This window comes from Struthio camelus, chromosome 9 (genome assembly GCF_040807025.1).
Source record: "Struthio camelus isolate bStrCam1 chromosome 9, bStrCam1.hap1, whole genome shotgun sequence".
NCBI classification, from domain to species: Eukaryota; Metazoa; Chordata; class Aves; order Struthioniformes; family Struthionidae; genus Struthio; species Struthio camelus.
This window is the reverse complement of record NC_090950.1, coordinates 32459405-32603583: the sequence shown is the minus strand read 5'-3', so window position 1 is coordinate 32603583 and position 144179 is coordinate 32459405. Positions and strand designations below refer to the sequence as shown.

Genomic DNA, 144179 nt, shown 5'->3' with positions numbered 1-144179 from the left:
AAATTAATGTAGCTTTGGAAAATTTATTGAGGCAGTAACATTCCAGATCTTGGGAGAGGGAGAGTATCTTGCCACAATATTTTAGAGTTTAATAATTGATTTTGTTTAATTACAAAACTTTAAAAATTGTGACTTAACTCACTTAGTACTTTCCTAAATACATTGAAGTACTTCTTGCCCAGCGGCACATCCCACAAATAAGCTTAATGCACTTTTTGGTGCTATGTTGCACCAGTAACTCTGGGAACACTGTTTCCAAAAATGCTTGAATTCAAGATGGCAACAACAAAGTAGTCTGGAGAACAGGCAGATATCTGACCTACCACCATGCTCCAAAAACCACTCACTCAGTTCTGAATGATATGACAATCAGGAAATGGGTTTGATTATTCTTCCTAACTCTAATGAGTATCTCATACCTTTGTTGTAGATAAAAAAGCGTACACCACGTCTACAGTGTGGATATTAAAAATAACTCATTTTATACATATTTTAGTGGTTAGAAATGTCAGTTCCAAGTTCTGGAATTTAATGTCCAGGTTCTTTTAATCAACATCATTGTAAATTCTTCTTTCCTGTAGGACAAAGAAAATTATATTAGAAAAAGGTAGCAATGCAAACCAAAGGAAACATGGATGGTAGATGATACTGTACAAATCACTTACTTCTATCAAGAGAAGACAATGTAAACCATTAATGCACAACCCACTATCCAGCCAACTGCAAGGAGTATAGGTACAACAAGACGTGAAAGCGGGATTTCTGCTGAAAGAGAGAAGATGGTCTTTTTCAGAAACGTCTCAACACCAGATTGATTCTGAATTCATTAATTTAAACACGTCAACACTGTAATTATCACAGAGCAAAAAGATACCTGTGGGCTTGGGCCTCATAGTCTATCACTGCTATTTTTAACATGGCGTCACCGTATCTTGGCAGGCTTTCTAATAAAAATACATAGCAAAAGCCAAAAGATTTCCACACTATAGTCTCTGCAATCAGATAGGCACAAGGCTTAGCACTTCCAAAAGAAGCAGGGTAAAGGGAGGATACAGAAGCGTGGTTCTGTCCTTGGTCTCCATAGGTCATACAGGAGAACATCTGTACAGGACTTTATTGACAGCAGCTGTCTCAGCAGATTCAATCCACTGACACGCGCAACACCTTCTAGAAGTCTCACTAGGTTGGCAACAGTAAATCAAAAATAGAGTCATTGTTTAACATTATACACATTTAATTTAACATTAACATGCCTGGGGCTGCAATGAGGATGCTATATGAGTTTCTACATCCCAAAAGGATGACTGACTGCCAGGGGCTGTGCCCCAGGCACTCATAGCTCATCTCTATGCTTTCTGTGCAGGGTGCCTGATTTAGTCATCGCCTCTCCAGTCGCTAGAGTGATATGAAGTAGTTATGGTCAATGCAATTATCTGCTGATGGGGTTTTCCCCACCTTCAGGTAAGAAAATACCATAAAAGTTGCCAGTGTGGTGCAAACCAATGACGTGGTAACCACAGTTCTGAGTTTGTCTGGCAGAATGTACCATCTGTCCAGCTGAGTTGGGCCAGTCACAAACACGTGATGTTTTGCCTGTAACGTCTACTGTTACTAGGACAAGCTAATAAATAACACTGAGACAATAAACAATTCTGATGTCCTAGGCAGAGTAATGGTTCTACAAGAAAGCATGTAGGAAATAGAAATAGAGCTTTCTATAAACATGCTGCTGTTCAAATTTCAAAGATCATTCTATCGTTTTTCTGCAAATGGCAGAAGCTTGCTAGAAAGCAATCGTATCAACCTTTGTTACCAATCATATTTGTTACCAATATATTAGAACATTTTAAAGCACATCCTTCTGCAGTTAAAAGAGCAGCAGGTTTCTGAAGGGATTAACAAATAACCTAAAACTAGTCACAACGCCTTGCAGAGTTTGGATCAAGTTGACAGACCTTGCAGGGATACTCAATAATTTCAGATTTTCCACACTACTCTTTTAAAGCTATACACAACAAAAATATGTCTCGCCATGATATTCCAAGTTACGTCTACCAGGAGGGAAAGGGAGGACATACAGATAGAAAATCTGCATGTATAAATCAAATAAAATACAGAACAGATAAGCAACCAAATACCACAAAGATAAAATCCTGCTCTGAAATTTTGGTATCCTTTTGCCACGAGGGAATTCCATACCTGTTTCCTTTAAAGACCGTTACTCCTTTGATACTTTATAAGGTAAAGCTACATCCGTTGGGAATGATTTCTCTTTGCTTGCAATTTTTTCTAAAGGTCCTATTCGAAATAAAGGACTGGATCCTACCAGGGTACATGGAAGAGTTTTGACAGAGCTCTGCTGAGTCTTGCCAACGAGTCTTCTGAATATGGTGTTTTGTTACATGAGATCCAGTTCAAATGCAGTAAGATAAGAGGAGCAAGTAAGCACTGATGGGTCAGCAAGAATGCTGTGCTGAGCGTTTGTCATGAGGCAGCAAGCAGCTGGCTCTGAGGGATAGTGTTTCATGGGAGCCACTGGGAGTACTTGTGTTTCATCGTCTGAGAACAGAAACGACCACGAGATCATTTGCTCTGATCTCCTGTATGTCATAGGACAGACACCCACACCCTAAGACTTTAGTTAGAGTAAAGCAACTGTTTGGAAGACTATATTTTATACCATAAGCAAGAGAGACTGAAGCATGACATATGCACAAGGCTGGGGGATGGACTGATGAGACACTGAAGCAGATAACCCATTTGCAAGGCCTCACAAGAAGGTGATAAACTCCAAGGTCCCAATATTTGATCTAAGGGGAAAACTACCCTGTGTCTAAATCTGACAATCAGCATTACCTTTACCATGGAGCAAGGCCATGCACACCAACAGCCATGAGGATTTTTCTCAACTGCCTTAGAGCATCCACATTGCCCTGTTTTCAAGCTTCAGGTGGAATAAGGTGGGGGGGGGGGGGGCTAAACAGCAGAGGACCAAAATACATCTAAGCAACTATGCTTTGGAAAGAAAGAAACCCCTGCAGGTGGCCAGCTAAAATCCTAAAACATGAGCTTTCGTTATAATGACTTTTAATGAATGCAAATAAAAGCAGAATACTTGAGGGAAATGTGGGTTGTTGAGGAGCAGTCCTAAGTATTGCTTTCAAAGAGACCCAAGGAAGCAAACCTCTGCCTCTGGGGTTTGAGCCAAAGCCCACTGAGATCAAAAGACCAATTCTGGATGGCAACAAGAATACATAAAAGAATCTTACTGTGACACATATATGTAAGTTGGCATTCTAGCTACAAATTACTTTCTTTTCCCCCCATTACAGTCATTTTTCTCTACTTCAAACACAGACTTGTCTCAAAATAAATACAGATAGATTGCTCAGGCTGACAAACAGCACTTGTGCTGCGCTACACCAGAGTTCCGCTGTACATGCGATAAATGAACTGGTCTGAGCTCTGTGGTCCTGCAGCACGGAAGGCCTGAGAACTGTCTATCATGAGCCCCAAGTACCTTATTGAAGCCAAGGATCCCTCACCTACAGGATATAGCAGCACAGATTTCCAAGCTGAATACAGCAGTAAACTTCATCTTATCACTCCTTTCTTTTGTCTGGGCTTTACTGGGTTTTATTCAAAACTATAAATAGGTCGGTTTTGCCACGTTTACTCAGTCAAAACTCCTACCAACTTCCACGAGCAAAATGAAGCCTAGGCCACTCTCCATCATCTTTGAAAGGTCCTGGAGATCAGGAGAGGTGCCTGAGGACTGGAAGAAAGCCAATGTCACGCCAGTCTTCAAAAAGGGCAAGAAGGAGGAGCCAGGAAACTCCAGGCCTGTCAGCCTCACCTCCATCCCTGGAAAGGTGATGGAACAGCTCCTCCTGGAGGTCATCACTAAGCATCTGGAGGACAAGAAGGTGATCAGGAGTAGTCAGCATGGATGCACCAAAGGGAAATCATGCTTGATCAACCTGATAGCCTTCTATGACGGAATGACTGGCTGGGTAGATGAGGGCAGAGCAGTGGATGTTGTCTTTCTGGACTTCAGCAAGGCTTTTGACACTGTCTCCCATCACATCCTCACAGGTAAGCTCAGGAAGTGTGGGCTAGACGAGTGGACGGTGAGGTGGATTGAGAACTGGCTGGATGGCCGAGCTCAGAGGGTTGTGGTGAATGGCGCAGAGTCAAGTTGGAGGCCTGTGGCTAGTGGTGTCCCCCAGGGGTCAGTCCTCGGTCCAGTCTTGTTCAATATATTCATCAATGACCCGGAGGAAGGGACAGAGTGCACCCGCAGCAAGTTTGCTGATGATACTAAACTGGAGGGAGAGGCTAACACACCAGAAGGCTGTGCTGCCATTCAGAGGGAGCTGGACAGGCTGGAGAGACGGGCGGAGAGGAACCTCATGGAGTTCCACAAAGGCAAGTGCAAGGTCCTGCTGCTGAGGAGGAATGGACCATGGACCAGGACAGGCTGGAGGTTGACCTGCTGGAAAGTAGCTCTGCCGAGAAGGGCCTGGGAGTCGAGGTGGACAGCAAGCTGACCATGAGCCAGCAGTGTGGCCTTGTGGCCAAGAAGGCCAACGGCATCCTGGGCTGCATTAGGCAGAGTGTTGCCAGCAGGTGGAGGGAGGTGATCCTGCCCCTCTACTCAGCCCTGGGGAGGCCTCACCTGGAGTACTGTGTCCAGTTCTGGGCTCCCCAGTACAAGAGAGACATGGCACTACTGGAGAGAGTCCAGCGGAGGGCTACCAAGATGATTAGAGGGCTGGAGCACCTCTCCTATGAGGAAAGACTGCAAGAGCTGGGCCTGGTCAGCCCGGAGAAGAGAAGAGAAGATTGAGAGGTGATCTCATCAACGTGTACAAGTATCTGAAGGGGGAGTGTCAAGAGGATGAGGCCAGCCTCTTCTCCGTGGTGCCCAGCAACAGGACAAGAGGCAACGGGCAGAAACTGAACCACAGGAAGTTCCATCTGAACCTGAGGAAAAACTTCTTCACTGTGAGGGTGACAGAGCATTGGAACAGGTTGCCCAGAGAGGTAGTGGAGTCTCCTTCGCTGGAGATATTCAAAACCCGTCTGGATGTGAACCTGGGCAATATGCTCTAGAGGTCCCTGCTTGAGCAGGGAGGTTGGACTAGATGATCTCCAGAGGTCCCATCCAACCTAAACGATTCTGTGATTCTGTCTCACTGAGCTACCTTCACCTCTGAAACGTCTGATCCTGACTGCACCAAAAAGGTCAAGTAAAAGAGTTGCCCCAAGGTACTGGACAGAAAGACTACTACTTACTTGAAACATAATGACTTGGCGGGTGAAGAACTTAGTTTTTCCCTTGCACAAGCTTGTCTAGCTTGCTCTCACAATCTTAAGTTCCCTACTCCAAAACACCTCAGAATTTTGCTGTAGTTTTCCTTGTATTTTACCTCATATCAGCAACATGTGCACACATACACCACCAAACTCCTAACGTGCCCCTTGGATAGCAGTTTGGACATCTCCTCATCAGCAGAAGCCTGGCAGTGGACGTGTGACCGTGCAGAGGTGCCCCCATCTCCCACATCACCCTTCAGGGCTACCTGCTTCCGGCAGCAGCAAGCTCATCCTGCGGGTGGGGGTAAAGGGTGCCCTGGTCTCTTCTGGGGTTTTATGTGCCTGTGGGAGGCACTTTGAAGAGAAATAGTCCATCACAAATTCTTGCAGCAAATCCCCTCTACTTATCTTTGTATGTATCTTCCCCCATAATGTATATAAAATATTCACATGCATACTCAAAATATACTGAATATATGATGCAGTGTAAACTGCATTATTTTCTTGGTTTTTTAGACAATATCATCGTTTAAATTTGTAAAAAAAAAAAAAAATACTGAGAGTGATATCGAAAAGCCACTCCAAGAAGAAAAAAATAGACTGAGGGGTCCTGATGTGAAGAGAAAATTAAAACCTTTAAAATACGTCCATTCAATTAAGTGACAGCGGTGTACCAAATGAAGTGTTTGCTCAAGACAATGATCGCTCTTAAAAAAAACAAAAAAACAAAAAACACAAAATCCATCTGTTGGTTTAGTTAGCTCAGGCCAAAACGACTGCTGGGTTCAGGCATTTAGACGCCATGGTTTAAATAAGATGATACACTTTATAAATCTGTGTTCATGAATATGCCGCACAGGGATTAGAACTATAATACACATCTGCTTTTTAGGAACAAATTCTGTGATAATGATGGTGACAGGAAATTGCCTCCCATATTTCCACGTCAGAAACTCTAGCTGCCCAAGTCCCAGCTATCATCCCCAACTAACAACTTTTTTCTTGTTCCATAAGTACAAAGTGTGGTGTTCTAAAATATAAGAACTAACATGGATGGGCTTTGTGGTGACAGCATTTGCCAGCTTCATATTTAAAATCATTTAATCCTGGCGCTTAGTCCCAGTGCTTAGTTACTTCAGCGCTGCCGAAGCACGTCTGGCGTAACCGCAGAGGCGTTTTGTCCCTCTGTGCAGGGCACGCAGGAGCCTCACCGATCGCACGCGTGTCTGGAGACAACAAAGTCTACCTGCCGGGCATTGTACCCGCTGTCGCCCCAGCACCCCAGCTGGCTCCCACCTTGTCCATCTATACAATTGCGGCCACAGTGATTTTTTGTTGTTGTTTTGTTTTTAAACGCAGAATTAATGATACACATCCTACCAACGCAAAATATTGCTATCCCTATGGAGGGACGTGGTTAAGTACTAATGCACAGTGGAATATCAAGACTAGTATAATTTCCATAGATATCCATGGAAACTAAAATTGAAAGTCAGCGTTCAGGATCCAATTCTATCCAAGTTTAGTAGAATTCCACTGTACTTCTCAGATACCAGTGGTAACTGTTCAAGAAAAGGGAGATATGAATTTTTAGAAGCTTTTAGTGTGCCTATGAAGATGTATAAAGCTTTTACATCAGTTACTTCCATGTGGAAAAGTGCTACCTGAATAACTGTGAACACAGCTAACACCGTATTTAAGCATCATTTTACCATCCAAACCTTCGAGTGGAGGTAAATAGAAAGTGAGAGTGAATATAAAATGCATTTTTATAAAATATATTTTTTCTTTTCAGTGAAAAACGTGCTTATAACAAAAAGTTCAAGTTTTGTTTTGCCCTGCCACTTGAGCTTTGTAGGTTTAAAATGTAAGGGTTCATCTAGCATTATTCTCAGATTTCAGCTACACAGACAGTATATTTAATACTGTCAAGCGTAATTCATTTTACACAGACCAGTTTGTTTGTGTTAGTCAACTTAAAGGCAATCTGACCAACTGCAGTTGTTATTTTTAAGGTATCTGAAGATAACCTCACAAAAAACATTCTCTGTTTTTCAGTGTTTTAATGCAAGTTTATGCTATATGTTTGCCAATAGGTGACACACACTCATTTTCAGGGTTTAATCCATGCAGTCAATCACCTCTCTGTCTCCCAGAAGGAGAAAAACTTCAAAAACTAATCATGAAAAATGATTTTAAAATCACAACTACAAAAAACAAAACCAAAACTTGGTTCCTTCTTCAGAAGTGCAGGTGCAGAACCAAGCTGCTTTAAACTCATTGCTTTTAATAAAATTAGCTTTTAAACTGATCGTACTTTTTTACTGAAAAGTAAAACATATAGGGTATAATGTAGGAACTAGCACCTTACAAATAATTAAGTATTTTCATGTTACATTACTCACATTTATGCATTTTAAGAATACATTGTTACGTTAACATTTAAGCGTTCATCTTACCTGGTTCTGCCATTCTTCTCTCTGCTGGATTTATTGACAGGTTTTAGGGTTTGTCTCTGCAGTTGTTCTTGTGAGCTTTAGGATGCTTTAAATAGAGCAATATTTGGAATGTGCTGCAGCTGCCTTAGTCACTGATGCCAGTTTTTGGCTATATGCATTCAATTGTTTAGAAGGCAGGAGTTCAAGGTATTCAAGGTTACCTCTTCCTATTCCCGTAGCGGCATGTCTATTTTAAAGAAAGCTGAATAAAGAGGGGTCATTTCTTCTAAAAGGGGCAATGAGACAAGGGCAGAAGTTGCTTCATGGTCTCGTAACAGCTATAAAACACTGTAGGGTAAGTTTGTGTGTTTCTTTCTGTAATATTAATGTGCATCCATCTATTTATAGCATGACAGGGATCCAGCTTGTTCTTAATTTCCCAGGTCCTCTCTCTTCCATCTCCTATCAAAAAAACAAGCCAAGTCTTGTTCAGTAATACTAGCATATGCATTTCTGTTAATGTTATTAGTGATTTGCTAAGCATCAGCAGTTGTGTTGCACTCCCCAAAACACAGAGATACAGTATCTTCCCCCGAAAGGCTATTGTGTACAGTCACATGTTTTCCTTACTTCTGTGGGTAGTAGCTAAGAAAATTCATGGAAGGGCAATTTCTCAAAATAATCTGAGACTGATTTTGTCATAAATATGCACAGGAGTTAATAAAAATCACTGCAAAATGCAGTCTCTAACATGGGAGAGAAAAAACATGGAGACTAGTGCCAGCTTTGTGCCAAAAAGACATACTGCACACTAGCTCGTATCACATGAAAGGGGAGCTCCATGTTAGAGATCGCTTGGCATGACACTGGCCACAGTTTTTGACCAGTAAACATGAGAAACCCACTCAAAGTTTATTAGGGAAACAAAATCCTGTACACAACATTCAGAGGAACACACAGCTCGCATCATACATTAGCAAAAAAACGTTAACCAAACGCTTTTCGTCAGCCACGGCAGGACATTTTGCCCAACTTTCAGCAAGCTCGTTTCAGAGCTGTGTCTAGATATTAAGTGAAACGGGGATTCTTCTTGCATGTTTTTGAAATTTAGAAGAACACAAATTGTTGATCAAAGGCCATTACATATAACAGGTGCACAGGATGTTTTGATGTGATCTAATCTGGATGCTTGCATAGTTCAGAAGAATTCATCATGTTCTCCCAGAGGAAGATGAGACAGTGCTCAGAAACACATTGTGCAAATCTAAAAAAAGATTTTTCCTTTGTCATGCACTTATTGATTAATGATGAAAAAGTTTACATAAAACCAATTTAATTTCAATTATCATCTTGCGTCAGAATTGGTTCCTCTTTTACAACGTCTGTGGAGACCACATCTTCCTTAGAGCCTGCAGAAAAAGAAAGTTAGACTCCAGAGTCTAACTCTAAAAGTCTAACTCCAAAAGTTAGACTCTAGAGTGCAAGGCGGAAAAATGCTGCCTCTTCAAACCAACACGATCTAACTTGTTCTAAAGCAAGTTCCTAACCCAAGTGTTGAATTTTAATTTAATGTTAATTTAATTTTTTAAAACCAGACTAGAGCCGGTTAAAACGGAAATGCAATCCCAGTCCCTACCAAGGGAGATTTTGTTGCTCAACGTAAGTGCTGTTTTCCAGGGATCCCTGCCCTCTCCCAGAGCCCGCTGACTGCAGAGGCAGGGCAGAAGGGTGCAGACACAGGTTGAATGTTACATCTACAAAACAGCTGGGAGAGGTGGCCTTCAAAATACCCATATGAAAGGCAATTAAATATCTGGTTATTATTATAGGAAAAATATGCAAGAAGGGAAACTGCGGGCCCCAAGCTACACATATTTTGTATCCATCTGCAAAATACTTTCAGCTGGAATGAAGGGGGGAAGAAAAGGATGGCAGTGGAATATTTTAAATACAATTATTTGTATTGCTGTGACGAGTATCTTAGAAACCGTGCTAACATACACAAAGTGATTGAGCAGCATTCTACTCTGGCAAAACTTTACTGAAGCCAGTTGTTTTACATCAATGATGAATTTAGCTTTGTATAGATTGGTTTCATTGCGTACTATAAACAGTCCCCATTTTTTTTCATCTTTTGAGTTTAGCACGAATCCTATGATGATTACAAGAAAAATAATTGAGGTCAAGTCACATCACCTAATGAAGCTTCCATCAATTTCTGTGTTCAGTATTTTATTTTCTGATTTCTCCTTCTGTCACTCATTTGTTCAACATATATTAAACGGATCCATCACTACTTTACTCAGTTTTAGATTGCTGTAATCCTAATAAATTTACCAGAATTCCATGGACATAAAATAGGTCATATGCAGTATTGCATTAGATTCATAGTGGTTGGTATAGGGAAGCAGGGTTTCCCAGTTATTTACTGACCATTAATAATAATAATAAACCATTTTTGTTTTCCATAAAACTGAAAAATAAATAAAATTGCCTCAGTTTAAAGATGTGATGCCAGCGTTTTCAAGCAAAGTTTACTGAAAATAAGTGAAAACTGCTGCAAAAGCAGGGTTTTTTTTTTAAATAAATAATCAGAAAATTCAAGTGATCATGCTGTTATTTGTCCACTGTTTCGGGCTTTGTTCTTTTTCATTCCTCAAGGGGCTTGCAGATATATTTGGGAAACTGGAGGAGAAAAATAATAATAATAAAAAAGCTCTGCAGATCTGCTACAAATTATGCAGTGTTTTCTCCAGGAAAAACATTGCCAGTCACTTCTCAACTGTTGCATCCTTCCAGGTACAATTTGCTAACATCTTAAAAAAATTCCATGACACAACCAAGGATCTGCCTGCACCTCAGAGGCAGCAACGGGGACTTGGCCCCCAGTTCTGCTCTTTTCCATTGTATGTCTATTATCTAGTTGCACTCCTCCAAACAATAGAGCTGAACAGAGTGAAGTGTCCTTATCTATGATAAGTGTAATTTTGGTCAGACATTCTCCACTGATACAGCTATCATCCATTTCTTTTGCAATTCAAACCTGTTTTAGATCTTTTCTATTAAACCTTATTTTTCTCTTCATAAAGACTGCAAAATTAGCCACAGCAGCACTACCTTCTCCACCATTACTGTCAGAAAGGAGAGAAGGTACTACCTGTACATGATGACAAGACTTCAGTGAATAAATTATTTCCCTTTTGCACATGCCTGAGATAATTTTGAAAGGACTTAACAGAAACATTGAAACCCACCTGTGCCTCAGTCAGTTTGTACTCTCTGTTTCCAGGTTCTTGTGTTTCTGTATGTATGATGAGATACTTCAAAACAAGTGCTTTTTTCAGTTCTGCAGAAACAACAGAAACAGAGCTTTGTCTTCCCACTTACATTAGCTCCACACAAGTCTCTGCTGGCAGCAGGGAGTTTATCTTTGAGTGAGCTGAAGGAAGGATCAGACTCTCACTTCCTACAGCAGGAGCACAGCACTGGAAAGGATTTCACGGGACTGCAAGCTCCTCTCCTGCTGTAACAGGAGGAGCCTGTGTCCTGTGGTAACATCTTTTTTTTTTTTTTTTTATAAGCTTTAGCATCATCTTAAAATCAGTAGAATTTCTGACATCTGCTACTTTCACTGTAAAGCTGTCATAGAACTTTTCACTGGTGGTTTCCTGGAGGCTATGATAGTACTCACTGAATCTACACAACTGCGTGTATTTCACAATACAGGCTCATCTAGTCCCCTCAAAGAATAAAATTCCTCAAACTAGTCAGAAGACTTCCACTGGTTTCTAGAGATCATTTTAATCAAATGATTATGCTAATAACTGAAAGAGCAAGTTCTTTGAGAACTGAAGTTTTCTGGTACTGGATATGCCTACATATATGTCTTTCTCCACTGCTGGCTCTTGCCAATCTTCTGCATTCTTAAGCAAGACAATTCTCCTTAAAAATGCTCATCTTTCCACAAGCACTGCATAAAGAAACCGATTTGGTTATTGCTCATCCAAAATGGATATACAATAGAACTCATGGCTACATAGCATTTTACTGTGCCATGCACGATTCAGTATATTATGTAATTCTGAGACACAAGAATAAAATGCAAGCTTTCCTTTCTTTTTCTAGCTTTGGTATGGAACAATAGACTTTTTGGGATAGGATCCAATCTGTTGTAAGAAGAAATATGATTCTGTTCCCTGCGTAATACATTTATTTAAAAAAAAAAAAAACTCTCCGATGCAATAACTTCATTGGCTGCATAGCTGTTGCCGTAAGAATCCTATCTGTTGTGGTTCTGCTAATTATATATATACATCTGATCTAATGGAAATAATTTCTACCAGGAACCACGTATTCCTAACAAGATAGTTTGACCTTCGCAAATTGGGATCTTTCCAGGCCTAGTTGCTTTAAGCAAGGACAGAGGGTCATTGCTGTTTGCAAGAGTTTTGATAACTACTACCCTCATTTAGCTGCAAGCATAGTACAAAATAAGTATTGTTCCACAAGTCTAGAATGTGAGGTTTAAGGATATAGAAGTTGTAACTGCATAAAAATGTAGTATGACAATTTAATATAGACATTACTTTAAATACCACATCTGTCTGGAATGGAAGAATGAACAGTAGACAAATTCTACAATAGATCGCAGTTCAACAGGCAAAAAAAGCAGGGGGACCGTTTCAAAACATAAAAAACAAGGACAATATAGAATGCTTAAGAAAAATCTCAGAAAGTGATTCATGGCAAATAACTAACTGTCTACTTTTTTGTCTGCTGAAGAAGAATACATAAGAAAAATAATTTCTTCAACCTTAAGTTGTGTTTCAAATTACATTGTAATTTGTGTTTTCTTCTTCTCTATGTTTGTGCTGGGATGATGAAATGCTCAAAATTCAGATTTACACTGCGATGGTTAATTGTGATCAGTCAAATAACAGATGCTGAATGAGTATCTTTTTTGTAAGCCTTCAGTTCACTGAGGTGCTCCACAGTTTTTTCTCCCTTAAAGCAATCCTTTGAACAGCTTTGTTGACTTCAGTACTATTAACTGTTCAAAGTTAGAAATGCACTTTAAATGCTTGAAATTTCGTCAGTGCTTTAAGTGAATTAGTGCCAAAATTAGAAGAAGGAACTGAGCATGGCTGTGAGTCTTTCCGGAAGAGAGAGCAATTTTAAGGGGAAAAACAGTACTGATGTTTTAGGAAACATTAAATTCTCTCTTCTCAGGACCAATATGGAATTTGCCAGAAAAAAACAGAGAGAGAGAAAAGAAAAAAAGAGAGAAAAGAAAAAAAGAGAGAAAAGAAGAGAGAAAAGAAAAAAAGAGAGAAAAGAAAAAAAGAGAGAAAAGAAAAAAAGAGAGAAAAGAAAAAAAGAGAGAAAAGAAAAAAAGAGAGAAAAGAAAAAAAGAGAGAAAAGAAAAAAAGAGAGAAAAGAAAAAAAGAGAGAAAAGAAAAAAAGAGAGAAAAGAAAAAAACAGAGAAAAGAAAAAAACAGAGAAAAGAAAAAAACAGAGAAAAGAAAAAAACAGAGAAAAGAAAAAAACAGAGAAAAGAAAAAAACAGAGAAAAGAAAAAAACAGAGAAAAGAAAAAAACAGAGAAAAGAAAAAAAGAGAGAAAAGAAAAGAGAGAAAAGAAAAGAGAGAAAAGAAAAGAGAGAAAAGAAAAGAGAGAAAAGAAAAGAGAGAAAAGAAAAGAGAGAAAAGAAAAAAGAGAAAAGAAAAAAGAGAAAAGAAAAAAGAGAGAGAAAAGAAAAAAGAGAGAGAAAAGAAAAAAGAGAAAAGAAAAAAAAAAAAGACAGGCTGCTATTGGATTCACTGGGTGGATGGAAGTTATGAATACAATTGTTCATAAATCCATGGTGTTCACCAGCACAGTGACATGTACACTTAGCTGTGGAGAGGGGCAAGAACCTTCTGCAATCTGTTTAATTGTTTTTTGTGCCAAAGCTTCAGTGAAGGCCTTGAAGGAACAATATCCCTAGCTGTGTTCAAAAGTAGGCTACCTCATATTACAAAAACAAAGTGCGTTATTCTACTGATCCCTATCTTTTGGCTATTCCCACAGTCACACAAAGGAATTGTATACGCCTGCCATCGTTAGGAAGACGTGACGGCATCTTTGTCCAAGCCATTTAACTGCTTCTGCACCAGGACTGTCCTGGAAGACATGGGGGGACTGTTGCTGCTGCAGTGTCAGCTGGCACCCGGCCACGCAAAAGCCCCACTTGCAGCGTCCGCTTTCAACACCTCTTGGGCACTGACATTCGAGCAGCCGAGCAGGTGTGGAGACTGAATGTCAAGGCAGCAGTTAGAGCCAGAGTCCAATCAAAAGAGAACAAAAAGAAAAATCAAGCAAACGCTAGTAGAAATGTATCTGTACAGCTCTGTAAAAGTTTGAGTGGATTTATATGGGCTTTCCAGGGGGCTAACTTAACACCAGGGCCACAAGGCCTGCAGATGTATTACAACATGCTGCCGGCAATTTCTTTTCCTTTAACAACAGCGGGCACAAACATAACACATCTCCGAATCCTTCGGTCCACCCACTGTCTTATTTTAGTATACTCATTTTATTACAGTAAGTAGAAACACACTGCTTTTGCTCCATCCCACTATCACAGAGCCATAAACAGCTGAGCTTTGTTAGCTTCACATATCCTCTCCCTGACTTAGGACTGCTTTCTTAGGCAATACGTTAGGGAAAAGATTTAGCTATAAACAATCATGTATCACCTCAGTAAGAGGCAAATTTTTCCCTTTTGTACCAGATACAGAATTTCTTCATAGTACAGTCCCCTTTGAGGAATGCTAGGAATACAACAGGGAGAGCAAATGTAATCAGCTTAGTAACACAAATACAGATATACCTGCCAAGCTACTCTTACTGATTTTGAGGGATTTATAGTATGATGGTCAAGAAGCAACAAATACTCAGAACACCTTTGAAAAATACTGACCATTTTCCTATGGAAATCGGCAATATTTATTGTTTAAATAAAGGTATAAAAATGTTTAGACTACATTCTTATCTATGTAATTTTATCAAGCATGCAGATATCACGTATTAGACCATTAAATTTCTACTTTTGTTGGCTATACTTCTAACATCTGAAAATCTATATGCAGCATTCAGTAGACTAGCAAAGGAATACTTTCAGTTTTCCAAATCCCATATGATTCATATAAATAAATGTAGGCTACATTGCTCTATAATAGACTAGAGGGACATTGTGGAGAATATCAGCTCATCTTCACAAAAGGAACGCTCCAACTCTATAATATAATCTTTATAGTTTTGCAATATTAGTACTTGCTTTAAAAAAAATCTTTTTTCTTTTAAAGCAATTTTCCTTAAAAAAATTACTAATAAATCAAAAGCCGTACTTGTGTGTCTTGGACTGTTTTATTACTTTGCCATACTCTCTTGAGACCTGCAGACTAACATATCTGAGACTGTAATAGATTATTGCATTCACAGAAAATATATATGTATGGATAGCCTTGTATGACTAATAAGAAAGACATCTCCCTATACCAGTCTTAAGCTCCCATAAAAAGTTGCTAGAGATTACTTCCACTCACAGTTACATCCAAAAATAAAGACCGATTGTCAACTTATTTGATAGCTTTTTTGAAAAGCTATCAAAAGCTATTTTCTCAATTTCAAATTTGAAATTGAGAAACTAGGAAATTGTATTACTAACCTATTACAAGTTTAAGTCCACACAGTTTCCTGGGGCTCATGGTATACATGTATTTCTCTTAGCATAGTCAAGAACACCACTGTAGTTGAACACTGAAATATCTGATAATAATATCTAATAATAAAGCCATAAATATAATGGGGAGTATTAGCACTTAGAGAAATGGCATTATCAATGTACAAATTTACATGTGCAATTTCATTTCTGGATTGGCTCCCCATTGGTGTCTGAAAATAATGTCAGATAAAGATTTGGGTTTTGCCTTTGTATGGTTTCATTTTGATGGCTGCTGAGGGATTAGTAAATGCCTTTTTTGACTGCCACAGGGATAAGTGCTGTGAATAAATCTGCCTGATAGATAATTTATGAAAAACCATCTCAGCTGGATTTCTTAGTACTGAGCTTTAGATCACGACAAGGCAAGCTGCCCTATAAAACGATAGCTTTGAAATCTGGTGTTGTCTTGCAGCCATTTTAACTGCTATAGTCTCAACGAGCAGCACAGTCCCAACAGGATTTCCAGTCTGTCCTTACAGTCTGCTGAGACTGCTGACAACTGTCCTGCCCCACACCACATGGGGTGAATTGCAACACGTGAATAAAGAGCCCGACATACTTAAGCGCAGATATTTGCAGACAGAAAGTAGCTCTGGAGTCCTGGCTGTGCACCTTTGCCTGCCCCTGATCTTAGCGGCATGCAGGATACTAAACACCTCCCAGGAATAGCTCAGCAACCAAAGCTACTAAGCTCAGGGTCAATAATAGGACAAACTTCAGTTATTCCATACAAAAACTTTGCTGAATTTCTTGCTCTCCAGTGATTATTATTCAGGAAGGAAAACCAACTCAATTGCATACACTATAAATCACTATGAGATTTATGACTTGGGAAATGTCAGCTTTCTGGAGGATGCATTTTAAGATTTATACATTAGTGCAACCTGCTGGTGTGGCTTTTGCTGTGACAGCTGAAGAAAACTTGGCATTTCCCTCATAATTTAAAGGCATTTAATGTGTCACTTGGTCAGATTTGCACTGAACTGAAACTTCCTATCCAAGCTGCTAAGCCCTAGTTAAAATTCCAGCTTCGTCATGCTGTATTTTCTATGCGATTTCTCTACTATCACAAAAACATGAAGTTAATAGTTATTTCCATTCCACATCCTTGGATAAGAAAAGGTATCTGTAGCGTACCCTGTACACAGCAAACAGCCTAAAGAAGAGGACTCTGATGTGGGGACCGGAATAAGCGCTCAGCAGTGACCAGATGCCAGATTTCTGACCTCTTCCACTAACCCATTCTGCTGGCAAAAGCCACAAGCTAACCCAAACAGACAGACAGACCCCCTGTACTCTTTTGCAATATCTGGCCATGACTCATCTTCAAGCAGCCAGCTGCGTTCAAGACCCTACATCTCTTAGCCTTCCATGGATATTGGTCTGACAAATCTTCCTCTAGGTCCAGATCTGCTAGATGCAGGGTGGCAGGCAAAAAGAAAATATAAGGCACCCTGCCATTTTCACTGTTCTGGAAAATTTTTTTTTTTTTTTCTTCAAATTCTCAAATTGAAGACTAGCAACTACTTTAATGGTAGCAAAGATAGAGCTGAAATAGGGAACTCACGATGTGCAACTGTCCTGGAAAAACCTGAATGCATATTACTCTCCCTACTCAGGGGTGCTCGGAGAGAGTCCCCCAAATGCCTCCTGTCCCTACACTCCTGGGCTAAGGAGGACAAGCACTAGGACTGCAGTGGGGCCTTCCCCCTTCCTCAGGGCAACACAAGAGCAGAGGTAGGGAAACTGGTAACTCCATTACGTCTGTCTTTCCGTAGTTTGTAACGGGATAATTCTTTTAAGTAAAGTTCAAACAACTTCTCTATTTTTCTTTAGTACTCAGGATTAAGTCTTTAGCCCTTCAGCCTTTTGTACCATTCAGACTCAAATGGGCAACAAAAACTTCCTTCAGTGTGGATGAAGTGGAGATGCAGCAGTGGGAGGAGGCCAAGAGCAACGTAGGACACTTCAACAAGGGGTACCTACAGCAGACCAATAACTGGAGATCGTTATTCTCAAGTCTATGATCTTTGCCATGATGCCCCAGCAGTACCTAGACAAAGAGATGGCATCTGCCAAATATTAAATGACATTTTTGTTTGTTCTATTGTTTAAACTCTTCAAAAACAGTAACTGTAAATTGCTCAGCTGTGGTACATATCCCAGTTCTTGGTTCAGCTCCGAATTTCCCAGATGAAAACTGAGTAGATCGAAGATTCTGCATTCATAAACAAATGCTTGCTTGTATGCTTGGCACATGAGCTGAAATCAAAGTCATGCACAAGCTGAAAATGTTTTGATTTGGTCTTGCCATGTCATGCCAGTAAGGAATAAAACGGCAAAACACAAACTGAACAACAACAACAAAAAAAATCATTAGCATAAATCATGAAAGATTTTACAAATGCTCCATTTAACTAAGATTTACATCATTTATTTCTTGATCTGATCATTTTGATTAAGCATAGACATTGGACAAAGATGGAGCAAGATGATTTCACTGCCTCTTTAGATCAAAATGAAGGATTTTTTTCAGTGGGTTTGTTCTACATTTTCCCTTGTATTAAAAAAAAGGCAACACAATTGAGCGTAAGCCAACCCTGATATTTGTGTCCTAAAGTCATGTGCCCTTAACTCCACCTTCCCCAGCAAAAACCCTGTGGATATCTTTACTCTTATCCTGATGGATGAGGATTCCATTTTCCTAAAAATTGGAAAAAGCAAGCCTGCACAAGGTTGACAGTTCATGAACGGGGACAAAATTTTAGGCCAGAAGACAAGTAACTTCTGATAAAGTCAAAATACAGTAAGGTCAGCAGAGAAACGAGCTATACATTTGAGACTCAGCAGAAAGGATAAGGCATTCAAATGAGTGGCAAAGACCCAGACACTGCAAAGTTACCATTTCATAACATGAGCTGAATCTACACAGTCTTTGTGGGAGATCTGACACTGTGCTCCTGAAGGCACTAATTTAACATTCTGTTGCACTTTGCAGACAACTAGTCAAAAGACATTTCTTCCCTCCTTTTCCAGGTGACTCATGCATAAATTTGCCTGGACTCTATACTATCTGTAAAGATAAATATCTCCTTTTGCAGGGCATCTAACTTGGGGGAGAACATGAGAAATGGTTGTAATTATCTTTTTCATAGTTTACTTTTTCATTTGTAAATTAATTTTCTGTTCTGGGAAAATATGCAGTTTTAAAGTTACCAGAACAAATCACTCATTAATTCAAAAAAAACTCCACAAGCCTTGAAAAGCCATTAAAATGTGTCCAAATTTCATCCAACCATAAATAAATTTTTCAAAAACATTCAGCAGTATGCTCTGATATTTGACAGCTTTGACAGTACTTTCATGCACAGACTAAAAAAATCTCATTTGCAACAACAAAAACAGCTTTACTATGCTAGATTTGTGTCTGTAAACACTAAGTCCTTACAGAAAAGGCAAGATGAAGAGCAGCAGCTCCTGGGCCAGTGCTACAGTTCCCTCTTGTGACAGATGGTGGAACTTCAACTTCACAAGGAATCCAGATTTTGTGTTAGTCAGCTGAGGCACTGGAACTGCATGAACAAAAAAAAAAAGTATTTTAAGAAACTAAATATGCTGTACTTGCTAAATTTCTCTCAAAGAAGATGTATTTGCTGTTCCTAGGCTTTAAAAAGCTGATGAGTGTTTCCTCACTCTGGGACGTCTTTACCCATTTAAAAGAACCTTACTACAATTATATGAAACTCAGTATGGCACCAGAGCCTCATTATCCTCAATCCATGCTGCCTCTGAGCACAAGCCAAGAGATACTCAAAAAGGACTGAGCACTGGCACTTTGGCTGCTGTTCAGATCACTGAGTACCTGGGAGCAATACGTACAAATAGAAACACACATTTTGGTGTTCCTTCAACTTTATTCCTTTCTTATTATTGCAGGTTTATTCTTTATTAAAAATGTATTTTACCTCAGACCATGTTCCCCAAATTCACCTCTATGTTCCTTTACCTTCCTTTACCTAAGCAGCATGCACAGACCTCACTACATCTTCCTCCCTCGCTCTGTCCAGCTATGCAAAATTCATGACACCGATTGCACTGTTCAGGTTAGATTGGACTGCTGGGATCATAAGGTATGCAGCTTTGCCAGGACTCAAGAATCAGGTCTCACTATACAAAATTGTCTTTTCTGTTTAAGCAGCCCTCAAAGGGCTGTGTCACTGTGCACACTGCTGCTGTGGCCTGGGGAGGGGGCTACCAGCAGATGGCAACCCCACACCGCAGTCCTGGGTGGCCAGGCCAGCGCTGTGCTGCTGCCCGCACCCAGGGCCTGCCAGCACAGTGCGCCTCAGAAACGTACATAATGCCTGGGAAAAGTAGAACTGAATGATAAAAAATAATGCGAGTTAAATATTTTTATAAAGAAAAAATTATTTAAATAAGAGAAATATTATTCTGTCCTGGATTCTTGGACACAGGCGCCTCTCTTGCAGAGCCAGCCTACAGAAGGAAAATAAAGTGCCAGCTCTCCCTCTCTCTCCCACCTACCTATACACACAGATATACACACTTAGCAAGACTTGTGTTTGTTAAACGCTGAGGAACAGTTCCTTTTCCATTCCCTTGATAATACGTCACAGTCACAGACAACAGAAAATGGTTTAAAATAATCACATCAGAAAAGATCCCAATTTAATCAATATTTAGTAAAGCACTCAAAATGAAAAAGGATACCACAGCTAATATTGTGCCCGAATGATGTAACTAGTGTTAATTTTGGCTACTTTAAAATCCATTTTATATACACTCTTCTGATGGCACATTTATAGTAAGTGTTGCACATGGTAATACATATGAGATATATCCAGCGACAGCATTTTGCATGTTTTCGTTGCAATGCCAACTTTTTAATGAGCAATTTCAGGAGGAGATACTGAGTCTTACTAAAGATAACTAATCATTAGTCACTTCAAACAACAGAGGCTTATCACATTCACTGTTGCGCAGGGACTGCATATATTCTGCTTTCTGACCTGCCCGAACGTAGGACCAGTAAGAGCTTGCGTTTCCTTTCCTTCGCCATTCTGCAGCCTTCCAGCTCCAGGGCCCTTCTCTATTCCTGAGTTCCACATCTTAGCAAGAGGGGCAGCGATACCCTGGAAACAACTACGAATTTTGTGAGGGAAGTGGATTTGAATAAGCTTTTACAAATAACCCCCTGCACCCTGCCAAAAACAAAACAAAACAAAAGAAAGAAAGAGAGAGAGAGAGAGAGAGAGAGAGATAAAAGAAAAAGTATCTATTATTTATATTTCTAGATTATCCTACTTTGTTCTATATTTGTATATGCAATTAAGGAAATATCCATAATGCTAATGAAAGTGGGTTTATAAAATCCACATCCAAAATAAAAAGGTCAATGGCTGTTTTTGTAAAGCCTTACTTGCACATACAAACACACCATTTTAATTACTCTGGTTTAAGTTAATTGCTGCAAAAACGCATGCAGAAATTCTAGTTCAGGAAAAGGCTTTGCTCGGACGCAGTTTATTCTTGTTTCTTTTATACTAGACTGAAATAAGCTATCTTTAAACCTCATAAAGAGCATGTTATATTTCATACTGCCCTAACTGCTTTAAAATCATGCTCCAAGTTAAAAGGGTACGCAGATAAACCCCAAGGCTAAGACAAAAAGGGAAGGAATTTTTGGAATTTTTTTATGAGGATAAAAGCCTTCTAAAAACAGTCTTTTTCAGGAAAAAATATATTGAAGTTTAAATTCAAAATAAAGAAAAATCCATGAAGACAGTGAATTTAAGCTGCAGTATGGGTAAGAAAACAGTCCTTTTGCTATACTAGTATTATTACTGGCAGACAACAAGCGGTTTGTTTTGTTAGTATACATCAGAGTTACTGTCTAACTCTTTTTTTTTTTTTTTTTTTGTTAACTCAGCGCACAAATGCCTTCGCTGGTTCAGCAGACACTCTGAACCAGTCAACAACTTTTCTAATGGAAAGGTTACAGTCACCAAACATATTAAAGTCAAAATATTCCACCGTGTTACATGAATAATTACAAGTGTCACCAACTGCCACCTACAGTTTAGAACATACTAAAACCCCAAATGAAGCACAGATTCACTTATTTTTCCTCTCCAGAGAAACTGATGTTGCTGATAATTGATTCAGGCATGTTCTTTGAATACTAATATTTTCATCTATCCTGCAAATAAATTATTCCTACAAAATGGGAATTGTAAAGTTCCAGTGCTTCTTTTTTAATCAGCATATGCACAGGAATGAAATAGAGGAGGCACTTTAATTTCAAAATACTTTTGAAATTTTCAGATCTTCCCTAAGCAGATTTTTTTTCCCTGTTAGTTATCTTTGAACAAGCAACTGAAAGTTTAAATGCTGTCAAATAGCAAAAGATGTTTTCTTCTAAATGAATGCTAATTGAATTTGTAGTGTAGGTAATTACTTTGACTTTAAATTCTGTGTACACTATGTGAAATTCAGAGACAATTAATATTCAGTGTCACATGTCATATCTTTATCTTTCAGCACTGAAATATTAACATAGCTTTCTGAACTGTGTACAATTATTATATCAAGGATCTATGCTGTACTAGTCACTTCCTTGATCACTTTTACTGCAGCACTTACAGCTCCTTTGCCCCTGAGCTACTGATTGCAAACCTCATTGCCCAGGTCTCAGGGTGCCTAATGGAGACTGGTGGCCACATCCCATAATGTTGTGCTGTACCTCAATCAGTAGGATAGGAAGCCTGTACGTCCTGCACCACAGGATTTGGTAGTATAGCTCTGTGTGTGTTTTAAATAAGCTCAGGTGATTTGGTGCTCATTAAATAGGATCCCAGAGGCTTCCTACCATAATAGTGTCCTTTACACAAAGTTTAAATTAATCTGCTTTGGATGATCACTTCTGCGACTTCTCCCAGGAGCAAAGAATTGTCACAGACCATGCCACCCCACTGTCCTCTCTAACACAACTCCACAGCAGTAGTACCTATTAAAAAACACCTCTGTCTAAAAAGCCCACATGCCGCAGATGTAGTTGTCTCCTTAGGGAAAAAACAAGGAGAGCAAAAACCATAAAATTCAGATTTTAGGCAAATCATGCAATGACCTCAGAAAACGTGGCAATCCATATGGCGACAACAGCATACAGGACTTATATAGAGTAAAAGATACTTAAAAATTTAATTCTTTGGCCTTTGTTCTGTGCCTCACAACTGTCTAGACGCCAGCTATTAAGAGGGCTTCTGTGACACCAACTTATCTTAGATTGGCTGTGGACTAATCATCACATGGAAACAATTTTCAGTCAGTATTTGGCAGGACTGCGTTTGCAGCAGCAACAGGTGAGAAAAGCTCTATACCTTTTACTCACTGTCAGCGCCAACGTGGCACATGAGGCCTTGATTGATTTTATGGGGCTAATAATTGACAAAGGCATCATGCGTTAGGCTTGTACAGAAGACCTGTTTGACTTGATGTGCAGAATATTTTTAGCTGATCCATATTCAACTTCCGTACTGCACTTATTGCTGCAAAGTGCCTGAACCTCATTCATCACTGTGGTACTGCCACTGCCACCTGTTGCACCCCGCTAATTTCAGTGAGATTACTCCAAAATCATAACGTTAAGTATATATGTAAGTCTCTGTGGGATCAGAGATTGGGTCTCTTTACACTATGCCCTGGACTCTAAAAGTGGAGTAATGAAATAAGAAAACCTTCACAACTGAGACCTAAAAATATTATCCCAGTAAATGTCACATAGGCTGCACTGGCACCCTGCTCTGTGGCTGCAGCGCTTGTGATTCCAGGCATCAGGGCGCAGCACACACGTGTTCCCCGCTCCTGTAACAGCGCTGTGCGACACAGCTGTGTTCAGCTGGCCCCACTGTCTTCCAGCAACGTTCAGTTCCTCCTCTGTAAGTGCTGCTGAAACCTCAGTGTAAAATACAATCTGTGTATCTGTACATTTATAAGAGAGTCCAGCCTCATTTGATAGAGTGGGGAAAAAAAACCCAAAAAATCAAAAAACAAAAAATTGCAACCTAGGGAGGCAACAGTGCGAGGTTTACATTGCACAAAAATTGCAGAAAAGCGTGAAATCACATCTGAACTGAATGGTAACTTTCTGAAGGGTGCAAAAGAAACATTAAGCCTTGGTACTGCATGGACAGCTTCTTACTTAGTTCATTTATTGACATTAAGTGTATTAACTGCTGGGGGTTTTGGGCGGGGGGGGGAGGGGCACCAGAGGGAACTTCCTCCTTTTAAAATAAAAACACTTGGAGAGTTGTCACCAGGCTAGTAAATAACAAAAGAAGCTTTTTTTTGATTTCTTGACTAACTTTCATGAATAGTGCAGCCTTTAAAACATGACTATTTCTGTCACTCTGGGAAATCATTTATCTGGTTCCTTTTCTGGCTGGGAAGAAGAGCTCTCTCCCCTGTTCACCCCGATATATCCACCAAGCTCGTCCCAATACTATTCGACCACAATAGCATCCAACCACAGGGTGACAGTGCCTTAGCATCTCTATCAATTACAACTCCCAAATAAATGAAAGCAAATGATCCCATCAAATAAACAGCCCCATTTTTAAATAATGCACCTTGAAATGCAATTACTCAAATTTAGCATGAGATAATATTCTCTCTGGTATTGTACTTATCCCTTATTTAAAAGGCTTAAGATATTATATCCCCTTCTCCTTGTATAAACCTACTCAAGTTATATAACGTAGGTGGATTTGCTTTGACCTGATTCCCAGATGGCAATATATTATTAAGCCAAGGATATACAATTGCAGTGCGGTAGAAAACAGGTCAGGATTCTATGACATGTCAAAACTCCCAAGCTGTTGTGAATATTTCAAAATTTAAAAAATACAAAGCTTGAAACACTGCCATTCCTAGTTGCAGTAGGTAAGGCATTACAGACAGTATTGCTTTATCTCACCCGACAACGCACATTCCTGGGGGGGCCTCTTGTCATTGTCATTCATGTCATCACTGAAGACATCAGGGTTCAGGGACTGATGGGTGGGATAAAACTTCTTCATCCTTCGACACATTATGCAGTTTCCTAAGATGGACATTTGCTACAATGAGCCAAGAAAAAGAAATCCAGCAAACTGCTCTTTTGTCAGTAAAACTTAGAAGAATTTCTTACACTTGGGATTTCTCTTTCTAACTTTGGAATAAAAAAAGTCACTAACATAACACTGCCCACAGCTGGGTAATTGATGTAAATAACGACTTTCCTATCAGCTCAGTCAAGAACAAATCTCAGGCAATCAGGAGTCCTAATTAGGTAACAAGATATCAAACATCATACACCATTGTTTTACACAACCTGACAGCATCATTGCAACTAATTTTCATGTCAAAAGAATTCACAAAGAGTGGATTCTCTTGTTCACATGTTCTTCTCCTTCTCATGTTCACAAAGAATTCAGAGAGCAAATCCAGGGCCCTGGTATCAGGGCAGGTGAGGAGAGTTATGTGGTGTTACGTTTCCTGGAAAAGCAGAGATTGAGCTGGTCTCCATGATATAAACCGCCTGAAAGTACATTTCCATCCAAAACAAAAGCAAAGACAAGGCTGCTCAGAGGCGAGGGGGATATGGCTTTGCAAAGGTGTTTAGTGGGGAGAAAGCAAGACACAGCTCAGCCAGGCACAGAGGGAGACAAGCAGCCAGAGGCGCATGCATGCTTGGCCTGGAGGGAGAGGCTGGTGAGGCCTCTGAGGGAGGAGCACTAGCTTAAGAAGTGATGAGTAGGAACTGTCTGTCACTTATTTTGCATATTTTGGTTACAGGGATAACATTGCACTAAAGACGCATCAAGATACCTGGCTCCACCACTGATTCTTCTCTCTTACAGGAATAGGGTACTAGACCTGCTTCTCCGAGTTTTGGCTAGCAAACCAGCTCAAAAAGGAAATATCATTGTCCTAAGCAGGAATGAGACTTGGCACCAACCTGCACCTGGCTGCCTCTCAGGACAGCTCTCACAGAAAAGAGCTCTTCCACACAATTTGTATCTTCTCAGCTCCCATACTGAGAATGGAGAAAAGGCAGAAAAAAGTACAAATACCTTAAGGTAATAAGAGAAAGATTTTTAGTAGCTCTGTCAACAATATCTCAAACAGTAGAGTTCACTTGGAAAACAGTGAAGTGAAGCAGACAGCTCCCCAAGGAGAAGAGACAGGGATAGTAGCGCCCCATATCTTTATTCAGTTGTAGTTAGCCATACACAACATTTTACAGTAAGGCTACTTTGCTTGGTAAGCCAGTGCAGCATCCTGCCTCATCTTCAACAGTACTGCAAGTAGTTTTGGCTTTATTTATGAAGAAATCCTTTCTCTACAGTTAAAATGCTTGTAGAGTAAGCATGGTTCATGTCTATCAAAGAGGTCCTATCATTTATTAACTTACGTTTTATAGCACTAGCGCTACAATGAACTAGCAATTTATTTATTCCATACACGTTTACATCATCATAGAATTCAATATTCTGTATAATACAGAGAAAATAATACAATTCTCCCATAGCTACTAAAACTTCACATGTAACAATTTTCAAAAATAAATGAATACTGCATGGGCTGAAATCTTACAAAACCATAGCACTGCAGAGGCACTGATGATCATTTCCAAATAATTTCTTCTCCCACTTTGTACAGGAAGGGTTGCGCGCCCCACCCCCCCCACCCCCCCCCCCCCCAAAAAAAAAAAAGTCATCCACATTCATTACTTGTATTGCCTGGTATGTGAAAACTCATTGTACCACAAATTAATAGGGTTTCAGTGAGGCAAATGATATTGTCTCGTCTCCCTCAGTGTGTCTCTGGAGCATCTCTGCATACATCTCTATAGCAATGAATGAATATCTTATCTCCTCCACCCCACCCCTCGCTAGTTAAGGATTGTTGCCATGATGTGCTGTAAACAGTATCTCTACATCCAAATCATATTTGCACCTTCCCTGTTTTTTATGCAACATCAAATCACTTTCTCAAGGTAAAAACACATTTACTATATAAATTTAGTAAAACATGCTTTACTACATAATAACTCATTTCCTGGCCGGCACAGGGGAAAGGCACTGCCGTATCTTCAGTGATGCGGTCTGAAAAATGAGCCAGTTGCTGGACATATGAAGATAAGGACCAAGAGGAGAAATACTCCTAGGGGCTCTCCTTATGGGACAGATTTTCCAGCTATTTCACAGTAACTATGTGCTCCCAATCCTTTCAGCCAGCAAACGTTTCCAAAATCAGGGACCGTATCGATCCCCACCTCATGAGGGACTCACTAGGGGTTGTCTGGTCTGCTTCACAAATACCTGATTGAAAATGAGCTTTCAGTTTGAATAATAAACATTTTTCTCTGCTGCCTTATCCCAAAATTAAACACACTATAACCCCCTGAACCAAATGTTAAGGAAATAAGTTATCCTCTGTGATTAAACAGTACTTAAAATTAAATGTATACTCAGGGAATTAAGGACTGTAACTTAAAGCTGCTGATTATCTAAGGAAGATAAAGCAAGACTGTACATAGTACATCTGGTGAAATTCTGAAGTCATGACACAAGAACGCTTAACAAAGCCAGTGTCTTGTATAGGTTTCACTGCATTTATTCATCTCAAGTTCCTGCCTTCAAGCAGGGCTTGGCACATTGTAATCCTGTCTCTGTAATATAGCATTTAATACTAGGAAGGTAACGTGATCTAGACTTTTCTATCCCTATCCTACAGTTCACTGATTCAATTACAAATAGCATTTGTATTTGAGACATTTTGCACCACTTTTTCCATCTCCCCAGTTACTGTCATCTCCAGGCACAGGTTCTCCTACCTTTGTTTTTAAAAGAAGTGGGTGCTTGCCTGACAAAAGAGCTCCTGTACATCCTGATTTTGTTGGCGCATACCTTTTATATCCAGAGCAGTGGCTGCGGGGAGACTCAGTCTTCGTTTCAAACGCAAATTCATTTATGTTTATTCTACTGTATTTTAACTTCACTGCAATAAAATACTCTGTATATGCTGCTTTTTTTTTTTTTTTGGGGGGGGGGGGAAGGGGGAGGGTCCAGAAAGTTAAAAGATTTGAAAAGGGGCCAAAAAAGACAGAAATAGCTCAGCTAGTTCCAACTGTACCTAGACAGCTTCAGTTTTGCTTTATAAAGCTTCTCGTCTCCATAGTTACAAAGTTGAAAAATAATAATCAACACAAAATTGAACGCTCCAATTCAGAATTAAAAAAAAAAAATCACTTAGAAACTCCCAGTCTCAACAGCCACTGGAGCATGACTGTTTGGGCTGATGTTATTCCTCTGTGAAATAGGTGATATAATGTCACGCCAGTCTTCAAAAAGGGCAAGAAGGAGGAGCCAGGAAACTCCAGGCCTGTCAGCCTCACCTCCATCCCTGGAAAGGTGATGGAACAGCTCCTCCTGGAGGTCATCACTAAGCATCTGGAGGACAAGAAGGTGATCAGGAGTAGTCAGCATGGATGCACCAAAGGGAAATCATGCTTGATCAACCTGATAGCCTTCTATGACGGAATGACTGGCTGGGTAGATGAGGGCAGAGCAGTGGATGTTGTCTTTCTGGACTTCAGCAAGGCTTTTGACACTGTCTCCCATCACATCCTCACAGGTAAGCTCAGGAAGTGTGGGCTAGACGAGTGGACGGTGAGGTGGAGTGAGAACTGGCTGGATGGCTGAGCTCAGAGGGTTGTGGTGAATGGCGCAGAGTCAAGCTGGAGGCCTGTGGCTAGTGGTGTCCCCCAGGGGTCAGTCCTGGGTCCAGTCTTGTTCAATATATTCATCAATGACCCGGAGGAAGGGACAGAGTGCACCCGCAGCAAGTTTGCTGATGATACAAAACTGGGGGGAGAGGCTAACACACCAGAAGGCTGTGCTGCCACTCAGAGGGACCTGGACAGGCTGGAGAGACGGGCGGAGAGGAACCTCATGGAGTTCCACAAAGGCAAGTGCAAGGTCCTGCACCTGGGAAGGAATAATCCCATGCACCAGTACAGGCTGGGGGTTGACCTGCTGGAAAGTAGCTCTGCCGAGAAGGGCCTGGGAGTGCTAGTGGACAACAAGTTAAACATGAGCCAGCAGTGTGCCCTTGTGGCCAAGAAGGCCAATGGTCTCCTGGGCTGCATTAGGCAGAGTGTTGCCAGCAGGTGGAGGGAGGTGATCCTGCCCCTCTACTCAGCCCTGCTGAGGCCTCACCTGGAGTACTGTGTCCAGTTCTGGGCTCCCCAGTACAAGAGAGACACGGCACTCCTGGAGAGAGTCCAGCGGAGGGCTACCAAGATGATTAGAGGGCTGGAGCACCTCTCCTATGAGGAAAGACTGCAAGAGCTGGGCCTGGTCAGCCCGGAGAAGAGAAGATTGAGAGGCGATCTCATCAACGTGTACAAGTATCTGAAGGGGGAGTGTCAAGAGGATGAGGCCAGCCTCTTCTCCGTGGTGCCCAGCAACAGGACAAGAGGCAATGGGCAGAAACTGAACCATAGGAAGTTCCATCCTGAAACTTCTTCACTGTGAGGGTGACAGAGCATTGGAACAGGTTGCCCAGAGAGGTAGTGGAGTCTCCTTCGCTGGAGATATTCAAAAGCCATCTGGATGTGAACCTGGGCAATATGCTCTGGAGGAGCCTGCTTGAACAGGGAGGTTGGACTAGATGATCTCCAGAGGTCCCTTCCAACCTAAACGATTCTGTGATTCTGTGATATTAGACACTTTCCATCATGTTCTTCCTTCCTGAGCAGAACTAGTACTTGACATATCACCGTTGCAATCCAGGATGTAGATTACACTCCCATACACTAATCTTACTAGGCTTTAATAAACATTTTTTGTTTCATTTGGCAGGCTCAAACCACACAACTGACAGCCTCAACTTCACATCTACCCTAACATCATTAACTAGCAACAGGCAACCAGGAACACTGCCCCGACACAGGTGCTGTCTCTGCACTCACTGCTCTCCTTATTCAAATTAACAAGCAATCTGGACACCTGGCAGCTGGCTCTTCTCAGACCCCCCCCCCCCCCCCCCAGGTCCCATCCATACTGGGGAGGGCCAGCACAGTTCCTGTTCTCTGCTTGCATGGAGTAAAAAATCCCAGACAAATCCACAACTCTGAGGGGCAAAAAATGACATAAGTTCAGGGACCAATTTCAAGGCTCCCGTAAGGCCCTCTGTCAAACCCAGAATGGGAAGCTGTGTTTTGTTAATTAGGTTGACCAAACAAAGTCAAATACACACCACTTAAAGCTGAAACTATGCTTCAGCTTGCTCCAATACAGAGGAAGTTCTTTTCATTTATAAAAGAACAAACAAAGAAGTCTCTGACCTAGAGACTGAAAAAACATTTCAGAAATCAGTTGTAGCCACCATCACCTGCGCACTCCTCTGGAGCAGGGTGAAGAAGATTGGATGGGAAGCATCTCCCACCCGCTGGGTGGGCTGGCCATAACTCCTGAAGATGAAAGCACATCTGGTTTGATGTAAGGCTGGTCTGTACTGTCCAAAACTCAGCCCCTCTTTGGCTCTTTCTGTCTGCCTCTAGGAGTGTGAAGGCATGTAAAAGACATGTTTCCCCCAGGGATGGGTACAGAGGAACTGCTACCTGAAGTCTCCTGCTAGGATCTAGTAGGTTCAACTATAGCAAATCAAGCAAGTATATTCAGTCTCTGGCACTTGAAGACAGTAGCTGAATGCTTTGACAGATGATTTTTGATTTCCTACAAATGACACTATCCCTACTAAAGAACAGGTGTATTAAATGTTGACAACGTAATAACATAAGTTACCAGTGCAAAGCAACATATGCCAGTTGCACACAAAAAATCCAAAAATCCATAGGGGGAAGCAAGTATCACCAAAAAGAAAAAGAAAAAAAGCGCAAAGCCCTCAGATGTGGTCTTTTCAGGCAGGAGGTTTGTTAGCTGAAGGGGAAATCTGACTTGAAAATAGCTTTATCTATTATTTTTCTAAAATCAAAGGAAAGTCATTTAATAATGGTATTTTTTTAGTTCAATAGCCTGTTTCATGCAAAAGGATTACAAAACATTTTATAACTCAACAATTTTTCCTCAATAGGAAAAAGAATATATATATATATATATATATATATTATAGTATAGTATAGTTAAAGAGAGAAAGTACGACACAGACAAGGGAGAAGAAATTCTAAGCAAATTTTGAAACTGGAAACAGATGGGACTTCACTAAATCTTTCAAGCCTGACACTCCAAACAGATCTAATAAATAGATTCAGGTTTGAACTGGTCCTATGGGAATTAAAGGATTTCAGTTTATGCTAGCTAAGAGCGTTAGGCAGGCCTGCACTGACAGAAAAGTAAAAATCTCAAACTGCTAAAGGCTCCAGGATGACCATACAGTTGCTGACACAAGTCTGCTCTGCATATATGCGATTGTCACAGCTAATGTCTGCAAGTGAAGACATTGCTGCTTGACAGTTGACATAACTTGAACTTGCTATGCAAAAATTACAAAGCTGGATCTATCTTTAATGTCGGAGCAAGCAACTTATTCAAGTTTAATGAGTGTATGTTTGGCAACTATTTAATTATTTTGCCCACTTCCATAAACATGTTAGCGTTGCTTGGAGAGCCACATTAAAACCCCAGACAGATGCTGTCAGTGTCCCACCACGCTTCTGCTGTCAGGCTAATCCCATTCCACTGCCAGTCCTTTCTATGCAGCCTTTGAATGCCTGCTAAGCTCGTTTGCATCCAGGAAGGGAGCAGCGAGGTTTGACAGCAACAGGAGATGACTTCACTACTATGGAGGAAAGCAGCAGTAAGATCCACTTTTTTATTGAATTGGTTTTAGAATTAGTCAAACCATTTTTTTCTCCTTTAAGATGATGATTGATAACCAGTGTGGATTTCCCAACTCTTTTTCTAGAGAGGTTCACTTTTTTGCAAGAGGAACAGAAACATAACCCACTTACTAGGTCACAGTTTTAACACTGCACCTCCATCAAGCACATCAGAATCTGATGCTTTCCATCTGTTTTTGCTGAGCAGAACAATCAAAGACATTCAAATTCTCTCACCCAGGAAATTTGCTTCAACCTCTTAGAGGAAATGGAATAAATAAGGTATTAGGGTTATATATTTGTTCCTTGTCATTTCTCTAATATTTGTTAATTTTTCCATGCCCCTGCTTCACTAAAAAGGTATTCCAAGCACAGCAGCAGTGACTTCTACAGCAAGTGATCAGATTAGTTTGTCTATTTCTGAAAGAAGAGATATGTTTAAGTTTATGCCTTTTTATACTCTTTTATTTCATGGCTTTTCCCAGCAACTCCTCCTTTCTGCCTCCTTTGCATATCATTTTGTGATGAACCAAGCTACTGCTAGCATGTGATCTATAGAGACTACAACAAACTGTGTTTGCATTGGGCCAAACAACCAGATTTTTTGCAACTACATACAACATAATAAAACGTCTGCTCTCAGCCAGATAATCAGTCATATTAAATCAAGTTCTAAACTATTTATTAACAGATCTTCTCTTCATCTTTCCTTGTCAGTTTCTGTCCCTCTGAAATCTTTCAGTATGTGAGAGACTAGGTGATTTGTATGCACAGGCCGTGCAACCTAACAGATGGATCTGACAGCAATGGCATATTCTTTCACAAAAAGTGACAGGATTATAAGTGGAGATCTTGTTAAACTTGGCTACGGGTAACCTAAGTGCTTGTTTACTAATATTTCATGGCAAGATAGACTTACTGACAATGCTTTACTTGCCAGCAGCTGAATATATTGGCAGCTGCTTTTTCCTAGACTAAAAAAAAAAAAATTGTTAACATTTCAGCTGTCCTAGATCAGCATTTGGAATCAAAATAGAGAAGCAATTTGAAAATTGCTCACATTTGAGCAATTCTCAGAAGAGAAGCAATTCAGAGCAAAATGATGAAACTAGACAATCTTTGAAGGGGTGGAGGGGGCTTAACTTGTTGCTTCTTGGGAAGAAAACAAAACTGTTTTAGTATGCATTTGTTTTCAACAGGAGTCAATACTTCTATTTAAAAAAAAAGAGTAGCAATGCCAACTCCAAAAATTAAAGGATTTCAGAGGGCCTGGAATCTGACAGATGACACAGTTGAAGGTATTCATCCTGACTTGTGCTTTCTCGCTTTTTCAGAAGAATCATGTTCAATGTAGTCTAAAAAGAGCTTTAAAAGGTTTAAGAATATTCTCCCCTGGTGTTTTACTGGAATGGTATAACTAAACACAAATCCTTTTGGATCCTTCTGTGGTGTTCTGGGTCTAGAAGTAACCTTGCTATCCTTTCTTTGCTATTTTGTGTGTAAGAATATCCCAGCCTTTCCCCTCTTCTAGATCTACCATTCAAGTCATCATCTACATACCTGCATCTATTGCGCATGTAATGCAGGCATAAGAATATTCACTTATCTGAATGTAATAGAGTTGTGGCTGCAGAACAGGTAATTTTTTTTTGTCATTCACTGAGATGCTGTGGAATAGTAAAAGAATATTGAAACTATATATGGTCACAAAAGAATGAAGACGAAAAACTTCTTTACTGTGAGGGTGACAGAGCACTGGAATGGGTTGCCTAGAGAGGGTGTGGAGTCTCCATCCTTGGAGATATTCAAAAGCCATCTGGACAGGTGGCTTGGTGGACTGTTTTAGGTGACCCTACTTGAGCAGGGGGGTTGGACTAGATGATCTCTAAAGACCCCTTCCAACCTCAACCGTCCTGTGATTCTTTAGTACTCTAACACAAGTGTACTGCAGCGTGTAACTCCTGCTTTCAGTTTCAGTTCCAGCTTTAAAAGGATAATTCATATTCAGAGAGAGTGATAAAGGCTTTAATGAACTTATACATTAAGTAATCCTGCTTAGTTCAGTGTAACGTGATAAAAACATCAAGTGTGCTTATTGCTATGATTGTTTTTGACATCTATGCACTAGTCTGTTTTACTCTTGCCATGATTAAAACTTGCTGCTCTAAACCATTGTTGACCTTAAAAAGTATAGCCAAGAAGCAAACTTCCATCTGTCAGCATCCTGAGAGTACAGGAAAATACAGATGAGCTCTCCCAAGCCTTTCCATACTACTCTATCTCTGGAAAAGATAAAATCCTAAAACATGGAACCTTTATTTCAGAGGCCTAACAGTCTCTGCAGGTGAAGGCCAACATTAGAAAGCAAAGCTAGAAGGACGTGCCTCTCCCTCCTTGTCTGGCTGCTGCCAGCACTAACAGCAATCGACTTGATGCCAAGCCCTCCAAGCCCCTTAATTCTTCGCGCTGGCAAGCACAGCATGTTTCATTTGGTCACTCTCCTCTCATTTACTGCATTTATATCAATTCTAAGCAAGAGAAGAAGCAGGCTCTCTGCATTTGTGGGCTGTGCTGCATTTTAATACAAAGTACTCTTTGACTCTTTTCCTAAAGCTTGATGAACATGCATCTTGCCTTTGCAGATACTCTGTACAAAGGCATTTCAGTTAAAGGATTTTATTTTTATTTTTTTTTATTTTTATTTTTAAATCTTACAGCTGATTGATGGAGCAGCCAAATTCAGTTCATGCTGGTAAGAGAAGCATCGAAACCTCAGAAAGTATTCACTAGAAACGGTACTACATTCTGTTTTATCCTGAAGATCTGGCTCTGATCATCCATCCTCTACAAAAATATTTACCTGCCATGGAATGTGGATTTATACAGTTTGTTGTCATCAAGGTGCAGCTATACAAGTGACAGATGTGGATTAGCATATCTGCTGGACCGATTTCCACTGGAAAGGTAGACAAACCCGAAAAATTCGGTTGAAGGAAGGTAGCTGCATATAGCCCAGCTCCTGGAAAAAGATGGCCATGTCTTCTAGTAAGCTTGCTCTCCATACTTCTCAAAAAACAAAGACTTACTCTTTCCCCCCCCCCACCCCAAATCCCTTGTTTTTCCTTTGTCCACAAAGGCTGACCTGGCTATCTTGTCTCATTTCTACTTGACTAGTCTGTCTCTACATCCACAATGTTTTGAAGCATGCACTTTTACTATAGCACACAGCAAACGCCTTTTAGCTTCCCAGATCCAAGGTAACTAAAGATCACTCAGCCAGCAGACACATTTTTCAGAGAAGCTGTCTCATCCAAGGACTCCATCTCATCTGTTATACAATTTAGACATTTTTTTTCAGCCAGTAATTCATTCATCCCATTTTTGCTTGGAAACTTGGAGATGAGAATAACTCCGCTATTAAGTGCAAAATATTGTTATTTATTAGGCAGAAAAGCGGCTATTATCTGCAAGTTGCTTAATTACAAACCTCTAGATAGGTAATGAACCTCTAGCACCCTCAAAGTAGTTTTCTTGCCATCTATTACTACTGCGTCCTTCTCCTTTACTTTATAGTAACAATTACCTATGAACTTTCTTCTCTCAGATCCCTCCATCAAGCATTATTTTCCAGCATAGCCTGCTCTGATAAGAACCAGCCCCAAACTCAGTGGAGTTCATCAGCAAGCTTGCACGTCTTTAGACTAAATCCAAAGCCTATCTGAACAGTTGTCATGTTGTCTCCAGTTATTAAATGGGGCCTGAATACCTCCCTGAGGGTGACCTTCTAGGGGTTCTCCCACAGGCAGAATCTTGGCTGTGGAGATGGGAGGACGCCCTCGCCCTTTCCCACCATGTTCCCACTTCTCCTTTAGCAATACCCGGAACTGAAATTCACAGTACTTGGGACTATAGGACATTAGTTTGTACTACCAACATCCTGACCTTAATAAAAAAAAAAGCACTGGCTTCAGTGCCTTGACTCTGGAAGGCAAAGATAGGATTTACCTGGTCTTATTCCTGCTGCACAGGAAATCTGATACATTCTGGAACAGGTATTTTCCAAAATGAAAAAATAATCATTTTACTTATCTGACAAACACAAGTACCTCCTGTTGGCCTACTCTACAGTCATAAGGGAGGAAGACTGTACCTCTCCAACACCTACCCAGGATACCATGAGGAACCTTAGAGGCTGATGGAGCCTGGGACTGCCAGTCTAATATGAAATAGGAAAACATCCCAGCTTCTTTGACAAAGGACTTTCTGTATGTGCAGCTCCTGAACTGTGGATACTCAGAATCACACGGAAAAGTTTGGGTTGACAGAAACTACAAGTCTTTCTAGAATGTATCCATTCAGCAATTGCAGCCTCCAGACAATGCTAAGCCTGGCAAAGGCTTTAACAGATCAGAAACTCAGAACAGGTATTGCCATGATTATGACATTGCTCTCTACAAGTTACACCTGCATTTTTCTCCCAGTTCTTTCACTTCAAATCAAACAAAAATGCATTTGATCCGGCTGGCCAGAGACACTTAAGAATTTTGGTCTCATTTATACTGTTGTAACTCAAATTAAATTCAGAAATTTTTCCATGTTTATAGCTTTGCATTCAGAAGCAGAACTTGGCCAATGCTTGTATTTACTCATCCCGATAAGCATTTAGCATCTCTATTATGCACAAGAGAAGCTGCTGCCAGAACCATCTAAGAGATACAAGCCATTTCTCTCAGCACTAAAATGAATCCCTCTGCATGAGTCCTAGCAAAGAGACCTACAGCAGAGAAGGGCTTGCACCCTGCTGGCCTGATAATATTTGGACTTGAATTACTGGCAAAGGAAACACATACTTTCACTTTTTCAATAAATAATGAAGTACATTTCAGCAAGGAAATAAAAGGGATAATTTACTGGACGTGCGTATCAAGCCCTTTCCCTTCACTCCTGCTGTCAAGTCCAGCAGTATTCCCGCTGTAAAGCTGACTCGGTACTGTGCTTGGCATTGAGAGACTGCAGCATGGAGGCCAAATGCAGAAAGGAAACTGCTGAGGATTTGTCTTTCAAAATAAAAACTACATATACTAGTAAATTTTGCTTTTTTCCTCTTGAAAGCATGTGCTGGGGTTATGGAAAGAGACAAAGAAGAACTCCTCTGCCATTCCTTATTTTATCTCTTTATTTCCTTACTCACATGTCCCTGGAATCTTTTTGCCTTTGTCCCCTTTAGCCCTTTTTTATTCTTCCTTTTCACCTCATTCATATCCTCAAATAGCTATTCTACTGCTATTTCTTTAGGGTACAACAGCATATGCAACTTCTCACTTCTTAAATTAACTCTTCTTGCCCATATATGAAGAAAAGCCTTCAGAGAAGGATAGGGGAATTTTCTCACTGGCTGATAAATGTTTCAAGCTGTAACATTAAACATTTGGGCAGATATAAAAACATCAAATACTGCTTTACCTGGCTGGACAACATCTAACAACTGATTACAACAACAATTATATAACTTCATGGAGATCTAAAAATGTTAATGATTTTCTTGAAAGAAAGAAGATGCCATCATTCAGTGTCAGACTAGACGGAAATTTTGTTAGGCTATGGGCAGATTTTGTTAATCGGCCTTTGTACCTTATAGCTCTGTCATATCAAGCATACACATCATTTGACAGGGGCTCTTGCGCATTGCTTCATGAGTTGGTTACATGTTGCAGCCACTAAGTTCAGAAAACATTTCTCCTACCTCGAATAGGAAAGATAAATACCATTCTCTCAATTCCTTTTGCCACATATGCAACACAAGCCACCGTTTTCATCCACACAAACCTCAGTGTTCTCTCAAACACAGCATTTTCATTTACAGAGCACAATTATTTAAATACTGTGCAAAGTATTGATTGAAATATTCTCTGGAAATTAATCCCCCCCCCCATTTAAATGTAAAGTAAAGTAAATTAAACTTTAATGGGAGTTTAAATCCCATTTCAAAATTTTAGTATTTCATCAGAAAGGCATCTGTTTGCATATAGCATTGCAAAGAGGTTGTTAGCTAATGAAAAATGGTGGCAGGTGCCAAAAAAGGTGTGCAGTACCTTAGTAGGTGATCCATTTCAGCTTTTACATTCTTATCCAGCTTAATATTTGATGTTGCTGCAGCTTTTCTCCCTTTCCAGCACCTTAAGATCTGGCTTAAATTAACATAGATTCTTATGCTCAGGAATCAAGTTCAGAGGGGCTGTTACACTTCAGTGAACAGATTCCAGTTTAAAAGAAACTAGTAAAAATGGTATTTTCAATGTTGTATATATGCATGGTTGCAAGCCAAATGTGTTTCTCCAAGGATACAGCAACACAATCACGTGTTTCATATCAAGAAGTATTTTTCTCTCTTTTTTTTTTTTTTTTTTTTAACTGCCCCGAGTAAATGCATTTTAAAAGTAATGTAAGTAACTAGAAGTTGTAGCTCCATACTGTAAAGCAACATTCACAGTGAGGCAGCAATTTGTTGATTTAGTTTGCTGCAAAAATTGTTTTTGAAACCAATGCTTCCAGATCAAAATAGAAAATAACAAGATTATTTTCTAGGTTTAGCAAATACAAATGATTAATGTAAAACCTTCATTTTACACAAACGCTATAAATAACTAGGTTCTCAAGCTATAGGAGAAAGGGTGCAACACTGCAGGTCAATATAGCTACTATTTATTTAAATGAATTCAAAACAGAACACACATCCCTAACCCCTAAGCAGACTATGCACATATTTTACATATTTAATACCATTGCCTCAAGACAAAAAAAAAACATAAGGTTATTAATTACCATCTTCCTTTCTCAGTATTGCCTCTATCTGAAGATCAGATATTACAGTAAAGTATACGAAGCCTGAAGCATGCTTTAAAACAACCTTCATCTGCGGTGTTAGCTTTAAGTGGACTGACTTTTGGTAAGTAGTCAGGAAACCGACTCCCATGCTAACATGCATTTGGAGAAACTCTACCAAACTTCAGTTGTTACACCCCAGACCCGCACTGACTTGAAAAACCTAGTTTTAGTACTTGATTGTATTCCCTCATCCTGCCCTGCAAGAGGAGCCACAAAAGCAGCTCATGCTTCTTTACAATGAAAAAAAAAAAAATTCATGCTCAACCAGGCCAATGCAGGCATGCCTATTTTCATTTCTTATTTCTGTCTTGATTAATATTGGACTTTAAAAGATAATCTCTGATAGAAATTCAATTTATTTCTGCTTCCAGTTCTTGCATGTCTGAGTAGATCTGTAATCAGTGTAATCACTTTGCTACACTGCCTCATACATGCGGAATTAGGGTCCTGAACATTGCTTTCCTTGTTGCGAATAGTAACTGCATTAAAATCTTATCAAAACAAATACAAATGAGAGTCGGTCCAAGAATAAAACTGATTCAACATGCTTCTGGGGGAATTCTGACTGCCCTAAATGCTTTTTACTCTTTTTTTGAAAGAAATGTTTTGTTCTTTTACAATTTAATCTTATTTAAGATGAGAATGGGAAATTAATGAAGAAAATCCTCTGACAAAAACATGTTAGGCTACAAAACATTTCTTACTAGGAGAATTTATGTTACATAAGCACTAAAGCTTACACAGAAGTTTGGTAAAATATCTGGCTACTGTCCAGGGACAGAAAGGGCGACTCAAACTGTTTTTGGAAAGGGTGATGTAGGCGCCTAAATCCAGGAATCTGATCTGCCATGTCATCACCCTGATCACACATCCTGCAAAGGGCGGGATGTAAGAATACCCCTCCTCACGCTGTTCTCTGCTGGCTGCCTGTTCTCACACTGGCTGTTTGCATACCTAGCTTTCCTCTGTACTGCTCACGCCATGGGGTGCACCCGGGGAAGCAGGTGCCTAGAAATACTGCAGCAAGCACCAGGGTGCTGTGCCACCAGCTCTCAGTAACTATGGTGACCGGGCTGTGCACGGAAAGAGGCATGCAAATAACCAGTCACCCTTCTGCAAGGGAGGGATAACAGAAACAACCATGGAATCATTAGCATCCATATATTCTATCACACCTTTCCCCTTACAGTAAGAAAATTTGCAGCAACTGATTCAAGAACTGCAGTGAAGGGGAAAAATTGAGGGATTTTTTTCAACTATCTTGGAAGAGCTAAAGTTTCTCTGAACCACAGTAATCTCACCTTGAGCACTGGGCAACTTTGCCATCCTCTCAGTGCTGTAGTACAAGTGGATTTTACAAATCATGATCACAGAGTTAAACTGTTATTCCTGAACCATGAATGTGATACACCACTTCATCATATTAACTGCATCAATCATGTCACACAACCTCAACGCTGCTGAAATGCAGCATGACTGGTCAAAGTAAACCAAAACAAACCCTTTTAAAAACAACATTGTTCAATATAATTACCTCTACGTTTCAAACATTCTAATGCTTAAAGTTAATGCCTCCTCCAGCTTGCTGTCCATACATAAATTACTCTTTTGGCTATTGTTTCATTTCCTATTTGATACATCAATAATGAATCTGACTCTACAACAATCAGAAACCCAACTTACTCAGCCCATAAGGAAGAATAGAAGAAACAAACTTTCTACCAAATCTTTTTAACTCTTCGCAGTGCATTTCTATCAGAATACATGTTCCTCTGCAAAAAACATGAAATACCATTAGGTATAAAACACAGTATTTTATACTGTTGTTAAAAAAAAGCAGGGTCAGGGGATATTCCAGCAAATAATCATATAAAGGTAACCAGAAACCTTTTTGGCTTCTGAATCAACAAAAACTGATATATTAAAAGTAGTATTTTTATTTCATTTTTGTTGCTATTATCTGATCTCTGCAGATTTTTTTAATAGATTTATAATTTATGCAGTCTTTCATAAATTAAAAAGAAAGTAACTTAACCTACTAAGCGAGGATGTGAACTGCTAGCCTTTATTGGGCTAAAATAATTGCTTATTCTCTCCTCTGATTTTTTCCTGCTAGGCAATAAATGTATGCACTAAATGAGAAATAGGGAAAATATCCTTCAGCACTCCTAACCCATTTTTGCTTTTAAAAACACATGGCAAGACATACCAGAACAGTAGAGAACCTTAGTGAAGGAAACACACAAACTGTTTCTTTCAGCTCATCTATACCTACTTACAATTAGGATAGAACACAGCTGAAAAGGAAATTTTAGAGGAAAAGAATTCATTTTCAATTGCTATTGAAAGTACAGGAAACAAAATACTATAGAATTTAGGAATCTCTGTTAAAAGCTTTTTTTCTTTTAAGAGAGAAAGAACTTGAACTGAGTAACATCTTTGTTTGGCTTTGTTTCCTGCTAATTGACGTCTCAGCTTCTGTAATAATAAGAGTATATATAACCAATGGAAATAATACCACTCGCCTCATTCTCAGTGCACTAGCTTTTCATTTTCATAAAGGTCACTTTCTCTTCTGCAAAGGAGAGAAACATCACTCCTTTCAGTGAATGTATAGTCTTAATAACACAGTCAAAGTTTCCAACAATACTTAGCCACGCATGCAATGTATCTCTAGCCCCTCCTTCCACTGTGCAGAAGAAATCTTGGCCCTTGCCATTTGATTGACTGTTTAGGAATCAAGAAGGGACATATACTTGTCATTATTTGTAAGAGTTCCCCAGCAGTCAATTATTCTGTTCTGAAGCGTGTGTGTGTAGGGGAGGAAGAGAAGACATAGCCATACTACCAGATGATGAAATTTCATTCATACAGCAACTTGAGAAGATGTTAAAGAAGCGTTAGCAAGGAGAAAAACATTCAAATGAACGGGTGCCTTCATCCAAGAGCTTAAAAAGAACTGGCCGAGACAGATGCCCGGAGACTTAATTTTTGAATTCTCAATAATTTAGAAAGTTGCAGTGGGCTGAAAGAAAACTAATATGTGCCAATATTTAAAAGAGTAAATGCAGTAATACAGATAGCTTTCGCCTAAGAGACTGATATCGAAATTGGGCAAAATAATGCAAACTATATTTACTGAAGTGGGAATCCCCAAGAAAGAAAGAAAGAAAGAAAGAAAGAAAGAAAAAGTTGGGAGGCATGATGGATACTCAAATGAACAGACGCGTCCAGTGTAATATTGCAGGCAAAGAGATCAAATGCCCTCGCACATTATATTTATCAACTCAGTCTGGTGCGAATCACATTATCTCTATGCATTCCACTGAAATAACTGTTCCTGACATACTGCAACTGGTTCTGGTGTTTACAGTTCTTGAAGGATGCTGAAAACGTGATGGCCTTCACAGAAGACCTCCAGGAATGAATAAAAAAAATTTAAAAAGAGACTCCAGGGGTTTGATCCAAGTAGGATGCCAAAGAGAAGGCTATAACCTTCATGTTTATGTGAAAGAAATGTGATAAGAGAGACTCTTCAACTGAGCAGACAGATAAAACACGATCCTATGCTGGAAGCTAAAGCTAGATGAGCATAGACTAGAAATATTTATGTTTTAAGCACTGTGAATAATTAGCATTGGAACAAATTTAAGTTCGGTCCAAATTAACAACAGATTCTCCACCAGTTAAAAAAAAGCTTTCACTAGATGGATTTTCAAAAAGCTGCAGCCTTGCTCATACAGAGTTTTATTCATTTCGGGCAAGGACTTACAAATGAATGGCCTTATGCATGTCTAAATTGCAGACTGCTGTTCTGTACTAGATGCCTATATACCTAAAAATCTTGGTTCTCTATGATATTGCTCACAAATCTAGGTAACAGATGCGCAGAGATGTTTAAAGACAAGAGATATGTTCAGAAAGTGTTTTGATTTCTTGATATAGTCCTTCAAAATTTTATCCAGTACCCATGCCTACTGAAGTAAGCATTCTCAGCTCTCCAAAACTATGCTATTCCTTCTGCTACTCAGCATCACATTTTAGCATTGCTATTTAAAGTGTATTACCTCCAGTTTACATTTAATCCAACATTACAATCATTTCTGCAGCACAAATTTAAAATGAGATAAGCTGTTTTATATAATTCTGAAAGTATCATCACATTAGACCATGACCAGAGATCAGATTTGTCACATCATACTAGTTCTGGACTCAAGTTACTAATTCCCACTGGCAAGACTACATCATCCTCCAGACATAGGAGGATCAGTAGTTGCGATGGCATGTTTCTAGATGCGCCAGGCCATCTTCATGACAGGAACATCACTACTGGATTGGCAGCACACACTTCTGGGCTCACTAAAGCATCCCAAAGAGGTTGCCTGTTTTCCTCCAGAAATTGGCAATTACAGAACTGTACTGATCCCAGACTGCCACGCGGTGGTCAGCAACCTCATCATCTGTTAGCCAGTCTACCCTCCCAAGGTTGCTTTCTCATGCATTATATCACAGTATTAGCGATTTCCAGAGGCCCAACTATGCTACGGATACAGCTGGGCTGCAGTGCAACAGGCTCTCACAGATGCAGCTATTACCTACCTCTTCTCCTTAGCGCTAAGGGAGTACATTATTTTTTACTTTTTGATTTGGCCTTCACACAACAAAGAAAAAGTCAGGAGATGCAAACAAATTACAGTACAAATAGCTACCATAATTATGCTCATATTTTCAAGTTTTCTATGCCAAGAATCAGAATTCCACAGCAGAAAGTGAGTAGTATTTAACCAAAACATACTGCTTTAAGATGGAGAAAAAAACATACTTTAAAAATTACAGTTTTCATTCCTAAAGGAATGTACTCTTGCTTATATCCCTTCCGTTCTGTGGAAGAAAATGAGGTTCATTAAGTTAAACAAATAGATTAAAAGTTGAGACATAATAAATAAAAGGTGTAATAGTAATTCCTAAATAGATATAAAATTCATTACAAATGAGAATATTACCTGGTACAGAATGCAGTACTGCTCCTTTAAAATAATGAGTTTCTCTCAAATGACTTCACCGGATGGTGATGTCTGTCCATCTCTGATTGATCTTAACCTTCTATTTAGCACACAGAAAAAGTACTACCTTGTAATTTATCAGATAAACAATGTCTTTAACTTTCTGTTCCACTTTTGTTCTTGCCCTAGATTCCTACTGTTTGGAAGCTGTAGATTTAGAAGCAACATGGATGATTTTAAGCAACGGATAAACTTTTTTTTTTGTACAATCAGCCTATCATCTGCAAAAGAAACAGATATCTTTGACATCTGCTTACAGAACGGTTCCTAATTCTGCAAAGATCTTAGCCACAAACTCAATAGTAAGTGTGGAAATAGCCCCAGAGGCTTGCGGAATTAGACATAGGTTCTAACCTGGTATTAAAAGAGAAACTGGCTTACAGCACTGTGCTTGGACTGGAACCTATGCCACCTGGCAGAAAAACAGAATGCAGAGCACTCTTGGGGAATATTCTTCACTTGCCTGTTCTGCAAGGGTAATATGGACTCAACTCCTCTGGGTCTCAGGTTCTTCCTTCCAAAGTTCAAATCCTCCTTTAGTGAATTAAAAAAAAAAAAAAAAAAAAAAGAGAGAGATGGTCAAATGGTCATTCAGTAAAGATGCCTGGTGAATCTGTAAAGAGGCCTGGTGCCTACTTTAATACAAACAACTACATTTAATCCAGCTGTATTAAAATTGCAAAAAACTATCATTGACTTCTACAGTATTTTATTACTTGTCTTTTTCATTCTATAATTATGAGCATAAAAGCAAGAGGTAACATCTCTTTGACTTAGATCCCTCTCTAATTCAAAAATTTTAAATAGAATGTTTGCTTCCAATCTTTAAAATACTTTATCATAATCTTCAAGCTTCTCTACACAGAAGCAGCTGGTAACACAGTCATCTTAATGCTCCCACGCTCACAATTTGTGATTTCATGCACGCGTCATGCATTGAAGACACGCATATATTTAAGGACCCAAACCATTTTCTGACTTCAACCTATCAGAATTAAGGTTTTGTAGACTGAAAAGTTCTCTTTTATAGCATCACTTTTGTGCATAGATCTAAATAGTCTTTGTTTTCTCCGTCCAGGCCCACAAACTGCACTGGAGATTATTCCAGAACAGAAGTTAATGGCAGTTGACCTAAGTACTCTTCACTGTCTCACCTGCACTAGATAACAAGATCTTTGAACACTACTCTAAGTATCTAAGTGAAGATCTTAAAGGCTTAGCATATTCTAGCGCCAACAGGTTTTGACATACACCGATACCATACCGCTAAAATGAAAGTGATGCAACCAAAACATCATTTCAATCTCATGGTGAGACTTCAGCGAGACAGAAAAATCACTAAGCCAGATCTCCCTTTGGCCTGGAAACTTTGCCAAAAGATAGTTTCACTACTCGAATGTCATACTTTTACACAAAGAGCGGTCCCCCTCTGAACTGTGCCTTCTCCCTCAATTTTAGATGTTATTAGATTATTTAATAAGACTACTGTAATGATCTATTTTGAACTCCTGTACATGCCATACAATTTCTCCATACTAACTCATATCAAAACTAGAAATAGCCTTTAAGTAAAGACTAGATAACTTTCTCGTGTCCTGTGATGGAGATCCTACCACTTGCTTAATTACAAGGCACTTTTAATGGCAGTTGTTTCTGAAGAATTTCTAGGTTCTACTAACACAAATAAACGTACCTGGATACAGTGTGAACATCTGTGACATGCAACATTCAGCAGAGCAGATCACAGCCTCCACACATTCACTCTCGCACTTGGAAACCCTCTCTAGCTACTGCAATCTGCTAGTGCAAGCTACAGACTGTGAGTCAAAAGTTGAAACTGTCCGTTTCTCAGGAGGCACTAGCCTAAATTCTGCCACTGCAGATGCATGGAGCTTCCAAACTTTCCTAAAGATAGAAAAGGTTTGGATCACTCTTTCCAAATGTATCACAAGTATTAAGCCAGAAATTCAGACCCAAAGTTTAAATGGGTGAAGGTAGCGTCTGGTTCTATTCCTCCATGAAAAAGTGCTTTTTAGTTAGAAAATAAACTGTTCTCTCCCAAATGATCAGAACAGCAGACAGCTGCATCTGTGAGACCCTTAGTGAAACAAGGCTCCTCTTTTTGCTACAAAATACAGACAGTTCTGATAATTTCTTAGGAAGAAGCTGTCAATAAAGAATGGCATTGACCTATTGTTCCATCTCACAAGCACACGTTTTTAATGCCAAATAGTGCCATGCAAAAAGACTACTGACTTAGATACCTCCCAGCTGGAACACATCCCCCCTCTCCTGCTGTACAGTTGATATGGTTAAGCAAGATCGAAGCACTTCCCAAGCCAATATGCATGCAAAATGGATACAACGCCGAGGCATCGCCCTTTGCCTCCAGCTAGTACGTCTGCCTGGAGCTGCAGGGATCATACAGACATCCCAGATCACGTAGGACAACAAGGAACTCTATAGGGCAATGTGGCCATACACCGCAAAAGTATATCCTTTCTATTGACTTCACAGAACTGGATCATTAAGAGTATTCATTGTAGCCTGCTTCCCAGTGGCCTGGAAGCTGAGTCAGGATTAGCCCATAAGCACTGCTACAAATGCTAACAAGGATCCAGCAAAAACAGCAGCAGTACACTGAGCAGAGAGGTTCCCAGGGCTAGCACTTAACAGCAACATGGAATAGCAGTTACAGAAGATGTTACTGGATATCATCTATTCCTATATATTACCTATTCTTGTAATATAGGCATTGATTTTTTTCCTCTAAGTTGGAGATAACTGAACAAAATTTTTCTGTATAATCTTTTTCTGAAATTGACCATAAATGACATAAAACTAACAAAAAAATGCATTTCTATCACCTAGACTTAAGACTGAAGATAGCAAAGGCTCTAGAAAGTACGCTGGTGCAGGAAAATTCTTTCCTGAAGGGAAGGAAGAAAAGTAGTAAATATACTTATGTCATTTCTAACTGGGAATGCATGGACAGTTACAGATGTATTCACTAAACATGACTTCTTATCCAGCAAATAAAAAGACCTCGGCTGCAAATTGCTAGTTAACAACAACAATCATCACTTGGAATGAGAGAATTTTTCCCTTGCAGAAGGTTTATTGCAAGCTCATGACAAGACAGGTGTCTGCAATCACTAAGTACTGTTAGGTCAACTGCAATTGCATTTGCTATAGCTTCAGTAAACATGTAGCCAGGTGCTTAAAAATCTATTTTAATGATATCTCCAAGAATAATAATACTCTGCATTACAAAAGAAAGAGGTAAAAGATACATGTCTTTTACATATAAGAAGAAACTTACTCACAGTGAAGGCAAAGCATACCTTAAAACCAAAATAAAGCTATGTTGCTCCCTAAAGGGAAGGCTCAGGTATTTTTGAGATTGCTCACTCATTTCACTTCTAATATTCATAGAAAAAAGATGTGGAGATGGACAGCCAAAGAAGTTACGTTACCACGTCAGCTTTAAATATTCCACCGACTGTCGACAATTTAGCAGTAAAGTTACAAATATACAAAAAACCACTCTGCTACTGTATTGAAGCTACAAACACAACCAATAGCAAAAATACAAAATAAAATCTGCAGAAATTAAGTATTTTCCATTCATAAATGTAGAATTACTTTCACATTTCTTTTCATTCCAGTCTGTCCCAAAATGAGCATTCAACATGTTGACAAAAAAGACATCATTATACTCCATAAAGTAGGTGGAAGACAAGCCTACACTTTACTTACAAATTTAGACTAACCTTAATTTTACACATTGTTTGCTGTAGAATCATAGTTCATACATGGAAACATGTTAAAATTAACAGTTTAGTACAAGTCAGACTGAAAACAGTTAGAATGAAGACCCTTCATTAGTATGAGAACACTGCCTCTTAGGCAGAAGAGTCCTAGCTCAGTAGTCTAACTCCAAAGAAATTACCAAGAACAGAAAGCACTAATGCTTAGTAGATTTGGCAAGACAAAGGTCAAAAGTGATCACGAAAAACTGTTCTCCAAACAGTAGGACTTTAAGAAAACAGAAAAATACTATTGCATTCATTGCAATGTTCTGCTCTTGAGCACAGATGTGCTTGACTGTTAAAACGACACGCATTACAAATACAAAATGCTATGAATGCTTACTGCATGCAGGTAATTCCCCAAACTAGTTCACTTTACAACTTCCAAGTTAAAGTGATACAAACATAAGAATGGAGCACAGCTGCTATTTACATGAGCTTTGACAGGAAAGGGCGTACTAAATCATGACCAAATCACTAGCATAAAATTGTATTACTAAATAATTTAAACTCTCAAAACAGTATTTCTTGCTAAAAATCCTTCATTTCAGTGAAATAATTTGTAAACATTGAAGATGTACATTTATACAATCTACAGTCTCAGCAGAAAATATATTTCTGGCTTATCATCACTACTGGGTTCCAGCTGCAGAACAGAATCATGTGTATACAACTGGTCACCGCACCTATAGTGCAGAGCGGCACACGCTCCCTCTGGTATTCCTCGGCCTTCTACGTCTCCCCCAGTGAAGCCGTTCAGGTACCTGGCTATGTAAGAGCCCGTTGAATGCCTGTTGATAATGTGAGGAGATGCTGAAGGCTTGTTCCGAAGAACGACCCCTGCTATGCTATTTGCACTAGAAAATTTTTGCTTGCTGGCTTCCTGTCTCTCCTTGGCACGACTGGCTATATTCCGTACTCTGCTCTGGCTCCTGGACGACAGTTTTCTCACCAGCGCCTTTGGGCAGTCGTCATCAATCTGCCTGGAATATAGTGTTTGACAGCTGTCATCCTGGTCCAGGGATACCAATTTTCTCAGCTGTTCTGTCAGAGCATCTGTAGAATGTGGTCTCATATTCTTCATAGCAGCAAGTTTCTTGTCTCTCATGCCAGATGTAATAAAGCTTCTACTTATGTATTGATACTTACTTTCAAAATTGCAGGAAATATCCTCTGATGTCAAGTCACCAAGACTCTTGGATTTGCAAGGGCTAGTCTGTTTGATGGCTGTAGAAGGTGGGAAAGGCAAAGCATTCTTTAGTCCAGGCAAGCACCCATTAAGTTGGGATCCCTGGGAGGTACGCATCACATCTTTTTGTACATCTGAAGTCTGATGATGATGATGTAAAAAGCCAACATTTCCATATGTCAGGATGGGGAACTGACACCTTGCAGTCCTGACGTTATCTGAGCAATCCAGGGCAGCAACACAGAGCTCCTCAACAGCTCTTTTACTCCCAGAGCTCCCCTCACCACTGTGTCCCGGGTCCTGCTTTTGCCTTAGCTTCAAAGGGGAAGCCATCTGGCTCATGTCTTCTCTTTTGTACTCGCATGCAGTTACCAGCAGATCTTGAGAATCCCCATCTACTTCTACAAGACTGCTGCTTTCTGAATTTTCAGAAGTGGGAGGGTCAACCAATGTATCCTCAAAGATGAGGCTACCAGAAGCCAAAGAACTGGCAGATTCAAGGGCTTCCCAACTTGTTTCACACTTTCTTTTGGGATTTGTATTTAGCAAAGAGAGAGGTGAAGTACAAGCAGAGCAAGGTAAATTATTTTCTATGGTGTCCAACTTTTTCTTGCAAACTAATTCACTGTGGGTACTACACTTAGAAGTTGGTGTAAGAGACGCCTCATGGACAATTGTGTACACAGAATACTCGGTAGTCTCAGGGCTGGAGAACACAGTAGTATCTGGAGTTGAGAATAAAGGGGATTTGATGGTAGTCAAGTTGCTCTTACATGGAGTGTTAACATCTGCAGTAAGCATATGTGAGTGTGCAGATATCACACTGAAGGTCTGGCTGCTGGCTCCATGGAGACTCGAGACCACAGTGAGATTAGTTTGGTCATCTGTGACATCAAATTGTCCAATCAGTGCTGAGACAGAGCTATTCATCTCATTCTCATTCATTAAAGAAACTTCATCTATAAGACGAGAAATGTCACTGTCTTGAATGGTTGAAGTGGAGTGTAAACCAGGAACATCAGAGCAGATGGTAGAAGAAATATCTGTTGAAGAAAAAGCTGCCACAGTGCTTTTCTTGATGATGTCATATTTACGATTTTCAATATCCTCGACTTTTTGAGAGAGGGAAGTTCCCATCAGTGTTACTTTCTCCTCCTTAGATACTTTTGTGTCATCTTCCCTTTTATGGTCCACACAATTTTTGTCTTGTGTTTTTTCTGTGACAAGTTCAAAATCAGAGTCCTGTATTAGAAGGACCGTTTCATCAGAAAGATGATTTTCGTGATGCCTTGTGAGGCGACTTGTTTCAACTACCCCACTTGCAAAAACTACATGTTTTTCCTCCAGGGGTGGTACTAGAGAAGAGTCAACTTTAGCCTCCGTCTGGGGATTCTCCTTTTTAAAGACAGATGCCAAATTTGAAGTAGTTGCAGTTTTCTCAGAATGTGTAAAACCAGATTCTTTCAAGTTTGTTTCCTTCTCAGTTGTATCATCACTGTTGACTAAATTAAATAAGAAACATATTAGCTGTACTCAATATTTTCTGTTGTGTTTATTAACAAGTATTTTGTCCTTAGACAGACACATGGAGAATGTAAAATTAGGTACAGTTGTGACAGGACTTAATTATGGGGTTGTGCAGGCTTAATACAAAATTATCTGCGTGGTATGAATAAATGGGAAAATACAGCTGCAGGCACTTCATTGAAGCTTCCTTTGAATGTCTATTACATCAAGCATATGATGTAATATTTGTTGCAAATAATGTTAATGAGGTACCATATCATAGTTTGCATGTGATATTACCTTCAGTTGTGTTCCTATTCAGATATGTACTATAAAGAAGCATGGCAATAAAGACAGAACAAAACAGCTCTGTTAAAAAGCATAATACTTTGAAACAAGATGCATGCTTAAAAGACCTCTGCGTAAAATGCATCAAGCAGATGGACCCCAGACATATTGTTCTTTGCATATAGTTATTGCAAATTGTTACTGTTTCGAGATTTAATTTTTGATCTTCTATCAACATACTGCATTCCTATGAGAACAAGATTTTGATTTACATGAAAAAAATATACATTAGATATGTTTTCTCCTCCAAATCATATTACTTCTCTTTATAGGTCAAATCTTTATAGCTCCATGACTCACTCCTTGCTTTGGTAGGTATTTAACACCTTTTCAATTAAGCAAGGACCAAAAGGTTAAATTTGACATAACATACCGTTTCTAACACTCACAAGGAATCAGGTACTCTAGAAAGGAACAAGAGAAGCCCTGATCATTCACAGACAGTGCATGAGAATCCTCTGGTACAGTATGAGCTATTTCTAATGAACATGGTATGCAGGGCTGATCTCCAAATTATTAAAAAAAAAAAAGTTCTTCAAGCTTTCCAGTGCAACTACAGTGGATTTACACAGCTCCTATGTAAGAATGGAACAGATACAGATTTCTTTGATTTGTAGAATTCTTTCTATAGAGAACAGAGGAGGAAATAGAAGGCACGTTCCCCACTTGGTATAATCCCAATTAATACACTAGAGATAAATTTCACCATAGTATTAGCAACAAAGGTCTTTGCTGGACAGCCAGTCCTCTCTGTTCTTCACTGTATCACTGCCATAAAGGACGCATCCTCTGACTAGTTCCTCCCTAGAGGCAGTCTCCTCCCAGTCTGAAATATTTGGGCTTAATTTACTTCCTGAAAATATCCAAGCCTATTCCTACATGGCACGAGGCTGTACCACATCTTTTCTCATCCTGATTCAAGGTAAGTACTTCCACGCAAAAGGGCCTAGGTTGCTTTCCTCTGTGTCTACCATTAAGCCATACCCCTGAGGCACAGAGAAAGGAGAAGGACTCTCGGGGAAGGAGGCGGTCTCTGTCTGGAATTTCATCTTCTTCACTTCTCATTTCTTTGTACCTAAAGTGGCCAGTCTTTCTCTGTATGGGTTATGGAGCAAGCTCTACCTACGCTCGCTTGAACAGACTGGTTCTAGTCTTCTCACATTTAGAAGGTGCAGGATTTATTTCCTGCAGCAACTTTTTTTTAACAGGGCCTGAGTTTTTGTGCAAAACTTTTTCTGCTACCACTGAATACTTGTGACCTCCAAAAAAGGGTGAAAATTTCTTCTATATAAATTTTCTGTATTTGTCTATAGCATCTTTAGGAAGAAATCTGTCAGAAATCAACACATCTGTTCCTAAGAATGGCTGAGCTGCATTAGCTTCACAGGCTTACTGGGAGAAAATCTCTGAATTTCAAATACAGTATTTTTGGAGTTAACTTCTATTACTAGGAATATCCTTTTTCGTGTCTATAGTTTCTTTTCAGGGTGGTAGAAATATTTTTGTTTAATTTTGCTTGCGGTTTCTCCTAAGCAACTTTTAAATGGTGATGTCCAGATTATCTGCTCTGTCAAAGCCACAAATATGGGGAAGTAGAGCAAAGATGGCTCACCAGCACGTTCTGTTCTGTGCCAGGACAGCATTGTAACCATTTTATTTTCAGGTGGCTGCTATGGCTAGCAAAAGCTACTGCTCCAACAGCTGAGAATATCTAGAGCAGAGCAATGCTTCAGTCCCCCCTGCACCCCTGTCCAAGACAAGTTCTCTACGTGTTCTCTTTACTGCATCCAGGAGAGATGGGCAGCTCTTCTGGCTACCCTGCACTACCTGAGGAAGAGCCCTGTGGGGACAAACTCTGGAAACCTTGTGCTGCCAGAATCAAACCGAACTAAAGGATCTGGCCAAGCCCTCAAGTCTCACAGGGACAGCTTGTGTGAGCACATACACTCTTCCCTTGCAAAAAAGCAAAATCAAAAACAAACAAAGCCAGATCAAACCAACCAGCCAGTCAGCCAGCCAAACAAACTAAAACCCACCTCCTCCAGCCTGGGTGCTCTAGCCTCAGGGTAGAGACAAAAGGTCTAATGAATTACAGCCATCATATTCAAAGCTTCCTAGACTTATTTAAATATTCCAGTAAATCAGATATTAGGCAGGTCATTGTAACGCAATGCAACTTTGCTGTAGTCATGGGAATAACTGCAAAGTATTGGATTTCCAAACCCAGACTAGTGCTGCTAAAGACATTTAGAAAAAAAGTTATTTCAAGAATTAAATTGCATTTTGTATCAACAATACAAGACCAAGATTTTATCCTAACACGTTTTCCATATAATCAAGGTTATTTAACCTGATTACTTTAAAAGGACAAAGTCAAGACTGCTAGATACAAAGTTTGACCTACTTTTGCCACTTTCACCTCTGTTTGCAAAGCCCATGTTAGCTCTTACAAATTCTGGTTCCAAACCATATGCTGCATACTTTTCTTCCCCCTCAAAAAAGAGGGGAAAAAAAAACCCCACAATGCCAGCAGCAATGTTTTCATGAGTCAATGGACAGTAACAAACCAGAGATTGGTGAAGGGTAGTTGAAAGTTGTTCTTAAATCATGAAAAGAAGCTTGCCAAATGTCCTTTTAAGAGCACTTCCAGAAATTATTATTTCCCAACTTTTTGGGGGTTCACTTCTCAAACAGTTTGAGGAGATTTAGAAATGCATGCAAGCTGTTAAAATACTAAAGTCTGAAACACAGGACATTTTACCCAGCAACTACTTGCACATAGAGGCTGCAGAACCAAGTCTTTTAATGTATTCTTTCAATTTGCTACCCAAAAAGTAATTTTGGAAGTATTTTACCAGATGCATTTTCTTTTCCTCTGGCACCTTGAACAGTTTCACCTTCTGTGCATGGCAATCCTACAAGAAGATATTTGTCCACTGGCATAGAAGCAGGACGTGCTTGCAAACTCCGGGTTGTACGTCTTATAATTCCTTCTTTCTCTTTCAGGTCTGTTGGTTCAGATGCGCTGTCTTTAATTTCAATAGCTTCCAGAACACCCATTTTACTTTTCTTTCTGCCTTTTGCTGGTGCACTGGCCGTGCGCCGGAGAATTCGATCACCAATAGATCGCTTCCGTACATAGTGCCCATTGTGTTCAGCAGAAGTGTGCTTAGGGTTCTTGTTAAACAACCCTCTGAGTCCTATCAGCTGCTTATTCTGAAAGGACAAGAACAACTAGTTTCAAGCGAGTTCAGACTATTATATGAAGAATGCAATGAAAAGGGCTGCGCTCTAAGCATTTATGAATGATGAAGACAAAATTAAAATGCAGCAAAGCAAAAATTCACACCAAGCAATTCACATCTACTCTGACCAAGGAACTATCAGCATAGGTCTCCATGAATTCATGCATGTCTATATTTCTCCTCATTAGGATGGCAGCCTGCCACTATTACAAGGGAGGTTTTCTAGAAGTCTCCTAATCAGAGATGACAAGACTAAGAATTGTACTGCAGTGACAGGCTACACATTAACTTGGAACTTTATGCATGGGCTTCATCAAAGCAATATCTGAATGTTTCAGAATCTGAATGAAAAATGATGTAGCTTGGTAGTTACAGGTCATGCGATCAGGAACCATTTGAAAATCTGTGCCCAGCGAGTGCAAAGCGCATGCTAATGAAGTCTACCTTTGTGGCTCCTAGAAAGTGCAATATTGTATAACTGGGATTGAGGATTAAAGGGCTCCACTGAAAGGGAAAAAATGCAAATATGTTTGGCTCGTATTTTCAAGACTGTGATACAAGCAATAAGGTAACAGAATATCAGCTGTAAGCATAACTCTGCAGAGCAAATCACTTAAAAGTATTTATTAGTCTTATGTTAGCCTCGCTCAAAGAAACTTGACCTGAAATCCTCATCTACAAGGACGCAAATCAGCCTTTGTTTACACCTTGGAAACACAGTAATACAGCCCATCACTAAACCCAGCATTAGATGAACGGAATAAATTATATAGAAGAGATCAAATCTCCCTGAATCTTTTTTCATCTTCTGCCATTATCATCGTTCATCTTTAATATGAAGCTACTCAGCTTTCCTGACTATGTTTCTTCTTTGAAGAGCATGTGAGGTAAGAGCAACAGCCAAACAGGCTCCCCTACAGACTATCACCAAAATGGTATGTGATTTCACACATGTCCCCAGATGTGTACAGATCTAGGTATATATATTGCAAATGTATTCCAAGTTGTTTACTACTACTACTCTTTCAACATGGATGCAGTAAAGATGAAATATACTTTGAATACTGAACACCTCTCTCTACGCACAGAACACTTATGAGTCAGGCACTCGCTTATGGTCAGCGCCACTCTCTCCAACTCCTAACCACTGTCCTTCCTCCCTGGCCAGAGGCAAGAGCAGATGAACACATTGAAACACTGGTCCCTGCGATGAGACAAGAATGCCAACGTGAGACCGACGTCTCAATGGTTTACGCTGCCACCGCTAGATCACTCAGAATCTAACGAGATCAGTGAGGATAACGGTAGTAGAGTTGAGTGAGAATCATTTTCTCTCTCTGTCCCACTGAACTTCTCTTAGGTACTCATAGTGCTGCAATTCTGCATATAGAAACAACTAGAGTTCTCCAGAGCAGACAAAAAGCTGGTGGCCAGAGCTAGTTTTGACAAGACATTCTCTGCATTTACTCTCCGAAGGGAGAAAGACTGAGACTAAACCGTTCCTTTCACCTACACTCTTATTAAAGTTTTTTTTTTTTTTTAAATCACTACAAGGGTCCGTTTTATTTTAGCGGACTATTGAACTGGACTTAACTTCTCTGTGCTGGTTATCTCTTCTGACCTCTTATAAACTCTCATGAAGGCAGTGAAAGCAGAAATACAGGGGAAAATGCACTGTGCTTTTGTTTTAAAGCTTTATAAAAGTTTTAAAATTAATAATCTTGCAAAAAAGCAGTAGTGTTAACATATGTTATAACCTGAAAGATTTAAAACAAATCAGCGGTTACAAATATCTTGTCAAATACCAGGTCCTGGTGCAGTTCCAGCTCTCAACAGTTAGTTACTTCTGAAGTAAAATTAGTTAAAAGTTAAGCCTACAGCTATGTGCTTTATCTACATGTGAAATGATTAGTAGGTGGTAACAGGAAGAATATTCGTAAGTATGCATGCTTAGACTAGTGCAATAGAGTGTTACGCTTTAAAGCTGATTAGCTGTCAGGAAAAAAAACAAAACAAAACAAAACAAAAAAACCCCAAAACTTTACAGGCTATATCTTTCTGCTTACAGAGCACACTAAGATGTGCCTGCACTGTGATTACAGTGTTTTAGAGAGAGACAGACGTTCTGCTGGACATGGGCGCATTGTGGACGCATGCCCTGGCCCAGTGCTCCTCAGAGAAAACACTATGAATACGGAACAGTAGTTTGCTTCCCTGAGCATGGTACCTACGCACCTATCAGCGTAGGTACATACCTATTATATAGGTAATAGTAAAAACAGAGACATCAAGTTCAGGGCAATAGAGAATAAGATATTATGCTTTTCCATTGCTGTATATTTTGAATAATCTGTTTACACTTTAGTACTGATCAGTGCCAGAGAAAGTTAGGCACTGATGACCCCATCTACAAAATGCCACGTACCTAAACTGAAAGAATCATTTAGAAACCACACTAGTTCTGTGAGGTTCTGTGGTGCATTTTAATCCATGTTTACCAAAAGTATTAAAACAAAAAACTCATAAAAGATGTACCTTCCTAGGGTATACCTACCTTTCCATAGATTTCATTAATGGTTATATGAACAAATATGGATGCTTCTGTCAGCCCTTCTAAATACACATGGCGATAACCTGGCAAAATAAAGAAATAGCATTGCACTTAATCAACAGCACTCATTTTATGGACAACTGGCAAGGACTGCCTATAAAAAAGCATGATATACACAGCAGCACTTGCTGTTCTCAGTAGAAGTTACTATCTTCTGTCCTCGTAAGTTTTCCAAGCCCCCAAGCCCAGTATAAGCTGCATCCAAGTTACAAATAAGAGAAGAGCTGAAGTTTCCAAATGCACAGCCACCCAAAACTCCTTGAAATAACAGTGAGTACACCACCCTAAGATACTAGGCGAATTATCCAAACTCACACATGAAGTTTCACAGAGGCATACATTCTATTCCGATTCCTAGTCTTGCACTCCAAATTCAAAGGCGTTTGACCTTCAATCAGATCTCAAAGTCAAGGAAAACAAGTGGGACTAACCAGGCACAAGACTGCTAAAGGCCAAAGTTCTTTGTCCAACGAAGTCTCGCCCAATAGGGTCATGGTCCCAAACAAGAAATCGAACCAAAGCTATTTCAGGCATGTGGATGGTAAAAGTGAGTGTTTCCTCCCAAACAGGATTAAACCCTGAGCAACAAACAACAGAAATTCTTGGAAACAGCCATAGCAGTGTTAGCCTCAGTTTTCAAGATTCATGGCAAGAGGCAAGAGAAACACAAATAGATCAAATGCACAAAGGAACACTTGCTGTTTACTGCTCATCTAGACCTAGGATCTCTCATAACGTCCATTCTTTACATAATTAAAAATGAGAGTTTATTTCCTGGACAGCCCTTTTAAACAAAATGATTCTCGCTGGTAGCTGGCAGGGATAGCAAGGCAGGTTGCTGTTTCGCAGAACTACGGTAGGCTAAAGATAGACCAAAATGAACAGGAACAATTCTCATTTTTCCCCACGGTATTACAGCTACCTACGAGAACTGATAGCCACCTCTCCTGCTAGAACAGGCTATTCATCTCAGTTCTTTTTCATCTCCTTCCCATGAAGGCTGATAAGACAGTCCAGTTGCCTAAGACATGGTTTGTTTTCATTTCACTTGATATTATACATGTATTTTATATACAGAAATACTAGGAACTTCTATATAAAGGAAGTCTAAGAAGAATCTAGGAGAAAGATACTGTGGTGAGCAGTTCTCTTATTCCACCTCTCATTTCTGTCTGCCTACACCAGAAATTTTGCCCAGAAAGCAGAATTAATTTCTCAAAAGCAATTATTTGGTTTCATGGGCTAATAAGCGTTACAGTTTAGAAAGTAATAACATACGCTGAATACATTATAATGACTTAATATTTTACTCTAAGAAGAGGAAGTCAGCTAGGTTATCTTACCATTGTCATCAACCACCCTCGTCTGATCTTTACAGCAGTCAACAGGTAACCCAATAATTTCCACCTCGACAAAGGGATCTATTATCTATAAACAAAACAAAAAACAAAAAAAAACCCAGGTCTTTAAAAGCTAGTCAATGATACAAGTGAAGGTCAATTTTTAATGAAATTCCCATGCAGAGAACTCATTTAGATTCATACGAGAATTCCAAAACCTTAGTTTAGCAAGAAATTTTAAGCAGCACAATCATAGGAAGCAGCTTCATGGACTCTAGGTTGATGCATTTTGTAATGTCAAGAGCTCCGGCCAGCTACAAGTAATTTCCAAAAAAAATGGAAAGTCACCCCCCCCAAAATAGGAAAGAATAAATTAATTCCTAAACATCATGTGTAGGATAAAGGCTCCATGGGAAAATGTAGTATTTAATAACTAAATCTTTGACAATATCTGAAAATTATTGGTATATTTAAACAAGGAGAAAGTTTGAGTCACGTGCTGACATGTCACTCCAGAACCTCTCATGGAAGCACTTGTTGGTATCAGACTTTTACCTCTCCTCTGTCTCCTAACATTGAGTCAGGAGGCTTAGGTAACTGCTGTCCACTGATGATTTTCAGAATAAGCTGCTTTTTAGGACTGGCAGGAAGTGGATCGGCAGAGTAGGGGTTGAAGGTACCTAAAAATTAGCAAAGAATGAGGAAAAAATGGAAGAAAAAATACACAGATTAGATCTCCAAAAGAAAGATATATGCACGTACCCAAAATTCAGACATTAAGGAGTAAATTAGACTACAGAGGATGTATTAATGAATTGTAAGACTCCATTCTACTTTCTTGCAACCATTTCTGAGCTGAGCAGCCCTTGCTCATATGATTACAGGAGAGAAAGCATCCATACAATAGGGAAGTTCTACAAGATTAAGACTCCTTTGAAAAACTTTTTCTATAAAGTAACAGCTTCAAAAAACATCAGTTATAACCCAGATTAGCACTCTAATTTTGTTTCTTCCACAGCTGTACAAGCCATAATGAGAACAATCAGCTGGGGTAGAGTCAGCTGCTTCCTTCAGCAGCAGTGCCTCCTTTAAACTGCCTCTATCATTTCTCAAGTAACTTTCAATCAACACTGCTGTTTGTTGGGATCATATTACAAAAATTACTTACAGACGTAGGGACACAATCAAATCCAAAATCCTCAAATGGAGAGATGCTCATTCCAAAACACTGAACATTCAGGCTCCCTGGTCTAACGTGTTCTGAGGACTGAAACAACTCCTTTCAAAGACAACAGAAGAATTGCATTGACTTGCTTTAGAGTTGGACCAAGTCCTCAAAACTAGGTCCTGGGCCACTGAGTATTTTGTCCTTCTTGCTTGCAGCTGGCTATCCTAGTAGCCAGCAAGGTTACTACGGTATTTATGGAAATACAGAAAAGATTCTATATAGGTTCTTATTTTCTTTCTTCTGTCTTGGCAACCTCACCATAAAGACATTTTCACCTTGACACTTACAGTAATAAATGTATTGTGGGACATTACCTTTGCACATCTGCTGAGGTTTAAGGACATAACCACAGTTGCCGTTTACCCTAAATTTTGCTTCATTTATTTGCATCATGCGTCCTTCAGACTGGTAGTTCAGTGCCACTGTTGAGAGAGAAGATTCAGGTGTCATTGATACAGATAACATCAACTTAGCAGAAAAAAGGGGAAATATGATACTCATGCAGCACCTACCTAACTGGCAACCAACATTCCAATATGGTATAGGATTGAAATTGCTGGAGTCAATCCGATATGCAGATGGATATACCCTTGTAAGCTGTTTCTGGTTGTAAAGCATAAACTGTTCAGCTTTCTGCTGCACTGCTTGGTGGGCTCTTGTTTCACTGAATGATAGCACGTTCCCTGTTGATCCTGTGTGTATTGTTAAATCAACAAAGTTACAAAGCAATCCCAGGGGATGGAGGCCTGAACTCAGACCTCAGCTATACGGGTATCAATCAAGGAGAACAGGAATTTATTTGAAAAGAGTTGGTCCAAATTTACACTGACAGATTATCTTGTCACATGCAAATCCTACATGTTGCATAACCGAAGGGCACCAGCTTCCCCTTCCAGGAGAGTTCTCTGCTCTGTCTTTTAAGTTTCCAGACTTACTAGGAAAACCAAGCAAGATCTCATGCTAACTGCTACAGCCTTTTCTCCTACAAAATCCCAGACAGGCTACTAAGAAGCTGTAGAGAAACATGCTAATGGCTTCATGGTCAAAATATATTACTGAAGAGCTTACGGCTGGGGGAAAGAAGGGTCCAACACAGCACTGACAGTGTTCCTGTCCTTGCAACACGTTAATAGCAGCACTCATTCTCTCTCGCGCGCGTTTCTTCAAACTCATCCTTCCTCTAAATGAGCCAAGCAACCTTTTCACATTCCGAAGTCTTCCCTCTGAGCACTTTATCCCCTTTTGCAGACTCTCTTTTATCATCTCTGCCCTCTGGGAGAGGGAATGACCAGAGTGTTTTCCTTAGTAAGAGTGCCCCACTTACAGGGAATAGTAAAACCAACTCAGCTTGTACCAGTTTTCCATTCCCATCTCAAACTAGGATCAGGAAAGCACCAGATCTGGAAGAAAGACGATGGTAGTACTGTGCTCTGATAAGCAGGCCCCCCTTTCGGATAGGCAGCAAGCCATTATATGGGTTCAGCAGTACCACATAACTGCACCTGAAACTGCAGAAAAAGCTGAGCCATCTCCACTCTGAACAGTTAGACTGAAACTCTGCAAACCTATGGTCTTATAGGATTTCTTGGAGACAGTTTCTCTGCAGTACTTTCACCCTCCTTTATTTCTCCCTTTAGTTCCTGGTAGATGGCAGATTTTAGTTCTGCTGCAAACTTTAGTTCTTCTACAGAATTTCTTAGAACTTGTTCATGTATATTTGGTGACCTTTCCATCAAATTCCTCTGCAACTCTCTGTTTCCATTTTGCCTCTCTAACATGTTCAGTGAAGCAACTACAAATACTCTGGGCTGGGATCACATCTATCACAATTTAAATGATTTAAAACTGATAATCTAATGGGTTTGCTTATGTTAAAAGATTATTACAAATCCCTTAAAAATGTGAAACCAGGAAAAAATTCTCCTGAAAAAGCTTCATTTTTAAAACTGTTGCTGGAACATGAATATCGTGAGAAACCAATGGAAAGGATATTTCTTGGGAAATAAAAGGGTGGTGCTTTATTTTTTTTTCCATAGTTAAGTAAAGAGGACAGGTAACTAGCTACCCTACTTCTAAAACAACTTTGAAAAAAAAAAAAAAAAAACACAAAGGAAACTTCAGGTCACAGCCATGTTTCCCCTTCAGAATACATAACCAAACAGAAAAGAGAAAAATGCATACGTAACTCTTGACCAGCAGTCTTACCGTCATCTACTATATCCTGGGCTGCCACAGAGTTCGTGTATACCACGAGGTCAGACAGAGCTCGACACAGCTTCACAGTTTTTCTTCGACGAGCCAGTCTGCTGTGTAATATTTAAGGTATAAAATAAAGAAGGAATGTTTCAATACTCGAAGCATAACTCAGTCCCCTTTCCATTCTTTTCACCATTAAGGAAATAAACAGCTGTACAACTCAGACTGAGAAGTAAGGTGTAATAAACAGGGAACCCCATCGAGTAAAAGTCCTTGCACAGAGTTCTGAGCAATCCGAGATGACTGTTCCCCTTGCACCCCTATCCACACACACACAGACATAAAATTTTTCATTTAAAACATAATGAAATAGCTGCGTCATGGCTCTCCTAGACAAAATCAAAGCAGATAGCTTTGAGCTGCATCTGAAAAAGGAACATCTCAGTGACGAGAAATGCATTCTCGATGGTGCTGTTGTTGCATTCTCAGATGTAATAAAGCTGGTTGGGCTGTGATGCACTCTTGTTCAGCCTAAACAGTTTTCTCTGAGCACTATTTACAGCATAGAAAATGTAGCCTGGCATTTTTCCCTTCAGAGAGTATTACTAGTACATTTATTCTCAGCTGAGGAGTAATTTGTTATTTGCAATCCATGAGAACCTACATAACTGAAATATTGGGGTACTGCAATAACAACAAAATATACCTCAACAGTGGTGTGTCAAAAACAATCTGCTCTTAAGAACAGACTTCCCTGAGGCATCGACAAGCCAGCAACACACATCAATAGTAGTAACACGTCATTAGTTTTAATGGAGCTGTAAAGCTACCATGATCCATAGTTCACCTGTGGAGCTGTCCCGTTTCCTTTCCAGAAGGATTTTGCTGACTTTCTTCATCATCAGACGTACTATGGGATTTGGATCTTGCCTTCACAGCTTTCTGTTAGGGAAGAATCAAGTGTAGCTGTGTCAATTTATGGGGCAGTCTTATAAATTCACATTACTGTGAGGCGTCAGGTAGGTGGGTGTGCTGCAGCAGGTATACAGTACAGGACTGGGGTCCTGCAGGCACCGGAACGACACCCCAGCGCTCTTCAACAGAAAACCCAGGCAGAAGGTCATATTTCTGCAAACGTCAAGAAGGAAAAGCAGCACAGAGTATTTGTGCCCTTATCTCACTTCCGCTGAATCTAAGAATCCAGGCCTGCAGCCTAGGAGCAGGTTTATCCACTGGCTAGCAGCCAGGCCCAAGCCCAAAGAGATTGTTTCTGCAGACCAGCCAGGCCTTTGCAGGCCACTGCTCATTCTGCAGTTTCCCTCACTCTGCTTCCTCCCGACATGAACAGGCTGTATATGCAGGTGAATAAAGGCAAGAGGACAGCTTTAAAGAAATTTGCATTGTTCTACTGTCTCCAGTACAACATAGCAGTAATCCTGCTGAAGTTCTAATGGACCATATCCTACTTAACAAACAAGAAATCTTTAACACAGAGCCAGATCTAAATGCACAATTCATTGCTTCCACCTATGCTTTCCGCACAAATACAACAAATGCCTTCACAAAGCTCAAAAGAGTCTCTGGGCAAAATTTTCCAACATCTCTAATTTTTGCCATTGTGTTCTGAGCCACACACATGAGCAATCAAATTATTCTAATTTATTACAGCATATAGTAAAGCTGCTAACTACAATAAAAAGATTAACATGTTAAAAGCACCTCTTTTTTCCAGAAGCAGCTATTCTTTGATACCATCTCGGATTTTAATATTACATATTTTGCAACACTGTAACTGTAGTTCAAAGAGTTTCTTTAATTCCCTTCTCATCAAGAGGTAATATAATTGAGAACTCCTTGTTCTTCTGCTCATGTGGCTAGATACTAATTGAGCACAGATTTCATTTCTCCTGCTGTGATACATCAATGATGCACATAATCTAGCTTATAGCCTAATTTGCTGTGTTCAGTGCTGAAATAAAGTTGACTATTCTGGAAATCACTTGTGTTGTTCAGTGTTGGAATCTGAAGGTCTGTATTGTGGATGACTCATTCAGTGAACCTGCAGGAATTGCTAGCCTTAGCTTCTCTGCCCCTCCTCTGGCAGTTTTTTTAAAAATTTATATATGGATTCAGTCTAGCTCTTGTGCTGACTGCAAACATCCACAAGTCAATATCCCTGGTTAGATAATTCCGTACCTGTGAAAACATCAATAATAAACATCCTTCCCAGTCATCTCTTTAGCTGGAAAAGATATAAGGGGGAAGTCGCTGGAAGTCCCTCTTGCCTCAGCCTACAATAATCATAATGAAGGGAAAAAAAAAAAAAGAAAAAAGAAAAAAGTGCTTTGCCTTATTTTTCTTCCAGCAGAGACATCAAATGAATGGGCTTTCCAACAGGCTATATCCAATTAGAAAAATTAGTTGAAGTAATAAAATTATTGACATGCTTTCAAGCCCTCAGTGTAACCAGGAGCTTTTAGTAGCTGACTTCTATACGTGAAATCTCACTCCACAGCATTTATTTTCCCCAGTGAGCACAGGTTACAATGTGCAATGCCCACTATCATGCACAAGGGCTACCTGCAGAAATCACTACACACTGTAACAGAAGTTCTTGTGTTCACCTTTTTGTTTCCTGAAAAATCAAGGGTTGTGAACATGTGCACGTGGCTAAAGCCCCTGAAAGAAATATAATCAAATCATAAACTTGCATCGATTTAAAGTGTAGAAATGGGTCCCGGTATTGTTCGCCTAGAGAAATTTTGATGGCTCCTAGCTGGCTTCAGAGCAGGTAAGCTGGAGGGCAGATTAAATTCTATCAAGTGTTTTATAATTGCCGTTTTTCCTGAAATTGCTATTCAGACTATCAGTGTGCTTCCTCCTTGGCTGCAACTTCCATCTGAAGAGGAATATAGGTGTTACCAGACTAGGGGCAGAGAAAAGTTGCACATGGCACATTCCTCCTCTTCTCATCAGGGAAGGACTAGCCTGCAGACCTGTCTCTTGTACCTCTTTCATGACTAGCCTGTCTGCTGATTTATTTTACTTGCTATCTGCTAATTTACTCCGGGGCGAAGGAAGTTTTCAGTTGCATCAGCTCACGTGGAGCTACGTTATCCGTCTCCCTTATTCCCTCATGATCACAGGAACCCATTTGTCAGGATATGGGAATGAGAAGAAACACAGATGTGCTGTCCCTGTTGGTGGCTGTTATCTATACAGCTGGCACAGCTGTAATGTGAAACCTCATACTCATTTAAGTTATATTAGCTCTTGCTTGGTTCAGTAGAGTCAATGCAGTGAAGATCCAGTGAAGTGGACAATCTGCCTGGCAGCTGTACAAGGATATAAATACTATAAGCATAAATATAAGTATAAATTCTATAAGCAAAACCACAAAGATCAGAAGAGAACGTGCTTTTACAAAGCGTAAGTGTTGAACCCAGTTCCATTACTCAATTACAGCAGTTCATCACAACAGAAAGACAGTAAGAGCATATGGCACTGCTTTAAGAGTATGAAATGGGGTAAAACTGGGCCCCAAATGAAACAGACACTGACAGCTGTATGGATAGAAGTCTTTGGAAAATTAGAACACGCCAAGCCATTTGTCTATGTTTGCTCAACTGCAAGTTTAATCAGGAAGTTAGCAATTCCACATCATTAGTAAACACGACCTTTCTGGTCAGGCAAGATTTTGCGAGTTTGGATAATTGTCTTTAAAGGATTCTCCACACTGTCAACAGAGTGGTATATCCTTCTGCTAGCCAGCAATAAATATACCAAAGTGTAATCAAGCAACAAATCCAAGTAGTCTTTCCTCACTGCCCACCATGCCACTCTCAAGCAATAAAACATACCCTGTATTTAGACTGCCATGAGACATAAAATAGCAGTTTGAGCCTCCAACTTTACTTACTTTGTGTTTACCAAAGTTGCCCATTAATGATCGACCATGAGACTTTTTCCCACCTTCTTTTACGTCCAGGTTCTGTGCAGAGAAAGAGTGCAATAAATAGTATAACTACAAGGTGTCTGCCTTAGGAAGTTTCTTTAAAGAAAAGTCTGCTGCAGTCTTTAAGGCATATTTTCAACCTAACATACATTCTGATACGACACCCTGACTCCCTATTATGCGACTATATTAATTACATAGGAAAATAAAAGTGAATTGAAGTCTAAACATAACATACTGATCTTTGGACACAAATTTAAATCCAAAAATCTCATTACAGGACTTTCTAATTTTTTTCTCCACTCTCGATAACTTAGCAGTCCTCCAACGATAAGGAAAAATGTTAAAAATATTAATATTCAACACAATAACCATCCATGTAGAAAAACCTACCAAACAATAAAAACAACAACAACATATGAAAGTGTACATAAAGATAACAATGAAAAGAAAGAGGAAAGATTAAAAAAAAAAAAAACCACACACAACCCACACTGCAGACATATGCAGCTTTCAGTCAAGCAGCCTTAAGTCCAAGTTTCACATTTATAGCCATGCCCTTGGACATTAGTTTCACGATCCCTGGCACCATGTAGTCTTTCCTGTCAGAAAAGCACATCCCTTCACCTTCCAGAGAGCAGAATGAGGACCCTAAGGTGCTGAAGAATATTCCCTCAGCATCTCACAACGCAAGTCCAGTGAACTCCAGTTATTCACTGTACAGTGCTGGCTGGAAGTTCACTTCTGAAGGGCACCGGATGGTTTACTCAGGGCCAGGAAAGTCAATAATCTCTGTACCACCCATTCAAACATTTCTTCCTAGCTCAAGCTGAAAGTCTCTGTGGTATGTAGAAGGAAACCTTAGCAGATAAAGTACTTGCCTCCCTAACAGTGAACAGCTGATAGTGTCAACAGCATATCCAAACTAATACTAGACCTAGTGCCAGATGATTTTCTGTGATGTTTTTGTGAGCTCTTCAATATTTTCTTATTTCCAATCATAGCTTCCACTTCCCAGAAGTTCAGAAAACATCATAGCCAGGGAAGTGAGGTGTCTGTGGAAAGGCAGACAGGATATGACAGTTTTATTCTTTGCTTAAGCTGACACTTTTCTGGTAAAAGACAAGCCTGAGCTGTTTAGAGACAGGTGTGCAGCAGGGAGGCTGCTTCTCACTGCAGTGGGGCCAGCCCACTCCAGTCCCGCATGGCAGTTGCTGAGCAGAAGACATCTATGCTGAGACACAGCATCTTGCAGCAGAACCTCTCAGAGTCTTCTGACAGAGCAGTTCTCCTCTGGTGGCTGAAAGCTGCACTTCCCTAGCACTGCCTGCCTGTGCAGCAAGTGCAAACCACCCCAAGTGGGTGAAAAGGTGTATGCTGCAGTGCACTGTCTCACAGTTATGATGTGCAGGACACCAACCACTTGCAATGGTTCAGATGAACTATGGTAACAGCTCCACACTAATCAGATTATGAATCTGCATCCTTCTTTTTATACTGTGTAATATAGGAGAAAAAGAGTTCTATATTAACTGCTGAGGCTATAATAGACCAGGCTGAGGTTGCATTTTGGCAAATAAGCTCAATGCTCAATTGATCATGTATGTGGAAACAGGTGATGACATTTTTGGTTACTTAATAATTACTTGAGATCAGAACATAAGCTTGCCTTGTGAATGGTGGGTTGTCTTTGTTTGTTTGTTTGTTTGTTTTGAGTAGCAGTAAGTCACTGGTGAAATGAATGGCACATCAGTGCCTACATAATGGAAAATGAGATCTGAGCAGCAAAAAAAATAGGAAAAAAAATACTCCCAGTAGATCTCTTTCTAGTACAACAATTGCACAAGAACTATTAGAACAGAGCTTTATAACAACACAAAATAAAGCTAGCTAAGGAGTTCAGAATTACCATATCATCATAACATCTAACCATTTACAGCTTTCTTTATCTAGGGCAACAGATGATATCAATTAATCTCCCAGTTATTTTAACTTTAATTCAGCTCTGTATTGCTTAAAGTCCCTTGAAAGCCACAGTGAAATATAATCATTCTTCACACAGGACTGTTGCAGCAAGGGAGGAGATAAATAGAGATTTCTAGATGCCACTTTATTTAATAAAAGTCAATTAGAAAATTCTATCATTTTATATTATTGCCTGACAGACATTTGGATAATGCGCCTGCATTACTAGTTTTCAATGCTTTTTGTTCGTGTCAATTAAACATAATTGGTAAACTCAGGTGTCATATCCAAGACGAGTGCCTTATAGAAATTTGCATTCTTTCAACACAACTCCCTTGGCAGATGCTAGCTAGGGTCTGATCATTTTTCCAAATGTAATTATTCTAGCTCAAAATAATATTGAAATGATTCATAACTGATTTACTAATACTGGAAATTTATGCCCTGAAATCCTACTTTTCTAGGCACATCATAAAGGCCAGCTGGAACCAATAAACTGAATCTGTTCTCACACTGCCAAATCACAATCTGGAAATAACCCTCCTTTATCAGGTCAAATGGCTCTGTCCTTTGGATTCCACCATCCTCCTTCCACCACAATGTAGCTTTAACCAGAAGTCTCAAAAGTATCATTCAGACAAGCTGAATATATCTTCTGTAGCAAAGCCTGGCTTCAGGCAACAATCTCACAGGTCCAGCCTCAGAGCAGGAGACAGTAAAGAGCTACGTATAATCTAAGAAGGAGGAAGATGTGCAGAAAACAAAATTACACGTACTCGACCTTAAAGGAGACTATACCAGTTACAGAATAAGCATGCCCCTTGCAGGGCAATTCATTCTCTGTTTAACATAATTGGTCTTTGCCTTCGGTCAAATATGACAACCATGGATTCAAGGTACAAACTATTTATGTACTCAAAATCCCAATACATTTTACTGTTTTGCAATAATAGCTTGATGTCAAAAGGGAAAAGAAACATATCATTCCGGATATAAAACAGTCTGGGCACGAAAAAAACAGAACCTTGCTTAGAGCAGTAAAAGCACAATACAGTTTTAGTAACTACTACTGTACAGAACACAGTGAGCAGCATTACAATTACAGACAAAAGATAGGTAGCTGCATGCTTTCAGTTATCATAGTCAGTCTTGATAGGAGTAAGGCAGTTAAAAAAGAGAGACCTTTACCCAATAGCCTAGACACAAATCAAATTGCTTGACAGTAACTTGCAGTATCTGTATTTACTGAATTAAAGACATCTAAGGTTTACAAGGAAATAAAGTGGATTAGAACAGATTGAAACATATACTGTTTACATTTGACTGTTCAAATCCTCTCAACAAATATTTCTAAAATAATTCCAAGCTTTCATTTCAGAGAAAAAAAGAACTCTCAAAGTTGTTCATAAATCATCAGCTTTCTTATTTAAGAAAATCTGCAATGAACATTGCGCTGTCTAATATTCAACAGAGCAGATGAAGGGAAAGAAACTCACATACCTGTTTCAGGTTAACATTTAAGCCTTCATGTGTTGCCTTTAATAGCGCTCTCACAGTGAAACTGTCAGGATCTTCTTTGTCCCTGATTTGGGATTCTTTTATCAGAGATTCAAGTTTTGTTTTTATAAAAGATTCCACCTGGTGCTCGGTTGCACCATTACTCTGAAAGGCATTAAGAAATTCAGTTGAAATAGATTGTCATGTCCATCACTTTTTGGATAGCCTGAGGAAGTATTATACACGCTTCAGGCCAAATGGTACTCTCAACATTTCCTTCTATCTGTATGAAAAAGAGCTTCTTGCATAATCCTGCCTGATTCTACGTTTTTCTATTGGTGGCTTTTACTGCCATTTTAATTTTCCTTTCTTTCTTTCTTTAGTCCTCCTGCCAAGTAGTTTACACTGCCCTGCCAAAGCACAGTCCAACATTTAGATCACTGCAGAATCTGTCCCTAGTATTAGCTCGCTCCTCCTCTTTTAGGGCATGGCATGAGTTCTCAGCTAGTGCACTTGCATAGCTCCTCAAAAACATCAAACTAAATATTATTAGATTCCTTCTCCAACAGGTAAGGAAGAGGAGGCATGTAATTATTGTTGCTAACAGTAGTATGGACTATGCAAACAACAGTCCTTTAAGGCACTTTAAAATGGGCCCTATATAAAAAAATGCGTGCACCTTTCATTCTTCCAAGGGAAGTGAGACCTCTCCTGCCTTAGGAGAAGCAAGCAACCGTTCAGTCTTACTGTGTTCCTTTTCTAGCCCCAAAAGACATACTGTGTTTTGCATCAGATGCTGCCTTGGGTCCTTTTGCTTAAGGAAGTATCTCCTCATCAGAAGTGCTCAAGGACCGTTATAAAGCATGAGGGTTGCACAGAACGCTCCTATTTAATAGCATGAGACAGAAATGGTTGAGCAATAACTTATCTTACTCTACACATAATGTCTGAGTTTCACATTTCAGAGATTTTGTTCATCTGTATGTCTCCTCTCATAATTTTTGTCTAGAAATTGTATAGCTAACAACCAACTTGTCATTGCTTCCAGTACTGCACATTTGCATCTGAAAGAGCCTAGCATGCTTATAGTGCTGGCACCAACGTTTTCAGCCTAGTATTTCTCAAGTACTTAAATCTGTTATTCATGTTTTTAATGACAAATTAAAGATTCAGGATTTCCAAACAATTTAATTCCACATCTAAATGTTGAATGATATAATTTCCATGTCTTAAGGACCTGACTTAAGAAATCCACATTAAAAAGTTAAGTCTACTGATAACTGTAAGTGGGATTATGAAATATGCATGTAAGAAATGCAGAGTTGTAACAGTTCTGAGAACTGTGTATATGCCCATACATAGCAGAGCTTTAATTTGCAGTCATCTTCAATTTCATCAGCGCTATCCTCATCTGAAACTTCACCTTCCTCAGCATCTTCTCCAAGACTGTATGGCAACTTTTTACCCTAAAAACGAGGAAAGAATATTCACAATACACACACACACACACACACACGGTCAGTGTTATTTGGGGCAAAGGCCAAAATAGCACATTCCCCAAACGTGCTGTAACTACGTGTAACTGTGGGTTACCTGTGACCTTCAGAATTGAAATATCACACTTCAGAAAAAAGGTTATAAAATAACAAATACCACCTGCCATTATGTTCCTTCTCTTTATTTCAAAGAATAGGACATGCTGCCGTTTGCAATACGCATAACTCAGAATTTATTTTAAAAATTTGTCAAGAAGCCCTATACGCAACTGACAATTTGACTTCTGTCTGCCCTTTACAGAGGCACAATTAATACGGCTACCATTCTTTTAAATGAACACCTCAAACCACTTTACGTGTCTGTGAGTGCAATGTGCTGACCCAAATTACACTTGTTAAATGACTCTAAAAATATTTATGGAGCACATGTTGTCCTACATAGTTTCAGCTTTTTGTTCAGTTACCACATAATAATAAAAGAGTAAGCCTGAAGGAACAGTCTGCATTACTTTTCTATTCTCTAAACTGTCTGACCAAAGGTAAGAATCCAGAGCTTCTACACTGAACTCTTAAAACACTGCATTTCGCAGTGTGGCAGCTATCGGAATATATTAGGTGACATGAATGTGTAAGTAGACAGCTGTCTGAGGGAACAATCCTAAGGATTCTGCTTTTCTGTGTTTTTAGAAGATGGGAAGGCCTGGGAAGTTAAGTACAGTTCTTCAGGGCCAATTTCTACACCAAAGGCTAACTGCTTTAACAGCAGCACTAACAAAACCCTAAGGGAGTTTATTACTGTTACTGAAAAGAACTTTGTAAGCTAGTTCAGAAAAAGAAAAAAGACACAAGCTCCCATCTCTGGAGCAAGCCATTGTGCCTGAACGATTTTTCTAAGTTAAATCCTAAGTTTTCAGGTTCATCTGCAGCAGATTGTTGTGTACTTAAAACAAAATTTAAAAAAAGAGAAATAAAAAAACCCCAATCAACCAGAAGATGATTTTGTTATGGGCTTTCCATCAGAAGGGAAAATGCAGACACAAATAACTCATGGCGTGTAGCCATCAACATGAAGCAAACAAAGCCTACTTTGATACTGCATGCTCATGTAAGAGGGTAGTCAACAATACAAAATTAGTTGCTAATCCAGTATTACGATGATCTTTATTTAGCTACATTAGAAAGGAACTACTTTAATTCCATGACTAGTTCCCAACAACAGAACAAATAGCGTCAAATGGAGGTTATTGGCAACTTCTGGAAAAATAATACAGGACAAGACAGATCAGCAGTTATTCTTATTAAAACATTCATTTTGAATTTTCCTGTATGATCACTCATAGCAAAGCACAATCACAGAACCTCAGAAATGCTGACTAGGGGAATCTCTGGAAGTCTCTAGTCCAGCCTCCCACTCAAAGTAGGACTGCCTCCAGTTCTAGATGAACTCAGCTGCGGCTTTGTCCAGCTGAGTCTTGCAAACCTGCAGGGACAGAGACTCTGTCGGCACTTTGGGTAGCCCCTTCCATGCTGCACTACCTTCTCTGCTGAAAAAGCTTTTCCTAAGGTCCGGTTTGAACCTCCCAAGCTGTAACTTGTGGCCATTGCCTCTTGCTTTACCATATGCCACCCAAAATCAAATTCAGGTGTTATTACAGGCTCCTGCCTTCATCACTGATAGCAAGATTATTTGCAGGCTACCTGTTTTGTCACTGACAGTGACTGACTGTCACTCCTTTTTCAAAAGGAGAATGTATAAAACTGCAAAAATAATAGAAAAAAAGATGGGAAACTGGCTTACTTCTGAACAAGTTGCTGATTCTTAAATATGATTTTCTTCTCCAAGGTAGCTGTTTGAATTGAACAAAAGATAGGACATAGGGCTTTGAGATAATAACCTGTGAAGCTGGAAATAGTATTGTCATTCTAAAAACGTTCGCTCAGCTCCAAGCCACTCTGTAACTATTTACAGGATTTCAGCACTTCTAGCCAAAGAATCAGACTCAAGTTAAACTCAAATGCTCAAAGACGATCAGCTCAAAAGTTCACATAGGAGCCGTGCAGTACACCAAATCTCTCTGGCCTTTTATGCACTGATATCATATTTCAGGGTGGGTTTGCTCTGTTTTGTCACATGACTGAAATTACATGTTATTTTGTTCGGCTCCCTAAAACACCAAGCCGATAATGTATGCTCACAGTTCATTAACTAGCAGTTACACGAGAAAACCCATTCAGTGAAATTCAAAACCACAGCTGAACACTTGAATGAGTTTTTCTAATTCAGATTCAACTCTCTACCATATATTGAAACATGTTCAGAGTAACATCAAACCTAAACTGCAAATCCTTACAGTCAGTTTGATAGGGAGTGTAGAGGGAGTAATGGTATCTCAAGGGCTCACAGTAAAGTAATTGCCCTCACGCATCAAAGTAAATTAGAAAGAGAATATAATAAGCTATAACTGCATTAATCATCCTCTCAAAGCTCTATCTAGCATTTCCTGCTTATTATATCTGTCTTGGTTTTTGAAATTGCTTTCAGAGATGATCTGTTTACATTGTGGGGCTCAAATTATTCATCTTGCATACAACATACAGTGCTATAGGGGCCTTCTCCCTTGCTGCTCCTTAGCTGCCCTCTGAAGGGCTCTTCTTTTTCACAAGCAGAGCTGATGAGCCATGAAAATAACATTTCATTTCATGAAATGCTGCTCATAGCAGAGTGAGGGTGAAACGCAAAAAAATGCGAGAAATTTTTAGATATATTTTTATATTATTCCAAAATACTTAGCACAAGGAGAGACTGTAGTACAATGCTTAGATACTACAGAGATACAAACCATAGGGGAAAATATCTACTAATAACATAAATTAGACAATTAAAAAAAGAGTAAGTATCAAGGCTTTGACAATAATGGTTCAGGTAAATAACTGTCACGTTTCCCCCTATTCATAAAGATATATTTCATATCATATCTCCTCCCTTATGACTAAATGCTAACATTTAAAAAAATTAGCATCTTTCTAACTGACTTTGAGACTCTTGAATAAGACGCTTAATAAGAGGAAAGAATTTCCTTGTGTTGCTGTGGATATTACCTGTCTGTCAAAACATTTACAGAAGTATCCTGGAACACTTGTCAAGTTCAAAGCAAATTCTTTTTCAATGTGTCTGTGAAAAGCTCACGATTTTAACTCACGCTCTGTATCTGTACTGATCCTCATGCTACTGCTAAAAAGGTTCTCCCAAGCCAAAGGGAGAACTATGATAAATATCACATGCTGACTTTTATCGCATTTTGAACGTGATGCCAGCAGCAAGTTACCTTCACTAGGATTTTGCCTTTCAAATTTTGAGGGCTAGGAAGCTGCCTGGAGTCTCCAGTGATTACAGATGACAAGTCCAGTTTGTCACCAAATATCTCCTTTAAGTACTGAGCGATCTTCTTTTGTTGTTGAATACTGCAGTGATTTTCAATAGACAGTATCACTGGAAACCTAGAAACAAAACCCCCAGACAATATCATTACAGTGCTTTAAGAGAGAAGACCTGTACAACTTACCACATAAACTGTTTTAAATGGCTCGCTTTTGCATTTTCAGGAGACTGAAAACAGACTCACTTCGGAAGGAGAGATTTTGTACACAGAACTCCAAAATCCCAGTTCTGTGATGAAGCACTAGATAGTCCTTGCTGGCAATTCTGCCCTCTTCCTCTAACCCTATCCCACTAGGGCACAGGGATCCAGAGTTTGAAACAGGCAGCCACTTAGTGTGAGGCACATCAAACTGAGAAACTCATAAGCAATGTTTCAGATAACTGAACAGAACTAACATTTCTTTGCAAGCCGCATACAAAGTCTTCATAAGCTATAAACACCCAGCAAACTGCTCCTAGAGAAAAGCATTTTGAAATCAACAGATTAATCAAAGGAACTTCTAACTCTTCTGTTCCTCTTCCAAAGATTTTATGATGGCTGCACAAATGATTTGCCCTTGTCTTAATAAGTAACACAAGATAAATTTGAGGACATAAGAAGGGCTACAGTGAGTCAGGTCAAATCTCTGAAGATGACCAACCTTCGCAGAAGATCAGGAGAAATATTTGGCAATGCCTTCCAGAACACTCTCCCAGGCTCCAGGAATTTGCAGCTGAAGTTTTCTGAGCCAGAGGCATTGTATCTGCATGGAACAACTTACCTCCTCCACAGATTTGCCCAGTCCTTTTTTAAACTCTTGGCAGCCCCAGCATTCTATGGTAAGGAACAGACTGACTACACCATGAAGAACCATCCCCTGTTTCTAATTGAGGACATCAAATTTTCCAGCTTGGGTTCCTCCCCACAACTGTTGGGCCTTTGTTTTTATCCGATTCTTTTAAGTAAATATCTGTTCTCCCTTCACCCTTTCCAAACTACTCAAAAGTTTATATACCCGCTCGTGATTTTTGAGACTGCTTAAACATCTCATGATTTTCATAACAGTATTTGTTATACAGCAGCAAGACAGAGGAGGTAGAAAGAATCTAAATGTTACCCTTGATCTTCTGTATTTCCTTATACTACATATGAGACAGCTTTTCTATTTTCCTGCTGAAATAAAGAATTTTCTCTAGAGAATGCAGGAAATTGTTCAATATATACAGATTATGGACTGAGATTATATTAAACAGAAATATTACTGAGTTTAAATGCATGAAAAGTCTTTCTAACTTAGGTCGAACTTTCTAACTTGATTGACGGGAAAGGGAAGGAGCTTACGCAGCTGTACAATAAATACTATATGGGCAATAAACAGAAAAAAACAATCAACTTTATACTTTTTAAGTGCATTTAAAGGAAAGTACATACTTTCTAATGTTGTATTTCCACATGAAATTAACTGCACAAGACAGAGACAGGCCTAGCTTCAAAACTGACTCTTCACTTACTCATTTTTAATGAAGGCATATTTATTGATAGTTTCTGCCACATCACGGAAGAATATTTTAGAAGTAAGGGTATAGCCATGGTGCACTACTGGCTCTCCATCTGGACCGTCCCAGCAATCCACTGTTAAGACAAAAAACCCTACACATTAAGAGATGCCCATGATCTTAAACATTTCTGCTCATCTCACTTGCCAGAACTTACATACACTATTCCACCACTCAGGTGCCAACAAGTTTCTTTCAGTTCATTATGGCATTGCATTTAAGTTAAGGCTAATAACATAAATAACTTTCTTTTTCGTATTAAATGAACAATCTGCAACCTAAAACTGATTTTTTTTTCTCCTTATATTAAACAATAATGTAGAATCACAAAGGTGTAATGGAACAAGGTTTACAGCTAACTACTGGGAAAGCAGCTTTCGCTTCTGAAGACAAGTCATTTCACAATATGTTAAAAGTTTTCTTTTCCACTTCCAATTCAACTTGTATTTTTATAACTGACTTTAGTGAGAGTAGCATCAAACTCATCACATGCAGAATGGACTAAGACAATAATACTTCTCCTAATAAATTACTGCGCTCCAGATTTATACCAAGCTTATCACTACTGTTGCCTCTACAGGAAGTTAAAAAGATTATAAAAAGGAAGCTACAGACCTATTACCTACACTGTACAGACTTTATGATAGTTTTGAGGCCAAGTGAAATAACATATTACTGTGCACTTTAGTGAACAGAAGAAAATACAGACAGATCGCTACACTTGCTGCAACTACTTGCCAGAGTCCTCAGAGCCAGCTCTGTCTGCAAGTCCTCTGGCATTTACGCGGTTGCTTCAGTGAACCGGACATATATTGCTGTGTATTCGCCCATATTCTTGAACATTAACGCTTTTCTTAACCAGCACTTGTGCAGAAAACCCAGCTGATGTCACCAATTTTCTTGAGTTCACTCTCTCCAATCTAATTCATTTATAAATTTAGACTAACAAATTGTTCTTCCAAGGATGTGAGTTTTGTAACCTAATTATGCAAAGCTAATGTTGAGTTTAAATTTGTCAAAATCCTTTACTCCACCTGGAATCTCAAAAAAAGAAAAAATATATTAATGTTTTGCTGTTACTGAAATCATCCAGAACTTAAACAAGGATCCAACACGATCTCCAAACCGTCAGACAAAAAACAAGCAACATCACCTTTTCTTCCACCAGCAGCCAATAAAACTGCATCATACCTCTCTGCCACAGCTAACAGAAACCACGTTTCTCAGCTCTCCTAAAGTGTTCACAGAAATACATTCTGAAAACAGCTGGGCTGATAGAAGGCATTATTTGCCTGTCTGTCCCTCCCCAGGCATTTGTCATTTTCCCTTTGCAACTGCTGGAAGAGCTGATTATATAATCACTTGCTTTCCCGTTTCAGCTTACGCAAGGAAGAGGTCTTTGCTGACTCTGCTCATTTTGGACAGTGTGGATTGGGAAACGCTCCTATGAAGTGGTAACCTCCACCACAAGGGTAACTGCAGAGCAGAAAAATCTGGGCTGCTCTGCTCGAACAGCAGGGCTCCAAAACAATACCTGTCTGCAGCCTTGCTTGGACTTGAGCAACAAAAAAGTCCCAGATAAACGTGGGACAAAGGAAAAGTAGTGCTGACTGAAGAAAACAAGATAACATAGTGGGAGGTAGGAGAAACCAGCGGTCTCTTCACTGTTTCTCCAAGAAGGTCATTCCCAATATAAGATTTCCTGGTTAGCTTATTGGAAAGCAGAATTTGCCGCTGAAGTTAATAAGATAACAAAAGTACAACAGCAGTAATACACAAATTCAGTGGCAAGCCTAAAGCTTCAAAGAAGCGTCTATCGTTCACCTCACAACCAGCAAGTTGTACTAAAAAAAAAAAAAATACCTTCAATGCATCGACAACCATCTTGCAGTACTCGTGCGTACATCTCCACTCTGGACTGGGACAGAAGCTGGTCTCCTGTCAGGTATGTATTGTGAGATGAAGCAATAAAGTAGTTACAAAGGGGTTGGTCCATGTCCTGATGAACTTCACAATGCAGTGGATTAAATACGTCACAAGCAGGACTACGCATAAAGTTGGTGAAACCTTTCAACAAAGAGGAACAGTTTTTTTTAATAGATGTAGTATATCTTATTAACTGAATAATTTGCACTCTAACACTTTTTTTTCCTGCTTATGCTTGTCAGTGTTAACTCACACCCTAAAAACTGTTGAACCACAATCACATTAACCTTGAATCACATTCATCTTCCTATATCCTATATTTTCGCGTATTAACTGCTATCTGGGGCTTGCCTGTTTCATTAGCAAGCTGCTCTGAAGAGCATGCATAGACACAATTCATAGTTGGCATGAACAGAAGTAACCCTTACTCCCTTGCCTATAGGAGTTTGACAGCTTCAAGAAGAATATGTTCCCAAGATCCAACCCTTGCCTCTGGACAATTTTTAAAGAGTTTTAAATTAGAAAAGAGAATACAATCTGGAAAAGCACATTCACGCTTGCCAAAAAAATCAACAAGCATTTGCAAAGCATGGCACTGAGCTAAGAGATTTATAAGAAATTAATTAATAAAGAATAGCAAAGATAGAAACTAGGATTCAAATATAAACACAAAATCTAAATAATAAACAGTAGTTATATGAGAAGGCTAAAAAAACCCCATAGTTCTATACGCCAACTACCAAGTCTGTTTTCAGATTTGATGTTTCCTTTCAACCCTCAAGGAGTAGATGATAAAAATGCATGTGTTAAAATTCTCTGAACCCAGGAGAATCCCTCTATGCCAAATTCAATGCACAGACTAAGATAAGTGTGCTAAAGCTGTCTACCATAGCTCAGATAAAACCATTCCACCAACAAAGAGAATAGAAAAGGGTGTTATTGGCTCTGTCAGAATTTGGCGGTTGAAAAGATCCTCTCTTGTAATTATTCAATGAGATAAAAAAAATGATTTCTCTTCACCTAGATGCTAGTGCAAATAGAGAGTGTGCACCTAAAAGATGAGTTATTCCCGTTAGAGAAAACTTTTGCCTTTTCCTTCTTTTTCCTCCCTCACAAACTGATATATCCCACCCCCTTTGGACTCCTGTAAAACATCAGTGGAAGGGAAGAAATCAGGTCAATCGCTTAGGCAGCATCAGCCTTCGTTTCCTTGGATGCTGAAATGTGCCTTGGAAGATGAGTGACCCACTTAGGGGAATACAGCTGGGCGGGAGGGAGGGAGCGAACATCAGCCTCACTTTGAGCAAAGTATTTGAAGCGTGCACCCTGTTTCTCTCACTAACAGGTAAGAGCTATCTCCATTCTGTTACATCACAAATCTGACTTCAGTAAGAGGAGTCAGAAGAAAGTCCTCAAATACTGGAAAACAAAAAACAGGAAAATCCTCAAATATTGGAAAGCAGAAGAGACATAGCAATGTGATGCCTGCTAGGAATAGGTTTGGTATTCTGCAGATATGCCAGAATTTTCTGTTGCTACTGATCCCCCAATGGGTCCCTAGTTAAGAAGTAATCTTCAGAAGGTAGTAACAGTGTCAACAACAACAAAACAAAAGGGCACACACCTATTGAAATTAATGAGATTTGAAAATTTATGTGGATCATGGGACAGAACCAAGAGTCAAACTGACATCCTCTCTTGAAAGCAGAGGGCTTTGTTCTAAATTTACTTCTGACGCTCATTTAACACTCTACCCCAAAGCTACTCTTCTGTTATAAATGAGCATTAACCCCACTGAGGATGCTGCACGGACAGGGTAGCAGTCACCTAAGAGACTGCACTGCAGCACAGATACCACACTAGCTCCTTACCACTACCACACTGGGGACCCACACTAGCTCCTTAGCTCCGTCACCAGCTCAGCTCCAGTTTACAGTTTTCTCTATGCTGCAAGCTATCCGAGAAGATTGTACTGATTTATACCACTGTAAATCAAATCAGAATCAAACAGAGTTTTTAAACTATTCACTTTGAGAATGTGAAATGTAGAACATTTCAAAATACAGCGCAAACCATACAAACTCTGAAAGGAACTCAAACGTAAGAGGAGAAGCAGCAAGATTAAGAGGAACAGAAGTGTTTTCAAAAGTACTTTTTAAATGTTACAGCTTGTTCACTTTGCTTTATTTCAGTTTAAGCAAATTGCACAGAGTCACATAGGAAGCTTATTGCAGAACTGGAAGGCTATACTAGGCTATACCGTGTGGAGAAATGTTTTTCCCCCTACAGAAATCACCCAGCAAATTATTCTGCTTTGTGAAAGCCATCTTCTGAGTAAATTAACAGTTCAGATTATAATTTGATGCTAAACTGGATTCTGAATATACCATCTTCAATCACTTGTAGGAAACAAGGAAAACAAGTTACTAAAACCCAAAGAAAATGCAACTGTCTTTATTTTGTTCTTTATTTCATTTAAACATAAGTCAATGGATTGTATAGAGTGGTTCTAGACCTAGAGATAGAGAGTAAAATGCAAACTTTGTTTTTTACTTCAGTTAGAACAGGTTACAGCATAAACTGTATACTATAAAATGTTTTATGTTTGTGTTTTACAAGCATACAGCAATAAATTCATGCAAGTCTGAGGCACTGAAATTACTGTATTATGGATATGATGTATCAGTGTGTAACAGTGGTAGATAACACACTGCTATCGGGATAATTCACCCACCTACTCTCTCATCTTTCCCATCTCTCACAAAAATGCACCTACCACTACTTACTATTGATCTTTTATGTCATCTACTACCACAGTCAGCAAATACAAGCTACACCAAAAATGATGCTATAACTTTTCTCTTCCACTATAGTAGGTCAAAGCATGAAAACAATTTAGAAATCAGGACCTTTACCTTCAATACCCAAAACGTTTTGCTCCTTGTTTTCTTCTGAGACTTCAAACTTCTGTATGATGTCAAGACAATATTCTTGTGTCACATTATTCATCTGCACAGAAATGACAAAGTTGGTGTACTTATTTTTTTTCTACTGTGTGACCAGCATTTCAAAATCTACGTCAGGCCTCTAAGTCCAGCTGAAAAATCTTGTGATCAAATACAATTAAGACCATCAGTAGCACTACTCTTAAAGGACCTTTCCAGATTTTATTTTGATTTGATTTTGTCAGTGCTACATAAGCCTCATATCTATTTTACCTTTGAGGAGAAAAATAGGACTGAGAGGCAGTGATCACTATTAAAAATTATGTCCGGTGAGCATAAGTGATAAAAATTAGCTGTTAAGCACAATTAACAGTAGTTCTTATTTCAACACTATTGCTCCAGGCAACTATGAAGTGATATTCTTTAATACAATTTACTTTTTTTTAAGAGGCAAAAAGATTTGGTGGAGGTTGATTTTATTTTCACACATTTTCCACTTCTCTGATTTCATTGCTTCCAAGAGAGTTACCTATAATATACAGGCCATGAGATAAATAGATTCTGAAACGAAAAACAGTAGTCCTTCTGCAAAGAAAGAATTGTATCATCAGCTTCAATTAGCCCACAACTGAAGTCCTAACCAACTTTAATGGGGCCAGAACGTCATAGATATTTCCTCTAACATTAGAGAAAAGCAGCAACTTTTCACTCATCTTTTTTCCTTTTTTTCCTCCTCTTTCCCCCCATTATCCCCCCCCCATTAAGTTGTAGAGAATCAAAATGAAAACATAAGATTGATCTCCCCCATCCCCCACTAATATCACAGAAGGCGATGATGACACTTAACAACTTTGGCAGCTTCTTTGTATCGTTATTCTCCTTACTGTTTGTACTCAGCGTTCTTTGCCAAAGTCAGCTCACAGGCCTTTCTTTGAACTGACATGTGAAGCAGTCTGGAAGTAAAGGAACATGCAGTTCCCTTTCTTAAACAGTGTCAGCCCTGTTAACATGCCTGCTTCAGGCAAATGCAGCAGTGAGGTTAGTCATGCTGCAGATTATGCAATATCTAGTGTTTGAGGGGAGAAAAAAAAGTCTGCAGTCTTTGATCAATTTGCCCTTTCCATCATTTCCTGTAGCTTAGCATTTCCAGCATCAGCATTCAACTATATAGAAATCTTTTTTAGAAGTAGACTGACTCTCTTAATCTGTCTTAAGGGCCAGATTCGGTCAAGTGCTGAGCTCCTCCTAAGAGATCCTGGATGCCATGACCCAGTGCATCTCATAACACCTGAGAGACTATAGACTAAATATGAAAAATAACAGAGGAGAAAAAACCTAGATGCATAACTGTTAGAAGTGTAGTAACAGTTGGCAAGTGAGCAGTTCAACTTGTATGGTGACTCCAGTTGGTGGGGGACGCATTAACCTGAGGAGAGGGATATTTTCCAGTCTAATAGGAAGAGACAGTTACATCAGCAATGGCACTGGCTAAGCAGCAAATAAGAAAGGTTAACCTAATTTTAACTTAGGTAAGGATCTGAATTAAAGTCAAAATTATTTTAAAGAGTTTAATACTCCATCCAGAGGAGGCAGGATAGGGGTCACTGCTTACTTCGTGAACGATCTAAGCTGCTTCTACGCACAGTCGGCCCTGATTCTGGAGAATACATCCATATATTTAACTCGAGAACAGGGAATTCCAGTCAAAGGAATTAATCACAGTGCATCAAATTCACCTGGATAAATCACAGCAAGACTAAGGTCTTAAGTGGGAATATTTATCAGCATTGAGTGACTATTAATCACAATGCATCTGCTATTAATTGTGTCAAATTTGCACAGGGAAAATTCCCACATCCTGTTAAGTTGGTCCAACAATTCAAGTCCAGACAGAATCAGACTGTTGGCATTTGCTTACCATTCGTCATTACCAATGTTCATTCTCTTCTAACTATAGTCACAGCATGCACTTGAAACTATGGATGCTGGAATTTTGATATCACTTCCAGAGCAGCACTTTTGATTCCTGTATTTGCTTGAGTTTTTATTTATCTGGAGCTTTGTCTTCTGGAATGCTGGCTTACAAAGGCAGGTAGACAGTGAGACATCATTACTTATAAGTCTTTCTTTCAGAGTGTGAAATATTCATTTGTATTACAAGCCTGTGCTCCATCACAAAGAGCTGTCTTCTCAATTTAAGGTAGATTTTCCATTGCACCTAAGTACAAAGACTTCTTATCGGAATTTAATTATTAGTTTATACCAGAAGCTACTTCATTTAAGACTGCTGGAGGGGGGAAGTGAGACAAAATGAGATCTCCATAATAAAAAAGCCAATAAAACTGAAGATGTTTGACATAATTTCAAAGACATAACCCCACCTTCTCATGCCAGCATGGAGATGCAGGAAGAGTCCAGTTGTCTTATCTAGTTACTTAAAATCTCCCAAAAGCTTCTATACTCACAAATAAACTGACTTTCTCAAAGTCTTTTGGCAGACAGATGAAAAATCTCTGCTTTTGGAGCATTCAGTTTTCACAGCTGTTCCATCATAACTAAAAGCTACTCTGAGCTTCAGAAAACTGTTATGCCTCATCATTGATTAGAAATTCCTGGACAAGAGAAGGTTACCTGTCATAAGCTTAGTCACTTTACGAGGTCTTTGTCTGATGATGCTGCCACCACTTTTTTTTTTTTTTTCCTCCAATCTCTTCTGATACTGCTTCTGACCTCAAGACAGTAGGAACTGAATCAGTCTATCACTTCCATGCCTGAATCAATGAAACATTACATGGTATTTTCCCCCGCTGCTTTGGCTTCAATACCTTTTTCCCAAGGCTAGAGTAAGGTAGCTGTTACCTGTTCATTTGTTATTTCACAGAGCCAAGTGCAAGCTGGTAAATTTACATCAAAAGCAATAACGAAACATTAACATCATTCATGTATACTAGACGTTCTGGCAGTAACGGAATAAATTCCTTAGGGCCACTAAATATTTGCAGACAGGCCAACAAGGGCAGAAAGGTCATTCAACATGCTACAGTTCCTTACTTGCCACTTCTATTACTGTCAATTCAAAAAAATAAATAAATAAATAAAAGATCCAGTGGCTTTGGTTCTTCCCTAAACAAGACTGCTAGTGTAAAAGATGAGTTAAAGAGAAAAGATGCCTGCCTCAGCAGCTTCACAAAGGAAAACCAAAGTGCTGGCCACTGCTCTATGCCTGGAAGAACAGACTGCAATGAACCCAGGAATTTCACTTCACAGGATGACTGAGAATGAGGAACGGATAGTGTTTTAGGTGACCGACAAGAGAAACACTGCAACCCACAAGCTAGGAACTGTTTCCTTCAGCTAATGGAGAGAAATAGGAACTTGAAAGATGCAACACAAACCCTTATAGACTAAGATTTCTAATAAGCAACCAAATACCGGACAAAAGTGACATCCTAAAGTAATTCCACAGCATAACCTTGAAAGAGTTTGTCTTTTCATTCACTTCTTCCCTTCTGCCTTCCCTCTGCATTTCCTCTTGCACAGGGAAAGGATGTCTCAGCTTGTTTTCTTCTCTTAACATTTTATTTATATCTGTTAGCTAAGCTGACATGATGAGATGCCTACTGGAATTACACAGGATAACAGGAATGAGAATAATTCAGTAGAGAAAATAAATGATCATCCCAGCTCAAGTATATGTTGCTGTTTGATTACAAATACTATTTGTTAATAGCCTCTTCTTCAGCACAAGCGGACTAAAATTTACTTTTTCATTATTCCACATGGCTCCTTTATGTCTGAGTGGCAGGGTACTTGTGTGCTTTAGGAATGAAATTGTCTAATTTTGTCCAAAGCTGCATCGCTTAAGGAAAAGTAAACTGATCTGTGCTTTTTAACTCTCGCTTGAGAGAGATGACGACTTAGGCTCCTAATTTAAAATTTAATGAAAACAAATGTAAAGTCTTCTGTTAGAAGTAATATCAAAAAGTAAGGATGTTCACTAATTACCGAATGTTTAGATGCATGGATTATTGAAGATGGCCAATACTGATGCTTCTAAAATCTCTTGGATATAGAATTACTATTCTTTTAAAATATTCCTGAATAAAAGGTTTGAAAGAACATATTTGCATCAAAATTAAAGAGAATCAGCCTTTGAATGTCCAATGAGACCTTGGGCTTTTAAGCAAATGAATTCACATTTTCCAAAAATAACATCCTTTAAAACTCTGCAAAAAGTAACATTATCCTGGCTCTTCAGTGTAAAAGTAGGAGAAAGGGAAGAGAAAAATTACATTTGATTTCACAAATCTCCTTGGAAGCAGGGCAGACAATCCTATTTCCAAAAACCCAGCGTCATCTAAAACTGTAGACCATTGCAGTTTCACATAATGGGAGAATTCTCTTCTGTGGCAACCCACGAGCTAAGAATGGGAAGGGAAACGAGAGGAATGTAAAGTAGAAAAGAAGCTAGGAAATAAAAGGGAGGAGGAAAAAAAGCAATTCTAAGAGCAAGTGTTCCTAGACAAGATGGCAACCCACTAATATGTTTCAACAGGAACATGTTCCAACAGAGGAAGTTCTGTCTGAACATGAGGAAAAACTACTTTGCTGTGAGGGTGAGAGCACACTGGCACAGGTTGCCCAGAGAAGTAGTGGAGTCTCCATCCTTGGAGATATTAAAAAACTAGCTGGACACTATCCCAGGCAACATACTCTACGTGACCCTGCTTGATCGGGGGATTAGACTACAAGATCTCCAGAGGTCCCGTCCAACCTCAACCGTTCTGTGATTCTGTGAACAGAGCACTGATGGTTTAGGCTTTAATTGCTCACAGTTAATTATCCTATAACAAAATCAACACAGAAATAGTCAAACCAAGTAAAGATATTCTTCCAATTTCTATGTAAGCTGTCGATGCAAAATGTCTTAAGATAACGAGTCATCACATAGACCAGTTATACTGATCACCCTTGTTCGTAAGTGCAAGCCAGCTTGCTTTCCAATTGAGAGTCTATGTTGCTGCAACAGGAGTTCTTCCAGAAAGCAGCAAGGATTGACCAGGCATCATCATCTGGGTTTATCTTCCTTGCACGAGATCATGCTCCACAATCTTTCCTTCTTTTCAAGGTCCACATACCAACGTCAATATTCTCATAATTTCTTACTCCTGTCAGGATATTGGTTCCTGCTATCTTTCAGTATATGCTCCATTTCAAATCACATCCTCCAGTGTCACTGTAAGACCTCATCTAATATTAACTTGAAGACAAGATACAAAAAGATGCCATTTACTTCCCTAACATGTACTGATTTATTACATTTCTTTAAAACCAAATCCTATAGAGCAGGTATAGTGGTTTCCAAACATTCATTTTCTAGATACGTATTTAATACTCATTTCTTACTGCTTTTTGTCACATTTTCATTATTTACTGCAACAGTGATGCCATATAATTAGCGGAGGACAAAGAATAAGGATAAGTTTATTCTCTCAGACTTATAACTCAAAATCCACTAACCCATATTGAATAACTAATATAAAGCTTCACAAGATTACATGTACATGTTCCCAGGGTGCAATTGTTGTAAAATTATTCCCACTTCAGTCCAATTATAAATGACTAGGGGACCAGTTCCACTGGCTGATATTTAGTAAGCTATTTCAAGTAGTGTGTTCATGTCTTGCTGATAAGAGAAGCTGCTAGGACACAGTCCTGCCATATGAGCCCTTTCTACTGCTGTGTGGCTATGCAACTCCATTTCATTATTAGCCATAAAGAACAAAAGAAACAAGTCAATACAGTGAAGGATCAGTTCTCAAAAAAAAAAAAAAACCCACATTAAGCGTACATTGGAACACTCAGTTTTGAAGATTCAGATGCAACATACTCAGTGTGGCACTAGTGTACCTACCATCACCCTGAGACTCAGGTTGCATACAGCAGTGGCTCTCAACCACAGAATACATCAGTTTGGTAGCACTAAAATGGCATGATGTTAACATTTCCACACAGTGCCCGTCACTCAGGAGTACTATGGGGCACATAGAGAACACGGAGCACTTTCCTGAAGCACGCAGCATATGCAGACTGCAGCTGGAGGCAAGATCTTAGGTTGTCCTTTTTCTCAGGACAGATGAGAACTCTATGGCAAAGCAAGTGATCCACGGTAAAGCAGCAGGTGGCAAGCAGGCACACAGAAAACCTCTCTTCATAACTTCTTTCTCAGAAAAACCAAAACTAAACATTTCAGGTTTGTAACATCAACACAAAGCCTCACAACTACACAACATTGTTGTCACGAGTGTCAGAGGTCTCTGCTATGACTGTGAAATAGGAGCACTTGCGTGATATGAATGCAGTAGAGACATGAAAGGAAGATACTGCAGCAGCAAGCAACAACTACTGGCTGGCCGGCCAACCCCCTAAACAGAAAAGCTTTGAGGCTCCAGATATTGATGCAGAATGAGGCCATTCACTCTACAATACAGGTCCAGAGTGGCCAACGACTGCAGAGCTACTCTAACACAAACTACAATGTTTATAGAGACAGACACGGAGCTTTCCCATGACCCCCAAGGACAAGTATGAGACAAGCTGTCAGTCGAAAGAAGCTGGAGATCCCACTGTGGAAGCGATCTGTCATTATACAGGAGACAAATTTCTGGGCAGGACTAATTCACACGCTGATATTAGTTCATAAGGAAGCAGCACTGCTGAAAGGACAATTCTCAGGCATGCAGACCTGACCAGACATCCAGGGATGTTCCTCCTGCACAACTGTGTGTGGCTAGGAGGACTGAAGCACCAGCAGTCATTCCAGGAAACTAACCTATTTTCTGCTCCCTTATTCTGAAGCCATGTAATTGCAATTTCAGTAGAGATGAAGCAAGTTTAACGGCTCCTATGTGGAAATAATGTTATGCAAAATCTTGGGTAAAGGCAACTGGAAAGCCTACTAACAAGAAGCAAGCTTGGCAAGTTTAAAAAACAAAAACAAAAAACCACACACATAAGCACACCCCCTCCCCCACAATGCCTCCCCCCTGCACATACACAGAAAGTCACCTTATTCTTCTGCCCTCAGGCGGCAGAACATTTAAAGGCCTTGCCAAAAAGAGTAGCAGATGGAGTTGGACTGACTGTCCACAGATTTCCAAGCAGTCAGACAAGAGCAAAAACTAAATTATGTCTGGATAAAGGCATTTTAGAGCTGCATTATGATTTGAACCATTATCAGCTTTTGAAAGCAGTCTTACATTGCCTGAGGACATTGTTATCACATCTGTGCTCTGAAAACGCGAAAGAGTAAATCCACTGTAACACTGTTAATACTGGAAAATGAGATGAGAAGACAAGAGGGACAAGGCAAAGAAAGCGCAAGGTGCTTCTTAGCACATTGCCAAGAGGTCCTTCTACAGAAGGTCACTTTTTTTTTTTTTTTTTTTTTTGGAACAAAGTTGAGCAGACTGCTGAGAGTACTGTCTGCATTCAGGATATGGAATGGTGTATAGATAGAAGGGGTGCAGTAAGCCAGGCTGGCCAGCTTATTTTTTCTCCTGCAACAGTAGTTTCATAGTGTCCTTGTATACCCAAAGACACCTGCCTCTCTTCAACATGTTCTTCTTTCTGCTCCAGGTCCCCAAGTGCCCTCTCATATCACAGCTCTTCAGCCGTGTCTGGACACCTCAGCACCTCCATGAACACATCCTCCCTAGAGCATTTCTTTCACTTCCTCATCAGTGTCAACCTTGCTGCTGCTGTCAAGAGTGCTCCACTGAAGGGCACCCAAATAGAAGGCACTGATTAAAAGGGAAATAAAAAGTAGTGAGCTCAGAAGACTTAGGGCAATAGTAGAAAGGGAAAGATACAAATGTTTTGTGCCTTAAAAGTTGCAGCTAGCAGAGCTGCCAGGATTGCCTGTAGGAAAACTTGTGTGTTGAGACTATCACAGTGATATTAGTGACAATTAGTTCCATGTTTCAAGGAAGGACGAGGGAAGAACTGGGGAGTCAGACTCATCAGGGAATTGCCACAATGGCCAGAAGGGGAAAAATTTAGTAACAAAACACGGCTTGTTGATATCTCTTGCTAGAGATAACTCAGAGAAAGCAGTCATTGCAGCATTCCAGTACAGCACAAGACTATCCTTTGGCTGTGGACAAAACAAGCATCTGTACTCAGGAAGCTCAAATAGGTCAGAGAACCAATTTATTTTCTACAGGTTGTTTTGTAACAATACTCTCTGCAAGGATGCATGGGCTGGGCAAACAACGCAGGACCAATTGCCAGAAAGCACGAGTCCTAGACATCAGGAGTTCCTGTCTAGCGTACAAATTCTCCCCAGGGATTCCCAAGAGGTGTCCACGTGTGCAGTTTTGGTAGCGGGTTAGCCTCTTTCAAGATGGGCATGAAATTCTCCACTGAAGCAGCATACTTTGGAATGGCTTGATATTTCTGCTCAGCTCGTTTGTTCATAGGTACACCAAGGGAAATCTCTGACCTTGACCCAATTTTGTTTTTACAACTGCTTACGCTTCTTTAAAATTCCTCATCAATGTCTCTGCTCACGTCATTCCCTGAACCTGGTCTCTCTACCTTGCTTCTGAGGTTGCACACTAAAGTGCAATCTTCAGGTGTGAAGTTTTCTTTGCATAAGCTGCACAGACTTTCCTAAATAAAGTGGGGAAAGAGGGTACAAGGAGAAAAAAAAGGGGGGCGGGGGGGAACGACAATTCTGGATACCTTGCCCATGGCCAGATGGGCGCAACACCTCTGCAACAGCTCTTAGGCGTGAAGTCAGACAAGCCATGTATGAGCAGAGAACTTCACAGCTTACAGAAGAGGTGTTACTGAACCGATACAAATGTGATCTTTTGGGATTTCACAAGTGCTTTCTGTATGGATCCATGAGAACTTCTGTTCATGTAACTTGGTTTTCTACCTACCAGCTATAGACCACAGTTGCTGGAGGCCAGCTGCTTACAAAAGATTTTTTTTTCCCCCCTAATAAAAAAGGCTTAATGCAGGAACCTAACACCACACAGCCAGTAAGTAAAAGCAGCATGATCTTTTTAAGTGTCTTTAATTCCAAGTGCAGTTGCCATAAGCAAGAAAACAAAATGAAAGAAATTCTGAATTCCAAAATAATTCATTTTCTAATGGATTCATTTTCCATCTATGTTACACCACAAAAGTGTAATCTTCTCTTAAATATCTAATCCGGATTTAGGTCACATTTAAATGAGGTTCTTTTGGTTTGCAACAAAACCTGGCAATTTCAATGAACACTGCTTAACCTTATTTCCTTATACTCAAATCAAGATCAACACAGGAAATTATAACAACTTCTAATATTACATAAATAGTTCGTTATCTCCATGATAGGAATCAGCAGAACTTATTAAGAATATAACAGACAAGAATATAATGGCAAATAGCATTACTTGAAGCTCTCTCTATATTTTTAGACGGACAAATATACAAAAAGTTACGGTGATATTTAAGTTGTTGCTTTTATAAGGACTACTGCTTTTATTGCTGTTATTACTGCTGATACTTGGGAACTCATGAGATACATAACAGCATCACAGAATTCAATTCTGCTTCCATGAACAGGTATGCAGTCACAAAAATTCATCTTAACACACATTACTGAACTAAGCCAGACAGGCAAACCCCTTGCAGATAGTCACAAACAAATTGGTTTAATTTGCTCTTGTATTTTGACATGTGTTTCCTGCTTTAAAAACTTATCATGTATTACCCTAATTCAGTTAAGAGTATACCTGACAAGACTTTTAACCATGAAAGGTCTCTCCTGGAAACATAAGCCCCCTCCCACCCCCATCTCCCCAAAAAACAACGTGAAAGAGAACTGTGCTAACACACAAAATAGCTGAGCATAATTGAGAAGCATGAATGTTACCTGAATGCCATTATAAACTACCAAACATTTAAACATACTGCCCTATATTGCCTATACTACTACTAAGAGACCAAAAAGTTCACAAACACTTTCTAGAAGTATTTAATAAAGAACTGAAATTTCTTCTTTTGATTCCAGCATCTATTCTCTTGTCTTCCCCTGGAGCAAAACTTTTTCCACAAAATTCTTTTCCTATGCTTGCATTTATTTATATGCATGTACATATATCTGACTGTGTCATATTCTCATACCTTCTGTTCTACCTTCAGAAACTGGGCAAGTTCTTCAACAGTGAGGTGATCCTTCTTGTCACTGTAGCTCAAGAGCAATAAGTAGAGATCTCGTCGTAAGGACATCATCTTGTAAAATACTGAAAACTCTTCAAAATTTAGGGTTCCCTGATTCTCATCTGTGTCAGCTTCCTAAGAAGTAGAGACACTGAAGTAAGCATGCTAGATATATGTGAAATCAAGGAATGAAGCAGAACAGACTTAGGTACAAGAAAAGAAAATTAAAAATTTCTAGTCTGCAAGATTCCGTTCGGTTTCAAAAATCTTAATAGGCACTGCTTAAAACAACTGCAAAATCATGATGACATTTATTGGATTTTTTGGTGAAAGTAGTTATTGCGCTAAAGATACAGGTTCCCCATGAAGATCTCAACTCCATTTTTATCTTTGAATTTATTTCCCACATAAAGAGGCTCACCCTGGGCTTTATTCTGATCTCCACCACTCTCGTATATCTTGCAGTTATCCTGGATTACAACATAGCAAGGAACATAACTCTACTTTTTACATTTCTCCAACATCCAGAAGCTGGATTTATAAAAAAAAAAAAAATCCAGAACAACATCAGTCTTAAATTTAGGTTAACTCAAACTGCAACACTCTCCCAACTGCGAGCAGTACTCTGCAGGGGGGACAAGTCTGTAGCAGCAACCAGGTTCAACATCGAAATATGTATTTCCAATAACCCCAGTCCTGACTGCAGTTTTTGTTTATCCTCAGAGGTAAGAAGGGAAGAAAACTGTACTTAATATACGTTAATATGGGCTTTTTACTATGAACATCTGCTTAAGAGGATTGCTTTGGATTTACAAAACAAAGAATATATCTGGAAAACTGCTGTCAAACTACATAAGTCTCAACATCAAGCTTCAGGAAAACTACAACTCTTGCTAATCCAGAGATTGTAAGCAGGTGATGGAAAAAAGTGAAATAGAGGTTTAACCTTAGAGATGTGCTACTTGTTTCCATGAATAACCTCTTTCATTCACAGCTGTATATAATTGTCTTCTCTGTAGTTAAAAAAAAAAAAAAAAAAAAAAAAAAAAACCACCCTGCCATTCCCAAGTCATATCCATTAAAAACGATGCATCCTTCTACTGATATCAAAACACCTTCTGTGTAGAGTTCTTTTAGCAGTGATTTGGCTTTGAACCTATTCGCTTGCCTCTTCACTGGTTCACCAAAAAAAATTCCTCTCTAGAAGCACTCGGTCTTCATCTGGCTTTCACTTCTTCCTTCTGGTTTGTGCCCAACTTCTCTTTTTCTAGAGTAGAGGAACTTGTCAAATTGAAGCAGGACTGATCCATTCCTTGTGTTCTCTTTGCAAGGAACCAGTTTTACTTTCCCTTCACATAAACTATTCCCTTTAACTTTGAAGCATGTCTTAGGACAGGAACTGCTCTTTACATTAATGTACGTACAAACAACTAAAATAACAGCCCCATAGTCCATTTCCAGAAGCAAAACACGGACTCGGGCTGTTTCATAAACCTGGCCACTCGATGGAACATTATATGCTCCCTCTAAGCTTGAGGGCATTTGTGCACATCAAACTGTGACAGTAAGTCACTTGAGCAGTACCACATGAGCAGACAGAGTATAAACCAAAAATAAAGTACCCAACTTATTTTTGCCAACCCAAAATAAAAGCTGCCTCTGGTCATACAAAGGCTGATGCCTACTAGTGAGTTCCCTCCTTCACGCCTAGATATTTCTTTAAAGCCAGAGCAAACTAAGTGCTTTTTTTTTTTTTTTTTTTTTTAAATCTGTCAGGACATGACATGACTATTCTCTGCCTCTCCTGCAGCAATCAACAATAATCAGCAACATCTGAGGATCTCTGGGAGCTGCATTTCATTACACCTTGTTAGTGCTACTGTCATCTGAGCTTATAGCTCAGATCACAGCAAGTAAGCTAAGACAATAGTAATCCCCAGTTATCTGGTATCAAATAGGATTTTAACTCAGCATTTTAGATCTACCACATATTCTAAATGAAAATTTTAATTTGGGGGAATGAGTACAACCTGAAATCACCTCTGCATCACAATCCCACAAGCTTCCACATTTCTCAGATCCTTGGGGAGTAACCTATACTCCATAAGGTGTACTGCTGATGCTGATTTTGTAGCCAGACAGGCAAACAACTCGTGACTATATAAGATTCTCCAGTTCTGCCCCTCCTCCTCCTTTTTTTTTTTTTTTTTTTTTAAAAACAATCAACAAGATTTTGGCTAGCACTGGTTTTGAAGAGTTAAAAGAATGTAATTTCGTTTCTGATTATGTCTTTGGTTTACCTTTCCCTTCCTATACCATAAATATTAAGGCAGGTAGAAAATGGTTAACTATTTTCAGACAACAGAAATAAAATGAAATTTAACTAAAATGGGAAGTTAAAAAAAGCTAATTCCTTTCATAAAGTCAGTGTCTACTAAATACTTTTCCATAAAGTAAATGGAAAAAAATATTTTGATAAACAGACTACCTTCATTGTACATTAATATACCAGCACAGGATAAAACAGTTCACAAAAATGAAAATAATGCATCTGAAAAAACAATATTAATATTGACTGGGAGAAAACTTGTGCAGTGTTGGAAAGGACAGAGTTTGAAGTCCCAATTCACAGATCCTATTTCTGGCTCTGCCCAGAAATAGACCATTTCTGGCACTATCTTACCACAACTTCATGTGTTAGAGGCCACAGACCTGAAACATCTGCCGGACCTTCCGACGGGGTAAGTTAACATTGAGTTTATGCATTAGCTGGTGGATCTCTTCAATATTTAGCAGGCCATCTCCATTCTTGTCAGCCTCCTCAAAGGTCTGTTTCACCCAGCTGCAAACAGGTTAAGGAAAGGTACAACAGAGTTACTGCCTCACAGAGCAGGGAGAGAGAGCCGTTCAGCAGGTAAAGTAGACTGGAACTCAGGAGGAGACCCAGGGCCCAGCTCTGCTGGGCAGAGACAATTTACTCCTTAGCAGAGCACCTTAACATCTGCCCTGGAGAAGCATTATTCAAGACAACTTCACAAACGTGCCTTTTTCAAGACAGAGCCTCTGGGCAAAACATTCGAACAATGAAGACTTCTCACAGCCTGCATTGGAACTATTGGGATGTACACTGAAATAAATTCACTGCTCACAAAGATCTGGTGATATCTATATGGTTTCTCCATGCTGAGGCTGAACTAAATCATTTTTACTAGGGTACCTCTTCTATAGCGGCATCTGGTGTAACTAAGTCCATTGACTTCAGTGGAGTTACGTCCGAGTGCTGCTGCACTTGCGACTCTCGGGACTTAAGCTCAACATGCATCTGTACAAGGGAGGACATCAAACTAGTGCGAGAGGATAGAATGAAGGAGACTTACTGAAATCAGCCCAAGTACATTATTAGCCTGCAGTTTCCACAAGAACCTCATTAAAAATTAACCACTCTGTCTTTCCATGATTTCTCCTCTAAGACCATCCCACAGTTGTTCTTTCATTTGTATTTTTAAGCCTTCTATTTCTTGACAACTTCTACTCTGACCACGACTTTCTCTCCGATATCCCTGCCCTCACCTTTTACGCTACACCTCCCACAGGGCACCAACAAGTTCATGAAAATCAAAAATTGCACAGAGAAAACAGATAGGGATCAAATATTCGCTGCTTCTCCCTGTACAAGAATGAAAGGACATCAAATAAAGTTAATAGCTGTTAAGTTCAAAAAAAACAGGAGGTGATTCTTCACATAGCACACCATTCATGTCTACAACAACCTATCATCACGGGATATTCTGCAATTTTATACAGGGTTCAAGGTGACAATGAACAAATGCCAGGGAAAAAGAACTGTTAAAGACAGAAGTTTCATTTAAATGTTTAAAACTGGTGCCAATTTTTGATAATTATTTACACCTGGGGTCACAGTACTATCTCCTTGGTTCTCCCATTTCTGATTTTAGCTTCTCCTCTGAGAACATACTCTTAAGTTTTCAAATATTGCTGGGCGTGCTCTGATACTGTTTCCTGCATCTCTCCCTTCATCCTGCTTTAACTTCTCCACATTCTAACCTGTAACTTCTACCCTCTTTTTGCATATATATTCCATTGCGACTTTTGCTAAGTTCTCACTCCAGCTGGAGCTGTTAGAAGGTCATTTTGTCTGCAGTCTCCTAGCTGCCACATTTGGTAACACAAACAGGACTTGAAGTGACATTTCACCAGTAGAGAACATACAGCAGATATGTGCAACTCTGAAAAGTCATGGATAATAAGTTGCATGTGTTTTCACAGAGCATGCAATATACCCCTCAAATGGATCTGTGCCTGTCTTGTGTCAGAACTAAATACTGAAAATAGAAATTAAAAATACCCACAGTATATTCATTCTCCAGGAGAAGTATTTGTGAGTGACCACTGTAGCTTTCCTTGTGGCAGGAGACAGATCACAATTATAATCAAGATAATATTTTCTTGTTTAGCAGGGAGAGGGTTCTTTGTGTTTAACATACTAGTCAGCACTGTCATGAAAGCAAGCATATCAAGAAAACATTCAGTAGCCATGATCTTCACAAGAAGTTCATTTTGGTTACTAGGCTACAATACTCTTTAAAAGAGTTTTAAAGATTTGTGCTCCTTACAATCAGCGGAGGCAAGAGAAATGGAGATGGCCAAGAATCACTGGTCACTTTACTGAAAAGCATCCACAAAATTTAGGGTTTCACCTGCACAGAGACTAACAAATTGCATTTTCCAATCAGTAACATCTCAAACAGTGTCTTCTAATGGACTTCACAACTCACAGCAACAATTGGACAAGCAGATGACAGAAATCCTTCTATATTAAATAAGTTAGGACACTGAAGTCTTTCACAGGTTGTTAATAGCATGATAACCAGCCAGGCTGCATATGCTCACATACAAAAAGCTTTCCTTTTAAGAAAAGCACAGAAAGGAAAAGCTACATAGGAATGACACTATTACTGCACTGTGCTGTAGGCCTGGTCAAACTACCACCTGAAGTTAGCATGGGGCTAGCATTTATTTAGATAACTAGAAATAAATGATTTGACCCTTTGGCAGAAATTTCACTAACAAAATAGAAGATTCTGCCCATGGACTTCAGTGCAGTTTAATCCAGTCCCTAAGTCACAGCTCATGTTTTATTGTACAGATAAACATCCGCATCAAACCTGTAACTCAAATTTCCATTGCAATCAATGGCAAAATTTTCAGTCACTGAATAGGAGGTGAAAGGACACCCCATACCAAAGTCACTAAAAATAATCTAGAAAGACTGAAGTGAAAGCTGGAGCTCAGGCTTGTAAAAGGATACTGATCGTGAGTTCTCTGTCGTTTAGCAAGGGAGTCCTCATCACTTATTCCAGCCATCAAGTACTTCAGTCCTGTGATCCAGGTGCGAGCCTCCTCTGGGTTAGATGTAATCAGATCCAGCGGCTCCATGTGGTTACCATGATAAATAGTAAAGCAACAGCTTGGGTCAAAGTTCCCTTCTGCATGGCGGTGGAAGATTTCAGACTGGCGGCCTTCAGTGACTTTGTAAATGGAATCGATAACAACTGCGGGGAAAAGGGAAATCAAAAGTTGACATGCTTGGACATGCATCCGATTTCTTTCTGCTTTCAAGCAATTCCAGATTACTTATGGTAAAAGGTAAATATTTTTTAATATTACATCTTCATATAAGAAGGGACTTTGGGGTTTGAAAGTTTATCCTTGCTTTGGTCATGCTGTGTGCACAGAAAACCTGCTCTCAAAGGCAGTCCTGCTGCAGGGACAAGAAGGTTACAGCAAAGCTCCGAGTGCTCCCTGCTAAGCCAGCAGACTGTAAGTTACTAAAAGGGGAACATGAGGAGCTAGATGCCAACTGCCTTCCATCTATCAGTAACACTGCAGAGCTCCAAAGGGACTACACCCACAGCAGCTGTGCTTTCCACAGCAGAAAGAGGGATGTCGTTGCTGTGTTAGGGTAACATGACTCCAAACAGCTACGCTCTTAACACAGCAGCCCTTAGCTACCACTCACTTGACCAAAAGCATCTAACGTCACTATCTGTAACCCGACAATACTATGAATTTCTAGCCTTTGCTTTATTGAATAAAGCATCAATTTGCATGAGCAAAACTATGATATTATTTCCAGTTAGAAACAGAAATAATGCCATGCAGTAACTTAAATATGCAATAATATTCACAGAAATTTATCACATTTACTAAATTTAAGAAGTTAGTCAAAACTTTTCCAGGTTCTATATTTATTTAAAAGTCCTGGTGTGTGCATTTAAGAGATCAGCATAGTTTGTAATCAAGTCACCCTTGAATTTGTTCATAATTCACATAAACCTATGGCAAAACATTTATACCAAACTGAACTGCATTGATTCCTTTCAGAATGCCTAACTTTTACTATGCGATTAAACACTACTTGCACATATGAAGAACTTTAAGCGAGTATCACATCATGTTTTATGTAAGCATTGAAAAGATTTAATCGATCCAAAAATACTGTTCAACTTTCCTTCTAATTCACATTCTAATACTGAACTGTCCAAGGAATTAAAAGAAATATTAAAAATTTACTTTTTGCCTTTTCACTTTTTCTGGATGGTCTCCATCGGATGCAGGTCCTGTGCTCATCCAGGTAGAAGAGACGAACTAGCCCTTTGGTTCCACTCTTCAGTTTAACCATCTGAGTCCCAGACTGCATAACACTCATGCATCTTTCAACTACAAAGCAGAAAAGAATAAATTCAACTAATTCTGCTAATAAAAAATGATTTACTGGCTTTTAAACATCAACCTACCACATAAAAATTTTGACTTGTGCCTTAAATGACAGGAACCGATCATTACTGTGCAAGAGATATTTTGCAAATAAAGTTATTTTAGAACATTTGGTAAAACTCAATAAATAAGCCAAAAGAATTGAACTTACCATTTCAGAAGAAAAATATGTATCTTTACGGTATTTGGATAACACTTGGCTCCACAAGACATTCCTAGTCATTGCAAACGTTCTGCTAAGACCTGGCTTTGATCTAACCTCATTTTATACCTTCACTGGAATAACTAGCAATCACATCATTCTAGCGAACAAGAATTAGGTCCCAGAATCCTTCTATGTTCTCATCATCCTTTCCATGTTTTTCTCTTGAAAACATCCACCACTCTGATACCACTGCTTCACCGTAGCATACCAATTATAGCAGCCCAAAATTACAGTTCCTCAGGCACTGCAGAAACTATGTTTGCTTGTGAAATTTACTGAGCTGTATATGTTCATTCATCAAACCAGTATATATGCCATGTTACAAACGCCGAAAACCATGACAGCTACACTAGACCAATCTGTTCTTCACAAAACCAAATTATACAGGAAGTCACAACTGGCATTGACATTTAAAATGTTGCTCCTGTAAAATATCATCTGAAAGCATCTTGAACAAATCACTAATATTGTTCTTGTTTTATTGCAAGATAGTGAATGCCTGACACACCCTTATCTCTGCACCCACACATAAACGGGAAGCAATTATTTTCTGAAATGCTCCTCCATTGCAGGAGAAACTCCTTTGAAGATGCAAGATTCAAACCAGTCACCTAAGTTCCCTTTCCATGTCTGTACGGTGGGAGCTGCCAGTCAATTACTTTACAGAAATAAATTACACAGAATGGCCCACTGCTGTGATGCATCTATATCAGGTGTAACAGTACAGCAGCCTCTGATGCAATAGATATTTACTGGTTTTCATCAGAAACTGCTACTTAGGCAAAAGGCAGTCTAACTTTATGTAACATATCTGACCCAGCAGGTCATAAAACCTTCATGAGGAAACAGATTCATGCAGGTCCTGTGGCTATGAAACGTAGCACGTAGCCACAAAGTCTTGATTTTCAGTAGCTAGTCTTCCTAACCTGGAGTAGTAGCCTACATCCTTGAAATTCACATTATGGCACCTACAGGGTTTCCTGCTAGTGCTCATATATTACAGTAATAAGGGTAATAGCGTTGAGGTGGACACAGCACAGTCCAATTCATCTAATTCATTTTTAATAGCTTCACAGAAAATAGTACATAGATTACGCTAAGAGGAGAATTCATTCAGGGTTCCCACTCAGTGGCATGTAAATCAATAATCATCTCATCAATTGTTTTTTCAGAAGGTAAGTAAAACATATACTTGGCTGAACTTTGTAATTTTCGCTTTAGGCAAAAAAAAGGATCCACTGAAACTAGGACAGAGCCCATTCTGTTAGATATAAGTTCTTCCCTTAAAATTGATCAACTTATCAGCTACGCAACGCAAAGCTTTCTAGTGCTTTTCATGAAAGAAAGAATCTCAATTAACAGAGTTTCTAATGAGTTATAATGAGTGCCTGGACCTATCATCAGTAAGAATCATCTGAAATAAGTGACAATGGTGAGAGAAGAGAAAGAAAAGAAAGAAGAGCCATTTAGAGGTGGGATTTCTTTACTACTAGCTTCTCTGCACAGGAGAAAAGAATTCATCTGTCAGAACATCTTCACAACCCAGAAGGCAAAAAGCTTTACCAGATCAAAAAAAATAGCGAAGGTAAGTATTTTAATTTACAGGTGTTCCACATTTGCTTCCTTAAATAGGTTTTATATTTGATTATACATGCCATTGTAATTTTTAAAACCCAGCACTTTGCAAATTGCATGGCAAGACTATCATTTGAATTCTGTTCCTGTGGGCTCAGTAACTCTTTAGTTTGTCTTGCATTTTTGACACTGCTAGAACTGTTAATGAAGTTATAAACACAAAGTCTTCCTCCCTAAACATATATTTACATTTTCTCTATCCTCCTACCAAATGTTTAGCACATATTGTGATAACTAATTTTATCTATCCATCTAATCTGGGACAAGATGACTGTTTTTCTTTGTTTTGACCAAAATGCACCCATCTTTTCCATTTCATCTCACATCTTCCCTGATACATTCCTCCCCTCCCCCCGCCCAGTCCCAAACACTAGGATTAAGAGGAAAAGTTATCTTGGTCTGACTAAGAATCTACATCCTTAAACTACTTCCCCTTGCTATCATCCATTCCCAGCTTCTTCTCACTTGATATCACTCCATAATCTCCTCTCAGATGATTTGTCTATGTTCTGAGTGGCTCCCAAACACTATCTGGGTCTTTCCTTATTTCTCCCACCTTTCTTCCTTCCACCACTTCTCTCTTCAGTACTCCTCCCAATGTAACAATGAAGAGTAAGGCACCTTTCCACTCCTCCCTCCCTAAGAGCTAGAACTTCTTTCCTCTAGCACCTTGCACATCCCTTGCTGCAACAGAAACTGCAAGAGCAGCAGCAGATCCAGTGCCAACTGCAACGTCATGAGGTACTCCAAGTGCTCCTGCATGACAGCGTGCATTGGGGTGGCACTGCTTAGTGTATCGCCATGGCAGAAACATGGCCAGTGCACATCTTCCAGCAGAGACCAACACAACCACAAGTCCCACAATAAAGAAAAAAACGTCTGCTGCTCCTTCTGAAGGGGTGATCACTTGGATTCAGCCTAAGCAGTGTCCTGAGCAATGTCCTGAGCTTTCCTCAAACACGAGATGAACAGCCATCATCATTCGACAACTTCCCCACAGCTCCCTCGTACACAGCCCCTTTTGTGTGCAAGCCAAACACCACGTCAAAAAGCTGCACAGACAGCTGTTTTTGCCAAATTGCTTTCTTATTCGGAGTGAGCAGAGGACTCAGATTGAGCTGAACAAAAATAGTATTTCTCTGAAAGCATCGCAGCTATACACAAGCCCAGTAACGTCATCTTTAAAACTATATGGCCTTCCCCTGACTTGTCACTTGTTCTGAATGAATGGGTGGATCTGGAAGTGCTTTACCATGAGCCAGAAGTGTGACAGAAAAAGATGCTATTATAACTTACAGCTGCTACAGTTAACAAGTGGATACTCTTAAATTATATCCTAGTTGAAGCTGCACAAAACTACTGGGAAGACAAGCCGCTACAGGGCAAAGGATGGAAAAGTCAGAACCTTAGAGAAAGATAAAGTGAGGCCAAAAAAAAAAAAAAAAAAAAACCACCCACCACCAACCCCACACACTCCACACCACAACGCTCCTACAACTTAGGTTATATAAAAGGTCTGAGGCTTTCACTTGGGAACCGAATTTAGCTCAAGTATGCCTTGGGTTCACACCTAATGAACTAACAACTGTCCTTCAGCACAACTCTAAGACTCTCTGTAGAAAAAGGTGCTACCAGTGTAACTGGATACATAAATTTGAACTGCTAAGTTAACCTGGTGTACAAACTGTACTAAAGTTTTTATTTCACTATTAAAGTGATTTATTGCAGTATGGCTTTAGCTCAGAAAGAGATTTAGGAACAAGCTACTCAGTGTAGAAATAAAAATCTACATTTTTCTGAGCCTAACCATATCAGTTATTACTAAGTCTTACAAAAATAAATAACCCTCACAAGACCTTCAGTTTCATAAGGCCAGCTATGAGAGAAAACTAAGGTATCACTAAGATGCTGCTGAGGACCACTAGCAAAACGCAACGAGAAGAGGACAATGTTTCTTTAATGTAAGAAAAGCAGAAAATAGGCTGCACTCAGATATTAAGGGTACCAAAAACATTGGGGGGGGAGCATAAAAGACACTTTTTTGGGTTTTGATTTATAGTTCCTCTTCAAGGTTTCCACTGCCTAAGCATTTCTACATTACATTTGTAATTAATATAGACACATTAGACACATGTAACATTCACATTTCAGACAGACTTCAGAAACATAGTTATGTTTAAGATTAAAACACTTTAACACAAATAAAACAAAGCAAAAGAAATTCAATTCCTGCCATGTATCTCAGTTTTCTCCATTTATCAAATGCCACCTGCAATAAGCCTAAATAAGCACCATCTTTTCTGCCTGCGTTTTCCAGTTCTAAGAAAATACTGTTAGAATGCAACTATTTAAATAAGAATAGTAAATGTGTAAGAAAGTTCACTGCATCACCCCTATTGTACTGTTAAGAGCAGAGAAAGAATCCACTTCAAAGTAATGGGAATGCCACACCATTCAAAGGCCCATCAGGTTTCAGTTCTAGGAACCATTTACAAAATACCTGATCCTTTCCTTTAAACTATTTATAAAAATATAAGGACATACCAAAGAAATGATCTTTTTCAAGTCTATTTCTAATATGCTAATTTCAATCTCTAGCCAGATGTTTACAAAAAGACAGGCACCAGACATCAGCATCTGAATATGGTGAAGCTATTGAACAGAGGCAATTCAGAATAAAGCTCCAGAAAAGCATGAAATTCAAGAATGCTTTCTCTTCGCAAAGGAATTAACCTGGAATAGGAAAACTGGTTCTAGAAAAACATTTAACGCTCTAGCTAGACCAGCAATATCGGGAAAATGAAGCATCTCTTCAGCATAGAGGTATATTAGCATTTAAAAAAAGCAAGACACGGTTTCTATTATTGGATAATTTTCTAATGCAAGGACTAATCGTACATTTCTTTCCAGTGTCTGAAAATACATTCCAGTTTATAACTTAACATAGCTTACGACATGTTGAGAGAGAGCAAGACCAGAGCAACACTCTGCTCTTAGGCAAGAGCAGAGCAAGAGAGTTATTTAATCTGGAAATTAAAATAAAAACTTTTGTTTATGCTTGTAAATTTAAAGCTTTGATTTCAAATTAAAAAATGGAAATTACAAAATCATTTCTGTTTTCAGAGTTATGCAAACTTATTTTTGACAGTCTATTACCTAGACAGTATGAAAACATCCTAATAGACATACTATAGTTCACTGTGTCTTAATGTTACCAAAATACAAGTCTGTTCTTTTTTCCCCCTCCCACAATAATCATTAAAAGCAAAACAGAAATTCAAAAATTCAAAAAACAAAAATTCAAACAGCATTTTTTCATGTTTAGTTCAAGGTATGATAATCATTCTTAGTAGTATACACATCTCCTTTTCAGAAGGAACTGCTTGTTTATCAAACGTTAACCCAAATACAAACCCATTTGGGCCAGCTGGACTTTTTCTGAAGTGGCCACGCTCCCCACCGCATGATATATCTCTGATGCCAACAGGTAAGCCATCCGAGCCCAAGGTAAGTCCAGATGTTACTTGAAATCTTGCATATTTGGCAGATGCTGTTTATTCTACTTGACAAGCACTGCTTCTCACTGCTGAATAAATCAAGCTGTGGCTTGGGAACACTAAGCTGGAACTCTGACCACTAACCATACGTGCGGCCTTACGTTCAAAAAGCACTCTAATCTGCCACAAATCAGCCAATACCACCTTCCACCCAGCTCTGCTCTAATCTATCCCATGTGCAATCAGGTCTTTAACAAGCAGGGAATAGCTTCTGTGCTAGCGATAGCTATTACTGTGCCCTGTAAGTCTCTTGCAAAGAGTTACTGCTCTGTTTACAGGTTCAACAGCCGTTTCCTGTATGAGTCCTGTTTTTCAACAGTCTGCAACTCATTTGCCTTACTTCTCTACAGTGACAGTCAAGACATGCACATCTGGCTGCTGTTGTGCTTAGTATAAAAGCCTTTAAGACGTGCAGAATCTTTTAGTTGATACTGGAGGAAAAACATTCAGGGAATTCGAACTCCTCCCTGGTAATCTGTATTTTAAGTGAAATGGCAATGCCCTTCGATGTACAGGGCACGTTATAGCAATGAAAGAAACCTCCACTTCCACAGAACATGTTTATCTAAAAATGATACACGCTGGTCACTTCACAACCAGAACCAAGAAGCACCTTCCCTCAACAGCGCCAGCACCAGACTGATGCCAGCTGCATTAGTCAGCACAAGCACCAGCAGCGTTTCATAGGTAGGTAGACCAATCATCTGTATGCCACAGCTAACAACCCACCTAAGCTTTCAGGGTTACCCCCAACACCTCAGTACTCAGTCTTGCTATGCCTTCAATTTCCAAGTGCAACCCCACTCTGAATAGTTTCCCCAACCTTCCATTTCAGTCACTGTAAGCCTAAAAATAAGCAATGGCAGTAGCAGCTTTGGGATTTTTCACTGCTGCATTTTCTTTTTTTAATTATTCAAGATAATAGCTATTACTTAACCATTAGTGGTGAAACTCTCTATTGCCAAGAACCTGCAGTGAAATCTTGATGAAATACATGTCTTAGATGAAAAGGATTTTATTTCCCTTTTTTAACCAGTTTCAGTGGAATTCCACTTCAAAAATATTTTTTTTCCACTGCCTTCAGAGAATCATTACTTGCATGGAGTTACCTCCATGCAAATAGAAATGTGTTTACCTATTGGTACACTTACCCTATACAGCTATACCTATGCATATATAGGTATACATGTGCCTATGTATATCAATATACACCTATATATATACACCTATGCAGAACATATATATGCATACATGCTACCTAGACGTATACCTGTACCTATCACTATATCTAATAGTGTTACCTACTTCAAATGAAAAAAGGGTCAAGGTTCCTTAGGTTTTACACTGTGGGTCCTGTGCAATTAGTTGTACATACATGTAAAATTTCAACTTACATGCTCATCCACAGATTACTCATGACAGCCTCTTGCCACACCAGTACTGCAACTAACACTGAAGAGAATTTGCTTTCACCTAAGTTGTCCTCTACAGTCCCATGAGATAGCTCAAGAAATCTGTTAGATAGAGTAAATAGGCCCTTTAATACCAAATTTTTAATGCAATTTCAGGACTGGCTGTAAAATCAAGTTGTTTGCAAAGGTCCGTTTGTGCAACTGCTATATACAAACAGATCAAATGTCAACAACAAATCCATAATAAATTAAATACAGTAGGATGTAAATTTAATAGCTTTAGGAACACAGCTCTCCTACAAATGAATATTAAGATTACACCACTGAAGTTGCAAAACAGATTATCACTGTTCTAAATCAAAGATCAGATTTTTTTTTTAAACTATTACCTAAAAGAGCTGTTTTTGTGTTTTCCCCATGATACTACTATATTTTAAACTAATTAATATCTAAAGCTGCAACTAAAAAATAATCTATTCCCATATCTTGCTTTTATGGACTTAATGTTACAACCATCTGACAGAACAAAAGATAAGGTATAAAGAGCATTACCAAACAATGAGAAGCACAATTATGAAAGAGGATGTAAGCTGTATTTCTAAATTACATGCAGCAAGCTGCATTAAGTCAACACTAAGCTTTAGGAGATAACAGAAACCCATAACACACAGAAGTTAACATTTTCAATTGCAGCACCAGCTCTTCTCCCCTGCATGGTATTTTTATATTACCTGACTGCATGGGTGAATTGAATATTTTGGTTTGGCTGTATATTTTTCCAGGTATATTGTTTATTTCTCTCTTTACAGGAAGGATAACAAAAGAGAGAGAGAGAGAGAAATCAGTTGTATTTAGTAATAATTAACACAATTCAAAAAGGTATTTGTTTCTGGGATTGCCCTCTCTGTGAATTGGGATTCACCATTAGATCTAAGCACTAAGATTATCCATAAATGAGAGTTGCCTCCTCCTGCACACACACATGCTTCGCACCCACGTGAATTGCTGGGACTTTTATAGACATCTCCTATGATTCTTTGTGCTGCAGTATCCCAAGAAGCAGAACAGCATCCTACGTATCACCTTGGGTTAACTGCTCTTAAACTATTGAAAGTGTGTTCATTTTACTTTTTTTTTTTTTTTTCAAACCACTAAGTGTCAGAGTAGCCACACTCTAAATTTCGGATTTAAAAGCCCCAACCTTCCAAAAAAAATCAAACTCTAAATCAGCCTGTTACGCAAAATATACCTGATTTCTATGATGGGAGCATATTATCTGGATCTCAACCTGGAGTCTGTTTTCACTGATACAGATATGCATTCCAGGAAAAAGGCACTGAAGAAATGTTCAAAGAAACAAGAAAAAAAGGCTACTCCCCCTCCCCCAAACTAGAGAACGGTATGCAATTAAACCATCATATTCTAAATAGCAAAGATACTTTGGATGCAACCACAAAACTTTCTCTAGATTTTCTGAATTCTGATCATCCTATTTTGCAGTCATTGCTTCATCATGAGTATGCTGTAACTTTGACTTTACACTAATGCCATTAAAAGCCATTTACTTCCCTCCCCTCGCAACCAGTGAGCATGTTTTACCCAAATCCCTTAGAATGGTATTAATAGCTAGAACACTATGCAGCTTACCACTAATATCACCAAATCGTTGGTTGGTGTTTTGTTACATAACAACCAAATAAACCCAGGATAACAGAGACCTCAGAGGGAGTTCTGAGGGACTCCACTGTCCTGAGTCAGGGCTGTTTTTAATAACTACATTTCATAGTTTATGCCAGATTTGTATTTGCTTTGCAGAAATTCTTCCAATCTTTCACATAATTTTACTTTAAGCTTCTTGCAGTGGATTTAATCATAATCTCTGTAGAAGTCTGAATACGAGAGGGACAATCTCTCACACTTTCAAATCTCAGTAAATCTTCAAGAAAGTTGGACACACACATAGGGATTCCAAATGTTGGTGTTGCAAGTCCTTGGAAGCCCCCCCCCCCCCGAAAGCAGTGCAGATATTTCATTTCAGCCCTCAAGAAAGTAGAAGTCATAAAACAAGCAGAGTGACCAGCAAAACACAGACTGACTATTCAAAACAATTGTGAACAGTATACAGTCAATGAAAATTATCAAATTAAATCTGAAAAACAACTTATATTTGAGAATTCACTAAATACTATGCAAACAAAAAAAAGGGGGAGGGGGCAAAGCTTGAGAACAAAACACATATCTCCAGACCAGGAAAAATTATATACCAATCAGCCTAATTTTAATTCTCATCAAGTCTAAGAACTGTCTGGTATGGTCCTCTTAAAAAGAAGTTACTTGGGAGCAGTAACTTCTTGTCTCCTGAAGTTATGTTTATGAGTAATACATATTTCATAGTAACTGTTGTTTCAACCTACCATATTGAGATTACTGACTTTATGCTACTAGGACACTGATCAATTTAAATCATCTTTTTTCATACACAAGTGGAAAGTTTTTGCTATATACTTTCTCTAATGTTGACTTTGACAGTACTTAGTAGTTACTGTTATCATTCTTGCTGTGGTAGCACCCAGAGTTCTTCCTCAGCCTGAGGCTCCCCTATTTTGTCACCTTGTAAAGACACCAGAAGAATCAAAACAAGACAAGTCTGACACCATAACAAAATCCCAAAAGAGTGTTAATGATCCTTATTCATAAATCTTGTTCCTACAGTGGGATTACCTCCTCGAGAGCATTACACAATATAGAGAACATCTTGCTAGGACAGTGCCTCACTTACAGGGCCTATGATCCCTTTGGAGACCAGGACTTCAGTATAGCAACTGAAACGTGAGAGGACAGTCCCCATATTCAATGAATAATGCATGTTTTCCATCTCTGCTCAAGGATACCTAGCTCAGCAGAATTTACTTTTATCTTCAAGAAATTAGCCCAGGTTTTCGTTTGAGCAGCTCTTTGGAGAACAACTGATAAACAATTCTTTCAGCAGGCTCAGCCTCTCTGCAGTCCTGCTGGAAGCTTACACTGCAGAAGTATCCTGAGATCCTGAATGATCACAGAACTCTGAGATCCCAGCTTTAAGTCTCTTCCAGAAAGACGCACCTTCAACCAGTCACTGTCTGCCAACACAGAACTAAGAGACTGACTGTGTAACAGCTTACTGGGGAAGGTTACTGCTATTGTTTCCTGAAACACAGCAAGTCTCTCTCCTTCCTTCAGGAGGATAGCATCACAACTGCTTACTTTGAGAGCTCTGGTGCCATTGCAGCCCAGGATATGACTGAGGACTAGCAGACTGATTTCCCATCCAGACTGGAGTTAGTCCTTTATCCACAGTGAAAGGCACAATCATTTAGCCAACTGTCAAAACACATTGTCACACCATTACAGCGAGCAAGAAAACGTAGATTTGTTAAGTGAACACTATTAAACTTTCCACATCTTAATCCTAATATTACTGCCCAAGGATCCCTTTGCAGGGAGGGCAGAACAATTGATTACAGTACCACAGAGCAAGTGGAAGAAACAGTAAATGACAGGACGAAATGGAGAATAGTTTCCACTGCAGCTACCAACAAGAAGGATGAAAGAACAGTTCTGTAAATGCTGCTGTGTCAGCCCCAGTGGTTTCAGGACAAGCGAAGGGCAGAGAGGCATTTGGTTTCTCTGGGCAGCATCCTCATACTGCCTTAAGAATAGGCAAGGAGTGCAAGACATCACTCTGTGGATCTTTGGCCATGTCTCCAGGGGAAACCCCAGGTTTTCTCCTTTGCTGGGCTCACTTTTGCTCAAGTAACAAAAAGACTCACAATAACTCACTTGAAGGAGATCTATTTAGTCAACTGTGCACATTCCTCAGTAGCGCTAAGGCAGGAGCTCCTCCTTTGAAACCTCACAAACTAAAAGGCATCCTGGGACCTCTGTCTCTAGATAGAGATGTCACAATGGGGGCAAGAGGGAGAAGCCACAAGCTGTCTTCCTCCACCAGAGCCCCATGTCTGTCCTCTAAAAATAAATGAATGAAGGAGGATCTTAACTCTGAGAACCGAGCATGTCTTGTTTTAAGCCTGCCTCTGTACAGTAAAGCATTAAATGTCACCTTAGCTCCTTGATGCTTCATGCACTACCCTGTATTTCAGGGAAATACAACTCCGCCAGCAGCATATTGTGCTGAGTCTTGGCTGACTTTACAAATATTCCACTCCTTTAAACCTTACTCAACTTCTCAAGGATATCAAAAACAGAAAAACCCCATCAGAATACACTTCACAGCTTGCTCCTGTCCCTATAGAGGACAGATGCACATGAAGAAAGTGATCAAGCTCCAACACAAACAGTGGAATTCTGTTGTCTGCAAATTCATCAGAAAACAGCAAAGTATCATGGCAATCTTGGCACCTATACAGCAGCATAGACTGGAGAGAGGAATAAGCCACAGGGCACAAGAGCAGCTGTAGCTGCTAGATAAACTGGGGGGAACAGCGGAGGAAGAGGGATCCACTTCACAGGACCTAGAAAGCACTCGTCATACTGGGCTGTGCCACACTGTCGAGGTGGAGGAAGCACTGCTTCCCCTCTAGGCTGCCAAATAAATCCACATCTGGGGCTCCACTAGAGAGTTGGAGGGGGAAAAACAGCTGAACTGAAGGCAGAGTTAATTAACCTTTAAAAGTAATTAATTAATTCTATTGTTCAACTAATTACTTACATGAACCAATGTATTTACACTCCTCAGGAACAGTCATTTTGCTGAAGAAATGTTTATCTATTCTGTTCACAAATTGCCCCAGTACAAGTCACTGACAGTGAGTCATCTGTGGACAAACAATGAACTGACAATCTCAAACATCAAAGTAATTGTATTAATGAAAATAAAATAATCATTTTTTGTGTATTTGAGTTTTGACACTAACCAATATTTCTACTGGTGATATGTGCAAAAGTCCGCAAATGGGAAGTACCAGTTTATTTCCTGAATGTTAAGTTACTGTTGAGTCTATGGCTGGGTTTTCTGTCACTTAGATTAAAAAAAAAAAAACACATATCCATAATTTTAAATTCTGCCAGGCAAGCAGACTAACCAGTACAAACAGATGCCTGCATACTAACAGGCTGTCCTCTAAGACACAAGCTTCCTACACAACTGCTTCAAAAGGTAAGATGAAGAGGAGAAACAAACACACATTTCCCCCTTGCAGGTAAGATCAGTGCTGGAAAAAAGCTGTGAACTTTTCTTGCAGCAAGCTCACTTTACTAAGCTCTACTCTCTACCTAGGTACTATAGACCAGGGCATAGTCCACCTGGCAGGATATTCTACCCACTGAGAAAATACAGTAGCAGAGATTAGTAAGAAAACACTACACAATAATTTTTGCCACATCATTTCAAAAAGGTATTTCTTCACAATGAACTCCAAGTGTCTTTTCTATTTCACATGACTGTGTTCTGCAAATCTACTGAATCAAGGGTATATTTAATTCATAACTACTTAGTATTCATTTTTATACCTAACAAGCATATAAGTTAATTCCTAGTTGATCTACCAAGTCCTTTACTCTGCAAAAGCAGGTTAGATATCTCACTTGGAAATGAGCAGTGTTTAACGTTCAGCTCTAATATCCCCTGAAATCTCACTGGAATCATAGAAAGGACTTGTCGCTCTGTAATGCTACGCTGCAGCTACAAGGCACCACTCCCTCATTTTAGGCCGACAGGTTGAGGGTTCACTTTTCCTCAGAGTAAGATTCTCTGAACACACCAAACAACTCCAGAGTCTTTAAAATTTCAAAGTTGCTGTGTGCATATACTAATTTATTGCAAGCATGTATAATGGTGTAACAGATTTAAACAAGGATTGCAACCAAACCTCTGGAAGCCTGAATTCTTTGTAGGAGGAGGTAGACGCTTTCAATACCCACTCACAATAGCATGTTCCTCACTTTCTAAAATTAATTCCAGTATATATCACTTACTATGCTAGTGTCTATATTTAATACTTATTTTATAGGTGTTTGGATAGATTTAAAGATTCCAGAGTCCCCCAAAAGCACTAATTACAGCCTTAAAAGAGGCTCCTGAGTTGCTCCCTGTAAATGAAACAGAATGCAATTAACTGCTTTTTTTTTTTTTCTACTTAAGCATACTGACTGTAACCTTAGAGTTCTGCTAAGAAAATAACTAGTGAGACGAACCATCTGTCAGCCAAAGACCTAGACCCATTTACAAGGCCACTAACTTTTTACTGCCATTGTATCTTTTAATACAAACATGCTTCCCATTCACAATGGTCAGCAGTCACATAGGAACTCACAGTCAAACTGCTGGGAGGCAGAGCGCTTCTTCCTGCCAACACTCATCGCTAAGCACCAGTCACAGGCAGCAAGCTAATGATGTATGCACAGCAGCTGCTTGTAAAGCTACCACTTGATCCAAGTGCTAGCATACAAGCACTCTTATGTGCATCAACTGTACTAGGGCTGTGACCCTGCCATTATCGGTATTAATGCTGGCAGGCTGAAGTAGTCACCAGAATGACTAAGGAGGAAACCAGGCTCCCTGCATTCTTCCACCATTCAAGCTTGTGAACATATTCATCTATAAAACCTCCAATACCTACAAAACATGACATTCAAAGTATCCAAGAGGGAAAATAATAATAAATCAGAGTCACTTATTTGCACTGCACAGCTGTGATCCCTGTTCCTCATTGCCTCCCTTTGTGCCACCATAAAGGTTTCAGGAAGTATGGGAGAAGCCCCTTTTCTTAACTGCAAATGTTTTCAGCCCTTATGGTGACAAAGATGGGGAAAAGCCCAATGCTCCCTCCTACTGCTGTTCCTCAGACAAACCTGAAACCTCTCTCTCTCAAATCAGAACTAATATTGGATAAAGACTATAAGGTGGTAAGACAATAGAGACAAGTTGTTTTCTTTTCAAATGCACCCACTATGTATATTTAAAAACCTAACTGACTTTCTCCCCCAGGGTCTCTAGCAAGGACTGGTTACACAGTAACCAAGTGACAAGCGTGGTGCCACTATACTTGTGCGCACATGAGCACACCCCTGACATCCAGCTGTGTTCTCACACACACTGCTGCCATGTCAGTGGAGCAAGGGAATCTGTGAAGCTGCAGCCCAGTGGAGGCAACGCGCTATAAAGCGGCGCCTTGCAGCACACCTGATACAAGGGACACTGCATTGTATTCATTTCTTCTATATCCTTTAACTGCCTTCACCCAGACAGAGAAATGGTAGTGTTAATAATATAAAAACTATTAAAACAAATGCACAATGGCCAGTTGCTATTATACCTGGCTAAGGAAAAGTGACTAAAAAAGTGATCTCAAGCGGAAATTCACCATTAACTGAATACTTCAGTATGAAACGCGTTCATCTATACATATAGATACATTTACAAGAGCTATAGAAAAGCAAACCAGTAAAACTTGATGCTTTTCTTCTAGGTCTGTTGAAAAAAATCCCTTCTAAAAAGCTAGCTCTTGTAAATTATTAAGTGGGGACATATCTATTACCTTCCCTTTCTCAGAAAACAGATGGAGTAACAACTGCTCTCCTTTACCTAAGGAGTACACGTGCATCAAAACTTAATGTGGAGTTGTGAGCAACAGAAACCTCCAAAACACAAATACAGTGTTTGGAACTGTAGCATACTAACTCCTTGACCTGTGAGGCCCTTCCCTGAGAGGATATACAAATAACTTTTTTTTTTTTTTTTCCTTTCTTAATTGGGGAATGACACTGAAAGTAGAGATAGCTGTTGTATATGAAACAGACAGTTAAATATATTTATCAAATAAAATCATCCATGCTAAATACAAAGAAAAAGAGTCAGTATATCAACAACCCCCAATTACACCCTTAAAATTTTTATAAGGATGCTTAGAAGAGGCAAAGAGATACTTCAAAGTATGATCCATGTGACTTTTGGTGGCTTTATTTTAGATTAGGTTAATTCACTTTCTGAAAATTATAGTAAGAATAATATTGTTAGAAAATGCCTTCTGAACTAACCAATTTAGATAGCTAGCAAAAAGCTGGCTTTTCTGACTTTTCTAAGTTTTTCTTTAAAAGCACATAACCTAGCATCATTACTGATGACAAGTAAAAGATAGAAATAATTTAATATTTCATTATTTTTCCCCTCTTTTTCTATAGCATTTACTCTATGCCCACTTACAGGGTTAAACTAATTACTACTTTCCATCCATCACTGACTAATTGAACAAAATCAAATATTATAAATCAGAAATTACTGAAGAAAGTTATTCAAGATGTCTTCCTTTTTTGTTTCCTTCTACAACATTTGATAAGACTATCTTTCTCATCCAGGGCTCTTTGATCAGAACTTTACACATCATTTGCATACATGCTACATTATTTAAGTGCTACTGAAAAAACAGAAACTCTTTTCCATGGAAAACTATGCATGGTAAAAATGACCTGCAGATGAATAGATCAGGACTATTTTTAAAAGCAAATATATTTGTAATAAATTTTAAGATAATACACAAGTACAGTTTGCCCATATCATAGTAGCAATATCTCACATATAAATCGACATGTTTTCATGGAGAAATGTACTTTTACGTCAATACAAAAATACCAAGTTTTCCTGTTAAGTGTTCAGTAGTAAACACAATTTTTCATATTAATAATGCTCAAATATGATATGCAACTTACCAATCACTAAACATAAGGTATACCTGATTTTTCTATAAGCACTTCCAAAAACATATGAGCTTTTCCTACAGTAATTCCAAACTCAAACATCCTTACCTTTTTCTGGACTTAAGTTTTTATACACTTCAAGGTCTGCCATTAAATTTGTGACTATTATGCATTATTGGCAAGAACAATGGAAATTCTCAGTGCAGGAAAGCCTCAATTTAATCTTCACGTCTCCAGAGATAAAACATTTGGAAAGCAATCCTTAAAAGTACGGGAGAACATTGCCAATGGTGTTCTTTGCGAGGAATGACGAGATCTTTGTTATCCATAAAATGCAAAGACAAGAAAATACAAATCCAGAGATAACACTAGGCAACTTTCTTCAAAACTGAAAAGCACAGCCTGATAGAAAAACTGGAAGCATCTGCTCTGTGCTGCTGCTGTTGTGGGAATGCAGGAGCAGCGACTACTTTGGGTATGAGACATGCATGCATAGTGAAGCGATTAAAACGCTCCAGGCACTAAGTGTGCGTAATGCCTGTGAAAAACAGCTCTTTAGGCAAGCACAAGAAAATCCTTCTCACACCTAGGGCGTCAGTCAGAAACTGATTACCATACTTCAGTTAAAGAAAGGGTGAATGACGCAGGCTGAATGCAGAAGAGACAAAGAAAACACCCTCACTCCAGAGTAACTCCCAGCATCTGCAGCTACAGGATTCTGTGAAGTGGAAGGAGAGCGCCTCTGGACTGCACTCATTTTTTCCCAGGTTTTGTTTAATTGATTATTTTTAAAGATGAATTCACTTCTCTCACATTCAAAGTGATGCATCACTGAAAGGCTGTAGTGTTTCTGTGACTCAGAACTCATCCGTCCCATCATCTTCTGCTGCCTCTTTCACTAACTTGAACGGGAACAGCAAGCTTTCATATTGCGCTCTAACTGGCCCGATTTTGCGCAAAGCATGCAAAGGGTTTAGTCTGTGTATCACCAAACATTTGATTTTGTAAGAACAAGCTGTCTCCTATGAGATACTGAGCACTGACTCTTCTGGTAGCTATAAAAAAATTATCATGCTACTGGCTAAATTCTGTGCTTATTTAAGCCAAGTCAACGCTACTAAAGTCAGTGTGACACAACGGGCAGAAATACTCAGACTTGCATAAATTGCAGTACTTACGATGGAGCCCAAGGGGACACAGTGCTGCCAAGCACTATAAGAATGAAGTAGGCTCCATCCATAATGCTTCACGTGTTTGACTTACTGCATTTTCCAACTGTTTCACTACTCAATTGGCTTTTTACACAATGACCTGTACCTCAGTGCACCAGAGGAATCCCCAGCTGTATTCTTATCTCTGTAACATTGTCACCGCATCGTAACAAAGGGCAGAATTTATCCAGTAAGTAAAGCCACATGATAGTGTGGCTAGGAAGAAAAATTAAAAACAAAAACACACAACCAGTTTTACATGCTTGTAGAAGTTAGAATCAGATGGGAGACAAAATACAAGTGGAGTTGACATACGTTTTAGTTCTTCTGAGAAATCATTATTTCTTAGCTATTGCTAACATGAATAGAAAGGCTTTCTGCGGTCAACACATCATGCTAGACTGCAGCACACTAGAAGATACACACTGACAACCTCCAGCAACCACAAAACCAAACTATAAGTGAAAAAATCCCTTGTAGGATCATTCTTAGTTGAACTCAAATTTTGTGCTTCTAACAGCACTTTCAGCTGAGGACGCCAGCGTTCCTGAGAAGTCACACTCTGCAGAGAGAGGTGTCATTTATTCTCTGTTATAATGAGGGAAATTGAATAGCTACATGATTATCTCACCACCAGTATCAATTTGGAGCTCTTGGCTCCCTGTCCACTGTAGCAACCATGAGACAATTCTCCCTTTGCACAATAAATATGCACCCACACTACAAGTCCTCCATGAACAATACTTTCCTGAGATTAAAATAGCAGTCTCACAGAAGTTAGGAAGAAGACATATAAAATCCATTACTTTTGTGTTGCTCAACAGCTTCTAGAAGCTTCCAGGGGAACTACTGAAGGTTTTTCACTGGATATTCAGAAGAATATGCCTCAACCTCTCTCGCCAGAGGAAAAACAAGAACAACAAAAACAAAGGCAAAAAACAAAGCCAAATGAAATACCTATTTATTTCCCCCTGCAAAAATAACAGTAAAAGCCTCACAAACATTCAGCTTTCCAGGAAAGTTTCAGGGCAGTTTTATGGTGCATGCTACACCCTCCCCCCCCTCCCCCCCAAAAAAAATCACTACACCTCAGTTCACGAGGTTACTTCTACTGAATGGAGACATAACTCTGAAGCTGTCGGATATAACTTGAACAACATATATTTACATTCAAATGTGTGTGTTTTGACTTGCAAGTCAAAGAAAAATGAAATAAGCTGGGGGGATTATACTTGCAAGTCAAAGAAAAATGAAATAAGCTGTCAGCATTCTATAGTATGATTCTTGATATATCAGACTACACTGGGTAACGTGTTCCTAAGTACTAATTACTCTATGTTCCTCACCTATCATTCCATTATTCATGATAGGAGCTACGCACAAGCATCTTCTAACATGGAAGCTGCTCTGTAAGAAAGCCTGTGCAATCATGAATTGATGCATTACTCAATACCTTTTTTTAAAGATAAAGATTCATTTTTAAAATAGAAATACTTAAAAGCCATACTTGCTTTAGAAATTCGAGCATGCTATACAGGTTAGCAAGAACATTACAGCAAACAAATGAAGACTTTACATAATTCAGGGGACATATGTCAAAAGGTATGAGAAATACTTGTAGGTTTATTCAACTTCAAAAAAAGTCACCATGACAGTTCTTCCCTGACAAGCCAGGTTTTACATCCAATCCCTAGCCTTGTCAGTCAGAATAAAATCTGAAACTGCTGTGTCCTTGAAGACATACTAAATTAAAGCTTGATTAGAGCTGTCTGGAAAAGGAAAAGTCAAAAGCAACTAGATCACTTTATACCATCTGACACTATAGCTATATCTTATTTAAGCACAGGCTTTCCATTTTGCTTTGCTTCCACATACATATTCCACTGTTCTAACAGAACCAAACGCTATTGCTAGGAATACTCCATCGAGCCAGAGCATGCAAAGATTACCAAAAGTGCATAAATTTGATGGTGAGAAGCACATTTTCAGAATATATTTGATAAACATCAATGATCATTGTAAGACAACAGTCCATATTCTCAACAGCCAATACCGTTTTGTAGGTACCACACAGTCATGTAAGATAAGATTTGGCAGGAAAGCCAACATCTTACTAGACTTATTGGTATGCCTGTTTTTCCTTACTATGTTTCTGCCATGTTCTGCTTTTCTGACCTTTTTCAGTGGCTTGCATAGCTAAAGGTTTGTTTCTTCAACTTTTTTAGCCGATCTCATAAAAGATTCTAACCCTCCTCCAAGTCTCATCTCACTGATAGCTTTTGACAACCCTAGCTACAAAAGCATCAGTTATTAAAAATATCTTCATTCACTTAAAATCCATCTCCCTAGACTAATGTCATTCTGAAATTTTCCTCCTTTGCTGTTGAAACTTCTGTGATTAAATCACTGATACATTTCAGGAGAGAAGGCAGTAAGTAAATCAAGGTATACAAAGTAGACAGTGCCAAAGCACTGTCCCTGACATTTCATTAAAGAAAGGTATTTAAAGCTTTCTTGTAATACCTGCAAACTGGTTCTTCTCTTCCATAAACATAGTCACAGATACGTTTTGTTTTAAAATGCACTGCAGTTCAGTTCACAATCTTTGGCTGAGGTACTGGAAATACTGCAACTCCTACGGACTGTATTGTGCAGAAAGCCACGCCAGAGGGCCAGAATGGTCCTGGCTTGCCTCAGTATAAAGCTACTAAAGCTCACCTTGTTCTTCAGGACACTTGATAGCCGAGATGAAGGTACTTAACACTGGAAGCAGTGTTCTACGTAAATCTTTGCAAAAGATAGACCAAACCTGCCACTGAGACACTCCCAGCTCATCCTTACAAGGGAGGAGGACCTGGGACAAGCCCATAGAAAGACAGCCAGCAGTTATTACTGCAGCTAAACATATGACTAACAAAACAGATTTAGACAGCTACAGGAATCACTACGCTTCAGGCCTCTCCAGTGCTCTAGACAAGTCTGTTGGACTGCAAAGACAGCTGAAAACTCCCTTGAAAAGAAAAGTAGGTGCCTGTATGCCATCATACACACAGTAGCAAGGTCTGCCTTTGTAAATTCAAACAGCAACTCCAAGGTAAAAATCTAGCCTCTTACTTGCTGTCCTACATTGGATGGGATGCAGATAGACCATGCGGGGCTATACCTGCAACGTGATTCTATCTCCACGTGCTCATGAAGAGACATATTACCAGAGCCACCAGCTGATCAGCCACACACTCTGGAGGGTAGAGTAGCCACAGTCCCTGCGGGAAAACCAGCGACGGTGCAGCCCCACCCACGCTCCAAGGCTGCCAGGAGATTCCCTTCCCTCCTTACAGCCTCGCGGCACCTGAACCTGCCCACACTACGGAGCAGCTGCCACATTCACATTCATGATTAAAAATACTTATTTTTATTGCCAAAAGTGTTAGCCTTTGCCAAGTCACCAGAAATGGAAGTCCAATTTTTAAACGCTAAATATTGTACCTTAGAATACCCTAGTTAAAAATAATGCAAGTTCCGTACCAAAATATTAATTTCCAAATAAATATACCTTAATTGTTGTTTTGAAATTACAACATTAGAAGAATTTTAGTTTTCTGGCTGATCAGTTTTTCTCTGTCAAAGTAGCTGAAAACTGGAACAAAGACTAATGCTCCTAAGGAGCAAGAAAAGCTGATTAGAGATCTTTTACCTCTGACAGTAAACAGATAATGAAATAAGAACAGATAACAAAATAAGATAGCAACAATTTAAAATTCATAATCTAAATAAAAATCTTAGACCTAAACTGTAATATAATCTCCTTATTAAAAGTCAGCTAGCAGTGAATAAAACTTTACATTATCTGCATCAGAAACTTGTCATTTTCATCAGATCAAAGCTTTTATCAACTCTACTCATTTATGATTAATGAAGACATCTTTGGAAAGATGACAAATACTCAAAGATGGAAGGGGAAAAATACTCAGAACTAAACAGTCTGATACAGTTACTTGAGACATACCCCACACACGAAGTTTCCTTCTTTCACCTGAAGATGCAGCTAGTGAGACAGACTTCTAAAAGGAGTTTTATTAAATGAATTCATATTAAATGAAGCATGGAGAAATAGTTTAATACTTTATAGGCACGTTGTTTATCTATGTGAATTTTAAAATAATTTCCTTCATGTCCTTTTTCTCTATACTTTTCTGTTATGTCTGGTGTCTTAGAGAAAGACTGAATTAATTTATTCTGGATATCTCTCTACATAATCAGAACATAAAACAAAATACAAATTACTGCTTTATTAACTTTTCCCGCTCTGCCAAACATCTCTGTGTCTTAAGTTGAAGTTGAGCATTAACATGCAAGTGCAAATTCTGCAGTCTATATCCAGCATCTTTGGCACTGCAGCCTCAAGCATAGGGCTTGCACGAGGGTTGCAATTCTGCAAGGATTTAATATTGTTCCCCCTCAAAGTCTTGTACTCTAATAACCAAACTAGGCCATTTTACTGGACAAAGACTAAATCATAATGAGCATTTCTATAAATACAGCCTGTAATGCATTTTATATTCCCATTCATTGGGCACAGAAGTTCAAAACCACTGAAGCAAAAAAAAATCCTACAAGAACTTGCACAAAACCTCAGCTTCTCAAATTGGAAGGAATGGAAAAACTCTAATAATACCTGCCATAAGCAAACTCTCACGAAGCTATCCAAAACTGGCTGTGTAACAGCAGTAGGTATACAACTAATAAAGGTGGAACAGAATTTCATCCATTACATTTGGGAAATCTTTGAGATGATTTCTCAAAATAAGCAATTACTTCAGACTAAATCTCTCTCTTTCCCCCCCTCAACTCCTGATGCGTTTAGACAATTTGGAAGAACTTTTTGAAGTATGAGCTGGATATTCCTGAAACAACAGACAAAGAGCACAGGCAAGAACCACATATCATCCAGGTGAGCATTCAGTAACTTCCCCTGCAGGTTTGCCAGTGGCTGGGACAAATAACTCACTGCAGTGTCAGGTGGCAAAACAATTACTGAAAATTATTCTTTGTTTACTGTCAGCATGAGCTGGGTGTTTGAGTGGCCTATCTCAAGGAGCATTCAATTTGAAGGCCTAAGATCTAATGGAAGCACCTATATTCAGGGCAGCACTGAAGCAAAGCTGAACATCAGTAGCTCAGGACCTATAGACAGAAGTACAGAATGAAGTTCCTATTCTTGCCGCTTTCATTTTCCCAGGGATGGAAGAAAGCATTATCACCACAATATTCTCCACCCATTACTTCAGTAAGATGTTAAAAGGGAGACATTTAAAGCCTCTGATATGCCTAACATTCCTTAATACCTATCTAGTTACAAATTTGGCTCTTGGTTCAATATACCCAGTCATACTCTTTCAAAGGTGAAATTATCAAGCAATCAAATCTTTTCCATTTATTGTAGTTTGACTGTGACAAGTTCCGGTGAAATGACTTTCCCTTCTATGGCTCTCATCCTAGATGTCAATAAACTGTAATTACCCATTTCCAAAGGTACGAGGTTTTTTTAATCTGAGATTACATCACGAATTAGTAGTTTATCAATAGCAAATAAAAGATGAGTTGCAGGTACAGCTTTGCTCCCATTCCGGCACAAAAGCAAGTGGTTCTGCCCTAAATTCCTTTCCTGCTATCTCCTGCCCTGCAGCATTGCTAGAGGTGGCAAATAGGAGATAGTCCACATCATCCATCCTTCCTACCTCCCCTGCAACCAAGTTCAGAAAAATCCTTCATTTCCCCCAGATACTGCAAGTTTTCTATCCGTATTTTCAATTTTTTTAAACCTGCTGCCCTCCTTCAAACATCCCTTCCCCAAATACCTATTTTATATATATAATATACACACACACACAGCGCTAATATTTTTCACACATATCAAATAGCTTGCAACATGAAGTTAAGCCCTGTTTTCCCTTCCTAAGGAAATTCAAAAGTCCAAATTTATCAAATAAAGAACTAAGGATGTGCCTGATAAGACAGTACTTTCAAATAACAATGAAAGCAAGCAGTTAAGAAAGAGCAGAATGGGAAAAAAAATAGTATAATACTGCAAAAGCATGAAGAGAAGGTGTAAAAGCTAACAACTAAATAGGAACAAGCAAGTAAGGAAAAGGAAAGTGTCCTAAGCCTCCTTGTTATCTTCCTAATATAAAAATTAGGGACACCCAATGATACTATCAGGCAGAAGGCTTACTGCAATGAAAAGCTGTGAAGCTGATTCCCGCATTAGGTCAAAAGTACAAGTAAATTCCAAAAAACTTTGTCAGATGGAAAATTAATAAATACAGTGATCTAGAAGCAGCTTCTGGCTCGGGAAGCACTAAAATCGCTGACATGCAGATGCTGGGAGGGTATGCCACAGAAAGGATTACTATTAGGTGCAGACTTTCCCACTTCTATATAGTTTTAGCCCCGAACATCTGCTAACAAAGTAGATAAATGTTTGGTCTGACAACACAGCCATTCCTACATTGTTACTGCCAACAAACAAATAAAATAGGATCCACTTTTATAGTATGGGAAACCAGGCCGGGGGCGGGGAGGGGGGGCTACAACACTTCTTTCAAGCCTATAGGCATTATGTACTATGTATTTTGCCACTGTTTGCAGTAGGAAGAAAAAGTAAGTAGGTTCATCAAGTCCTGAGGGCTATTCTGAACATTATGATGGCTTATCTACTCTAGAGAAACTGCTAAATAGCTTAAACCCAGATCTCCAGATCTGTCTTCAATTTGTTATTCTCTGTGTGCACACAGTGCTGTATCTTGCTGTTACTGAAGAAAACTGACATTTTTGCTTCTAGGCAGATAAGACTCCCTAGACAGAGCAGCAACCTCCACTTCTGTAACCAGAAATTTCAGACATAAGTGGATAAGAATTCTAATATCTTGCAAATGCAACTATTAGTAGCTTTTCCTAATAAAACTGGAAAAGGATGAGAAATCCTTAGGGAATTTTGATGTGTATAGCACTTGAGCATAACATGCATGAATGTTCAGTCATTACTTAAACACAACCCTGCGGAAAGGCACAGGGTTGTGCATCAATACTTATTCTTGCTTGACATACATGTCTCAAAGCATCATTAAAATATGGTAAAAAGCAGTCTGATCTGAATGAGTTCAGCGGCCTTTTCCAGAAGAGAACAGAAACATTCTGCTTTTTGTATTTGCTGTTTGCTGTATGAGAATTGAGTTAGGACTGCTTAGGTTCTCTTCCAGTCTTATGTTCACATTTCTCAGTGTATTACTTGCTGCTAATTACATCGGCAACTTTAGAGCACAGGTAGGATGCCTCAATAATGTCTCAAAACTTACTGGCCTCCACCTCAAAACAAATTAGCTTTTTTGTGCCTATTTATATACTTATGGGCAGATTATATCAATTTACTCTTGCGTCAACTTTCCCTATCAGTTGCAATAAGCCTTTTTCCTCCTTTCACAAGGGTGCTTATAGGCAGCATCCTATAAACACATCCCCCTTAAGACTCATCTGGTCTCTTCTTACACAATACTCTAGTTTCCTGGTCACTTCTGGTCCTTTTCTCTGCGTGTTTCTGAGTTCCCCTTCCTTGAATAGAGCTGACCAGAACTGCATCAGGTTGGGTCCTACATAACAGTACGGACACTTTCCTCATACTATACAAGACTCAGAGATGGCATTTGCCTACAACTACTGCATCACCGGAGCAAGGCACTGCCCTCCCATTACCACATCTTGGGTGCTTTGTCCTCCACTTCCCCCTTGCTTCCAGCTGGTGGCTTCCCACACTGGAGCAGAAGTCTTTACTGCGAGCCTTCCAAGTGAAGTTTTTTGACAGTCATATACGTACAGGCACCACGCACTCTGACAGTTCACATATGCGGCGCTGGCATCTCATTTGGATGTCTCTAAGTTTCTAACAAAATGAGATGTTTAAATTACTCCCAATCAACACAGAGTTTCAGCATCCTCATTTATAAAGTCTGCACAAGTTTCCTGTGTTTAAACACCTAAGCTGGAAGTGAGTAAACACCACATATTCAAGTTATTTAAACAACGCAAGTTTCAGAAAGGTATGAAGGGTTTTTTTTTTTTTTTTTGCATTGCTTAAAGAAGAACATAGGCAAGTAGCAAATTCTATACTGAAAGTCTCTGCAGTCCTGAATTTCAGTCCTGAAGTCTCTAGGTAGAGAGATGATCCTATGCTTTTGAAATAGTGGGATGCAGTGGGATATTTTCACCTGGCCAGTTTGCATCTAGGTACAACAGTTCCTCCAGATCACAGGTTCAATTACAGATAATAATGAGAAAATTCCAGACGTGCCCTACACAACTGATTTAGTCCATTGCTCTGAACGAAAGAGTGCAATTTGGAGAATATGAGCAAGACTGAATTAACATGACATCCTACCAATAGCGGTCAAGTCCCTATTGACACTGAAGTCTAAAAGAAAAAAGGGACAGAGGCCAAAAGACAAAATTGGAAACTAAAAGAGAAAATTAATTACAGTTATGGAAATGCAGTTTAGACAAAAGGTTTACATTTCTGAGAGAAGTCCAAAGGGGAACATAATTGGCATAAGTAATCAACTCTAATATGATAAGTATGAAAACTGACTTTCAGAACTGCCGAGACAAAATCAGCTATCTGTTAAACATGTTGTGTCTTCTTTCTTTTTAGGTGATAACAGAGTATTAGCATTCATAAATATAGAAAAATAAGCTAATTGGCAGCTCTGTGAGCTTGCTCCCTGCACAGCAAAGCTCTCAATGTCAGAACAGGAAACTATAATAGCAATAATTAAAAACCACCAAAGCACTGCTAAAATTAGAATTAATAGACAGCAGAGTTGGGCACATACAATCCAAATGCTGAAGTGTCGGCAAATCACATGGGGTTAGATCACAGTACCCTCCCTTGCTGAGAGAAAATATCTTTCCCAAGTAGAGTTCACTTCAGATTTTCTTTCCTAGTTTCTCAGTGGCACAGTCAGGATTACTCCACTAGAAGCCAAGTCAAGAGGCCTATTAAAGAACACATGAGAAGCATTTTTTTGGATTTTAAACAAGTAGAGTTTCCTTTCACTTGCTGGGGCAAACAGGGCCTCAGAGACAGGTAAGTTCCTATTCAGTTGTTCAGTATTCACTTAGCCACGTAAAGCCCAAAGTTCACTGTTCGGTCCAATTCGGCCTCTGGACAGAGGTGAGGTGAACAGGTCAATTTAATTGCAGGCTACCACTAGAAAAGGGGGCAAACGCCCAGCCCTCTCATTCCCACTTATCCCACCTGTGTGTCCACCACTGCCAGTTATCCTGGACTTACAGGATCAAAAGGCTCCAAAAGGTACATCAACAAAAAGCTAACCCTTAAAAAGCTCTACCATCCCTTTTTATCTGTATCAGCTCAGTCCCATGGTAAAACGAATTCTCTCAGAAGTTTCAGGAGCAACATGCTAACTCCTGGGAACATGCACACATCTTCTCATGTCCTGGCATTGGAAACTGTCACCCAACTTTTTCACTGTCTGCAGAGAGGAATTAACTGCAGCATCTTGCTTAGGCTGAGGAGACAGACAGCCCCAAAGGACTGGGAGTGGGGCGGAGGCAAAGGTATTCATCCTCTCTGGTCATGAATGAAAGACAAATTAGGTCACAATCTTTCAGGTTTAGGATTCCTGCTAATTATGTTTTGTACTTTAACCGATTATCACTTTGCAGACTGATCCTTTAAACAGTTGTTCATGGATTACTGGACTCTGTGCTGATGGACATTATCCAGTGCTCTCTCTACCAGCAACAAAAAGATATTTTCCAGCTGTACTACAAAATACCACCTCAAGGCACAGGGGATGGAGCAGACTTTTCCTCACACTTAATCTGGAATAGCAAGACTGAAAATGAACATCCAAAACATAACTGTTCTGGTTACACACTCATGTTATCCAGGCAATGATTTGCTCCCTAAAACTGTGATAGACAGACATTTATTCAAAACACTGCAAGTGTTCAGACTCAGTCAAGGGGGGCCTGGATGAAGATACTTGGGAGACAACTCTCTCCTCACACAAAAATCAGAGATGGCTCAGAAAGCAAGGGATCTCACTGAAATTAGTGAGACCTCATGAGTGACCTGATAAATCCCAGTAGCAGTGAATGCCTTCTTCTTCCTTGGTTTGCCTCTGCTCATAGGCAGAGTTCCTCCCGACTCTGCCTCCTGGCAGCAAACTGCTATTTGCTGGTTTTCTATCTATGTTGCTGTTGAAATGCTCACCAGACTGCATCCACTGTGTTTCAGTTCAACCACTGCTGATGGACTGCCTTATATCACTCGGTTCTCCCTCTCCTGCAGCCCTTGGAGAGTCCATGGAAGATCAGCAAGCTGCCTAACCTCCATGCTGCAATGCCTGGTCAGGCTGGAGCAGAAGGAACTGCAACTTTCACCCATACAGCAGCCCAGCTGCATTGAATCAATTGCTGGGGAGAAAGAACCAGATGCTATTTCACTCAAGAAGCAGAACAGTTGTCTGGAGATGACAGATTTGTGAAAACCATCCCCCAATTCCAGTCACTTTTTCATTGAAGCCCTGTAATTCCTATGTTGTTCAGTCAGAGCTAAGTTTTACCTTTTATATTCCAGTTGTATTTGCTATTTAAATTGCGAGCTTTCATGCAGTAGGGATTACATTCTTCACTAAGCTTTTGCAGCAGTAAACATGCCCTTACTATTCAATAGTATCTGGTACTACTGCCTAGAGTGTACTCTTCAGAACAATCACATACACCCTAACTGAAATCAACTGAGGGATATTTTAATACAATGTAAAGAAGTCTAAGATGATGAGCAGCAGCATGATACACATAGTTGCTCTGTTGTTTAAATTTTTAAGTGAAGAATCTAGTCAGTTACATCTGATGCCTCCACAATTATTTATTTTATTATTACGGCTCTCCACAACTGCACCGTAGTGCTGATTCATTAATCAAGGTAAAGCCAGACTCACACATTAAAGTTACACCTTCCTAGCTCTGTTGTGATCATTCCTGGAAATGTCTTCATAAAAACCGAGCAAGCCTTCCAAGTAATGGGGGGAGAGGGGAAGAGAGTGGGGGGGGAGGGGGGAGGGGGAGGTTCTCTCTAAATAGGGTTTTGTTAGTTAGAGGCACAAGCTGACAAATGATTTATCCTCTCAGTAAACAGTTATCTTCATCAGTGGTGACGACCAGTGATCAAAACATGGATACGCTTTGGCTTATAATGGTTCTGTGAGCTGCAAGTTTCTCCAGCTTCCTAAAAAACACTGCTTTTGAAACAGATGAGTATTTCAGTCTTTAATTTATAGGCATTCTATCCTGCTATTATTAATAGCACCACAACTCTGCCCTAAGGTGACAGTTTCTAATCATCAACTTCAAAGGGAATAAGGAATACAAGATCTAGGCCTTAAAGAAACAGCTTTAGAAAAATCACTCTGGCAGTAAGACTGCTAGCTCTGCGCGTTACCACCTGCAGGGTCTCTGCCAGGCAGAGGGTGAGACTCTCCTGTTAACAGATACAGCAAGTTTAAGAACATCAAGAGAGGTCCTGGAAAGAAAGCATTTTCCACCAAAACGCCTGTGGTGTATTTTCCCGGGTTTGCTGTGGGAAGAACCCTTCGACCCTGAACGACCGAGCCGCCGCTGCGTCATGTGTGACGGTGGGAGCTGCGACCGGGTGCGGCGGGCAAGGCACTAACCGGGCTCCGCCGCGACGTGCCTGCTTGTCCCAACGGGGGGGCGGGCGAACGTCCAACGGCCGCCCGCGCGCCCCTCCCCGCTTCCCGCCCAACGGCCGCCCGCGCGCCCCTCCCCGCTTCCCGCCCAACGGCCGCCCGCGCGCCCCTCCCCGCTTCCCGCCCAACGGCCGCCCGCGCGCCCCTCCCCGCTTCCCGCCCAACGGCCGCCCGCGGTGCCACAGCGCCCCCTGGCGCCCCGGGCGCGGCGGAGAAACGCGTGTTCGCGGTCGCGTTTCCTTAGGAGCCGGCTGACCCGAGAGCGGCCGGCAGCAGCCAGGCGCGTGCGGCTCCCGCGTGCCGGTTGCGTCCGACGCGGCGGGAAACGCGAGAAGCCACAAAGCCAGAAGGTGACGCGCAGCTTACCGTGAAACACGCCGTTGTCCACTAAGAAGTGCCTGCAATACTGCAGGCAGCTTTTCTTATCCAGACTCCAGTAACTCATTGTAGGAAGGCTTTGTGCTCAGCATCAAACTACCCTGCAAAATGGAACAGAGCGTGGATAGTTAAAAGATTACTTAATTTACAAGAAATGCACAGCTGCTGCAGGCACTGTTGCAAAAGAGTATTCGAGCCCTTTATGCAAAAATAGGGCATTAGCTCCATACAAGATACTACACCAAATGTGGCCTTCCCCTCCCCAAATGTGACCATCTCCAAGGTCACACAGGCAGCTAAAGGTGCAGGTAGACCATTCTCAAGGCGCTCCAGAGACTGTCACAGCATTGCTTTAAACTAGCAAGTTTAAAGGTGCGCAGGCAAGCTTCCCGTACGCTACCGTTCCTGCACCAGACAGGAAAACCTGTTCTCGTAATCAACATCCACGGCCCCACAGGCTACTGATATCTCTCCCTGGCCTCACAGCTTAACTTGTTTTTATACTGTCCCATGTTTAATAAATAAACTACAAACACATCATGCAACACCACAAAACAATATAAAAATAGGAATTCTCCCCAGTTAAGAACACAAACAATACAAACACACACACACACACGCAACCACATACGCTCCGGGTGAATCAAGGGCAATAACCTCCTGCTTTCAAGACCACAGGATAGTGCTATGTGTGCGCAATGCCGCGAGCATTACCCTCCTGCCCCACCAGCTCGTGCCTGCCCCTAGCAGACACGACGCACTGCGGTCAGAGATGAACTCTCACTGGCACAGGCAGTTTATGAGCAGCACCTTTCAGGAGACAAGTTACAACAGCCACACGAAATTCATGTCCACCAGGCCCCAGGGATCCCAATTCCACACAAGGAAGAAGCCTTCCCATCTCAGAGCTCCCCTCGCCAATTCTACACCGTGCTGAAGTACAGGATAAGTTGTCAAACTGCTTTACCATCTTTTCTTCCCCCCATTACATCCCGCAAATGTTTATTGGGCATGTTTTTTAATCCAAGTTTTGAAGCTCTATCCAAGTGTTGCACTGTTTCTTTGCACTCATTTGCAAGTATGAAGTTTGTCATCTCCTGGTTACTCATTACATCCACCACCTCCAGCAGCCAGCCAGATGAAAGAGGCCCTCCTTCCCCAGAAATTAACCCAAGAAACAAAGCTGCAAGGATAAAAGCATCTCTAGTAGCACTAAAAAGAACTTAATGGCACAGGCATAGAGTGGACAAACACTTCAGCTGCTGCCAGAAGACAGATAAGAGCCATCATCTAGGTCACTAAGGAAAAAATAAACATGTCAAAAAATGAGATAGCCTATAAGACCTCTCTGCCCAGGGACACCAGGAGGTCTACGTCTGTACAAAAAAGCGCAAAGGGACAGCACAGCTAGTCTCCAATAGGGCCAAACAGAAAGAATGTGAACAATGCCCTTATTAGTAAATTCAATTAGCTGAGGGTGCCCCAATACAGTGCCACAAGAGCAAGGGGGAGCCTGAACGCTCCGCCTCAATGGCCTTCTGAACCAAGCGTGTTTCTCAGGCATCCTCAGAAGTCCCCATTGCTGCTCGCAGGCACAATCCTTGAGTTGTGCAAGGCTCCACGGGAGATCAACGCCCTGGACAGGACTGAGGCTCCAAGTACCATCGCAGTATGAGCTTCGCCTCCAATGCTAGCAACATCAGGAACAAGCCCATCAAAATATTCATGGGTAATTTGCCACAGATGTCACCTCCAGTAAGCGCTCAGAGCAGAAAGCAGTCTTTTTGGACGCAGGCCCCAGAGCTCCATTAGGCCAAGCCTTCTGACCGCCAATTTTTCTTGGATCACGCCAGTAATATTTATAACCCAGTCAAAATGAAAACGCACATCAAGCCAACGTAAAACAAAGACCAGCCAAACAAGGGGAATGCGAGTAGCTGAAGCCAGTCGTGAACAATGAGGTGCAAAACAATCACCCCTTCAGTGCTCAGGAGCATTTCCATCATGAGTTACCCACTGTTCCACTGCCACAACCCAGGACAATGGAAACAATCAGAACAATTATTTTCAGAGACCTAAACGGTGTAAGTTAACTCATTAATAAGCTGGTGGTTATATCTCAAGACAAGGCTGTATTTGTTTGTGCCGTCTCATTGAATTCCCATTCAAAGAGTTTCAGCCTTTTGTTTTGCAAGTTGGACCTTGCAGAAATGCATCCCACCCCAGCAGGGCTTATTATGTACAGTCATGGTTAAGGCTAAGCAAACCAGCATTTCACACGTCTTCAGTATTAGCTACTGGAAATACAAAACAAAAACCATGAACTCCTTGATCTAATGTTCTGATACAAATCCTTTCTCTGTCTCCTCCTTCTCCCTTTGCTGTTTTATGAAGTTCAAGCTTTTTATTTTAACGTTCAAGATACTCCTTCCTGTTGCAAGTCTGCTTGGGTTTCCCATTGTATGTCCCTCCCACCTTCACTGATCATAACCCAGCTGCTTCCTTGCCCACACTTCCCACAAACAGCTCCCTCTTTCTTTCCTGCCGTCTTCATCGAAGGAAACCACAGGCTGGCTGTAAGGACATTGCCCAGTTCCTGTTCACATCTCTTAAACCTGCTGCCAGGGTGCCACGTGGCAGAAGCCCCCAAACAGAACACCACAGCATACTTTAAATGCCAAGACTACAGGTCTGCTGAAGAAGGCAGATACTTGGCTCAAGTGATTTCAAAATAAAAAAAAAGAGTCACCTCTATAAGACAGTGATGTTATAGGCACACCCTGCATATTACACCATGCGTCTCTTCCCGAAGGATTATAGCACTCTCTAAGCAGGCATTACAACACAATACAAGGTCAAACACTTTCCACCCTGCTGAAAGATAGCTTTTTGGTGAGGACTCCAGAAATTAGAAGTGGGCTTCTTCCCTTATTTAAAAGGGGGTCTTGACCACCTGGGAAGTTTGTTCTTTTCATCTAGCACGTGCCTCTGAAGCCATCCCATTGACAAGGCTGTGTAAAGCCACAGCAGAATACAGTCAAAACATTAGGGTTTTCCCCTGCTCCCCAGAAAGAGGTATACATCTATAACTGTGAATAACTATCCTGTGAATAACAGAAAAGTCAATGGGTGAAATCAAATGGCCTGTGAGAGCCTTGGTGGGAAACAGAGAATCCCTCCCTCTATGCTTGAACCCTTGAGGGGTTCTCAGCTATTTGGGAATACCCCTCAGCAGCCCCAGGGAATAACAGGATGTGAACAGCCAGAGCAAGCAGAGAACTTCTCCACAGCTACAAACTCAGCAAGTGTCTAAGGCTTTGGATCCGTGTTTGTTTCTATGTGGAAAACGCTAAGCATTTTGGCAAGGTTTTATTCCCAGAGACAAGATGGAAAGGTGGGCACATATTACTGGAACTAGTCTTGAAGAACTTCCCAGGGATAAAAGAAAGGAAGAAAACTACACAGGATTTCAGAAAGGGGGGGGGGGGGAGGGAGCAGTAGAGAGAACAGCTGCTTGTGCACGAAGGAACGTTCTTCTCCATTTCTTTGCTGAGCAGTTGTCCTAGGCTGTGCATTTTTTTTTTTTGCACCTATTTAATCCCTTCACCCTCTGAAGTCTCTCCCAGGTGTGAAACTTCAATTTGTTTCTTCCTGCCAGAAGAGTTTTATAGTCTAGAGCCAACCCCAGTAGAGTTCTTACGCTGATTTCAAGGCTGCCTCCATCACAGGGACTTGCGGTCACATGCAGGGAGGATACTGTCTCTTAACATGCGATGGAAACAGTAGCCCAGAACTTTCTTTGTATCACACACCTGAAGCCAGATTCCCTCAGGATGCAGTGCACTGGTCTAAGTACACCATTTATCTCCTTTAAGAAGGGACTCCTCAGTGGGAGACCTGCTGTGCTAGGCCCACGCATCTTCACCTTTTTCCTTCAAGGCTATAGCACCCCCCCCCCAAGCCTTCTTTCAAACTTTACCAGGTAGAGGTTAACCTTTAGTTATGGCTTAGGTTCCTTTCAGCTACCTCAAGTCTTTCACCTGAAAAGAAAGGCCCTCAGCCATCCTTAAATCATGGCCCAACAGGCTTCTATTATCCTTAATCTGTGACCAATTAAACTGCAGTCTTTTCCTTGCACCCAACCACCATACTCAGCTATAAGGAAAGAGAAGAATCTGGAGGACTTTTCCTCCCACCAGGAAAATGCTTTTTTGGCCATTAGAGCTATCAGTATGAGCTCATTCCCCATTCAGTGGGATGAATGCAGTCTCCTTCAGCGTTGAAGAGGAGATGGCTGATCTCGAGGGGCCCAGAATTATAAGCTGTTTGTGGCCCCCTTGGGAACCACCCCAGCCCCACCTCTGCCTAGGAGGGCAGTTCCACACAATGGCCCAACAGACCTTCTCCCCCACCCACCAGCCTGCCACCTCTGTCAGTCACCATGCACCTCTCAACTGATTCAACTCACTAATCCAGGACATAGCAGGCCATTTCTGGAGGACTGACAAGCTGAATTAGCTCAGATAGAAGGGAGCAGACATCTAGATTTCTCCCTTTCCTCCCCAGCAAGCTCAGCTACTCAGGAACATCCCAGCCAGGTGGCATTTCAGGCAGCATGTGACAGTGTTTTCTCCTGAAGGAGAAGCAACCAGGATGTGGCTGAAGCCAACAGACAGGTGAAAAAGGGCAAAGTGATGTTTCTAGATTATCAGTGCAACTATTAGAGGACTGATAAGCAAGTGTTATCTTATTTCTAAGATGTTTCTGTTACAGATTTTGTGAGGAGCCTGTTCTATTGCAAATGTGGGATTTCTCTCCTTTGTTGCTTCTACAGGGAAGAGAGATGGTCTGAATGATCTATTATAGGCATGAGCTGATAAAGTTTCTTTGTTTTGCTCCATCTTAAAGCCTTCACAGTCTCCACTACAGCAAGTGCTTTGGGTATGGTGCATGCATTGCTTATAATAAAGGCTTTTTTTCCCCTAACATTTGGAACACCAAGCAGTAATACCCATTACCTCTGCCAGATTTCATCTTCTACATTTCTTGGGCTTTTGCCCTTGCCAGCCAGGAGCTTTTATTATTGCTTGCCAGAACAAAGACCACTCTTCTAGCACTAATTAGTAAGGCACAAGCTGTTGGGTATTTTCAACGTTTAGGAATAATTCTACCACCTTGGTCCAGCCTACTGCTAGTCTTACCACATTAGGCTAGAAAAAAAAATACAAGCAGCGCCATGTTTTAATTAAGGAAGTTTTATCAAATATTCATCACTAAATTTACATGGAAGAAAAGGTTTCTTATCTCCCGCCCAGCTCCCACACAGAATTCATGTCATGGAGGGGATCTATGGGGAAAACATTGCTATTGATATATAAGTGGTTCCTCTGAAAGAAACCCTTCAACCCCCACCCCCCCTTTCACGGCCCATGTGATACAATACTCTTTTGTTCTTAGCACAAAGGGTTCTCCCACACTAGTGGTTGCTCTTAGAACAAAGGTTCTCCCTGGCACTACCAGAGATGAAAGCAGAATCCTAAAGCAGCTACATCAGCTGACACAAACATTCTGTAAGAAAGCCTCCACAAGAAACACCTGCAGTTATTTGGATGATCCTTATTTACTTTTGAGTTCTGAGATCGCCCAGTCAGGATCAGGCCCTACTATACTGCACAAAGAAACTCTGGGACCAAAGCGGTTTCAAAAGAACACACACTTAAGAGCTTGGTACAAACATGTGCCATTTCAACACTGATGATATAGCAGAAGTACAACCTCTCTCCTGTGGATGCTATAGGTCAGGATGGGTGGCAATACTTACATAGCTTTTTATACGAATAGAATAAGCTATGAGTATAAAAAGTCAATAAACATAATTATGTTCATATAGGAAGGACTGTATCACCATTTTGGCAAAAAACTACACTTACATCTGTTAGGATTTAGGTAAGTTCAAAACTGTTTGTGTGGTTACTTGATGATGCGACCTTCAGAAGCAGAGTCGAAAGCAGTACTAAGTTGTCTGCTGTGCAGGGTGTTCAGCTGAGGGGGTGTCACCCTCCCACGATGAGCAGAACTCCCACAGATTAGGGTTTGAGCCCAGCATAAAGCTATTCAGTCCAAGAGGTAGAGCGATTGTCACCTCACCACGTCACAGCAGAGATGCTACTCCAGCGCAGCAAGACTCCATCTATATTAGATTTACATACAACATATTAGCACCTAAGTTAAGTAACAGAGTTTATTATGCGGTCTGTAGAAACACGGGAGCTCAAAAGAGCTGCTTCTATTTTAGCTGATTAATTTCCATTAAATATGTCAGCTGGGTTATGCTAGCATTTCTGAATGCTGTGCTCCATAAGAGAAGTCCTTCTGAAGAAGACAGCATTAGCTATGGTTAGTGCTAAACTGTACTTTACAAAAGTGTTATTGGAAGTAAATTGATTTTGCTCAGAGAAGTTCAATGAGACCTTGTCTCATCTATACAAGAAGTTAAACTTATTCTGTTATGCACAGGCATACACACACGCACATGTAGATACATGTGAATGAGATACACAAGTGATTTTGTTGTTTTTACCAACATGATGGGTAAATTCTTCACAAGCAGAACTTTGCTATATGCATGTTCTATGAAGTTATTTGATTTCAAAAGTTCTAAATATATATATACTTCTTAAATTAACAGAAGATGCATATGCTCTGTCTAGGTTGTGATAGATGCTTCTTATTACAATAGGCTTAAGATCAAGAATGTAACACCTAACTTTTCCCTAGTTCCACAGTAACCTGCAATCTCCCCTCTCACACAAAAAGGTGTTTTAGTGCATTTTGATTCCCTAGAATGAATTCCTACTTCTCTGCACCACTTACTATTATACCAACAGTTGGAAGGAGAGCAGACCACTTGAGCAAAACATTTTCTCAACTCAGGCTGACTGTTATGGTTAGCACAAACTATTTCAGAAAGCAGTAGCATAATCTAAATATTTAGCTGCAAGATTTAACCTGGACGTTGTTCAGGTCCCTCAGGTGAAGAGGATATTAAGCCTACATCCATTTCACACTAGAGGGAAACCGTTTGAAGCCTGCACCTAGCTCTCTGGAGAACGCTTAGATAGATTAACTGGCAGTTAAGTGAGTAGTAGGCAGGGGTGGAGATTGCTAATCTCATTTTCTTCCTGAGTTGCCCTCTCCCCTTCTTGTTTCTGAAGCACTTCTATAGATAACATTGTGAAGTTGATCAGATAGTATGAATGGCTCTTACTATCAGGATAGATGCAGGCAGTGAACTACAGTATCTGCCAAAACCACAGCTCCAGTTTCAAAGCTCACTGCCCCAGTACCTACTCAGTGAACATATTTTCAAAATACAATTTACAAAAAAATGTGTTTCTCTCAGTGCAAAATGCTATATGGTAAAAACAAATATATATGGGTTTTTTGTAAGAAGTTCTGCCAAAGTTATAAAACTTCATTTGACGGGCAATTCTTTCTTACCCAGAAGACGAAGACTTGGAAATGCTGAATATTCAGAGGAATTCAGATTTTGGAAGCTTGCAGCTGTTTCAAGTATCTGTTACTGACAAATTTTACAACGAAAACAGTTCAAAGATACTGGAAGCCCCAAGTACCATAAAATGAAAACAGAAGGTATAATGGAGAGGAAAAACAAAAAAGAGAGAGAAATAGCTTAGAGATGAGAAGAGTTGTGCAGAGTCAAGCAAAAGTCACTCTAAGTGTGTGATTGGAAAGAATACAGTAGCAATAATACTATATTAAGTCTAGATATGGCCAGAGAGCACTCTTACCAGCATTATAGACATCTGTCTGTATGGAAGGTAGGAAAGACCATCTGTCTGGCACTAAACAGCAGGAATATTCTGTCCAGAGGGAAACACTGATCTTTAATCTGGCAGCTGTGATTATGGCAGGGGCAGCACCCAGAATCTCTGCTAACCACCATCACGTGCATCCAGTTAGCTTCCAGTTATTGCAGGCAGGCCGAGGGGAAGGAAGCAGGGGAAACACCAAATCAGAGTAGAAATAATACTTTGCACTTTCATTGGAGAATTTCAAAGTAGTATTCAAAAACTAAGCAATTGAACTTCACAACATATCTACATATATTATTAGAGCAGAGAGGTTAATTCATTTACCTAAAATTTAAGACGAAGGAAAAAAATACATATACACACACACACACACCCCCTTAGGAACAGAACGAGGACTGCCCAGACAGAATCAGTTGTCCTTTCTGTACCACTTTTCAGTTATACAAAGATACAGATTAGGTCAAGCTCTACATCATTTCTAAAGGCCAGATCCTGCCATCTTTATACAGCAGCTTGGCAAAGCCACCCCAGTGGAAATAAGAGAAGATAGCACTTATCCCAGAACATGTTCTCAACAGTCTAAAGATTCACCCCTTTGTTACAATCATATTATGAAATGACAGATATTGAAAAGAGGGAGCTAAGTCATTTGCACTGCTGCCTATGCTACAACATCAACCAGGAAAGTTTATCCTCCCATCAAGTTTCTCCCCCGTAGCATGTTACAATACAATGTAGGACTCCTCCTGCACTAGTTTATCAGCAGCCATGGACATGAATGTCCTCCCAGGCTTAACAGTGAAACATACACACACAAAAATCTCTATTCTGGTGGAACAACCTTCAGGCTTTCACACAGAGACTAGCTGCTGCATGCCAGAGGGTGGTTTTTTTTTTTGTTTTGTTTTGTTTTTTTTAAAACAGCATCTACAGAACGAAGCAACTATCAAATGAAAAGGTTACCATATTTCAACCAGAAAAACAAAATCCAGAAGAGAAAAAGAAAAATTGTCACGTTAGGATTTTTATGAGGCACCCACCCATATGCAAGGTTGGGCTTCTTTCTCATTTCACCAAGGCACTAACATTCACCACAATATTGCTAAGCTTTTAATCTGGTCTCAATCCATGCAGATTTAGACTTAAATGCCATACAAACCTAGACTTTAAGTGTTTCACATATCATCTGTACAAACCTCCACTTTAATCAACATTAAATATCTATATTCATTCAAAATAACTCCTGTAAACATTGCTAAAGTTACACCTATAGAACAAGTGCAGAACAGGCAAGGTATTCATATCATAGTGCTGATATGAAAGACAATACAATTTCACCAACAAATTGGAATTGCTCTTTAGTTAAGAAGAAATTCACCTAGATATAAACTATTTCACAAATATATGCATATTTCCTAGAATTTAACATATCTTGCTGTACAAAAAAGTGAAAAAATACCATCAAAATTATACATACTTTTCCAACAGCAAGTATTTATCTATAAGTATCACCAGCAGGAAAAAATATTGCTAATTTTGGTAATAGAAGGAAAAAGCATCTAGTATCTGATCCTTCAGAAGATAAAAATATCTAGTGTCTGATCCTTCTCTTATTCCTCTAGGAATGATCAGGATGAATAAAATAAGAGATTTTTGTTTGGCTTATTTTTCTGCCAGATCAGTTCCCTAATCTAATTTGCTATGAGGCCACCAGAACAGCTGTGTTAGCACAACAGTGCTGGCAGTAAAGGTGTCCAAGTTGCTTAAGCCAGCATCGTAGAAAAGAAAAGTTTCCTATGGATTTTACTGGGAGCAATCGGAAACTGTTGGAAGTCAAAGTTGTCTATCAAAGGGGAAGAGGTCAAAACAGCACAGGTTTAGGATACAAATCTTACATACAGATTGCATGCTGTTTAGGCACATGAAGTTACCCAATAACGCACAGATTTTTTTTTTAAACTGGTATTTTGATTATTTTTCCACAGCATTAAACACTCATCTTTGTCATGCATCCTTTGCCAGATGAAGACAGATCCTGATGCCCATTTGCTTTCTTAAGTATTATTGTTTCAAAGAGCCATATCCAAGTCTTTAACTTTACAGCAATTAGCAAACCAAAACATCATTATCATCACTTGATACCTTCTGCTATCAGTATTACCACATCACACCACAGCTCTTCATCATCCCCTACTAGCTCAGTCCCTTGTCTCGGTCCCAGCACTCTCTCAGGGATATGCAGGAAAGCACCTGACCACATGCAGCCAGTGCTGTGGATGCAAAAAGCAGCCAGTCGCAGCTGCTCCAATGTACCTCCAGGGGCACATCTCCCAGATACTGCACATGCCAATAGGAGAGGGCCAGCCTAACTCTAATGGCATCTAATCTGAGCCAGGCTAGAGGACTGAAGTCCACGATCTGCTCCATAAACTGCCTTTTCAGGTTTCAGAAGAGGAGTATGTACAGCTCCGCTGTACTGCCTCACTTGCGGTGTTCAGCTCAGAAGCTATCTGGTTCCCACTCCTGCCTCCCAGTTAGCCCACCTAATGCAGGCAGGAGGCCAGTCAAGCTGTACTAGCCAATATAATGGACATCTTTCTGATTCTGTCCTATCCACAGCTAACAAACAGCAAAGCTCAGTCTTCCCATGGCTGTTAACGCTGATGGAACTTTTGTTTCAAGTCATTTCTCTGCTCTTTCTGGGAAGTCATGAAAAGCACGCGTCAGCACAAATAGCTGCAGAGGAAGGCATTAGAAAGGATTTGAACCAACTCCCCATGGCAACGGACCCTGAAAGGGAATTAGCATTTGCTACCCATTCCTTAAGAAGCCTAGATGGAATTTGTTTTTTTCTTATTTAAGGATTTATTTCCAGAATGGCAGCATGCTGCTGCCTCTATCACTTAGCAGGCATTGCCTCAGAAGACACCTGCCTCATACACTCTGTTTTCAGCAGAACAGTTGACCCAACAGACATGAAATTAATACATACAAGTAAACGAGTAAGTTTTCCTTACGAAGTGTTCCAGTCCCCTGCATACCTTTCAGTTGCTTTTGCTAGCTCTCCGTACACAAAATTGCCAGATAATCCAGATCATTTGTTGGTTTTGCTACTCAAAGGTTTTCAAACTCCACAGAGATGTTCAATGCAATAGTCTTTCTACACTAAAGATTTTTATATAGATAGAGAGAACTCACTCCACCACGACCGGTAAGGCTATTTTTTGTTCATCTACAGTGCATCTTCAGATTCTGTAGTCTTGCATATTTTCTCCAATTTCTTCCATGGGACAAACAATACTACTCCCTTCAAAGTAGGCAGAGGAATGCACAGCAAACCCAAAAACTGTCAGCTTTAAGAGCCATCCATGCCAGTAGTTCGTGCATCTATATTGCACTTGAAATCACCTTCTGGCCCCTTTCTTTGAATAGGCAGTAATGCAAGAGATTCCCTAAGCACAAAAGCACAATGAATGCACCCTCCTGGAAGGAAAACTGCTATTGCTGACAGTCCCTTATTAGTTTTTGTTTGGCTTCTGATATTGGGAGGGGAGAATCTGCTAAAGGAAAGCAATAGACAAGTGCCTTTTTTTTTTTTTTTTTTTTTTAAAAAAGTCTGGATGCCATATTCCCAGTGAAGTTCAGGCACCAGGTGCTGGGCAGCCAGGCTCCTTTCTTACACCTCTTTCTGGAATTCTTCTTAGGTTCAAAGTATCTTCAAGAGCTTGTAGTTGTAACTTGAACCGATTTAGTCACAAAAGCTTTTCAGAACTGGCAAAGGACAGACAGGTCTGTACTTATGTACAGTATGGTTCCTCCTTCCCTCTATGATGCCATATGTCAAACGCTATTCCTCAAAGTTTTCAGTTCCTGATACCACATAGGAGGGCAAAAAAATCCCTCCTGCTAAATTATTTCAGTACCACAAAACTTGACAGTTTTTCATGTGACAACTAGATACTATAACTGCAGTGGAAACCACATTCTCTGAAGGTACTGTGGCTTTCTAAAGCCATCAATGCATTTTAACTAGTATCACTGGAGCCCATTATAGCCTCTAATACCCCAGAGGGGGCAGAAAAATTCTAGCCCCCCCACCAGGCCAGAAACACCTGGTGCTTAACTGCATCACGTGCAGTCAAGCAATGAAAGATCGCCATCCCATACAAACTGCCAGTTACCACTCTTTTCATAGATTTGCCTCATACTCAGAAAACACGACTAAGGCTATATGACATCCTTCCACTTTGAGCATCAGAAAACCACTAAAAGCAAATCGGAGTTTTGCACTAGCAAAGTATTCTGTGCGACACTTCTTACCCTATAATGCACGGCCAGAAAAGCAGCTGCCATTCCACACCACTAACTCTGGCAGTACAGATGTCGAGCAGGCAACCAAGGGTGAACTATCAAAAGTGTCAGCGGAAGGCGACAGCTGGTAATTGAAGAACACATCCAACACTGCTTTTAGCTGAAGCGCTAGTTAACACTGCTTTGCCCTGTATATCTCTTTATAGTGTAAAAGGCAAGTGAATCTCTCAGATTCAACATAGCAAGTATTTCACTCAACAGCTGTTAAAAACCCTCACATCCTTAAGAGCTTCTGAAAATAGCTTGTACTGACTTTTAGATTTTCCTCAGTAGCAAAATGGTGCATTAAAGCCATGAAATCATGGAGATCAACATGGGGTATAAGCTTACCTTGTTATTACTGATCATTATTTTGGAATCCTCATTCATTTCCAGAAATTAAGATAAACATTTCTATCCTGTAGGTGCTTTAAAAGGAACCCATCTTCCTCAACTGGCCAGCAGAAACATACCTGGGAAAAGACAGGTGGTACACAGCACCCGAGACCTTGCTTGAAAGCATTCATCTCTCTCCAGGAGGAGTAGATTTTTGGCAATTTGGACATGTCAGTAATTCTCAGACCCACTGGTAATATGAGACCCTACTATTTGAAATGGGCAACACTGCTTCAGCTATTGCTGAACTTACAACTACTGCTATAATTTATGAAACCCTGGCTGTTGCTCTGCTGCAGCATGGATCAGCTCAAACAGTCTGATAAGATATAAAGATAAAAATAAGGTGCCTAAAGGGGGTAGCGCCAACACAGCCATATACATGTTTGGGGTGATATTTAGCTATTTACAGACTGAGGTGCAGTCCCCCAGGAACAGGTGCTTCATACCACAAGATCCTTTGCGTTTGGCATCAACTGGTACAGCTGGTATTCACCAACATTATTCTTCATTTTTTCTTGTGAGTGCCGCTGCTGAGTCTGCCGAGAACCAATCTGCTAGTCACCCACACATAGAACTGAGCCCAAGCAAAGAATAAAGACTACAGGCAACCTGTTCATGTTCAGGCTCAGCAATGCCCGTTTTAGATCTGAGCAGTTACAGCTGACACAGCCAGTGCTCCATCTCAGCCACATGTTTTGTCATGCTTGGCGTGCATGGGTACATGAACTTTGTGTCATTTGCAGTACATCAAGTCTGTAACAGAGTGTGGACTACTTCACGTAACAGCTTGTCTCCACTTGACATTTCTTGCAAGTAACCTTGGATTATTTCAAGTCGAAGAGACTCGCATGGACACCTTTGGCTGAGAATGATGCATGCTTTGGTGCACGTGACCAAATCCATTTGAGGCAGGTTTACATGGCTCACCAGTGGGCTGAGCCACAAGAGGGGCACATGCTGCACTCCCAGCACAGCATCCCTGGCTTTTCCTAGCACTGCTTCCAAAACACTCTTGGCAGCTCTGCCCACCTCTCCTTACACACTCTTACACTCCTTACTCCCATAGCCTTTGTGGGAGTCTTAAAAAGTGGCTCTCCTTAGTGGCACACATTTTTTAATCGCCTTCTGGATCTCATAACCTGCCTTTCAGTGTCCCAAACACACACACTAAATCATTCTACATCTACTCAGGTAGAACTAGACGGTGCTTCCATAATGCCAAACAACCAGGAAAATATTTCTTAAGTCAGGAAAGCTGAGGGCAAACTTAGACCTCTGGAGTGGCTGGAAGAAAAAAAACAAAACAAAACAAAAAAAAACCCTCCAGGCAATTTGATCAGTCTGCACTGAGGTTGGTGAGCCCCAGCAGTGCTCCACAGGGAGCACCTTCTCCTCCTGGACCTGGAAGCGGATCCTTAGCACAGCTCAAACCCCAGGGGTTTGAAGCAGTTCATCTCTCAGCATTGCTCAGCCCTGCTCTACGGCCTGAGGGAAATCACTTTTCTGATGGCTCTAACACTCTTCCACAGTACAATAGCCATGACGATTGCCCAGAACACGCTCTGCATCCTACTATACTAAGAGGAAAACAACTCTGCATATAACACGTTCACTCATTCCAATCCATTCAAGCGAATTTGAAGCACTAGTAAACGAAACTTCTGCAAGTCTGCAAGGCAATTATGCATTGCAGTCTTATTTCCACTAAAGACTCAAGCAGTAAAACCTGTCCTAGCCAAGGTAATACAGGAGGTTTCTAACAGATCTGCAAACAGACCTCTGCCTTCAGAATTTAGACTTTTTGTTGGGTTTTTTTTTGTTTGTTTTGTTTTTCTCAACTGCTAGACCTCCTTAAAAGTAAGGAGAACTGTACAGATGGCAAAGCAGTGCCACAACTAAGTTATCAGTTAAACTAACTCAAGTCTTGGAGGGCACCTCAAAAACAAACAAACCCCCCAAAACCACTTATTCAGATTTCATTAAAGGAAAATCTTCTCATTAATAGAAGGATCACTTTGTAGAACCAACAAAAATATTCAGTGTCTGTGTAAAACCTTTCCTGGAAATAGGGGAAAGCTAAATATTGAACAGAGAACTAAATTTGAAGGTAAATACTACTGCACACAAAACAAAATTTGTTCTGTATTTTGCTGTTCATCATGAAACTGTTCTACTGCCACAAGTATTTCTTGACAGTGTTTTAAATGACAGATTGACTCGTGCAAAACTGGGATCTGTTCATAGTGGGTGGCCACTCCTTTGCTTCTATGGCGTGAAAACGTTATTTCCCTTTAGGAACGCTGGTGTTATTGATCAAAGTCATTGTGGGACACCTGCCTTAGAGAGTGAAAGGACAGAAGCAGTAAATCAATTCCCTAGACAACCTCCCAAGCTGAGCCAGTATTGTTAAAATAATGAGCTGTGCACCACTTGATCCAAAACCACCAGCTGATCCCCATTTTTATAAACAATAGCATAAAACCAGAAAATGTTCTGCAACTAGTCCCATTTTCAATGAATCATGTATATTCAATTGATAAAATATTTTGCTGTAATAGCCTACTTAAAAACAAAAAACCCACAAACACACAAAGGAAACTGCATCTTTCAGAGTTGGGGGGGGGGGGGAAGAAAACAAAAAAGCTCTCTTATTTCAAGGAGCTACTGATTAAAGAAACAAAAAAATATTTAACTGTATGCACTCTGCTGTCCCCCACATCTCTTGAAAAGTCTGTATTTTTGTAGTATATCATAATATCTTTATTCTTTAACTTAGGTATCTCATTGCAGGATTGGATCCTTTCTATATTTTCAGTAGATGTTGTTTGCAGATATTCCTTCTCTTTTCAGAAAGACAAACACCTGAATTGTTTTCTTTCATTTTCTTTAAGTTTTGTAACATACTGGCCAGAAGTCCCAAGGACAAGTAAATCAGGAGAGCCCACGGAAAACAGGCAAACATTGTACCTTATAACTTTAGAGTTAAGGCACACTTTACACAAAGAGCCTATGACTAGTTCATCAGATAAGGCTTATATCTTTCTCTCTGGAATCTAATAACACTTCTTCTGAGAACACTTTTTGGTCAGCTAGAACTAAGCAACTGAATGATTCTAGGAGCTTTAATTACAAAAAAAAAAAAAGAAATAAGCAGTTTTTCAAGAAAAAGGAAAGTATAATTAGCTAAAGACTTAACAAGTAGAACTTTGCCCATAAAACAAGATGTTTCATGGACAATCCAGCAAGAGACTGGCCATTCTCAAATCCCACTGATTCCAGTTTCTTACAGGGCTGGGAACAAGCGTGCTATGCAAGTCTCACACTACCACACACTTCAGCAGCATCAGCATTTTATTTTAAGTGTCATTTAATACTACTTCTGGCCTAAACCTAGAGGAAAAAAACCACACACATTCAGTTTTCTTTGATTTTTAAGCGCTTTACAGAGTCAGGTGCTATACCTGTTCTGACAATAGGTTAAACAGAGTCTCATGAGTCAAGAGGACAAAAGCAACCCTTCCCCCCACGGGAGAGTAGGAGGGCAATAAAAATTTATCTTTTATGATTCACTATTTAACCAGCAAAATAAATACTGCTAATACAAGCACTGAAGAAATCCAGTGACATCTTACAATATCAGTTACGTCTCGAAACACCCAATAAGCAACTGTGTTACCATTGATACAGCAGGCGCTAATTTACTTCCCCCCCTCGCCGAGTCGGTATTTTTCGGAGTTATTCCTCAGCCTTCGAGGAGCCCCTCGCGGGCAGATAAACACCCGTCTGCTGCGCAGAGGAGCCCTTCAGCGAGGTAAAAAAAAAAACCCTCACGGTTTCCTCATAAACCGAGCACAACAAACCGCGGGAGACGCGCAAGGCTTCTCATCGACCAGAGGACCACCTCAGCCGCAAGGAAAAGTTAACTCCGCGCGAGCCCTCACCTTACATTTTCGCCACAAACACCGAAAAAGCGGCGCTCACCCCCGCCCCCTCCACAGGAGCCCCCGGTCGTGCCCCGGCTCCCTCAGCGGCACGAGACCGCGCCGCCTTTGTCCGCCCCCCTCGGCTCCGCGCCCCCCGCCGGCGCCGGCCCCCACCGCGGCGGGGCCGCTCTCCAGCGCCTCCGCGAGGGCGGGCGGGGACCCCGACACTCACCGCGGGGCTGCGCGGGTCCTGCGCGGAGCTCGCGCCTCAGCCGCCACAACCTGCGCTCCCGTTCAAACGCTCGGCGCTGCCTCCCCCGCCCCGCCCCGCCCTCCTCCGCCGCCGGCCGCACGGGAAACCTGGAGCGGCGCCTTCGCCGGGAGCGGAGCCCCTCGCCCGCCTGGCCGGCTGCCGGAGCGGGAAGGAGCCGCGGATCCAGCCCCGGGTGTTGCGGCGGTCCTCGCCCCGCTCCGGGCAACCTGCTCCATTGTGCGGCGGCTGCCCGCGGCCAGGCGGGCTGGCGCTGCCCTCAGGAGCCCTGCCTCGCCCCCGAGCCTCGCCGGGCCCCGGGAGCGGCTGCGGGGCTGCGGCGAGCCCCGGGCCGGCCGGCCGGAGTAGGGGCGGCGGCGGCGGCCCCTCAGGGCGGCATCTTGGGTTTCACCTCCTGGCGCCGTCGGCGGGTGCCATGGAGACGCGGCAGCGAGGCCCCACGAGCGGCAACGGCCGAGCAACGGCCGCGCACCTGCCGCGGGGCGGGGCGGCGCCGCGCCCCTGAGGGGAGAAGGCGCCGGCTCTCGCCGCGCCCCTGAGGGGAGAAGGCGCCGGCTCTCGTCGCGCCCCTGAGGGGAGAAGGCGCCGGCTCTCGTCGCGCCCCGGGCAGCGCGCTGGCCGCCCGCGCGGAAGGATGGCCGCGGCTCCGATTTCAGCCCCAACTGCTTCGCTGCCAGGCGCCGTGGCAGACGAGGAGAGGGAGGGGAAGGGACGGCGGTGCGGAGAGGGAAACAGCAGGGGGAAGCGACCGTACTTGGCGAATCGTATAGCCAGGCAAAATTACCCTTCTCAGGAGCGGTGCTTTGCCTTTTATTAATCTTTTTAGGAGGATAAACTGTGATGCTGGAGCTGTTATGCCAAGGGCTGAGTCAAACGTTTGTGTGGCCACCTTCTCTCCGAGCAGGCAGAGATGGGATGTGAAGAGAAGGAAAAGATCAGGTTTTACTGATTTTTTTGTTTTCCTTTAAAAAAAATCCATGATGAACTTAACGACTGTCATTTACATTAGCTGATGGAACATAATCACCGTAGGACTGATAACTACTGCTTCCTACAGGTCTGACTTCCCTGAAATACAGTGTGTCAATGACCCTTTAAAAGCTTTTTGTTTCTTTCTGACGTGAGTTAAAGTTACCTTTCTGATTAAGGTGGAAAAGTTTAAAAAACCCTCTATTTTCAGAACTATAATTTATTTTATATGTAACGATGTAGCTGGTGACTGAAAAGCCTTGCCTAAGGAATCGACAAACCGATGTGGGGAAAAGAGGAAAACTACTGGAATGAACGAGAACTTTGACTGGGGTGAGGTGACTTTTTGCTGCTTCTTCCCTTCCATCTCTGCAGTGGGACCTTCGGTCGGCTGCAGGGCGCAGCACGCAGCCAGGGCCCCCGCTCCGCTCCCTGGGCCTCAGCCGAGCTTCATTGTTCGTCTGTCAGGAAAGGACATTAAAGGGGCAGAGATTTCTGGTAGGCTCCTGGAAAAGCTGGTCATGTTTATGACAACCATTTGCCTTAAAGACCGCAATGGCAATAAAAAGCCTGTGCAACTCTGAAGATATTTTTCTTAGTGGGCCATTTGGAGGCATCTCCTTTCACTCCAATCTTTTTAACAAGTTAGCTTGCTCACACTGTATTCAGAGTTGCGGGGGCCAAAGCACAAGAGCTAAATAGTTTGTCTTGTTCTCATTCTAATTTCCAATCACCCAAGAACTGCATCCTCTGCCTGGAAATACCCTTACGTTCATTGCTGCTATGGCAGCTAAAGGAATCAGATAGTGCTCCTTGTAGGCAGAATAGGGCATAATTATATAATGAAGAACAGTGCTCTTTCTTCCCTGACCTCCCAGTCAGTGCCACCGCTTGGTTCTGCAAAGCTATTTGTTTCTACTCTTGTTATC

General features: G+C 40.1%; 1 protein-coding gene across 11 annotated transcripts; it reads right to left on the bottom strand.

Moving 5' to 3' along the window:
• Positions 1 to 46487: 46487 nt before the first annotated feature.
• Positions 46488 to 142359, bottom strand: PLCH1 (phospholipase C eta 1). Of its 11 annotated transcripts, XM_009668476.2 has the most exons (26): positions 142029 to 142129; positions 133315 to 133486; positions 131434 to 131693; positions 125492 to 125604; positions 96422 to 96568; positions 95157 to 95400; positions 92540 to 92669; positions 89792 to 89962; positions 79583 to 79676; positions 76605 to 76808; positions 74697 to 74817; positions 73093 to 73264; positions 69629 to 69736; positions 68274 to 68435; positions 64773 to 64844; positions 61701 to 61795; positions 60863 to 60963; positions 59170 to 59349; positions 58972 to 59079; positions 57985 to 58109; positions 57433 to 57517; positions 56521 to 56667; positions 56033 to 56112; positions 53923 to 53982; positions 53089 to 53449; positions 46488 to 49881 (listed from the first exon to the last, which is right to left on the bottom strand). In XM_009668476.2, exons 4-26 carry the CDS (start codon positions 125568 to 125570, stop codon positions 47783 to 47785), a joined length of 5145 nt encoding a protein of 1714 aa, XP_009666771.2. In that variant the 5' UTR covers positions 125571 to 125604; positions 131434 to 131693; positions 133315 to 133486; positions 142029 to 142129; the 3' UTR covers positions 46488 to 47782. The 11 variants fall into 11 exon arrangements, with proteins under 11 accessions (XP_009666771.2, XP_068809982.1, XP_068809978.1 ...); XM_068953881.1 differs by lacking the exons at positions 53923 to 53982; positions 142029 to 142129 and adding an exon at positions 142243 to 142349 and having other exon boundaries at positions 60863 to 60960; XM_068953877.1 differs by lacking the exons at positions 131434 to 131693; positions 133315 to 133486; positions 142029 to 142129 and adding an exon at positions 142243 to 142349.
• Positions 142360 to 144179: the final 1820 nt, after the last annotated feature.

Excerpts from the sequence above, each read along its gene's own strand:
- PLCH1 (XM_068953877.1), bottom strand. The coding sequence starts at position 125,570 with ATGAGTTACTGGAGTCTGGATAAGAAAAGCTGCCTGCAGTATTGCAGG. Across the intron at positions 76,809-79,582 it reads AAACGTTTTGGGTATTGAAG|GTTTCACCAACTTTATGCGT; the intron begins GTAAAGGTCCTG and ends CTTTGTTGAAAG. Across the intron at positions 73,265-74,696 it reads TATGCCTTCATTAAAAATGA|GTTTCCAGTGATACTGTCTA; the intron begins GTAAGTGAAGAG and ends TTTTGTTTCTAG.